Genomic DNA, 144,179 nt, shown 5'->3' on the forward strand with positions numbered 1-144,179 from the left:
CTTCTGCCTTAGTAGGAAGCTCTCTCTTACTGGCTTTGATGAAGGAGGTTCTATATTTGAGTGGCATGGAACTGCGAGTATCCAATGACCAGTAATAGCCAATGAGAAATTGACATCTTCCTTGCAGGAGCCCTGAGGAATTGAACTCTGTCAACAATCACGTAAGTGATCTTGGAAGTGGATTCTTCGTTAGTAGAGCCTTTCAGGTAACACTCTCAAAGCTTGATTGAAGCTTTGAAAGAGACTGTGATAATTGAAGCTGATTTCGCTGATGTGAGAAAAAAAAAAGAGAGCAAGAGAGAGAGAGCGAGAGAGAGAGAGAGGGAGAGATAGACTGTAATACATAGGGCCTAATTAATCTGTGCCCAGATTCTGGACTCACAGAAACTATGAGATATTAAATGTGTACTATATTAAACTGCTATGTTTTGAGGGTAATTTGTTACACAGCTACAGATAACTAACACATTTAACATTCAACCAAATGGCAATTAAGCAGGACTGTAGGACTGTTCAATAGCTAGTAAAAAACAGGATTGTGAAGAGAAAAAGAAATTCTCAAATAGATAATGATCATAACTTTATTCTTTAACAATAGTGTCAGGTCCTGATCCAATTCTTATTTACTCTTACGTCAGAGACAATTCTAAAAATCTAAATTATCAGATTTTCCAACAAACAAACAACAGAAGCAAATTTTTTAAAAATTGAAGTGGAAACTTAAATACACCCATATCACCAGCAGTTAGATGTGACTCTAAGGAATCCAATGGGAAAGAAAGAATGTATTTTGAGGCTAAGTTTTGATAAGATAATTCAATGCATGAAAAAACAAAGTTTAAAAATTCTTTGACAGAATTAATATATTCAACACTTTAAAATAATTAAGATATTAATAACTGTTAATAAAAGCTTAGAATATAATTTTAAAATAATTCTAAATATTTTTAAATAGGTTATAATTTCAATACACTTTGGAAAGATTTATTACGGAAGCATTTACATTGGCATTGAAAATAAACTACTTCAACATTTGTTTTATAGAGCAATTTATTCCTAAATGAAGCTGGGTAAATGAAGTGCTGCTTTTATAAAGAATTGTGTGTTTGGAATAAGTCACTATGTCCATCTCATGCTTTCGAGAAAATTTAAACCATTGCCGAAAGAGAAGTTGACCTGCATGTGAAAACCTCCAATAAAGAGATTAGAATTTCATTGGTTACACATTCCATGCCTTAATAAATATCACTGTCAGAAAATTCTCATATCTAACATAAATCACGTTGGGTTCACTTCAGACCCAAATAGTTGTGTTCTCTCTATCACACAGATGGAAGACAGTTGGTGGCTGAGCTCTGTGAAGATATCATAAGAGACTTGAAAACAAGTTTCACACGCCGGAATCCTTCACACTGATTGATTTATAGCTCAGAGCTTTTAAACAACAGTGGTGTCACTGCCATCTCTACTCCAGCCCCACTCCAGAGATATGCTTTAATTGACCTTCATGGTATAGAGTTTTGAAAAGATGAAAGTCAACATTTTGAGAGTCAAGAAAACAGCTCTTTCCATAAATTGCACACAGAAGGGCCTATGGCTATGAAAATTCCAAACAAATATGTTCCCACTTTCTCATCACATTTGTTCAAATATTTGGAAATCACTCTCTAATCACTATTATTTTCTCCTGTAGAATGAAAATCTTAATCTTCCTTCTATGTGTTCTTCCTGTTAATATGAACTTGGGATCGCTTCACTATTCTGATCTTTTCATCTGGACACGTTACGGCATGTTTCTATGTTTTTCCAAATTTCATTTTCTCTTTTATTAGCATATAACTCTCATATTCTCTCAATGGACTATGACTGTGACTGAGACTAATGGTATATTTTGTCTACCTACTGCAATTTTAAAAGCTTTTTTTCGCTTTATTTTCAGAAATTTGTATTTAAATGTGCTAAAATATTGTTTTTGATTTTCAAATTCAAAATAATATTATTATATTGAATTGATTTTCAAATTCAAAATAGTATTATTATACTGAATATTGTTTGAATAATATTATTATATTAATGTTATTACATTCAAACTAAGCATTTCTACCTGTGATTTTTACGCCACCAGGAGATTTGTCACTTACCTCTAGTTCACAATAATTGTACATCAGTTGGAATTTTTTTCTCAGATTAAGTGACGTTAAGAGTTAGTTATAACACTCTAAATATTATTTGAAGCAATATAGACTTCAAAGAGATGTTTAATTTCATTCTTATGGCAATATATTTATCACATCAACCAAACCAGGGCAGTTTACTGAAGTTTTGATGTTGAGAGATTTTTATTGAGTCTTTATTACGTAGGCTTGATTAACTGATTGATTGATTTCCCATGTGCTTGAACTCAATCTTTCTTTAAATTGAACCAAGTGACCAAAAGCCCCCACTCTGGAGTGGCCAACTGCCATCCTGAATCACATGGTTAGACTGTCTGGCATGGCCAGCCACCAATCTAACTGTCTAGTGTGGCGAGCCCCACCTTAAGCAAAGGCTTAGGGTGAAGTTGATTATGGTGGGCCTCATTGTTATTTTATTCAGCTTTATTCTGCTTGAAGTTCATTAGGAAAATGTTCTGATCTTATTTTTTCACATATTTTTATGTGCTTTCATCTTTTCCTTTCGTCTTGTTTTGGTATTCCAATTACACATATATTATTAGGCCATATAAACTTATTCTACAACTCTCTGATACTCTGTTCAGTTTTATTTTCCTTGTGTTTACTTTTGATGTTTATCTTGCTATATCTTCAAGCTCATTAATTTCTTATTCTGTAATATCTCCTATGCTCTCAGTATCATATGATATGTGTTTTTTTTTTTTTTCTTAGACATTTTAGTTTTTATTTCCAGAAATTTGATTTGGGTCTTTCTCATATATTTTACATCTCTAATGTTTAACCTTTCTTCTGGCTTCTTGAATATATAGAATGTCATTTTAAAAACTGGTTTGATTTTCTTTTCTACTAATTTTATCATCTGAATAGTTTCTGAGTTCTTTTAATTTGTTGATTTTTTTTTCCTCTTACTGAGTTACATTTTTCTGCTTCTTTTCACTTATGGTAATTTTAGATGAGTTGTAGATACTGTGCATCTTATCTTATTCGATTTGGATATATTTGTAATTCCTACAAACATTCTTAAGCTTAATTCTTAGATGTAGCTAAGTAACTTGGAAAAAGTTTTATCCCTTTGGGTCTTGCTGTTAACTCACATCAAACAGGAGAAAAGCAGCATTTTAAAAAGGGCAGATTTTGTGTCACTACTGATGTAAAACCCTTCTAAAAATGCTACCTGATGCTGTTTTTCACTTTTGCTGGTGATAAAAGGAATGATTTACATATTTGTGTTTTAAAGATAGTTCCATCTAATCCTTTCAAAGGTTAATTTCCCAGCCTTGATTAATTTTCCAGCATGAATGACTTCATAAGTGTTCAGCTGATAGAGTTGAGGGAGAACTATGGATATCTGAAATTCTATCTCTGTGTATTTCTTTCCTTTCTGGTATTCCGCTGCAAATTCTAACTACATAGGCCTCCTTAACTTCCCAATTCTGTCTCTTCGATTTAGGAAGACTTTCTGGTCTTGCTTGAGTTTCTCATCATGTTTTGAAAACTGTCTCCAGGTAGTAAGCTGAGATAATTATATAGCTCATCTCATGTTTTTACCCCTTATAGATCACTGTCCTGCATTTCCTAGCTTCCCATCTTTTCAAACCATTGTTTAAAATCTATTCCTGGGTATGTGTGTGTTTTTTTAGTCATTTCAGGTAAGAGGTTAAATCTACTCCCTTTAATTTCACCTTGGCCAAAAGTGTAAGTATTATTTACATTTTTCATATTAAACAAAATTAGTAAAAGCAAATTGCCCAGTTTTCCACTTACTGATAGGATGGAAACTTTTAGTATTAGGCAAAATTTCCCTGGGATGCTAAATATTTACTCTTGGATTGAATGGTGTGCATGAATAAAGTGATTAGTTGAATTTTTTGAGGTATTTAATAGAAAATATTAATTTAAGTAAAACCTAATAATAAAAATCTAACTTTCAGCAAATTGAAATTAGTTAGTACTTTATGTTAATGGGAAAAGGGAATGAAACTTTTTTAAAGTATTAATTCCAGCTGGGTGCAGTGGTTCACCTGTAATCCTAACACTTGGGAGGCTGAGGCAGGAGAATTGCCTAAGGCAAGGAGTTTGAGACCAGCCTGGGCAATGTAACAATACATTGTGTCTACAAAAAATTTTTGAAAATTAGCCAGGCATAGTGGCATGTGCCTGTAGTCCCAACTGAGGGAGTACTGAAGAGGCTGACAGGATGACTGCTCAAGTCCAGAAGTTTGAGACTGTAGTGAGATGTAATTGTGCCACCGTACTCCACAAAAAGAAAATGACAAAGAGGAAGCAAAGACAATAGAATATAACAAATAGTAAAATAAGATGAAAAACAATTTTAAACAATCTTAATGTTATGATAAGAGAATTTATATAAATGAAACCAACAAATAAAAAGAAATAGTGGAGGAAAAGTAAAATGTAATACTAAAGAGATATATTAGACACTATCAGTTAGGCTTTGTGTCCCCACCCAAATCTCCCCTTGAATTATAATCCCCATAAATCCCATGTGTCAGGGGAGAGACCAGATGGAAGTAATTGGATTATGGAGGCAGTTTCCCCCAAGCTGTTCTCGTGATAGTGGGTTCTCAAGAGATCTGATGGTTTTATAAGGAGCTCTTTCCCTTCGCTCAGCACTCCTTCTTCCTACCACCATGTGAAGAAGGCGCCTTGTTTCCCCTTTGCCTTCCACCTTGATTGTAAGTCTCCTGAGGCCTCCCAGCCACACTGAACTATGTCAATTAAACCTCTTTCCTTGATAAATCCCTGCCTCTGGCCATTCTTTAGAGCAGACTAAAACAGACACAATCAGTGAAAAATTGGAATCATAATCTTTTATGCCACAAACAATCTGAGTTTTACCCTGTTTAAAGGAAAAAATATAGATTTTATAAATTACAATCAGTATGAGAAATTATAATAAATCTCAAAATTTGACAGAACAGGAGAAAAATAGAGATGCTTTAAGTATAGTAATTAACATATAAATTCATCTATCTTTCTGCTCTTGTACTTAGCAATCTTTTTCTATCTATTGATACAGATCACGGAGTTACAGTTCATAACCCTGACAAGGTGGTCAGAATGGCTTTCTGAAGTTGAGCAGACAAAGCAGAGGAGGAGAATGTCAGACAGGGAAAGTAGTATGTGTTAACTAAGGCACAGAGTCTTGAGAAATAATGCCCCATTCAAGGCTATAAGTACAGAACTAATTCAGTATAATAAGAACATTGGACGGCCTTTTGAAAAATGATCTGAAGGTTGGGCATGGTGGCTCATGCCTATAATCCCAATACTTTGGGAGGCCAAGGCGGGCAGATCACCTGAGGTCAGGAGTTCGAGACCAGCCTGGTCAACATGACAAAACCCCGTCTCTACTACAATACAAAAATTAGCTGGGCGTTGTGGCACACGCTTGTAATCCCAGCTACTCAGGAGGCTGAGGCAGGAGAATCACTTGAACCTGGGAGGAGGAGGTTGCACTGAGCTGAGATCATGCCACTACACTCCAGCCTGGACGACAGAGCGAGACTCCTCTTAAAAATAAAAACAAAACCCAAAAACAAAAAATATATATATCCGAAGAGATAAATAAAGAATCAGTCCAGAGAGGCTTTTTCTGCCTGCCAGATTGCTTAGATTTGCATCTTGTTGGTGATGAGAAAACAGTATGTTTGTTGCATAAGCTCTGGATGGGAGCAGACTTAGCTCCAACTGTGACTTTGAGACTTACCAGTTATGTAACCTTGTATACCTTACTTGGCATTTCTGGCTCTCAGTACTCTCTTCAGTAAAATGGGGGTAAAAATGCTTAACTATCAGAGTAAGAATAAAGACTAGAGTTATGCAGCAGTGAAGACTAGAGCTATGTGGTGTGGGACATATTGGAGCTACTCAACAAATGTTAGCATTGTTTCTGAAGCAGAAGGGTAGCATGCTAAGTTTTTCCTTTAAAAATTGCTGCATTTTCAGCAGGATAGAGCAGGAGACACAGAAGAGCCATAGGGATGCTTTTGATAATCAAGGTGAAAATTATATGGCTCTGAAGTGGAGCAGTGTTGGGCGTGAGTGAATGTGGAGTTGAAGTAAAGAGAGGGGAATACTTTAATTCAACTTTTCTGGTTTAATTTATTCACTTAAAGAGGAATTGCATGAGCAGAAGTAGGTTTGGAGGTAACAATAGTAGCTGCGCGTATACAGCTCTTACTAATTTCAGGAATATAGTGACTATTACAGAAGTATAACTACTGTATGGTCATCAAAAGTAGCATATATGATAACTGCCATCTCTATCTTACAAATAAGGAAAGTGGGATATAGAGAGATACGTTTACTGGCCCAAGGTCTCACAACTGATAAGTGGCAGAGCTGAGACATAAACCTGACAGAAATGTTCCATTTATCATGTCGTTAATCATTCTATTGCATAATTACAAAAATCTTACGAAATATGTAGATCAGATGAGGCAATGTTCTGGGTCTTTCTACTAGAATATTGAAAATATTAGTCTTAGTTTCCTCACCTATAAATTGTGATTATAAGGCTAATTGAAAATTTTCTTTCATTTCTAAGATTCCATTAACTTTATGTTAATAATGGTGAAGAAGAAAGTCAGTGATATACAGAGTTAGCAGCAGAGTCTAATTGAGAATACAAATTTTAAAATGCAATTATTTTTCTATATTAAGGGCTAGATGTAATGGGATTTTAAAATTATTATTCAGCTTTGTTTTGTTCACAGAAAATGTTACAGCACATATGCAAGAAAGCATTGCGGTGAGCTTGCTCTTCTCTCCATCTCTGTTCGTCTTCCTTATCCTTGAACCTTTATCTCATTGCATCCAGCCACCCTTTGTACAAAACATCCCCGCACAAAAATAAAAAGGTAGCATAGTTATTTAACTATGAAAGTACTTTTTAAAAGAGCACAGTAAAATAAAATTAAATAAATATCTTGTGAAATATATTATGGAATACAGTTGTACATGGCTACTCCACTACCAATCTGTTCATTAATACCTCTCTCTCTTTTTTACTCTTTGTTATTCATATTTGGGAAGGAAAAATTAAGAATAAGAGGGAAAAGGAGACTGCAGAAAAAAACATGAAGCCAGCTGTAGGAGAAAAAGCTAAGAGACAAAAGAGAAAACAGAAACTAACAAAGTAGAAAAGAAGAAGAAAATGAATCAGAAATAATGAAAATACAGAGGGAGTGACAAAAGGAATGCTGATTTATGAGAAACTGTATGCCACATTAAATTAAAATCCTTAAACAAGAAAATACACACAGTTTTAAAGGTTTCTTTTAAAAAAAAAAATAGGTAGTTATGTGGCTATTTTATCTACCGGCTTTTGATGTTAAGAATTTTAATACCATTTCTTGAGCACCGCGTATTCTGTACCATTTGTACATGAGTAATTAATGAGAGTGCTGTTGTTACCATCTTAGTATTCATCTAAGTGTATACAAGATTATTATGCAAATAAGATGTAAATGAATCAATTCTGACTTACGAGACTGTAGGTGACTCAGGGCTATCAAATTCACCAAGGGCAGGCAGTTAGGAAACATGAAAGCAGCACTAACTACTGAATGTGTTATTAAGAGACTGGCATGATGGTGATTTGACTGGCCTGGATGCTGTTCAAGGAGGGGCTCTTTTCCAGATGTAATGCTGGCTGTAATGTTACCTAAACCTATAGTTAATTTATCTTCTTCCATCAAGATCCAAATCACACATAATATAATTGCCTTTGTAAGTACACTATTCATCATGACTAATGATGCAAAGATGAACTGGATGGCCAAAGGTCTGATACACTTATCTTTTACAGAATAAAAGAAAAGAACATCTCATTTTTTCATAATATACAAGTCTCCAAAAGGTAGAAATACTTTGAATTCTTTAACTAGTTGGGTTTTAATCAGTGTACCCTGGCCATTTCTAATTTTAAAAATACATTGAATTTCAGCAAAATATGCCAATTCAAAAATATTTTTTCTACAGGAGAATGTTGGAAGTGATGGTTAGGCCAGCCCCAGTACGCCTAATTCCTTGTGCCCTCATGTATTATGGAACACTTTTTATGTGCCAGGCGGTAATTTATGTTCTTGGAATACAAATATGACAATGAACAACAGGGGTGAGTCCTTGCCCACACAGAACAATAAATGAACAAACAAAAAAGTAAATAAGCCCGGGTGCAGTGGCTCACACCTGTAATCCTAGCACTCTAGAAGGCCGAGGCAGGCAGATCACGAGGTCAAGAGATCGAGACCGTCCTGCCCAACATTGTGAAACCCCGTCTCTAGTACAGATACAAAAATGAGCTGGGCGTGGTGGCGTGCACCTGTAGTCCCAGCTACTTGGGAGGCTGAGGCAGGAGACTTGCTTGAATCTGGGAGGCAGAGGCTGCAGTGAGCTGAGATCGCGCCACTGAACTCCAGCCTGGCGACAGAGCAAGACTCCGTCAAAAAAAAACAAAAAAACAAAAAACAAAAAAAAATCACACAAGTAAATACACAGCCTTGCCTTAGTTGCTATGAAAACATACATATGCTCGACAAGAAGGAGGTGAAGTAACAGGAAATAGTTTCAGGTAGGTATCCCACTCTAGGTTCTGTGACATACTAAGCAGGTGCTGAGACAGAGTTCGGAGTTCAAAATTCTTATTTGTTTTTAATGCTGTGAAGTAAAAGGAAAAGAAGAAAAAATGAATAGTGGAAGGAGTCAAGCTGTGATACAGGCAAGACACACCTTCTGAGAACCCACTGTGGAGCTCTGGAGCAGGTATTGCTCATTAATGCCCCTGTTGCTCATTAATGCCCTTGTGGGTTGAAAATTATCAGTCCTTTTTTATCTCTGCCTCACTCAGTGGATGAATGTAGACTGCTATAGGAAGGGCATGACTTTGAATGGGCCATTTCTGCAAAGGAGGCAAACCTTGACGTTGCTGACGGACCAAGGTTTTCCACTGATTTTACTTCCAACAGCTCAGCCTCATGTTCTTCCCTGGAATGAGATCTGGGTGCCACAGTTTTATGTCTACCACAATAGGATCACCAGGGAATGCTTTTTTCTGAACAGAAACCTGAATGAAATACAGAAATAAACTTTGCTAACATATAAAAATATATAGCTACACTCTAGACTCTAAAAAAGCTTTTAATAATCTATTTTACCATTCTTTAATTGTATTAAGCAACAACTTTTTAAATAAGAATATCTGAAGGAAATGAGAGATAGGCGGTGAATAAAGAGATCAGGAAAGGGGTTCTGGGAGCCTGGGAAGTGATGAGAAGGACAGAAGTACAAGAAAGAGGAGAGAGGATGAGAGTGTATTGGACACAATGATCAAAATATTCATTGAGCCAACATTTCCTAATAATTGAAGGTGCCTCGTGGCAAAGACAGCCAGGTGGCCATGTTTAGTACTAGGCCACCCTAAACCCACCTTGGCATAGCTGTTTGGAGCCAGCACAGATACTTCACCCGGGGAAAACTAGCTCACACAGGCTGGACAGCACGTATGACTTGGCATGTCATAGAACTATAGCATTTTTTTTTAATTCAAAGAAAACAAACCAAAACACTACTTATTTGCAAAAATCTTTGTTGATTTATTCTATCTTACTTGATGTGCATTATTTAACTTCTCAGTGAGATGAAAAAATTCAGCCAAACTACTCATAAATGTGAGAATATAATTTCATATAATTCACTATTTTCATATAAACCTAAGTAATCTACTATAAGCAATGAAAGGGAAGAGTAGTTGAAGCATTTTAAAGAAAAGAAGAGACACTAAGAACACCAAAAGCGAGAACCAGCAATATTTAGGAATAAAAATATCTGTACAAATCTACTTTCTAGATGAGCAGTTTTTGAATGTGTTTTAGAACATGCATAGGTAAGCCTATACATTTCAAATTATATATTCACAGACAAATCATTTTTCTAGGATCTTAGAATGTGACAAGATAGAAAAACAAAAGGAAACAGCAGTATATTATAACAAATATGTAGTAATATAAACCTCAGGCTGCTTCACAGCCCACCATTATCCTTAATTATGCCAATAGTTAATAAGAAAAGTATTTTATTTGCAATATTACGTGTCTGTGGGAAAGTCATAAAGCTGATGGAGACCTACCAAGAGCAATAGCCCTGCCCAGAATTCACAGATGACAGAATAATAAAGGATGCTGAATTTCATTAGGTGCCTGATATTTAATAAGTGACACAATTATCATTCATTTTCTTTCCATCAATATTTATCAAAGGAGAAAAAAAGTTGATATTTTACTATTTCCAAAGATCTATTTCCTAAGCAATTAGCCTTTTTAAAATAACCAATTAAATTTGTTTTTTTTAAAAAAACAAAAAACAAAAAAAGCACAAAAATGTGGTGTTGAATTTTTACTTATGTCTTTTTTTGTATACAGTAATTAACGATAACAAAATGTTTAAGTTCTACCCAAAGGGAGTTATGCTTGAAAAGTGTAAGACAATTTACTTTACTTAGGTAACACCCTTATTTGAGTTGGGTTATATGAGAATTTTAAAAATATAACTTTTTTCCTCAATACATTAGGGTATAAACAATTAAAAAGATGAAAGTCAGAGACATTTTCAAAAGTACGTTGAGCTTGGTTTAGCTGCTGAAGGGTAGCAGATATACAGACACGAAGTCTTCAATATTTATTTTGATGTTGTCTGGGAACATCTACTGAGCATGGCAGCCCACTGTCTTTAGATCTGGCTTCAATCTTTAGCAGTGCAGAAAAGGCAGGAAAAGACTAGGCTAGAAGTAGGCTGGCATTGACAGAACTGACCGTCTCAACTCTTAGTCCAAGTCCAGTGTCAAAATATATGACAATATGTAGAACAACCCAGACAAAAAGTTACCAAGTAGGTGAAGTCCCATGATAAAGCATGAGAGTATCTCAATGGGTACCTGAGAAAGTGAGGGCTGCAATGGTTGAGGTGATACTTAGGTAATCATGTCAGCAGAAAGGTCCTTATCACTGCGCCACAATCCCACTCATTAGCAAGTTCTCCTCAGACCTATCTGTGGTTATAGGTGTGAGGAAAGCTACGAAATAAAAGCTTGGGAGAGGAAGCATAGATCAAGCATAATTATGTGATATGAGGCACCAGGTGTGAGCTCCTCTCTGGGACTAGGAAGAAAAACAATTGGTCTGACTATGTGAACTATCTCCAAACGTACTCAGTACTTCCCCATGTCAAATCAAACAATGCTTTTTATTTGGTCATAACTTATCTCTCTTTTTTCTTCCCTTCAAAATATCTCATTTAATGAAACTGAATTAACCCTAATTTTTACTCACCAATATCAACAGTACCCAGATAACTCTCAGATCAAGTGGTTTCATTTCAGTCCTCACCCTGAAACATATATCCCTGTAGAATACTTCCACTTTTTTGGAATCAGCTCTCACTTCTTTTCCTTCTTTCTCTCCCTTAAATCCTGGGAAAGGGCAGGAAAGAGGAAGAGAACTGCAAGATGGGTAGATTTTTTACAATCCATCCCAAGAGGGAGAAAAGAGGAGCTCTGAGGTTACATGAAAGCCAGGTTTTGAGAATTATCTAGACTTGTCATTGTATTTAGTGGACTAAAACTATTCTTGAAAATAAAAAAAATGACCACAGTCATTTTTATAATAAGGAATTATGTAAAGAAGGATCTGTTGAAGATGTTATACTAGTGGTTAGGAAATAGCTCTTTGTGAGAGTTTTAAAGGGCAGTGAAAAGAAAGGATCAAGCTATTTTCTGCTTATGAGTAATGAAGTCTAGGATTTTGACATGGATAATTATACTAATGAGTATCAACATGTTATCTTCAGCCCCCAACTCATTTAAGACTCACACTTCCAGTTTCTATTGAGTATCTTCACTTGTTAGTCAGGCACCAGGTTATTTTCAGGCATCTTAACCAAGCATACTCAAACCAAATTTGTACCTATCAAACATGTTTATTTTCCTATATTCTTTCTCAGTAATAAGGACATTATAATTCATCCAGCCTAACATATTAGACATCTCAAATCAATTCTGACTTCTACTTCTCTCATGAGTCTAACATTTAATTCTTCAAGTACTTTGTCCTGTCTCCTGAAAAAATTTCACTTCTTTTCTTTGTCTTTCTTCATGTCCAATCCATTGACTAAATTCTAACCATCAAAATCTTTTGTCTAGACTTTTGAAATACTCCTTTATCCATCTTACTGTCTCCAATGTCATATTTTAGCTGCTCTCCCGAACTACCTCCAGTTTCTCATTTGTAAAACAAATATGATTACTGCATCCTCCTTTGTCTATGCACACTGCACATGATCTTTCCTCAAATAGAATCATATCTTCTGCTAGAGAACTTTCAGGATCATTCAAGAATAACTCATCAGTTTCTGTGTCATAGCAGGATAAGTTCCCAACTCTTTTTCTTGATCCCATCACTTTGCACGAACATGAATTACAACATGAATCACTATCAATTGTGATTATGCATTATTACTTCCCTCCTCCCTCCAGAGGCTGAGTGCCTTAAGTGTAGGGGCATTTTTCAGTCATTTTTTATTGTCCAAATGCCTGGTTGTTGGATGAATTATCCCAATGACGGGCTACCATATGTGATGCTAGACATTTGACTCAAACTAGGGTTAAATCCTAGGAATTAAAGGTAAAGCTGACCCTTTAGTTTTGAGCCCAATATCAAAATATAATCCTTGATAGAAATGGATGTATGAGGTAGGTGAGGGAGATGAGGGAGTCAAAGGCTGGAAACCAGACTTCGTAAGTACTAGGATTCAGCAAAGCTAAAAGCCATTCATTCATTTCAGTCTTGTTTCTCTTCTTTCAATATTTTATCCCTGTGGTTACTTAGAACTAGAGTTATTTGTTTAACACATTGTTAAGATATCATCATAATTCACTATTTTTTGTTTGATTGTTCAAACATCCTTACAGTTTTTTAATAGAAGTCATTTGCATTATAACATTGTTGCTCTGCTTTAGTACTTACTCAATTCTTCAGATTGTTGAAGAATGAAGTATTACATGAATGTTAAATAAGATTAAACAGTCAGTATGGACTGAGGAGCTGAACACATCTATGTTTAGAAATTGAATGAGGACTGCATCAAGAGACGATTGTCTACAAAATGCAATGATTCTGCTTATTATTGGAACACAAATGCATTTGCTTTTTATAACTCTTATAGCTTTCTTTTACAATATCTACATGAGAAAAGCTTATTTACTAGAGCTGTCAACTAGAATGAAGTATTGTATTTGGAGGAAAGTGAGAGAAAAAGATAGCATGTGGTTATCTATGTATCTATATCTATTTATGTGTCTTATACATAAGAAGCTTTAGTGAATATATGGATCCCTGTGTGTTAGTCCGTTTTCATACTGCTATAAAGATACTACTGACTGGGTGCAGTGACTCACGCCTATAATCCCAGCACTTTGGGAGGCAGAGGCAGATGGATCACCTAAGGTCAGGAGTTTGAGAGCAGCCTGACCAACATGGTGAAACCCCATCTCTACTGAAAATACAAAAATTAGTGGGGCATGGTGGCATGTGCTTGTAGTCCCAGCTACTCAGAAGGTTGAGACAGCAGAATTGTTTGAACCCAGGAGGCAGAGGTTGCAGTGAGCCAAGATCATGCCACTGCACTCCAGCCTGGGTAACAGAGCGAGACTCTGTCTCAAGAAAAAAAAAAAGATACTACCTATGACTGGGTGATGTATAAAGGAAAGAGATTTAATCGACTCACAGTTCTGCATGGCTGGGGGGCCTCAGGAAATTTACGATGAAGGTGAAGGGGAAGCAAGGCACATCTTCAAAAGACGGCAGGAGAGAGAGAGCACAGGGGAAACTGCCACTTTTAAACCATCATAGGGGAGATGGCCCCCGCGAGCCAATCACCTCCCACTAGGTCCCTCCCTGGACGTGTGGAGATTACAGTTCAAGATGAAATTTGGGTGGGGACATAGCCAAACCATAGCACCTTGATTAAACAATTAGCCCCCAAACTAGGGATCATGTAGCAATATAATTTCCGATGTGTGATTAACTTATCATCTCTAAGAATTTTTGTCATAATTTAGAAATTTCCTTTTTATGGTAAAAATTCAACATGTATTTGTGATTTTAAAACAACCTCTCAGTAGATTATGAATAAAAGGAAAATATCTTTATTTTTTATTTATTTATTTATTTATTTATTTATTTATTTATTTATTTAAGGCAGGGTATCCCTCTGTCATGTGACAGGATCATGGCTCACTGTACCCATAACTTCCCGGGATCAAGCAAGTCTCCTGCTCAGCTTCTGGAGTAGCTGGGGCTACAGGCATGTGCTAAGTTTTGAATTCTTTTTGTAAAGACAAGGTTTCACTATGTTGCCCAGGCTGGTCTTGAACTGCTGGGCTCAAGCAGTCTGCCTGCCTCAGCCTCTCACAGGCATGAGCCACTGTGCCTGGCCCAAAATTTCTTATTTTTTTTCTTAGAATTTTTATATTGACAAATGAAACTGTTTAAATTGACAAATGAAACAACAAGTTATTTTGAAGTCTATATACACTGTGGAAAGACTTAAGTATAGCTAACTAGCATGTATTACCTCTCATAATTAAGATTTTTGTGATGCAAAGACTTTATATCCACTCTCAGCATTTTTCAAGAGTATAATTTATTGTTAGCTATGGTCACCATGTTGTACGATAGCTCTCTTGAATTGAATCCTTTTTCCTAACTGAAATTTTGTATCCTTTGACCAGCTTCTCTCCCCTGCCCCCACCAACCACCCCAACTCCTGGTAATTATCATTCTACTCTCCAATCTATACTAATGTCCTAAAAGATAGGATATCTCCAAATGACATATGATGGCAACAGCGATTGATGCATGGAGCAAAATGCAGGGCACTCTACCTTGAAAAATGATACTGTTTTAAATTATAGTAGCAACTGCAATGCTGTAGATGTAGGGTTAGTTAACAATTGTAACCTAAACAGATATATATCCTTAACACCAATAATTTCACTTCTACACATTAACCATTTGAGAAAAGAGATTCTGTCTCCATGTCTCCCAAAATGCCTAGCACAGTGGTAAAAAAGATAAATATGTAATGACTGGTTATCTGTTAAAATTGTGTAAAATTTTTGAGGAGGCACAAACAAGAACCTACTTCTTTCTTGGGTATTGCAATTTTCTCTTCCCTCCATTTTCTATTACTGTAAACATAGTCATCTTTATTACTTATTTAGAATATGTGACTGTTATGTTATCATTGCAGAGACCTTTTCCTTATTACCAATCTTCTTTTGAAGCATTACATGGAAGAACAGGAGTAGTCTGAGCTTCACAGTTCAAGATTTCAACGATCAGTTCTGTTTGCCTGATTTACAGGATGAAGGTGACAATAAGAGAAAGTGATCATAATAGTCAATGTTTAATACATATTTAATATATATAGTATATATTTAGATTTAACAACTGGTTAAATCTATTAGCTCTATATCACCTAACCATTTCTATACCTTCCTTTCACTCTTCATTTCCTATTCTTTCTTAATTCCAATTTTCCTACAACACACACACACATATACACACACACACACACACATGCACCCACTATCCACAAGACCATCACGTCTGGGGATTTTGGACATACAGAGCCTAATAAAATTCAGCAACAAAGATCATTCAAATTCATAACTTAAAAATTATCAGGTACAGAAATATATGAGCTGAGATGAAGAAAAGCTAAAATATTGTGAGAAGTGGAATATCTTTCACAAAAGACCTTCTAGGAAGATCATATGGTACTGTTCTGCAAATCTTTCCTTTTACAATATTGAATGTTTTAATGTGAGCTTTACTGATTCAGTTTCAAATCTTATCACTAATCCTGCCCTTAAGCAAAGCTGTAAAGATGGTGAAATTAATTTTTGACATTTCCTATTCTGCATTCTGTGATCTTCTCCTTCCTTTGAGGGTCTAACAACCTCCTACCACTTTCTGCTTTTGCCCATTACAACCCAGATTTTCACCTTTTGCACCTGGAGCAGGCCTGGCCTTCCACAATGTTCTATGTGCTATGAAATTCAGTTTCCGCTATTATCGGTGTGTTCTATTATTTCATGTATTTTCTAATAGCCTTAAAGGTTACTTTGAATAGGCCTGGAATTTCTAACACTATTAAATACTATAGCAGGCATATAGTATTACCAAGGAAAGTAAAGCAAGACATGGAACAAACCTGAATGATGAAAACTGAGATAAACTGGACACAGGGACTATGTCCATAATAGACATCCATTATTCAACGGTAGCTGAATGTTATCATGTGGGAATGAAGGCCTAGTGTTGCAAGATTTTAGATTTTTCAAGAGGAACCAGAAGTGTGGATCTTCATATAAAAATTTCAATATTCATAAAGCACCATAAAAGTGAAAAAAAATCTTATAAATCAGAATTTAGACTATGTTGACATTAACTTGCTACCTCTGTGATAAGCAATTTTAGAATAAGATTTTATTCTTGTTTAATTCTTCTTTTCAGAGATACTTAGTGTAGTAGGAGAATCCAACACTTAAAAATAGGTCAGGTATGGTGTCTCACACCTATAATCCTAGCACTTTGTGAGGACAAGGTAGGTGGATTGCTTGAGCCTAGGAGTTTGAAAGCAGCCTGGGCAACAGAATGAGATCCTGTCTCTACAAAAAATACAGAAATTACCCAGCTGTAGTGGCCTGCACTAGTAGTCCCAGCTATTTAGGACACTGAGGTGGGAGAACACTTGAGCCAAGAAGGTCAAGGCTGCAGTGAGCCATGATCATGCTACTGCACTCCAGGCTGGGCAAGAGAGCAAGACCCTGCCTCAAATAATACTAATAGTAGTAATTATAACAATTTTGTGATGGGTGATAAAAATCAGGGGCAAAATGTCATGGGAGCACAGAGATGGGAGAGGGGACTTTCACAAGCCTAGAATGTTCTCAAGGAGTATGTTCCAGAGAATATGAATCTCAAATGAAAGTAGGCCTTTACCAGAGAGAAAGAAAATAAAGGGTATTCCAGAGAGTTGTGTGCGGGAAGATGCAGACGTAAGAACAGCAGCATTTACTTGGGGAAAAAATAGTTTAGGTTCTGTTCCCAGATAAGTGGAATTATATCAGATACAGTTTTTGAGGAGAGGCTATTTGGGGTAGGAGGACCCCTTGAGTTCTTATTAATAGCTTTAAAATGTGAAAACATCTTACTGCACATTCGGCACATGTACCCCAGAACTTAAAGTATAATAAAAAAATTTTTTAAAAAGAAAAAAAGAATGTGAACACACCTCTATTTCTCTCTCCAGGTAATTTTAACATGACCTTGCTACTCCCTTGGATGAAAGAATCATCACAAAATTTTACAACAAATTTTATGGTTATGGAAGTTTTGTATTTACATTTGGAAGATGACGTTTGCCAGTAGCAGATATTTTAATTAAAAATATTTTCCTTACTATTCCAACATTTCTAATGTTTTAAAAAGTACATTTATCTTACAGGTTCATATGAGATAATTGAAAACATGGTGATCTCAGACACAGCAGCACACATGTGAGGAAATGTAGTAAAGTCAGTCACACTGGAATACCTTCAAAATCTTCAGTAAAATATGGTTGACGTTGACGAATGATTCATTCTCCCTATGGATCTGTCCGCAGAGGCTAAAAATAGCTATAAATAGGATAATCCAGATAAAATCATGTTGTATCATGTGTCATATCAATAGTAATATATACAAGTGAAAAATATTGTGAAAATAGTAGAGGTGGAGGACACATATGTTAATAAAGGGGTTTAGAGATAAAAGCATGGATAAATAAATATGGCATAGGTATTTTGAGCCAGACTTTTCAATGATCATAACATATTCTATATTTATATATTCATGTATTTTTGCATGTATACTAACTATTCACATTCCAAGAAGCTGTTGCAAAAGTGTACAAAAATGTCACTAAGAAAAACAAGATTTATCAGGTAATTGAAGTGTTTGCCATTACTTTTAATTACTTTTAAGGGTAAACATGGCAGTCACTCTTGCACCAACTTTTAATTACTTTTAATGGCGAACACCGCAATCCCTTTTGCACTAACCTAATATGTGGCCTCAGGTAATATGCCTGTAATTAGCTTGTTGGTTTTATTTGAAACAACTATTGTGTAGCAATTGGAAAGTCGTTAGCAGGACTCTTTTGTCACATTCATTTTATGCAGGATAACCTTGAGTCTACTCTGTTATATACCTATTTGCAAGAAAAGTCAGTTTAGTTCATCTGTCTCTTTTCCCATGTTCCCCCACCATGTTCTTATTTCATGAATGTATTTTGAGTGTGTTTACTTAACCTGTAGATTTCTATTTTGTGTGGATTTTTTTCATGGCATTTTCAGCTGATATGTTGATTAAATTTATTCATATTCTTAACCTAATCCAAGCATGCTGATCAATATTTCTGAACAGAATTGAGTGTGAAACACCAGATAAGAGGAGTAAATGCACACTCATTGATGTTTCTTTGCAGTGAAAATTATTTTAAGATGTGGAATGATTTGTGTATGCAGATGTGTGTCTCGTGAGATATGATGATATAATCAATATGTTCCATTGAGGACAAAGTCATAAGGCTAAATGGTTTCAGCTGGGCTGTGAAGGAAAGCAAGTGAGAGTATCATTATTTTGAGGAAAATGCATGTGAGTTTATCTAGATAATGACAGTTTGTACTGTAGCAATATTCCTAGATGAGATCTCTGTATACCGGAGGTTTCCTCTAAAGCTTCATCTTCACTTATGTAATTAGGTGAGGGTGAGGCAAGGGTTAGGTGGGCCACTAGAAAGAAACTTCTGTGAGATTCTTCATTATGCTTCTATTAGTCTAGAATTGTCACACTTGTTGAGTTCCATAGTTTTTATTTGTTCATAAATGTCAAGAACAGGGAAAACCAAGCCAGATTCATAGAGCTTAACAAGGAAGAAGATAAAACAGCAAAAGTTGAAAATGAAATATAGATGATGACACATAAAATTAAGGCATCATTGATTCATTTTTCAAATAATTTTTAAAAAGTCTTTCTTTTGTGAAAATCCAAAGAAAAAGTTTCTGGATACAGCGGGGGAAAGAAAATGGCATTTTCTTGATATCCTTAATCTCAGCCAAGAAAAAAATCTTATGTTAAAAATGAGTGGTTGCATTAAAAACTTTCTTTTTCTGAGAGTCTTTAACATTATCAGAATAAATTATCATTCTGTATCAAATTCAAACGAAATTTATCTGGAACATTTAATGTAGGCGATATGGCTTGGCTCTGTGTCCCTGTGCAAATCTCATGTTGAATTGTAACTCCCAGTGTTGGGGAGGAACCTGGTGGGAGGTGATTGGGTCATGGGAGTGGATTTCCCCCATGCTGTTCTCATGATAGTGAGTTCTTACAAGATCTGATGGTTTAAAAGTATGTGGTACTTTCTCTCTCTCTCTCTCTCTCTGTCTAGCATGTGAAGAAGGTGCTTGTTTCCCCTTTACCTTCCACCATGATTCTAAGTTTCCTGAGATCTTGCAGTCATGCTTCCTGTTAAGCCTTTGGAACTGTGAATCAATTAAACTTCTCTTCTTCGTAAATTACCCAGTCTCAGGTAATTCTTTATAGCAGTCTGAGAATGAACTAATACAGTAGGACTATCACTTTAAAATATGTAAGACACAGAGAATAATATAGTTTGAACTAATTTTTGCAGATGTGAGGTGTTCTTTCCTCTTTTAATTACTAGACAAAACATTTGAATGAATCTTAGATGTATTCAGATGGATGAAATCACTTTTCTACCAACCTATCCCCAAGGCCATCATGAACTACCAGTTAGGAAAATCATATTCTGTGCATTTCTATTCTTTTAGCTTTTTCATTCTATAATTTATACTCTATTCCAGTGTTTATAGCTTTTTGGGTTGTGTATATTTTGGGGGCAATATTACTTACGGATAAGAAAATGGAGGCAAGAGGACTTTATCGATTATTCTTATTTTAAAGTGCAAGTTGCATTGTAAACAGATCTCAAAGTGCTGTGTGAAGTAGATTGGAGTCACAAGTAGTACTATTAAAACTGTGAATAGCCTAATGTTGTAGCTGCAGTTGAAACTTGAACAAGTAATTGTGAATGTGATATAAAATGAGACTGATGAGCCAATAACCACAGAATCACTGTTTTAAGTTCAAGGTCAAAGTCACTTCAGACATATAGCACAATCTTTTTGAACAGACTTGAGTGTGTAATAAGTGGAATAAATGTTTACCTAATAATTTACCTCTGCAATATAAGTTATTCTAAGGTATGAAATGTTCCTTGAGCATTTTCGTGTTCTCTGAGGTTGTGATGGAATAACTTATTCATTCTGTTGAAGATCAATTGCTAAAGCTGCATAATTTCAGCTAGAAATGAAGGAAAGGAAGAAGCAATTGCATCATGCTTACAAAGGCAAATGTCAGTTACATTGAGTAATAATGACTTACACATTCCAATGAAACCTCTGTGGCCCAGCATCTCCAAAAGTAAATAAGTGCCTTGAAGAAAGTAAGATATAAACCTAATGGTCTGCTAGGCAAGCTCTGATCTAAGGCCTTTCATTTTGTATATCTATTATCCCAGGCATTTATCTTACTAACAGGACTGTAAGTATTGATTTATGCATAAGGTGTCAGACATAGGAGCTCACATCTTTGGTCTGAATATGGTTTTTAATAATGTATCTATCACGGCAGCTTTTTAAAGTTAAGTTATTTCAGGATATAGAAAACCTTTGAAGAAAAAAAAGTGACACATGGAGCAATTGTTTTCTTCTCATTTCCAAGGATTGACATTTCTCTCCTTCCTTCCTTCCTTTTTTTCTTTCTTTTTTCTTTTTTTTCTTTTTTTTTTTTTTCTTTTTTGAGGCGGATTCTCACTCTGTCACCCAGGCTGGAGTGCAGTGGTGTGATCATAGCTCTCCACAGCCTCGACCTCCTGGTTTCAAGGAATCATTCCCACCTCAACCTCCAGAGTAGCTGGGACCACAGGCACATGCTACCATGCCCAGATTGCCATTTTTTAATGCAATGTTTATAAAAAGTGTTTTCCAAGTCTATAATCTATGTGATATAAATGGCATTTACTCACTTTATAATCCACAAATATCATTTTTCTCATTTGAGAAAATCCATAATTATGAACATTGTGGCCAAATAATTGGCACCATGCTATTTACATTTGCTGTCTCTAAGTTTTATAACGTATTTTTATTTATTGATCTTGATTATTTTATTTAATGATTCTTCTATACTTAATGAGATGCCTTCTAGTTCTAATATTCTAGATCTGGATAAACAAATACATATTAATCATATTCACATCTTTTATAATTCTATAAACTTTGATTCCTCCAACCCTACATTCATTCTTATCTCTAAGTTTTTGTCTCTTTAAATCACATATCTTAAAAAGCCCATTCATCTTTGTATAGTTGTTCTTTTCTTTCTATACCGTTATTTCTTTCTTAAGGTATGGCATACAGAAGTGCATTCAGTACACTAATTTCAACAAATTATATTTTATTCAAGGATAAGAATAAACTTACTAATTTTTCTTTTAACTACATTCTCAATAATAAGCCTTATTGTTCTGTTGGCCTCATGTTTTTCAGAAAGTATTCTTAGGAATGATTCTACAAGAGGAATGCATTTTCCTCACAGTATAGAATGTATGTATGTGGGTATTTTGTGTGTGTGTGTGTGTAATTTTTATTTTTCAAATGCATTATTATACTAGTTCATTCAGATACTTAGCATCTACTCATATGCCAATTTATACATAAGACTCAGTTGTAGCCTATACTCCTCCACCAGACATTTCATTATCTTTAAATATTTAGTGCTGTTTGAAAGTCTTGAAGTTTCCCTACTGACTTTCTTTCATAGTGAAGATGTTCAGGTAGGTCTTGGCAGATCACCAAGTAGGTTATATCTTATGTATTAGTCAGGGTTCTCCAGAGAAACAAAATCAATTGAATATACAGAAAGAAAGAGTGATTTATGGTAAGTAATCGGCTCACATGATTATAGATGTTGGCAAACCCAAAATCTGCAGAGCCAATGTCCTGGTTGGTAATGGAAATTGGAAAGCTGCTGTAGAACCAGGAAGAACTGATGTTCCAGTCTGAAGATCATCAGGCAGGAGAATTTTCTCACTCAAGAAATTGTAGCCTTTTCGTCTATGTAGGCCTTCAACTGATTACACGAGGCCCTCCCACAATATGAAAGGCAATCTGCTTTGCTCTGTCTGAAGACTTAAACGTTAATCTCATTTTAAAATACTCTCACAGAAACACTCAGAATAATGTTTGTCCAACTATCTGGGCACCTGTGGCCAGACACTGTCACATCATGGTATCTGTTTTTCATTTTTGAAAGGGGCCTATCTCTCCCTAGCCTTTGTTTTCTGTCTATGAGTTATTCCCTCCTTAAAGAATTTGTTCTTCCCACTTCATACTGATCAATTGCTTTTAATACCCTTAATTACATACTTTTGTATAATTTAAATTCTAAATAAATTATATTAACTATTTCTCATATAAATAATGTCAAATAATTCTAAAGTTAATAGAAAAAATTTCCCTTGAAAAAATACCATATTGCCTTTCCACTAAATTTCTATGCATATTTAAGTGTAAAATAATCTTGCCCTTTATTGTAATTCCAGTCAGATATGGTAGTGCAATTTAACAGGTTGTACTTTTCAGGTTCTTTTCCGGGTGCAAATCACATTAGCTATGAGCTTGTTTCAGTTGTTCAGCAGAATATGGATTTGGATGTTATTTCTTGACAACTGAGTTGAATAATTACTTACTTTAGCCATGACATTGTTTATATGTAAATTCTAGATTGCTAATTAGATCTAGAACAGTTGTTCCTAAACAAATCAATCATCAAAATCACATGGAAACTTAGGAAAAATACAATTGCAGGCCCCCAAATCCATACTTTTAAAGTATTACTTTTCTAATTCTAATTACAAGCCATTGATGAAGAGAATATTTGGATTTACAAAGTACTTTTATTAATTCTCTGTTCTTTTTTATTTTTTACAATTATGTGTAGCTAGATATTTAGCTAACTTTTTCATAATAAAAATCAAAATAAAGAATCCATTGATTCTCTTTGCTGAATTCTATTTCAAAGGTCAGCTTTTCAACTACCATCATTGTATAGTCCTGGTGATTCTCAAGCTGGCATCTTACTGTTGATTTATTTATTTGTTTTTTAGAGATGGAGTTTCATTCTTCTTACCCAGGCTGGAGTGCAATGGCGCGATCTTGGCTCACTGCAACCTCCGTCTCCCAGGTTCAAGCGATTCTCTTGCCTCAGCCTCCTGAGTAGCTAAGATTACAGGCAAGCGCCACCACACATAGCTAGTTTTGTATTTTAAGTAGAGATGGGGTTTCTCCACCATCTCTGACTCCATGGGGTCAGGTTGGTCTCCAACTCCCGACCTCATGTGATCTGCCTGCCTCGGCCTCCCAAAGTGCAGGGATTACAGGCGTGAGCCACCACTCTCAGCTGTTGATTGATTTATTTTTTAAACTTTTATTATTTTCTTTGGAATATAAAGCACAGTATTCCTTTAAGTCTTTTTTTTTTTTTTTTTTTTAGCTAGTCTTACAGGGTTGTTTTGCACTTGATTTACCTTATTTAATAGATTTTCTTGTTTTGTTCCCTTTTCCAATTGTACCTTTAAAAAATGCCATCTCCTTTTCCTCACCCACAATGACCTCTTTTGCTTTGCCAGTTAGCCATACAGAGTTTTTGTTTGAACACCTGGGTTTCTTGATCCTTGGCACATATTTTGCCTGGGCTTCTAATAAGGTGTTTTAAACAGCTTCCAGGTTTCTGGTAGATTATTTGCTTTTTTTTTTTTTTTTCTAACTCCCTTGCATTTTATTCTAACATTCACATTTTGATGTAGGTCTCTTTTCTAAAAGTGAGTTAGCATGTGTTCTATGTTTCTTGGCTTTTCCACCCTCAGTAGAAAGTGAAACTTAATCATATACTAATCACTAATATATAATGATTTGTGTAATTCCTGATTCACTTCCTGTCTTTTATGCAGAACTTGGTGTATTTCCTTTCCATGTGAATTCCAGAATTACTTAATCTAAGAAGCAGTTATTTATTCTCCCAAAAATGTATTCCTCATACCTATCCTTAATGAGAAAAATCTACGAATCCAGATGTGAATAATTAAAACTCTATTTGATTACCGTCTGTACTGATTTCGAGTATTCTTACCTAGTGTCAATATTCTTAGCATATATATTATATTATGTGTATTGCATATTATACATACTAGCATACATATAGCATATAATATATGCTAAGAATATATATATAAAATACACATATGGTATGTTTTTGGGCATAAGATGAAGAGGATTGAAGTAATCATAAATCTCAGTGCATAGCACATTATTTTTATTAGCTTCTCTCTTGATTGACCGATTAATTGATCAATTATCTTCCTGCCATAGTTCTCTATTTTCTCCTTCTAGACATGTAATGATGCTAAGAAATTTAACACATCTTTTTGCTTATTTAGTTCTTGCAAAATGTGCATTGTTGTTTTATTTGTATTTTGTTGCTTGTACTTGGTATATTTGTAAAAAGTATTTTGATAGATGCTTCCCACTGTTTTTTATGTTTAAATCAGTGCTCTGCTTCTGTATAGTGCTATGAGTCTATCTAACCTGTTGTTTCTAACTGCTGTATAGTACTCTGTGGTGGACATCCATGACTTTTCCTCTATTTTCTCTTTTAGTGACGGTGACTCAAAGTACCTCCAACTCTCCTATATTATTTAGCCCTGGTTTATGGCACCATCCACTACTGATTTCTTGATTGCAATTAATTTAGGAAAGACTAATTCTCCTCCAAGTGGTTTCATAGTAAAATCTTTATTTAGATGAGTGCTTCTAAACCTTGGCACTTTTTACATGTATTGTAGGATATTTAGCAGCATCCCTAACTCCACCCACTACATGCCGATAGCACTGTATTTGTGAAAATTAAGTACAAACGAACAAACAAACAAAAAACCTCTCCAGACATTATCAAATGTCTCCTGGGGGAGCAAAATCAGTCATTGATGAGAACAATTGACATAGCTCTTCTAAATTTTTATTTAGATGCTACTTTTGTTAAATCTGATATATTCTTAGTTGTCTGTGACCACCTGTGACTCAGTGGTACTATATCTTAGCTTCTTTTTCTACTCATCTGTTGTTTTTCCAAGATGTCAATTACAGAAGTTTACTCATTTCTTGACAAGCATTCTATTGAGGAATAGAGTCTATCTGCTTGCTTGATTGGATTCTTACATAATCACTAAGGAAGAAAATCCTGGCTTCTTTGCCAAGACAGTTTTGACACTTTTCAGTGACTAACCCCTTGTATAATTTTTGTTTTTCTTTTTTTTTTTTTTTTTTTTGGCAGGTGACTCTGTCACCCAGGCTGGAGTGCATGGCATGATCAAAGCTCACTGCAGCCTCCACCTCCTGAGCTCACACTATCCTCCCACTTCAGTCTCCCAAGTAGCTGAGACCACAAGTGTGCCACTATGCCTGGCCAATTTTTCTATTTTTTGTAGAGATGGGGTTTCACCATGTTGCCCAGGCTGGTCTTAAACACCTGGGCTCAAGCAATCTGCCTGCCTCAGCCTTCTAAAGTGCTAGGATTAAAGATGTAAGCCACCATTCCTGGCCCCTGTATGTTCTTTACATATAATGATGTTCTTTTTTACTTAATACACAGAAGCCAAGCTTGAGGTTAAACAGAAATGTCAGCACTTGTCTTTAATTACTTAATTTCAAATTTGCAAGGAAACAAGCCCATGATTTTTGTCATATTCTAATTTTCATTATAACCTGAGTTATCCAATTATTTCACAGATTCATAGACTCCTTCTGTCTGTATTAAAAATGAAGCTTCACCAAAAGGTCCAAGATCTCGTTACTCAACTAAGTGGCAGATTCATTACCCAAAGAATCCAACTATCAGCAGTTATCTTCTTTTTAATTACTATCAAATATGAACAAGAAAATTACATATTTAGAGCCTGAATTAACATTTCATTTCAATGACTCCTAAAAATATATGAAATGTTATGTTGAACTTCCAAGTCAAATGGTCTGAAAACATGCAAGCAGCATATTTTTAAAAGTTTAAATTAATGACAAGGTTAAAACTCTCAACAAAGGGTTGAGAGTCAAAATATTTGAGTTTAATAACTGATTTGTCCTTATTCATTTTGCTTTAAAGTCTCTAAATTTTGTTTTTTTCAACTGAGAAATGGCAAAATTATTTTAAGATAAAATTAAATTAAAGTCCATTAAACTCAAAGATGTTACCAAATAGATGGGATCATTTAATTCCTTACCAGAATTTTAACAAAATTTTGACTCGTCTCACGTATGAGACCTTATTTGTAGTGGCAGGAAATTATCTACAGAAATTCATCTGGACTCCATGAAGCTACCGATATCATCTGATATTCGTTACATACTCACCTTTGATGCTCCCACCCCTCTACTTCTGCTATGACATCATAACTCACCACTTCCAGTTTGTCATTTGTTTTTCTTCCCCATCTTATCCATCTGTTGGTGGCCAACACAAAAGATCTGCTTACTTCTGATTTTTGGTCCAATATTCATCCAACCTGTCCCCTACCCAATTCTGGCTCACAAATATTTCTCACTAAATATTCAATTAATGGACCTAGTCGTAATCCGTAAACTGGTGTTCTTATACGTGGAACTCAAGAATATATATTTCCCGTAAACATCCAGCCCATAGATATTCATCAAAAGAGCAGAAACAAATCCAGATAGTTTTGGATTCTGAGGTCATGCAATGCCCCTAATGAATAGTCTCCATCAGCTTCCCATTTAACTGAGAATAGAATTCAGTATCCCTACAAACACATCCAAACATGATTTGACATATCTATACCATCTGACTTCATCTGCTGCAGCTGTACCCCAGCACATTCTACTTCATCCACACTAATTTTCTTTCTCATCGTTCAATAATGCAAAATAGACCTTACAGAGTTGCTTTTCTTTCTGCTTGGAATACATTCCTTTCATAATAAATGCCTAATAAGTATTGTTGAATGAATGAATGTTTCATATCTCTCACGTACTTCTATTGCCATTTGTAAGGGCTAAGGATGAAAGCCAGTGTTCTACTATGTGATTTACAAGACCATCTCATCTAAATGCTATGTCCATTCCCAGTTGCTCATTGGTCGTTATCCACTGAACTTCCCTCCAAAAATAAATGCATAACTATGTATCAAGTGAATATTTTCATAAACCTAAAGGAGGTCAATATGTAATAATATATTTCACAATATTTTAGACTAGATCACGTGAACTTAAAATATGCATTTTTTTTACCTATTCTGTTTTCCAGCTCTACAAATCATAAAAAATAAAGAAATTACGTTAATAACATTAAAAATCTGTGACCAACTTATTTTGCTATTAGTTATGTGAATTTTTTTTTTTTTTTTTTTTTTTTTTTTTTGAGTGTCTCACCCTGTCGCCTAGGTTGGAGTGCGGTGGCACGATCTCGGCTCACTGCAAGCTCCGCCTCCCGGGTTCATGCCATTCTCCTGCCTCAGCCTCCTGAGTAGCTGGGACTACAGGCACCCGACACCATGCCCGGCTAATTTTTTGTATTTTTAGTAGAGATGGGGTTTCACCGTGTTAGCCAGGATGGTCTCGATCTCCTGACCTTGTGATCCACCTTCTTCGGCCTCCCAAAGTGCTAGGATTACAGGCGTGAGCCACTGCATCCTGCTGTGAAAGTTTTTTAACCTCTGTGTTTATTAATTTATAAAATATAAACGAATTTGTATGGAAAATGGGTAAAATAAAAAGAAATGAAAATGTTTATAACATTCAAAATTGAAATCTGTGATACATAATTTTTTAATGATTATAGGAAATTGGCAGACCCATGAAAAGCAGGTTGAATTATTGTTTGGATTGATTCTCTTTATTCATGCTGAACTTTGCTAATACTATCTAACATATGAGGAAGCTGCAAGCTTAATCTTTGCCATAATCAGAAAATATAATAGTGATAATGTACTGCAAGCTCGCACAGTGCTGTGTAATGTTTCCAGCCAGCTGCAATCTCTCTCTGGCAACCAGATATGCAGAGCCACATCTCCTGGGGATGAAGGAGAGACAATGCATTTATACATTCAAGTGAGTGTGTATCCAATTTGAACATTCTCATCAACGAGAAAGACTTGTAATTTTTTGATCATTTTTTCCTTTTGTTTCCATTTCTGCATAAAATGCTTCTTAGGCAACATAGTAGGAGGAGGTTATTAAGCATAGGTTCAAGCATATGCATTATGTAAACTACCTGAATGAAGAACGCCAGCACTTACATGGTAACAGGCCATTGGTGTTGAGTCATAAAAACATCTAAATCTCAATTCTGCCATTTATAGCTAAGCTTGGGCAAGTTTCTTCATTGTTCATAATTTAGTTCATGTCAGTAAAATGGTGGTAGGTGACATTTAACTTATAGGTCTAATTGGAAAGATTACAGTTTAAATGCCTTGCAGAGTTGTTGACCCATTGAGCACTCGAAAGTTTAGGCCTTGAAAAACCACACCATCAATTATCCAACTAATGATAGATTGAAAGCCATGTGGGCAGCACTCCATTGAAGAATTTTTATGTGTATTATGGTTAGGAACCATGTCTTGATTGACTTGGTGTGATTAGGATCTTGCTCTGTGCCCGGCTCTTGTCTGATTAGGATTGTGCTCTTTGCCTCTCTCATAATACGTGCTCATTAAATGTTGATCATTGTTGAATGACACTCAGCTGTTCAAAGTGAATATGGAGAACTGAGGGTAGGGGAGAGTGGGTCATCTCCCTTTGTTTACCTTTCTACCAAAGAGTTTGTTGATTCTTTTTATCCTAATGATTTGAGTGTTCTCTCATCAACACTTAGTTTCTCAACAACTTTGAGTTTAGCAATCTGAACCTTCCCCTTGTCTTCTACTGGCCAAACTCTGGGTTATTTTTCAATCCCCTGGGTTAAGTCCTGGGTGATTACCACAGCATCCCTTTCCTCCAGAAATCTTGCTGCTCTACAAAGCCATACAGAGTCCTCCAGATATTCAAACATAGAAATGGTTTCATAATAATTTATTTGTAACAGGATTATGTTATTTGCTTTTCTGAGATCTGCTCATTCAGGAAGCAGGGTTCCTTAGTGCAAAATCTCTGTGCAAGGCACAAGGTGAGAGGCTCAGAACATATTGCACCGATTTAAATCAAAAAACTTCTCCTAGGCCTGTGTGTCTAGCTCCTCCACTGACAAAGTCTTTCTCATAGGAGAAAGAAGAGAACCAGGAAAAGAGATCTGCCCTAAACACACTACCGTCTTAAATATCTTTAAAACAGGCTTTCAGAACTCTTGTGGAGGACATATTGAGCTGCCCAATTGAATTGCCAGTGCTCATGCAGCATCTTACCAGGGCAGCTACGGTTCTGCCCACTGTCAATAAAATGGGCAGAGTTTCAGTGAAGCAAAATAAACAGGCTCTAGAGATCTGCTATAACCATTGCCAACAATAATATATTGTACACTGAAAAATGTGTGAAAAGAATAGATCTCATGTTGCGTTCTTATCACAATAAAATAAAGTAAAACACATATGTTTTTAAAAATAAATAAAAAATTGTGCCTTCTTCCCTACAAGTGTGGGAAGAAAAGAAGCTAGACTCTTAGAAGTAACAAAGGCAGGCATAGAATAAGATGAAATTACATTTTAATGTGGTTAAATCTAACAGCAAAATTTTGCAAGCAGGGAGGGGAGGTTGCAAGGGGGAAGGAAACAATTTACCATTCTCTGTCACTCTGGGGTTAAAATTAGTTTCAGTGATTCACTTGTTATTGCTGTGTACTGTGAAGCCTTTATTTAGCTTTCCGTTTGCGGGTTTCTTTGTTCATTTAAAACGAATAAGGAGAGAATATTAGTTCATGAAAGAATAATATCCTTTGTATCATCTCTCAAGGACATTTTTTCTTGTTCTTCCAGAAACCTGGGGCTATTGCATTGATTTGTTTTTGCATCTACAGGCAAGTAGAGAACACTAGGAGAGCTTTGCTTAGAGTATTATAGATGATTTTCCCTCATTTTCCAGTGTTGAAAATCAGAATATCCAGTTCTAAACAGGTTGTCATGGTTGTGTGTTTCTCTCTTTTCAGGTTGGGTTTCAAAGCGAGTCTGCTTTATAATTTGTTTCTGAAAATGCTCATTGACTTGAATGCCAGTTGGATTAAAGGGGAAAAAACTTATTTTATGATTTGTACAGCTGTTTCTGAGCCCAAATTCTTATAAAAGGTACCCTGGTGGCATTTCCTTACCACAAGTTGACAGACTGGGGAAAGCTAAACATTTTCTTTTCTAAGGAACTAGTGGAAAACGGACCTATTTTCAGGATTGGCTTGTCCTTGGTAACAAGTTTGAAACCACTGAGTTGCATCATGACCATAAAGCAAAGAAATTATTCCAATGTTTTAATTTCTAGCCAGTGTTTAAGCAGCTGCAACAGAAAATAAAATTGCTCCTGACTTTCCATGTCATTCCCAGTAAACTGATTTTGCTGAGAAATTTCACAATGGTCATTTCCTCTTCATGCCCAAACAGACATTTAGTGTTTTTAAGACCCTTTCTGTAAAAGTCATATGGTACTTAAAGTATAATTTAGTGTGTACATGCTGTGTGCCTTGGTGGTATTCTTTCATTTGAGAAAATATCAAAAATATCAGAGAGTAGGATAGGAAGTTTAGGTAGGATTTCTTGGGGGAAACCACATATGCACATGTTTCTTGAGGAGCTGACATCATTGAGATTTAGCAGTTGGAGTATCATTTAACCTAGCCTTTTTTTTTTTTTTTCTTCATGATTTTTTTTGCATTCCTTAGTTGGTTTCATTACCATGTGAAGGCAAGCTCTGCAAACATGAAGAGACATCATCTGCTCCCCAGAGAGGGAGGGAGACTAATATAACAGAATTTCAGGGTGTGAGCAAGAGTGCAGACACACAAACCTCCTGTGGATTGTGGGAAACCAGACAGCTATTTTTTTTTAATATTATTTAGCTCCAAATCTAAGGGGAGAAACACTGTAAGACTACATGTTACAGTCCAAAAATAATTCCTTTTTCCAACAGAAAAAGGCTATGATATGGTTCTAATTGATAACTTACTTGTACTTTTTTCCCACAAACAAATCTTCTTTCTAAACTTGTTGGCTGTATTCTCACAGTCTTTGAACCCCACAATTTCTTCCCATGTCTAACTAAAGAACTTGTTGTTTAAAAGTTAAGTAAAACAAACAAACAAACAAACACCCTTAATTTCTTAAAATATTTAAACGTAGACTGGTTTTCTTTTTTTTTTCTGTTTTCCCTTTAGATGCACTATTTAGTAATCTAAAACAATCATCTTATTATCGTATGATTTAACTTTCTTGTCTATGCAATAGAAATTGTAAAATGCTAAATATAAATCTCTCAACAAAAATATTTTTTCTCTTGCTCTCACTCCTAATTAGTGGTATGTTCAGATGGATCAGAGATGAAAACCAATATGAGAAACCTGAAGTTGAGTTTATTGGACATTTAGAACATTGTTGACCTAAGAGACATTAGAAATTGAGGTGGGGATATAGAGAACATTAAAAGAAAGATAATTTACTGCTGAGAATAGGGAAAAGGGCAGGAAGTGGCTATAAAATAATGATTGCTGCTTTCCATAAACCACATAAAACCTCCATCTCATTACCATATAGACATGGGTATACACACAGTAAAACCTTTGTAATACTGCATTTTAGAGGAAATGAGTTGCCAGCTAATGTCAAGTTATGGTTAATAAAGACTTAGTTCATGTTATCTCAGGTGGTATCCTTCTTGTACCTCCCTTATTCTCCCCTTAAAGTCTTAGACTAAAGCATAAAAGGGCAGTGGTTTATAGATGTAAATCAATATTATTTATCTAAAGAGAAAAGACTTTAGTACAGCAGGGATCTACCTTCTCACTATTCATCAAAACGGTTACATGGCAAAATGGGCCTGTTAACCTCCTTGTTTCTCTCCTTTCAGCATCCTTATCAATGAATCCTTTGCAAATGCTGGATTCATCTCATTAATTTTAGGAGAAAGGGATCAATACACACACATATAATATATATCTTATATTACATATAGATAAGATTCCGTAGCTTTTGAAACTGATATATGACACTCTGAGGAAAAGCAAGGAATAAACACTAGAACCATTCACTGATCTGTTAAAGTAGAGCTAAATATAGCTGTCCAACTTCCGTGTCCTTGATCATTTTAATGTTAGTCCAAACCTCATGCAGTATGAAAGTAGATAATAGACATCTCTATCTAATATACTTCCGCTAGTTCTTTTTAATTTTTGGTCTTCTCCTCTGTGTTGCATAAACCTTACAAAATGTTGATGGTCCACTCTCCCCAGTGAGAATGCTGCTTTCATTGATCAAGCCCTTTTAGCATCAAATTCTGTGCCAGAAGTGAGGATGCAAATGAGACACAAATGCTGCCCTTGAGGGGTCTGATATGCTAGCTTGGGGGACTGACTCTCAATTCTCTTTACCTAAACATCTGGGCCTAATACTGGCCCTTTAGAATGACTACCCTTTCCCATGTCCTCAGAGCTTTGGTTCATCAGAACAGTTCTCATATTCTTCAAGCATGAGAGAGGAAGCTTTATGTCTGGGATTTGTGTTAGGGGAAAGTGATGGTGCTTTGAGTCACAAGTTCTTAAAGTTAAAAGTATGACAAATTACTTAGATATCTAGAGCTTTTTAAAATATACATTCCTAACCCAGTTTGATCCTTCTGAATTAGATTTTCCATACATGAAGCCTATGGGTTTCTGGTGGGCAGTAGAAGATAAACTGCACCTTAAGTGAGGTTGTTATAAGCCAGCTTGGGATCAGGCAAAGATCAGGTGAATCCTTCTTGATCTGTATTTGTATTTTAATCTATTTAAGAATTGTATGTAAAATAAGTTAAAAGCTTGGACTGGTGAATCATTCATTGTCCAAGTGTGGGGTACATTTTCACATTAACTTTTCTGTTTCTGTTCTTATGCAATTATAAGTCCACATTATGCATAATAAATAGTGAAAGAATTTCCTCCGTCAGTATATTGCCATATGTATTTCTGACAGATGCATACAGACAGATGTGAAGTTTTTTTTTTTTTACTGTATAAGCATATATAATCACATTACATATTTTTACAGAATCAATCTGATTGTATGTTAAACAAATATATGCAATGTGTGTTTAGTCAGAGGGTCTTAGGAATATATCCAGAGACAACTGGAAAATTTTTGTTCATAAACAAAAGTTTTTACCACCACCTCCAGTGAAACATTTCAAAGGGATCCATGTGTACTAAATACAAATTGTACCTTCATTTGGAATTATTCAACGTTTAAAGTCCATGTAGCCTCAGAAAGCTCATCTTTTGTCCATGCAAGCCTTGGGATGTTTTTAAGGCATTACAGGTAGAGTGCCAGAGCCACCTGACATTGCTGCTTTCCAATCCTCTTCCTTCCCCACCCTTCAGAGCAGAGAGTACCAGCCTAGTAGACTGGCACAGGCAGCCTGAGCCACGCTAGCCTCTATGTGGTGTGCTCCGTGAGCCTTGGTTGGAGAGGTTCTGGCTCCCTCTGTCACATATGATTCTGTGGTTTTGAACATTAGCTCTTTTTCCTTTTCCACTTTTTCCCTAGTGCTCCAGACTTTTTTGTGCAGAAAGCAGCCTCTCACATCACCCTGCATTAATCATCATAAACCCCTCAAATCAAAAGTGGAAAAGACCCAGTGATTCAGTCATCTGTTTGCTAACAATAATCTTTTTGTGGGTTTGTGTGTCTGTGTCCTTTGTTAAGTTCTGTTTTAAAAGAATACAGGCTCCCAGACTGCTGGGGTGTGGTGTGCTTGCTGTAACCTCTCTGTGAGATGCTCCAGAGAGAAAGGCTTCCCAGTGAAAACACCAGACTCAGAGTTGTCTTCAACTCACATAGCCCATGACCCTGAAAAAAAAAGAAAGAAAGAAAAAGAAGAAAAAGAAAGCTCTTTTTGGAGCACATTTTTTTCTCATCATTAAAGTGAAGAAATAGAACCAGATTGTCTTTAAAGTTCTCATTATTTTGTCATTCTATGGCTCCTGCTAGGAAGCTTGTCTTCTCTACTTTGGCTTAGACTCCCATATATTTTATTTAGTCATCATATTTTCCCTATATCTTTATTTATCTGAGTGAGGATGTCATCTTTCCTTAGGGCTGGGTAGTTTCTATTCACATCTTTGCAGACTGATTGCAAAATTATCCTTAAGGGAACACAAGCATTGACTAGCATTTATAAATCCCTGGCAGCACACCACAGATGGTTAATGAAATAAAATGCATTATCTCATAGGCTTAGCTAATCTCAAAGTTATGGACCATCTCTGGATGTGAGGACTTAATATGGAGGCAAGCTGTAGAGTGACAAATTAAAGCTGATAAGATTGCTGCTCTGCCTCATCCTCCAAATATTCATAAACTTTGAGCTGAGTCTCTCACAGGAAGCAGGGGTCACTACGGAGATATGCTACATATTGTACTTGCTTGACAAGCATGCATGAGCATGAAATACAGGAAATACTAGGCACAATTACCATCACCTGTTGTCTAAAGTAAAATTAAGGAAAAAAGTTGGGTTCAGAAATGTTTACTTTAATTATATGGTGGGTTCAAATTTGTCTCACTTAAGAACGAGCTAAGCAGTGGTCTCCAACTTTTTTGGCACCAGAGACCAGTTTCATGGAAGACAATTTTTCCTTGGATGGGAAGGATTTGTTGGGGGGAGAGTGTGGGGGAGGGTTGTGGGGAATAGTTCTGGAAAGTGTTTCACCTCAGATCATCAGATATTCTCATAGGTGCACAATCTAGATCCCTCACGTGTCCAGTTTGCAATACAGGGTGCAGGCTCCTATGAGAATCTCATGCTGCTACTGATCTGATCTGACAGAAGGAGGAGCTTAGGTGGTAATGCTGGCTCGCCCATCACTCACTTGCTGCTCTGCGGCCTGGTTTATAACAGACCATGGAGGGTACCAGTCTGCAATCTGGGGGTTTGGGACCCCTGAGCTAAGGGACTGATAGAAACATTTTATAAGTAAAATTAATTACATGACCCCTGAGCTAAGGGACTGATAGAAACATTTTATAAGTAAAATTATTTACACACAAAAATACTTATTTTTAAATAATAGTCCACAAATATTATCAGCTTATCGATCTCAAATGTAAAAGAAAATCCTCAAATGTTTACAGAATTAAAGAAATGATCAGTATCTTTATTGAATTTTCACATGCTTTTATCATTCTTAGCTTAATCTGGTAAGAATGAGGTCATAGCAAATTCTTTGGGTAGTGAATTCTAGGTCTCCAGATCTGTAGTAAAATAAGGTACATAAAGTAGACAAAGAGAAACAAAAATGCATTTTAGTCTGGTTCCTCTTTCCTCATTTACTTGAAATGCAAATACATATCTATTAATAATCACATATAACTTCTCCTTTCTAATATTCCATAAATATAAATTTCAATTTCTAAGGATTGAATATGTAATAACAGTCTTTTCAAAATGATAAAGCAAGCACATAATCCTGTTCTTGTTTATTGTAGCAAATGTCACAGCAGTTTACTGCAGAAATTAAATTGTTATTTATTTTGAATGTTGGGTTAAACAATTCTCTCATTAGGGCAAAAATATACTGCTAAAATAAGTGATAGTTATATCAAGAATTAGATAAGCATTAGTGGAAAAAACCCACCAGTGTCTCTGTTTCCTTAGCAGAACAGGCTATACGGTGTTGCAGCAAGACAGACATCCTCACATAGCAGAGGTGCTAGGGACAGAGCATCCCTATAGGCAAGTACTTGTAGTTTGCAGATTCTCCAGTTACACTAGCCCTTGCTAACATTGTTCTTCTTTGAATTTGATTAGTCTGAGCTCATTCATGATTCTGTAACCATGTGAGTGGGAAGGGAAACAGGGCTCTGTGCTGCCATATTGCTTGGTTTTCATGCCTAGATTCAAGAATTCTTGAATGTGTATTGGTCACAGATCACTCATGGATGCTTCCCACAGCAAATGGTTAGCTTCTTACAAATAATTTAAAAGCATTGAGGATTGTGATATTTCTCTGGTTTGTCCTTAAAATTTATATGTAACTATTTCATCACATTTACTGGCTATTTTTGTGTGTCTAATGTATGAAAAGATAATTCTACATTCAATTTAATGAAGTTAGATATCTTTAGAGAAAGGAAATACGAGATAATTATCTGAATCATACTCTGACAGAGACAGTTAATGAATTAATACATTCTTACCAAATTTTAAGGAAGATATTCATTTGGAAGGGTAATGTTTTTATAATATAGAACACATGTTTCTGCAAGAAGACAAACATTCTCAAATTGCCATTGCCTTAAAAAGAAGGAAATTCACAAAGGAACAGTCAAGATGGCCAAATAGAAACAGTTCCAGTCTCTGAGAAGAATGAAAACAGCCAGTGAATTCTGATCTTTAATTGAGGTACCCAGGTTTTCTCACTGTGACTGACTGGGTGATTGGCGTGTACCCACGGAGAGTGAGGGAAAGCAGGGTGGAGCGAAGGCCCACCTGGAAGCGCACGGGTCAAAAGGAGCTCCCTCCCCGAGGTGGCCACGGATTGTGCTACCCCGTCCTGAAAACCATGCTTTTCCCATGAATCTCTGCAACCCATGAATAAGGAGGTCCCCCTGTGAGCTCATGTCACCAGGGCTTGGGTCCCAAGCACACAGCTCTGCAGACTCATGGTGCCTGCTTGGGTGGGTGACCACTCAAGCAGGCACTGAAACAGGTGGTTTTGCATACTCTGGCTCCAGGAACTCTGGTGAGGCAGGAGATCCATCCACTCCCATGGGATGGGGCTGAAGCCAGGGAGCCAAGCAGCCTTGCTCCTCAGGCCCCACTCCCACAGAACCCCACAAGCTAAAACCCACTGACTTGGAATTCCTGTCCGCCAATGCAGCAGGCTGGAGACTGCCTAAGAAGACTGAATTCGGGGACAGAGAGGGGCGGCTGCCATCACTGCGGCTCCAGTCAGTCATATTCCCCTGCTGCCATTGTCCGCAAGACTGGGTGGTTTGGTGGAGGAATTCCCCACAGCGCAGCATAGCGGCTATGAGAGTTCATGGTAAGACTTCTTGAAGTGGGACCCTGACCCATTTCTTCTCACTGGGAAGGGCCTGCCTGCAGGATTCTCAGCATGGCCAGCCAGGTGGTTATGGACAGAACTCTGATTTCTCTGAGAGGAGCTCCTGGGAGGAAAGGTGGCCACGGTATCATGAATCAGCTGTCTTAGTCTTTTATGCCCGCCAGCTCTGGAGAGTCAGGGCAGCCCAGACAAGTGGGATTACCCCCTGCACAGCACATCTGCTCTGCAAAGGGGCAGGCAGGCTGCTTATTTAAGCAGGTCCCTGATCCTGTTCTTCCTGACTGTGTGAGACCTCCTACCTGGAGTCTCCAGACACCTCATACAGGAGTACTCTGGCTGGCATCAGGTTGGTGCCTCCCTGGAACAGAGATCTCAGAGAAAGGACCAGGCTGCCATCTTTGCTATTCTGCAGCCTCCACTGGTGATAATTACAGGTATAGGAGGGACCCAGGCCCATCAGTGATAGACTGGATCAAGAAAATGTGGTATATATACATGATGAAATACTATGCAGCTACAAAAAGGATCAAGATCATGTCCTTTGTAAGGATGTGGATGGAGCTGGAAGCCATTATCCTCAGCAAACTAATGCAGAAACAGAAAACCAAACACCAGATGTTCTCACTTATAAGTGGGAGCTAAACAATGAGAACACATGGACATAGGGAGGGGAACAACACACACTGGGGCCTGTTGGGGGATAGGGTGGAGAGAGGGAGAGCATTAGAAAAAATAGCTAATGCATGCTGGGCTTAATACCTAGGTGATGGGTTGATAGGTGCAGCAGCCACCATGGCACGCATTGACCTATGTAACAAACCTGCACATCCTACATATGCACCCCAAAACCAAAAAGAAACATTTTTTTAAAAAACCCTCTAATGTAAGAATTAAAATTCTGCTTGTACAGATAAGAAAACTATATTTTGGTCACACTATTAGTATGGGATTGATCCGGGACTCAAACCAGGGTCTGATGAACTCCCAAGCCCCTGCCTACAACTTTGATACGCACTGCCTTATCACATTAAATGTTCCCAGTGCCAGTCTCATAAGGAAACATAAATTTAAAAGTACAAGTAAGAAGGAAATTCATATATAGCTCTTATTTTTTTTTATTAAATTAGACTGTGGGATCCTCCAAGATAAGAATTATAGGGTTTTTATCAACATATTTATTTTTTTCCAATATAGTTTTTGACAGGTAGGTGCTCAATAAATGCTTAATGAATTAGTAAGTTAATGTGTAACTAAATAAATGAATGAATTTTCACAACTTGTGTTGATATTTTCTTCATTATTTGATGTCCACCAATCACAGGAAAGTCATTAGAAGGTGAGAACAGCACTAAATCTTTTCATTTTTGATAACAGCATCTTCTCCTCCCTCTGCATACTTGAGATAGGGCAGACATTCTAAACAAGATAGCTAGCTACTAAAAACAATAAAAAGGTGTCCGTTCATTTTTGCCTTGTTACTTTCAACTTATATATTAAGTCAGTAGTTATTTTGGAAAACCATGTTTTATATCTTTAGAGTCGTCATTCAACACATCCTACATTAGGATAAAGTAGCTTGAAAATGGCATGATTTTTCTTGAGTAAGTAGCTCTTCTATATCATACCTATGTAGCTCAACTCTGAGTTTCAGTTTCTTCCTGTACAATATAGTGTTTAAAAACTCACTTTCTATTGTGTGTGACAGTAGAGAATGAAGGTAAGTTATTTTGCTCAGTGCTGGCATATGGTGGTGTTAATAATAGCTGCGATGAACACCTGCCAGCAGTCATTCATTGGACCGAGTGCTTCCCACGTGCTGTGGTTTGAATGTCCCCTCTGAAACTTATGTTGAAATGCAATTATCCTGTAACAATATTAAGAGGTGAAGCTTAAAAAAGTGATTAGGTCGTGAAGGCTCTACTCTCATGAATGGATTAATCACATTATCGAGGAAGTGGGTTATTTACTGTGTAAGTGGCTTTGTTATAAAAGCAAGCTCTCTTTTGCCTTCTACTCTTTCACCATTAGTGAATGGTTTGACTCTCTCAAGATGCCAGCACATGTTCTTGAATGTCCCAGCCTCCAGAACCATAAGGCAAATAAACGTCTTTTATTTGTAAATTTCCCAGTCTGTGTTATTCTGTTATAGCAGCAGAAAAATGGACTAAAACAACATGCACCATCACACTTAATCATTTCCACAGACTCCAAAGGAGGTCTTACTCTCATATCCCTTCACTTCACAGAGAGGTTAAATCACCAGGCCTAAGGGATAAAGCTACTAGATGGCAGAACTGGACTCAGAACCCAGGTCTGCTAAGGCCATAGTTACAGGCTCTAGTCCATCATACAGCACCAACTGCCTAGATGTCCACGGTAGTTCTCAAAATAAATAGCTATTATAGTCATGTATTACCTAACCATAAGGATATTTTAAGAAACGTATCATTAGAATACTTTATCATTGTGCAAACATCATAGAATATACTTACACAAACCTAAATGATATAGCCTATTACACACCTAGGCTATACCATGTAGCCCCTTGCTTCTAAGCTACTACTTGTACAGCATATTACTGTACTGAACACTGTAGGTAATTGTAACCCAGTGTTAGTATTTGTGTATCTAATCATATCTAAACATAGAAAAGATAGAGTAAAATCATAATATGAGATTTTGAAAATAGTGTACCTGTATAGGGCACTTACCTACCGTGAATGGAGCTTGCAAAACTGAAAGTTGCTCTAGGCCTTAGTGAGTGAGTGGTGAGTGAATGTGAAGGCCTGGAACATTACTGTATACTACGGACATAAACACTGTACACTTAGCTAAGACTAATTCTTTTTTTAAAAAAAATTTCTTTCTTCAATAATGAATTAACCTTATATTACTATAACTTTTTGACTTTATAAACATTTTAATTTGTTTAAACCTTTTGTCTCTTTTGCAATAACACTTAGCTTAAGGCACAAACACATTGTACAGCTCCATATACATTTCTTATATCTTTTTTTAGGCTTTTTTTCCTAATTTTTTTTTTACTTTTTAAACTTAAAAAAAATAACAAAGACACAAGAATGCATATTAGCCTAGGCCTACATATGGCCAGGAACACCAATATCACTGTCTCCCACCTCTACATCTTGTCCCACTGGAAGGTCTTCAGGGACGATAATAGGCATGAAGCTTTCATCTTCTATAGTAACAATGTCTTCTTTGGAAATACAACCTGAAGGATCTGGCCACACCTGATTTACAATTAACTTTCTTTTTTTCTAAGTAGAAGAAATACATTCAAAAAAAAAATTATAAGCTGGGTACAGTGACTTCTGCCTGTAATCCCCACAGTTTGGGAGGCTGACGTAGGAGGATAGCTTGAGGCCAAAAACTTAAGACCAGTCTGGACAAGATAGGGAAAGCCTGGCTCTATCAAAACAAACAAACAAACAAACAAATACATACATACATACATACATACATAAGCTATGCATGGTAGTGCGTGCCTATAGTCTCACCTACTCAGGAGGCTCAGGCAGGAGGATCATTTGAATCTAGGAATTCAAGGCTGCAGTGAGCCATGACCATACCACTGCATTCCAGCCAGGGTGACAGAGAAAGAACTCATCTTTTAAAAAGTAAGTAAATAAACATATACATTACATAAATTAAATAATGATAAAATATAATGTAATAAATTAATAAATCACTATGTATTATCATTATCAAGTATCTCATGCTGTACATAATTATATATGCTATACTTCCATACAACCAGTGGCACAGTAGCTTTTTTACACCAACATCACCACAAATATGTTAGTAATGCATTATGCTACAACATTATAATAGTTATGACATCACTAGGGATTTGAAATTTTTCAGTTTGGAAATAATATTGTGGGGCAACCACCATATACATGGCTTGTTGTTGACCAAAACATCATTATGTGATATGCATGAGTGCTGCTGTATTTGCTGTTCTAAATTTATCTTTAAAATAATAATACATGGAGTGTGTGTAGAGATTCAAGCAAGTAAAAGGAAAATTATACATGTATCCAAACAACATCCAAGTCATCACTCATTTACCAAATGAGCTATTGAAAAAGAAGATTACAGGTTTTCCAATATTAATGAAAGTGGACAAAGTGAAAATAGATCTCTTTCATGTGTTTGTTAATGCGTTTTCTCTCATGTGGTTGGAATTGGAAGGGATTCAAAGCCTGGCTTAAGCACAATGTAAACTGGGCATAAGAAGCCATATGGATGCAGCTATTTATTGCTGACAGGGTGTTGACCAAATTGTCACATACATTGACTGCCTTGTTCAGAGGTTTGGAAAAAACCATTCCAGATGGCCTATATTCCAAGTGGTGCCACTTTCCAGAATGACCATCGTGAGGTTTTACCAAATCCTAAAGGCTATCTGATTTTGAGGAACTGCCTTGGAAAACCTGAGCAAACGTGTAACAAGATCACAAAAAGGTATGGGCTTTATAATTGGTCCACATGGAGCATAGCCTCCAGATTTAAGGCTTATGGCTCTAGTTTAAAATATTAAGCAGGAGGTCTATACTGGGTTCACTTGCTTCCGGTTCACTTAAACCCACTTCTGATCTTGCCTACTGTTCTTCTCTCATTATTCCTGCTGGTGCTATCTGTGGACAGCCCAATCCAGTCCCTTTTCCCTCTTAAATAGTCAGTAGTTATTGGTAAGATGTGTTAAAGGCGTAGTAAGCTTTGAAGACTTTTTTCCTAATGTAGGAAAAATTTAAAGAATTTGAAAAGCTGCAAAATAACTGACAGCTTATATATTAAAATTTTATTCCCTCAAAGAAGAGTCAATTAAAAAGGGGTCCAAAATAGATACTTATATAAAAATTTAAATGCTCATCATAGAATGTATTATTCTTTAAGAGCACCTGAATCAAAGTTAATATGATATCTTGTTTCTGCTACCTTGACAGCTGAGGTCAGTTTTCCTGTGTTTCTAGCATAAAATGATGAGAATGGAATGAAGAAATATAAAGGTATATCTTACCCTGGTAAAGAATGGCATGCACAGAATTCTACTTAAGAGTGAGGGGATGGTGTGGTTTCACTAAACTTAGAGTCTCAGAAACAAAGCAATTAAAGCAGGTGTGTTCAGACGTGCATTTCTCCTGCTCTCTGTGCATTTGCCCTTCCCTTGTCAATAACTTGAAGTGGTAATATCTCATTTGGAAGGTATTAATGAGTAATTTTTAAAAGGACAAGAAATAGTAAAAGAAAGAAAAAGTCATGGCAAGTGTTTTTCCACACATGTGAACTAAACAATTATATCTGCATTTTATATTTTATTTTAGTTGGAAAAAAAAATTGTTCCCTTTTTCTTTTTGGCACCCAGGTAGACTACATTTTCCAGGCTCCCCTGCAGTTAGAGAGAGCCATGCACATGCATTTTAGCCATTGGGATGTGGGTGGAAGCAACGCATGACACACAGTTATCTCTCACAAAACTTCCTACATGAGATCCTTCATGCACTTTAGCCATCTGCCTCAGAGAGAACTCAAATGACCTAGGGGAAGGCAGAGCCATAGGAGCTTGCATACCTTAGTCACTACTACAATGATAGCTGCTAAGACAAAGAACATCACCTTAAGATGGTTGTGTAAATAATGGTGCACTAAACGTGATATTTTTGACATAATTTTAATAGCAGTTAACCTACTCTCACTAATATAATCAATTAATTATAAATAAATCTGAACCCTTTGAAATTCAGTGATAGCTTATAGCTCTTGAAAGTGTGTATTTGAAATATAAATTACATGCCCTCTTAAATTGTATTTAATTGCGTCCAATGACCTGAGCCCATACTACAGATATATAGTCCTTATATAGGAAGCATGGGAACACCTGAGAATAGATGTGGTAGAAAGAAGGGTCTATAAACTAAGAGAGGCATAATTTTCACCTCCACATCTGTCTCCTTCCAGATGTTGAATCTCAAACTTCTTTTGAACCTCATCTCAAAATGGTGAAATGTTATCTCTCAAAATGAAATAAACTAGCCCCTGCAATGTGCCTGGTATAAAGTAAACACTCTGTATCAGGATTCTTATCAACCTAAGGTAACTTTTAGGATATTAGCATATTTCTGAATATACACTCAATTTTCTTCTTGAAACTCCTTTTCTATTTTTGTGAAAGCAATCCTATTTATTAGTCACTATTATTTATATAGCATTTAGTGATAGTAGACACATAGTATATATTTCCTGAATTAATAATAAAAAAATAAAGTAAGTTAGGAAGACAGGGAGGGTAGGACTTCAATTTAATTGCTTTGGCATTTAGCCTGAATATTGAGTTTTGAAAACTCCCCAGATGACTTTAATATTTAGACAATGTTGAGAACCAGTTATCTAAATCCTTGATAGTCAAAATGTAATCCATAGCATTGCCATAATCTCAAAGCTTGTAAGAAATGTAGAATCTTGGGCCCTACCTTGGACGTTACTGAATCAAAACTTGCATTTAACGAGATGCCTAGGATATCTGTATAAACATTAAAGGTGGAGGCTGAGGGGTGTTGCTCTAAAAGTTGTAGTCATATCAAATGCAATTCAGTTAGTCTTTAAATACCATGATGTCAAATTCAGTGAAGAGACAATTGCAAAATTATTTCAGTTGGCAGTCCAATGCAAAAGTCATACAAAGCAGCAAGTGATGCTGGAAAATTTGTTCATAAAAGTGATTGCATGTCGTGCATCTAAAGCATCAATAGAATATAAAGATTCCCTTCTGGTGTGGACTAATGTTAGCATTCCAGCAACTCCATGAAGTAAGTATTGTTCTCTCCATATTACAGATGTAAAAACAAACATTTACAGAAATTACACAATTTGACCACATCAGGGAATTTGAAAATGTAGTATCCCGGACACTGGGCTGGTTCAGTACGGCAGTTGGAAATACTGTTACTTGAAAGCTACAAGGCCACCAAAATTCACCCCACATATCTCAGGTCTCAGGACTGTTTGATAGTGAAAGACGTTTAGGAATGAATATGGGAGCCCAGCTGCAGAGCCAGATAGCTCAATCAGGTGACCATACATAATCATAAGTCTAACTCAATTTAAGAAAAGGAAAACCTAGCTGTCAGTGAGGGGCAGCATAAGGAGGCCTAGGAAGAGAGGTCACCTAGGAGATGGGCCTGAAAACAAGTGCTCCAAAGGAAAATGTAAGCTATTCTATAATGGGAGAAATTCGGGAGTTCCCAAACTCTTACATTCTCATTGTAGGGAAAAGTCTTAATCTATATTTTTCAAGCAAATGTGGAGGGGATATCTTTTCTAGATTTTAAAAACTATGTCTTTTCTGGCTTGAATATGCAGACACTGTAAATTGCAAAGGTCTGACATTAATCTGGAGTTACAATGTCAGCAGGAGGCACACTAGTTACTAGGCAGCTTGTGAATTGATAGATGATCTTTTGGCACAGTATAGAGTCTTGTAATCATTAAGCAGCAGTCAGAAATTGTATAAATTTGCTACTCCCAAATAAAAATAATATGAAATGCTGCAAAACCTGAGGTGCTCAAGGGGATTTACACAGTAATTGATACCTTTTTCTCTTGAATTGCCTTCAAATTTTACCAGTGTTCCCAAAAGAAAAAGAACAAAATATGCAGTGACTTCAGTAGTTTTCATTGGGTCTTCTCTGAGCAGCCCTCTCTATAAAAGTAATGCTGTCTCTTTACCATTTGCACTCCAATTGGGACTTGATTGAGGTAATAAATTAGAAAATGCCCTACTTTGGAACACCAATGTATCTGCTGTTTGATTTTCTGTGTTATGTCTGAGCCATGACTTAAATGTATGTATCAGGTACAAGAGTCAGAGGGAATTGTCAGGGTACTTGGGTGTGTCTTTGTCACAGCAGAGCTGAGAACACTACATATTAAAGAAGAAGTTATAACCATAGTATCCCGGGCCTTAGTTGTAGAGAAGTGGGACTAGATTAGAAGACTGGAAGAAAATGAGCCTCATAGAACATATTGGCTTCCTCTCACAAAATCGAGCACAATATATATGAAAATTATACTTCTGAGTAAACCCAAATCCATAGGAGGTCGCTTCTGTATCATTCAGAGACATATTCAGGTGGTTCAGTGGCCTATGTGGATGTGAAATCTGCCAGAGCTGAAAGGCAGTTCTTTCTACTGCTTCTTGGAGGGGTCATATCACTGACTAGAAACAACCTGCACTAGCATGCTGGCCTCCATTTGTAAAGGTCAAATAAGAGCCTTGTACATTTGTAGGTCCTTCTGATCTACAAGCTTCCATCTATTGACAGATACTAAAGCAAAGTCTAAGGATCTGCCAGAGAAGCATCAGGAACTTGCATGCTTAGAGGGAGAGGGCACCTCTCCCTTCCTGTATGCATTCATCAGCAGGAGTCTCGGAAAAACCCCAGAACTCCTGGCAAGACTTCCAACTTTCCCCCAAACGACACTTATAGACGTTCCACTTTGATAGGTCTTGGAACCAGCAGGACTTATTTTGTCATATTCTTTATTTATGTTTTTGTCAGTCACAGACGCCCATGTGTCCCAGGTCATCCTTCACTGTCTAATTTCCATAATTTTTGTATATTCCCTTCCCAATTCCTGAAACCCTTCTATTATACTCTCTGGAATTTAAAGGGATAAATTCATCAGCAAAATATCCTATACCCTCAAATCCTTCAACCGCTCACTTCACTATCTGGCTGTAAATGAAAACTGGGCCTTCCTTGAAGACAACACGTCCCCTGTGGTCCCCTCAAGCGAGGGCTTGTTCTCTTCCTCAAGCCCTTTACTGCTGGGCCTGGAGGTAAGTTAACAGTCCTCTTTGCCTCCCATTCCTGCTTGCAAACCATTCAGACTCTTCTGCATGCACACCCTGACTCCCAGCTTTGCATCTCATTTCATCTTCATGAGCCCCACTACCTTCCTTGTTGCCCTCAGTGATCAACCTTTCAAGCACTTCCCCTTGTTTCTTAAAGACTCACTGTCACTCTCTCCACGATAACGCTGTTTCAATTCTTGGTGATTTTAATGTCCTTGCAACTATCTTTTTTCTAATACCATAGTCTCTCAATTCCTTGAATTCCTCTCCCTAGTGATCTTTTCTTCCATTCCCTGAGCCGCTTACTCCATGGCCATTCTTTAGACTTGTTATGATTTTTCTAGTTTGCTCCCTGACATGATGGAGTTTCAGAAATACCTTATCGACATAGGGATCTACAATCCACTGATCCTCCCACCTTTGCACTCTCTGTGCCCTTTCATACCCTTGCTTCCCTCCTTCTCAGTTTGGCTTTTCATGATCAGCTATAATCATACTTTTCTACGCACTGTCAACTCCTTTCTCTTTCTCTTGCTTTGTCCCAGAAAACAACTACATTCTTGATTTAATCCAACTTTCAATATACTTCACAGCTTTCTCCTTCACAGCTGACCCATATTCTATGTGTTGTCAAATCAGATTTCCTTTTGTCAGCCATGTAAGCATTATTTGGCACAGTTGAGCATTTCTTGATTACTTACTTGGCTTCAGAAATCACACTCTCCTAGTTTTCTACCTTATTGGCCACTCGTTTTCAGTTTCTTCTCAGCTTCTACCTCATCTTCTCATCCTTATATTTTTGGAGAGCCTCAAGACTTGGTGCTTGGATATTTTTTCTTTCAAGTGTATACTCACTCACTTATTGATCTCATTTGCTCTCGCAGTTATAAATACTACCTAGATTAGTATAGTTTGCTAACTTCTATCACTAGTTCAGACCTCTCCCCCTAGAGTCCAGAATCATATGTCCCACTATTCAGCTAACTACTCAGCATATCTACTTAAATATCTAAGACAGTGGGATCTTACTACAGGTTTTTCTATTTATCCCAACTCTCACTATTTAAACTTTGGTCACAGAAATCTAGGAACGAATGGATTCAAACAGGAAAGATAATTCTACATCCAGATTCAAGTCCTGATCTTCTTTAAAATACATACTATTCTTACTGTCTTTCTTATGCCAGAAAATGATGACGCAAGCTTTCCAGTTTCCTCAGGCCAAGAATCAAAAAGACCTTGAACCCATCTTTGTCTCCTCTCTACTCTGTCAGAAAATCATGTTGGTTCACTTTAAATTTAAATTCAGAATTGACTCTGTCTACCAATCTCACCATCACCTTCCTTGTCAAAGCTACCATGTTCTCCCTCCTAACCAGTCTTCTGCCTTTACCCCTTCTGCCTTCAGTCTCTTCTCAGCACAGCAATCTGAGCAATCCTGCCAGCCAGATGGTCTCTAATGCGCTTACAAAATGCAGTGGCTTTCCAGTTCATACTGGCTAAAAATCAAAAGCACTAGCATGTCCCACAAGACTTTACCCTGTGGCCTCATCCCTTAGGACCCCTCCCTGTGCTCACTCTGTTCCAGCTGCACTGGCTTTCTTTCTGTTCTGTTCTTTAGACATGTCAATCCTACCCTTACTTCAGAGACCCTTTCCTTGATGTTGTTTCTGCCTGGTATACTTTCCCTTGGACTCTGCATACCTTCCTTCCTTGCCTATATCAGATCTTTCTTAAAATAGCATCTTGTATCTGTAGTCTTCTATGACCACTGACCAAAATGAACCAACTCCAGATGCACACACTATCCTCCCTGCTCTCTTTCCTGCTTTAGCTTTCTCCATGTGATATGCTATACATTGTGCTTATGTATTCAGTTATTGTCTATTTCTTTCCCAGAATGTAAACTTCTTGAAGACAGGAATTTTTCTATGTTTTTTTAATTGCAAAGTACCCAGTGTCTGTAACAGTGCTTGACACATTTTAGGCACTCAAAAAATAAATATTGAATGAATAAATAGACCTGTTACTCATAAACAAAATCACTAACATCACCTAGGCCTTATGGCTGGGTTTTGAGCCATGACATTCTTCCTGCACTGGCACTTGCTGGAAATCCCTACTGTGACAGCACTTATGCCCTTTCTCTCTCTCTCTGTTTCTCCTACCCTCTTTACATTCTAATTTTCAACACTCCTTTGTCTGCATCTACTGTGTAGCAACTAGGAAGTCATGCATGTCTACCCAGTGTCTTCATGACCACACCTGGCCATGGCTTGTCACACAAAGGTCTGTGGGGACAGTAATTAAGCAGGGGGCTGGAAGAGTTTTCTAAGGCTGCATAACAAAGTGCTACAAACTGAGTGGCTTAAGCAACAGAAATTTATTATTTCACAGTTCTGGAGGCTAGAAGTCCAAGATTATGGTGAGAGAAGGGTTAACTCCTTTCAGGGGCTGTGAGGAAAAACCTGTTCTATGCCTTGTCCCCCAGAAGTTAGCTTTACCAGAGGGTGATTTTCTCCTAGTCTTTGGCATTTCTTGGTTTATAGATGCATCACATTAATCACTGACTTAATCTCCACATGGCAGTCTCCTTGTGTGCCTATCTTTCTCCAAGTTTCTCCTTTTTACAAGGACACCAGTCAAATTGGATCAGGGCCCACCCAGTGACCTCATTTTAACTTGTTAACCTCTGTCAAGACCTTATCATTAAATAAGGTCACATTCTAAAGTAGTGAGGGTTAGGACTTCAATGATGATTTTTGAGGGGACACAATGCAACCCATAAAAGCTTTTATATCCCTGTTTGGAATAGCACGCTGATAGAGAGGATGAATCTTTTATTCTCCTGAAGGTCTCAGAAAGAGTAAATAACTAAATGATAAGAATGAATTCCCTGAGTTTAGACTCCCTGACTATCTCACCTACAGTTCCAACAATGTTACAAAACCCTCTCGAAAAAAGCCTTAATTAGGACACATGATATTAAAGATACTTAGGACACATAATTATTAATAAGGAACTCAGATCAAAATAGTACAATTTCATGGATTTCATGTTACAATTAATTCATCATAGTGGAAGGAATTTACATATAGAAAAGTAATTGAAATATTTCAATCCAATTTAACACAGTTTCAAGATAAGTCTTAGGAGACAAAGCAACAGATGTCAGCCTGACCAGGCTGATAGAAGTGAAAGCGCCCAGGGGGTATCTCTGGAATGATGGGTAATGAATGAAATGCTTATTTTGTCCAAAGGCACAGACTTTAATTCCTTCCAACAAATCCAAATATAGAGCTTACTATTTTCAAGGCTGAAAATATACAACAGCTGCCACAACTTCTGAAGTGGTAGAAGAATGACTTCTTGGGGCTGGGAGCATGTTTCAGCAAAAGTCTAAATATAACAGTGAAAATAAAATGATGCTCACATAAGGTGAACAGATTTCTATAGTAGAGAGTAATAAATTCTGATTTTTTATGGTTAGACAATATGCATACATCTTTATTGACTTAGCACTAATGACGTGTTTATTATTATGCCTTCTATGTGCTAGACACATTTCACATTAATAAGACACAATTCCTGACCTCAAAATGCTCACAATCTAATGAGATAGTTAAGAAAATTAATCTTTTCAATATAGTGAAATAAGTGACCTAAAGAGCATATTAGACGAGTACAGAACAAAACAGCTTCCTTGTCTTAGCCTGCCAAGATTAGGAAATACATCCAAAATCCTGATCTCAGCCGAGTCACTGAGGAACACTTACCTGGCAAAGAGGGGTTGGCAGGTGTTTCAGGTGTCAGGAGAAGCAAAGGGAGAGGCATGAAGGCGTGAGGTAGCCCAGTGGTCACAAAGCACAGGAAGTAATTCAATATGGTTGGAACATATTTTTACGAAGGACAAAGAACATGATCTTTTCTTTTAAAGACCAAAAATAAAAAGTGAAGAACAAGCAGGAAGAATGGTAATGTGGAACAGCCTGCTACCAGAAGGGGAGGGTGTTTAATGATATTGAATATCTCAGAAAGGCAAGTATCAATGATGTGAATTTATGAAGCCATGGTAATGGAGTGTTTGTGTCATCAGATAGAAATTTCCAACAGGTATTTCAAACCATTTCTTCTCATCTGTCTGCCGTTTTCTACTCTTATTTTCTCTTTTCCTTTATCTTTTCACCCTTGGATTTTTCTCTCGTCTGACAGTTTCATCAATAAAAGAACACTGTTGGATTAGTGAGAAACACAATAGAATATTTTAGATGGAGTAAGACTGAGGATCCCACCGTACATGAAAGGCAGATACGGGTGGTCTCAGCCAACTAAGACCTTATGAACTGTAAAGTGCAGTACATTTTTTGCAAATCAGTGACAAAATCTTCCATAGCAGGTTTTTCTAGGTTTTGAAATTTACATGTAATTATTAATCTCCATGAACATCAATGAGCTTTACAATATTGAGGGCATTGTGAAAGGTGGTTAAAAAAATGAAAATCCGTAAGACACAGTACTGTTCTGAAGAAACTTACAGACATGTACAGAAAAGTAGCTTTCACATCAATAGCAGTTTGGATTGAAACAATTTCCAATGCTAAACTTCTGTCAAAATGACAACATATACCAAGCCAACTTAGATTTCATTTCATAGAATTGCTATCCCAAAGGGCTGTGAAGTCCTTTTTGCCATTACACCACCACACTGGGTTACCCTTTACCCACATTCTCCCTTCACCCACTTAGTACAGACCCAGAACTGTAACCTCCACTGACTTCTGGCTGCTTATTTGTTGCTAGAATTGCTTTGTGTTGGGGTTTGAGGGTGGAAGAAAAGTGTCTTAACTAGTTCTCTCTTCTTTTTTTACCACCACATACTGAAGCTGTCACCTTTAATAGCTATGTTAAACTTCCAAGTCTTTCTTGGTGATAAAAGAAAACAGTCGGCAACAGTCTAGCTTTAATCTTAGTTCAGGGCTCTAGAAACCCCAAATTCATTGTTGTCATCTATGTAAACATTGTCTTTTCCGAGATGGAGATGGGGGAAGGAAGCATTACACAGATGGAGGACATGTTAGGTCAAAAAAAAAAAAAAAAAAAAAAAAGAATGAAAAATAGGATAACCTGATTTTACCCAGATTACTCCTAGCTGATTATCATTGTCCCAGTGTAATTATATAATAGCATTCCTTTAGGTCTCCAAAGTGTCCCATTCTGGACAATAAATTATTTAATCACTGCAGTTAAAGTTCTATTCGAGGTCCAAGGAATTTGCAGTGATTAAGTGAGGTTCTCGTAAATATGGGAAGAAAGTAGGATCTATTTTCAATTAAAATAGAATAAATATTACAAATAACTTTTCTTCTGGTGAGTTTTTAAATTGCTGATTTACTTTTTAAAATCTTATTATAAAAATGTTAAATATGCGTATGTGTAAACAGAATATTATAGTGAACTCGTGTATTTATATGCAGCTTCAATAATTATTAACTTATGGTTAAGCATATTTATTCTATAACACTTCTCATTCTTCCACATTATTTTAATTTATTATACTTTAAGTTTTGGGATACAGGTACAGAATGTGCAGGTTTGTTACACAGGTATACACATGCCATGGTGGTTTGCTGCACCCATCAACCTTCCATCTACATTAGGTATTTCTCCTAATGCTATCCTGCCCACGGCCCGAGAAGCCTCAGTGTGTGATGTTCCCCTCCCTGTGTCCATGTGTTCTCATTGTTCAACTCCCACTTATGAGTGAGAACATGCAGTGTTTGGTTTTCTGTTCCTGTGTTAATTTGCTGAGAATGATGGTTCCCAGCTTAGTCCATGTCCCTGTAAAGGACATGAACTCATCCTTTTTTATGGTTGCATAGTATTCCATGGTGTATTTACGTCACATTTTCTTTATCCAGTCTATCATTGTTGTGCATTTGGGTTGGTTCCAAGTTCCACATTATTTTTTAAATAAACTTTATTTTTAGGACAGTTGAACGGATAATACAGAGAGCTCTTATAGACGCCACACTGGGTTTCTCCTGTTTTTCATATTTTATATTAGTATGATAGTTTTATTACAATTGATGCCTTTTTAGTAAGTAAAGTCCACAATTTATTCAATACTTTTTAGTTTTACCTAATGCTTTGTTGTTATTGTTGTTCCAGAATCCCACCCAGGGTACCACATTACATGTAGTTGTCCTGTCTCTTTAGGCTCCTCTTGGCTGTGACATTTGCACAGACTTTCTTGGTTGCTGATAATCTTGGCAGTTTTGAGGAGTACTAGACAGGCACTTGGTATAACATCTCTCTACAAATCTCTATGGGATTTGTCTGGTGTGTTTCTCTTGATTAAACTGAGGTTGTGAGCTTAGGTGGAAACATCAAAGGGTAAAGTGTCATCTTTCCCACATCATATTAACAGAATATACTATCAAAAAGACTTATCACGGATGATATTGACCTTGATAACTGGCTGAGGTAGTGCTTGTCTCAATTTTTCACTGTAAAGTTACTTTTTTTTTTCTCTTTACATACAGTACTCTTTGGAATGAAGCCATTATGCACAGCCTACTCTTTAAGCGGTGGGGAATTATGTTCTACCTCCTTGAAGGCAATGTATCAATATGGACCAACAGATATTTATTTTATATTTTAGGTTCTAATGCAATACTACCTCTTTTGTTGCTCAAATTGTTACAGCTTTGGCCATTGGGAGGTCTTTCAATTTGTTCCTGTGTTCTTTGACAAATGTCTATCAATTGTTTTTCTTTTTTTCTTTTTTGAGACCAGATCTTGCTCTGCAATCCAGGCTGAAGTGCAGTGATAGGATCACAGCTCACTCCAGCCTCAACCTCTCAGGCTCAAGTGATCCTCCCACCTCAGCCTCCTGAATAGCTGGGACCACAAGTGCGTGCCACCATGCCTGGCTAATTTACTTTTATTCTTTGTTGCTACAGGGTCTCTCTATGTTACCCAGGCTGGTCTCAAATGCCCGGGCTCAAGCAATCCTCCTGCCTTGGCCTTCCATAGTGGTGGGATTACAGGTGTAAGTCAAGATGCCCAGCCATTTTTTTTAGGCTCTCTCTAATGGAAGATCAAGACAATGTAAGTGTTTATATTACTCAGTGTACATACGCATATCTATAAAAACTCCAGATGTAACTATTTTTATCTATATTAAGTTAAATATGAGTTCATACTGATGTCTCCAATTCTAATTCATTACTATATGGATTATTATAGACTTTTTCCCCTTACCTGTTATTCTTACTTTACTCCTCCTTCCCTTCTCCTTCTCCTTCCCTCCTCCTCCTCCTCCTCCTCTATAAATAATATATATTTTAAGTTATTATACTTTAAGTTCTGGGATACACGTGCAGAATGTGCAGGTTTGTTACATAAGCATACACTTGCCATGGTGTATACCTATGTATAGATATGTCTCCTCCTCCTCCTCCTCCTCCTCCTCCTCCTCCTCCTCCTCCTCCTCTTCCTCCTCCCCCTCCTCCTCCTCCTCCTCCCCTTCCTCCTCTCCCTCTTCTTCTTCTTCTTCTTTTGTCTATATTGCCCAGGGTAATCTCAAATTCCTGGCCTCAAGTAATCCTCCCACTTTGGCCTCTCAAAGCACTGGGATTGTAGATATTAGTAACCATGCCTGGTGTCTTTTGCTTTGTTATAGTTGAGCTCCAAGAGCTCTTTCTACGTTTTGAATATAAATCCTATATTGAATATATATTTTCTGTTTTCCAAATATTCTCTTTCAATTTTTTTGTGTCTATCTTTTTATTCTTTTAGCAGTGCCTTTCAAAAAACATAATTTTTAATTTTAATGATATCTAACATTAAATTATTTTTCATGAATCATGCTTTTAGTGTGTATCAAAAACATAATGTCAAATCATAAGTCACCTATATTTTCCTATATTTTATTCAAGAAGTTTACTATTTTGTATTTTACATCTAAGTCCATGGTGCATTTTGAGTTAATTTTTGTGAAAGATATAAGGCTTGTGTCTAGGTTAAGTTTTGTGTGTTGGTTTCAATTGTTCCCACACCTTCGCTGAAAGGACTATTCTTTCTCTATTTAGTGGCCTTTACTCTTTTGTAAAGGATTGGTTTACTATATTTGTGTGACTGTATTTCTATTCTCTTCCATTTATCTAAGTGTCTGATCTTTTACCAGTATCATACTTTGTTGATTACTCTGATATTATAATAAGTTTTGGAATTGGATAGAATTTCTCCAACTTTTTCTTCTTCTTCAATATTGTATTGGAATTCTAGGTTCTTGGCCTTTCTATATAAATTTTAGAATGAGTTTTCAATATTGAAAAAATAGCTTTCTGAGATTTTGTTGAAATCTATAGATTTGAGATTTATGTTGAATCTATAGATGAAATTCGGAAGAAGAAACATCTTTACAACACCGAGTTTTCTAATCCATGAACATGGACTATCACTCCATTCAATTAGAGCTCTTTGATTTTCCACAGGGTTTTGTATTAATAGCTTCTAGCATATAAATTATGTACATATTTTGTTAGATTTATGCCCAAATATTCCATTTTTGGGTGTTATTGCAAATGGCATTGTTATGTTTATTGCTGGAATGTAGAAAAGCAATTAACTTTTGTATATTAACCTAGTATCCTGCATCCTTATCAATTCCAGTATATTTTGTTGTTGTCGTTTTGATTAATTGGGATTCTATCATGCTCTTTGTGAACAAAGACTATTATATTCCTTTCTTTTTCTTGTTTTATTGCATTAGCTACCACTTCCATGCTAATATTGAACAGGTGTCATAAGGGGGAAATCCTCATCTTATCTTGATCTTAGATAGAAAGTGTCAGTTTCTCACCATTAACTATTACACTACCTGTAGTTCTCATGTTATTTATAACTGATACTTTAAAAATATTTGAGAACACCTAAGGTTGTTGCTATTTTTCACTTATGATATATTCCCCCTTTTGTTGCTACCAATAAGCTGCTTATCATCTTCCAAAGAGCTGAGTTCATTTTAAAGATAGGCTAGGAAAGGAAAGAAAGCAAGGATTGTCTGTTCTGATGAATAGTAAAGGATAAATGAAATCTTAATCAGAAGCAATAAGTTGAAGCTCATAAGCCACTCCTTAGAGCCATATTTTAAAAAAAGGGAAGATCTGAACCCCGTCTCTACTAAACATACAAAAATTAGCTGGGTGTGGTGGCACAAGCCTGTAGTCCCAGCTACTTGGGAGGTTGAGGCAGGAGAATTGCTCGAACCCACGAGGCAGAGGCTGCAGTGAGCCAAGATCGCACCACTGCACTCACCCCAGACTGTCAACAGAGCAAGACTCCGTGCCAAAAAAAAAAAAAAAAAAAAAAAAAAAAGATCTAAGTTTGTAAGTTTTGTTCCTGGGTTGGGTAGTGTCTTTTTAGAAATACCTATTTTTATCTGATCCCCTTGGAGTTTGAAGAATTTGAACAGCACATAGAAAATTGGAAAGATGAGAAAAGGAAATTTCAACTCTCATAACTTGAAGAATTTGTTTCTTATATTCCAAATTGGAATTCTGAATGAATTCTATTACAGCAACATATCTATATCTGGTAGCTATTTTCTCTAGAATTCTTGGTAGGATACCATGTTGTACTTCACATATTATGCATTCATTTATTAAACATCCATTGAGTGTGGTCTCCATGGCATTGAAAACCTACCCAGTATATATCCCTATGCATGAACATGCTCTGAATTCAAAACAGCTGATTTCCACATGCAGCATTAGATTCCAACTATTTGAACTCGTTGAGTCCCATTAGCAGAGTTTTCCTTTTGCAGGGACAAGGCAAAATCGTTACATAAAAGGTAATTTTTAGTCCTCATGAGAGTAATATCTCTGGGCTCATCTTCCCACTTTTCTTTCAGTCCAGTTTATTCTGATCTAATATCTCCAATTTTCATCCTGGATTTTATTATCTTGTGTGAGAGAGATGCAAAACTATAATAAATTATAACAAGCATACATCCTCTCTGATTGATTTACATAAGAAAAGGTTCCTTCTGGAAGAGAAAAGGTGTTAGAAAGATACAAGAGAAGGAAAAAGCAAAAGGAAAGAGTTTGGACCAGAAAGAAATTAGACAGATAGGCAATTAGATTAAACATGTATAGTAAAAGAACAGTCATGGTGAGTGAAACTGAGTAGAGAGAAGAGCAAAGATAAATTTTGCTGTGTATTAGGCAACATAACCTCTTCATTGTGCCACTTTGAGCATATTTAATAAACACTTACATTCATTTTTCTTTTTCAATATTGAAATAGTGCTTCCTTCTCTATGACCTCACTCAGATTACTTGGTTACACTGTTTCCTTCTTTCTTCCTAACCACTTGCATAATAACACTACTTGGCTGCTTGTGAGGCCTGATTCTAGTTTTGCGCCTAGAATCCATGGCTCAATTTTCCCTTGATTCCAGCCCAGCCTGCCTGCTGGAGCAAGCCTATGCTAACAGATACCCCACCCCATATCCCACGCTCTGTATTCCCTCTTGCCCAAGACTCTCTGACAGTCAATTGTGTCAGGAAACTCATAACAAGTGATTACATTAAGAAAATCAAATTTTATATGGCAAACTAGTTATAAAGCTTCCAGGAGGATGATAAAACAAAGAAGGAACAAATTAACAAAAGCAGGAAGCGACTAGCATTACTAAGATGGCAAAGACACGGGGAGAAAATGTTATACAAACTGATAAGCCAGGGCCATGCAGTGAGAAATCAGAGTCAATTTGGGGGAGCTGGGACTATGGAGAAGGAGACACAGTCACTGCTAAAGAACTGCCTGAAACCGAAAAGGTAGAGAGAATACTCTGGCGTCTCCCTTCCTTCTACCTCCCAATTTCCCTCCAGTGCTTCCCATTGATGAAGCTTAGCCAGAAGCCAATGGACAAAGAAGCTAAGAAATGTGATTTTTGAATTTGTAGGGCCAATCAGCTCCCTATAATTCATAGCAAAGCAAGGGGAGACTAGAGAAATGAGCTGAAAGCAAACAGAAAAATTACATACAAAAGACAGTAATTCTCTGAGGACCTAGGTCACAGGTTCTCACCACTGATCTCAATTCTGAGATCTATTACTATTACAGATACCACCTGCCCATTGTATATTCATTCATAGTTGCTGCATTGTATCCCAGTTAATGAGGATGTGTCTAAAGTTTTGGGTTTAAGGATCTTTAATGTTATGCTATGACCACTTACAGCTTTAGACGCTTTATGAATCAATGCTAAAACTGCAGATGGTTCTCTGGATTTGGGTCCATCATAGAGAGCACTACCACTGCTGCCCCCCTACCCCTCACCACAAGGGCAATTTCTGGAGAAATGTATGTGCCTCTTCTTGGTTTCATGCTTTGCACAGAAGCCATATAACTGCTCCACAACCCTCCTTTCTCCAGGTTGTTTGTTGAAGATACCTTACCTCCAAGCAGTACTAAGCAACATCGTTCACAGGTTCACCCTGGGATGATGCCTGCTGATAAGATGGGTGGATGCTGGCAGGATCAGAATCAATGACCTGTTGCCCTGTAGAACGCTGGCCCTAATTCCAGGACATAAAGGAGAAATGACTCAATTGTGTAGGCCCAGATTCAGGAAGGCTTCAGGGAAGTCCTGTATGCACAGCGGTCTGGGTAGCGTGAGCCTTCCAGAACTTCTGAATTGGAAGACCTCCCCATGAGCATCAGAAGCACCTGAGAAATAACTTTTCTTTTCTCTTTGATGTTCTGCCATTAAAACTAAGACCACTACTATAGAAACAGAATAAAGCCCTGTTATTCTCTGCCCAGACTAACCATTTGCTGATGCCCAGGAAGAGAATAATATACTAGTTTGGGAACCTGTGCCAAGGTGGCCATTTTCCCCATGTGCGCTGAAGCTGCTGTGGTGGCAGAACCCAGTTGAGAACACTGCTGAATCTTACCCTACAGTAAACTTTAAACCATAAAATGAAACCATCCTCCAAATTATAAGATGAAAACAGTGCAGAACTGCCTTCTACATCTTCTTTCAAATCCTAACTGGCTCTAGGACACTACTCCCTTTATTATTATATTCCTCACCCAGATATGACTTTCACCAGAATCACCAAGCCAATCAATTTCTTCCTTGGAACTAATTTTGGAGTTTTCAAGGTCTTCAAAAATTACAACGTTTGTCTACTATCCACTGTCCTCCTACTCCACCCTATCATTAATAGGTAAATTAGATTATATCATTTACCTATACTCAGCAACTTCAAGAGATTTGGGTTTACATAATTTTTACTCATCAGATCACTAATCCTTTTAACTCTCCATCACAGAATTGACTTAAAATCTTTTGCTGATTCTCCACTCACAGCACCCCCATTGAAAATAGCTCTGCTTTCTGGTCCAGTTCTTGTCCACATTCCACTTGGAAACAATTATCCAACAACTGACCATCTGAGTAAATGTCAGTTACTGCCTAGAGGGATCATCAGGGCAGTCTCTGGTGGGCCAAAAACTGGCACAGTTCTGTGAATTTCTGACAAAGAAATCCTTTTGAGCAGGCTGCCCGTGACAGATGCACTTGTGCCTCTGCTGTGAATCGAGAGGCTGCATCTGGTTTCCATTGGGTTATAAAAATGGCCAATTCCCTCACTCCACCATCTTCTACCACTTAGTGCCCCAAGACCTGATCATCACATTCTCCTGCCCCCAGGTTGTTTAAATAATTTCATTTACTTCAATGTTACCTCCCACCCAAAATAGCAGGCAGGAAAAGGGTCTTATTCCTGCATCTCAGTGTCTCAGGAATATCACTGACTTTCTGTTCTCACCTTCATTCTAAATTCACTTGCTCTATTTAGATGATTCTTATTCTACCATCTTGCTATTTTCTTTGTTCTCCTTTTTCTGTTCAGATATTTACTGTGATATGAGTAAGTATGGTCTAATTGAATCTCAGTTCTGGCTTTACTCATGGATTTTATCTTTGACATCACATTCTGGCAATCACAAAGCAGTTTTGACCCAATGCTGTGGCCAGCCCAGACTCCCAAAAACAATGGGGTCAGGGGCCAGGGCCCTAGTCCCTGCTTGCATAGGAATTAGGTTAAGACTTAAGTAAGTAAAGACTGTATTTGCTTGTATGTGCAAAATGGTTTGTGCTATGAATAACACTGGCTATTTCTTTCATTTAAGTTTTTAAATGGATATGAAGACATAAATGATTTTCTCATCCACAGTTTCTAAACACACACACACACACACACAAACACACACACACACACAGTGTTTCTCCAGTACTTTCCTTCTTCTACCCATCACCTCAGGATGTTAATTGAATAGGTATTGAACTTGATCTTCCTTATGGGGTACTAAGAAAGACCTCAGATAAAGTTTTGTGTATGGGATCATACAGTAACCTGAAAGAATTGTTCTTTTTAAATACTAATAATTTTCTTTTCCATCACCTATAGGGCAACTATTTCTATAAATTCCACTCTTGAATGTCACCTTAGAATGCAAAGGAAAACAGTTTCTTGTGAATTAAACACTTTCTTCGTATAATTAGAGTTGAACCACCATAAATATACTTCATTATCCATGATACAATAAACTAAAACTTCAGAAAACTGTAAAATATGCCAAGTTTTGAGGCCTGTTTTTTTGTATCTTTTTTTAAAAGCATAAGTACTCTCATATTATTTGTATATCTTGCTTTCCAACCAAACACACCATGACAGAAAACCATGAAACCACAAAGGAAGACAAGAGAGGAAGAAAGCAACAAAGTATCTTCAAGAAAACAGTTAACAAAATGGCAGTGGTAAGTCCTCACCTATCAATAATAACCTTGAAGGAAAATAGATTAAAATTTTAAATAAAAATAGAATGAACGAATAGATAAAAAATAAGACCCAACAATATATCACCCACAAGAGACCCACTTCACTTTTAAAGACACACAGACTGAAAGTGAAGGGATGGAAAAAGATATCCCACACAATTGAAACCAAAAGAGAGCAGGGGTAGTGATACTTCTATCAGACAAAGCAGATTTTAATTCAAAATTTGTGAAAAGAGACAAAGAAGGACATTATGTAATGACAAAGGGATCAGTTCCTCGAGAGGATATAACAATTGTAAAGATTATGCATCCTATAGTGGAGCACCTAAATATGTGAAGCAAATAGTAAAGAATCTAAAGGAAGAAATAGCTTGCAGTTCAATAATATTAGAGGACTTTAATACATCACTTTCAGCAATGGAATGAACATCCAGACAGAAAATTAAGAAGAAAACATCAGACTTGAACAACCCTTTAGATCAAATGGACCTAACAGACCTATACAGAATATTCCATCCAACAGAATACACATTCTTCTCAAGAACATAGAAAACATTCTCCAAGACAGATCTTATGTTAGGTAACAAGACAAATATTAACAAATTTGAAAAGATCAAATTATATCAAGCATCTTTTCCAGTCACAATCAACAACAACAGATATTTCGGTAAATTTGCACATACATAGAAGTTAAACAACATGCCCCAGAACAACCAGTTAAAAGTGAAGTTTAAAATAGCACAAGACAAAATGGAAACATAAAATACCAAAACTTATGAGATGCAGCAAAAACAGTTCTAAAAGAAAGTTTTATACCAATAAACACCTACATCAAAAAAGAAGATCACACTTGTAATTCCAGTTACTCAGGAAGCTGAGAGAGAGAATCACTTGAGCCCAGAAGTCTAGACTGCATGAGCTATGATCATGCCACTGCACATCAGCCTGAGTGACAGAGTGAGATTTCATCTCTTAAAAAAACTTAACAAATAAATAACATTTTGTCTTAAGAAAATAGACAAAGAAGACTACACTAAGCTCAATGTAAGCAGAAGAAAACAAATAATAAAGATCAAAGCAGAAATAAATGAAATAGAGACTAGGAAAACAATGCAAAAGATTAACAAAACAAAGAGCTTTTTTCTTCAAAAAGATAAAATTGACAAATCTTTATCTAGAAAAACCAAAAGAGGCTCAAATAAATAAAACAAGATATTAGAGAGGAGATATTACAACTCACATCAAATAAAAATATCATGAGACTTTATAAGCAATTATATGTCAAAAAATTGGATAACCAACAAGAAATGAATTCCTAGACATATACAACCTACCAAGACTGAATCTCACACACACACAAAAATAAAAAAAATAAAAAAACACAGAAAATCTGAACAGACCAAAAAATGTAAAAGAGGCATTAAAAATAAAGAGGCTTTGGAATAATGAGTAAAGAGATTGAATCAGTAATAAAAAGTCTTCAGCTGGGTGCAGTGTCTCACGCCTGTAATCCCAGAACTCTGGGAGGCCAAGGCAAGCAGATCAAATTGAGGCCAAGAGTTCCAAACCAACCTGGCCAACGTGGTGAAACCCTGTTTCTACTAAAAATAGAAAAAAAATAAAATTTTTTCTACTAAAATTTTTACTACTGAAAATACAAAATACAAAAAAATTAGCCATGCATGGTGGCACATGTCTGTAATCTCAGCTACCCAGGAAGTTGAGGCATGAGAATTGCTTGAGCCTGGGAGGCAGAGGTTGCAGTGAGCTGAGATTGCTGCACTACGCTCCAGCCTGGGGGACAGAGCAAGACTCTGTCTGACAAAAAAAAAGTCTGACAAAAAAAATAAAAAGTCTTCCATCAAAGAAAATTCCAGGACCCAATAGCATGATCGTTAGATTCTACCAAGCATTTAAAGTACAACTGTTACCTGGGATAATGCTATGTGACATAGCTGAATTTCTACCCTGCTCTAACTCTGCTTATCTTTAAGAAACAAGACACCTATGATAAAAATTCTTGTTGTAGTCAGACTGGTTAGAACCAGAGCTCTTTGTTTTGAGATTGTTTAGAACCAAGATAGCCAATTAAATTACTTGAAAAAGACCTCAGGCTTCATTATAATCTCATTTCTACACTAAATGACACTACCATCAGTGCCATGACAGTTGACAACTGCTGTGACAATGACCAAAAGAAGCCATAAAAGGAAGAAAAAGGGAGGAAGCACTCCATTTCCAAAATGTTCACCACCCATTTCCAAAAAAGACATGAATATCCTTTCCCTCTCTTTTAATGTCCACCCCATGCATTAGAGATACCCCATATTTTAACCCACTCACCCTTTGCTAGTCAAGAAGTTTACTCATGAGCTATGCTCCCACTTCTCAATTCCATGGCCATTAAAGAAAGTCTGCACTGCTTGAAACTCACTTTCAGTTTCCTATATTTGGTTTCATGACAGTGAACAGGGAAAGATTCCATCTTATAGGGGACCAGCTTTGTCAGTAAGAGAACTGGTTAACCAGTGTGTGGCCCTGGACTAAATGGTCCACCTCCCTATATGGGAAGCTCCTTATCTCCCTGGAGACCCAGCAACTGGCACCTGATAGCATCAGCTGACAAAGAATTCTGACCTATACAGAATATTCCATCTGACATAATACACATTCTTCTCAAGAACACACAAAACATTCTCCAGGATTGATCAATGTTAGCTAACAAGACAAATGTTAGCAAATTTGAAAAGATCAAATTATATCAAGCATCTTTTCCAGTCACAATTAATAACAACAGAAATTTTGGTAAATTTGCAAATACACAGAAGTTAAACAATATGTCCCAGAACAACCAATTAAAAGGGAAATTTAAAAGAGTATGAGACAAACAAAATGGAAACACAACATATCATAACTTACGGGAAGCAGCAAAAACAGTTCTAAAAAATGTTTATACCAATAAACACCTACATCAAATAATGTATGTTTGTTCTGACTCTAGGTGCCAGGGATCAGCTTTGAGGAATGTAATATATTATTGTTGTGATGGAGTAAGCAGGCAGGCAAAGGGTTATGGAACTGTACTGGGAAGGACCCACTGAGCAATGTACGGTGGGACATTTTCCCAGGATTCTGGTTCTGCATGAGGATTTCTGGCACCACATCATTGTCCCATCCTCAGTAAATGGCTCCTTACATCCTGATACTCCCTTAAGTGTCTCGGCAAAGGTGAGAAAGGAACTGAAGGATGGCTATGCCCCAAGTAGAGGGCCTACAAAAGGCTCTTGAAAAGATGAGAGAAGAACTGAAGGGCTGACAGTCTAGACTGCAGGATCAGGAAACAGCCTATAGGTAAATTTGTGTGTGTGTGTGTGTGTGTGTGTGTGTGTGTGTGTGTCCTTCTCTGTTCCTCTCTGTTTACTCCTGTTAGTGTTTGTTCTCTTACATCTGTAAAAACCTCCAACATACCATTTTTCTTGCACTGGAGAAGCTTGGGTTTCATCCTTCTTGGAAAATACCTCTTCCTACTCTTTGACAAAGCCAAAAGGACAAGGTGGCCTTGGCTACTCTCCTGAAAGAAGAGATGTCAAGGATGCCTAGCTGGCCTTCAAGAAGATATCAGGGATACCTGCATGCAGTGATAAATAGTAGTTTTGTGCACAGTAAGACATATTTAGAGCTCAAATGGTGAGTCTGCACTTATTAAGCAGTTTTCTAAAGCTATCTTCCTCTCTTTTCTTTGCCTGCTGTGAATCCTCTGTGATCCAGTTGCTGGTGCTGAGATAAGACTTATTATTTACGGTCTGATTGAAATGGAGACATTGGAAACCCATTTGAAACTGAAGAAAAAACTGTAAAAGAGGATTACAAAAAAAAAAAAACTGCCATAAAAACTGCTTTACCCAAATTTTGGTCGACAGCCTTCCTTGAATACCTACTGGGGCAAATGAAATTTAGTCATGTGAACGGGTTCCAATTTTGTCCAAAAAAAAAAAAATTAAATCTGCCATTTTGTCACTTATGAAATGGTGAGTTTGTATTGTACCTCACAGCTAAAATTCTGAGGTAAAAGCTCTTGGATCTTTGTGTGTGTGCAGAGATGTGTTACCTTATGCAGGAAGTCTAGCATACCACCAAAGTGGCTTGTAAGTAAATAAGTACTCATGAATTAAGTAAGTCCAAATGTTCTTCAAGTTCACATGAATTTAGTAATCTTTGATGAATAAAAATGGTTTTAAAATTAATAAAATAAAAATTTCAAACATGTCTTCAATATTGTCAGGATACATTTTTGTTCAGATTTACTAATTATTTTTTATTTAAAACTCAGTGAAGGGAAACATAGCCTCTTACCAGCAGGGAAGAAAGAGAGGTGGCGGGGTTTTGGAAGAGAGGTAGACTTGACAGTTTCACATTCGTTCACACTCACCTTCCAGGATCCTAGGTGAGGCCCCAGCTGAAATGGGCAAGGTTCCCTTGCCCCCATCTCAGGGAGTGTGATGGGGGTGTGGCTTGCTTCTCCAGTGCCCACTGCTGGAACCGTTAGGGGAGCATACGACAGGCAGGCTGTGGGGCAACAACTCCATGGCAGTGTCTAGGGGTGAATGTTTACAGCTGAAGCCCCAGTGGGCGTGCGTTACAGGGACCTCTTTTAGTTTGCCTTCTATAGCCAGCTTGTGTTAACCAGCTCAATTAGACCCCCTTCCTTATCACAAGGACAGAAGGAGTTCTGTATCCCAGGGTTTCTTGCTTTGGGGTACCAGAGGAATCAGATCACACATGGGCTTGGAGAATGAATGCAAGGTTTTATTGAGTAGAAGTAGCTCTCAGCAGATGGGGGAGTCAGGGGGGGAGATGGTTTTTCCCCTGGGGTTGGGCAGACTCTTCTCTGACTGCCCCAGCTAAACTCTGCCTCGTCCCCCTGGTGGATGACCTGTGATGTGCTAGCGTGCCTGCCTGCTTCTGTCGGTGTACTCTTCTGCTGGCATGCTCCCTACCCGTCCTCTAGGGTCCAGCCGCTTTTGTCTTCTTCTGCTGATGTGTTCCTCTTGACATCTGGCCCCCTGTGTGTCTGCCCGCTAAGGTCTTGCCCGCGTAGGATAGGGGTCAGGATGGTCTTGAAAAATGCAACATTTGGGCATGAAAGCAGGAGTGCCTGTCCTCACCTAGTTCCGTGGGGATGGAGCCCTTGCCAGGGACCTACCTGTGGCTACCCAGCACTGCCCTACTCCCCTCCTATATCACTGTGTGGACCCAGGCATTCAAAAACTCCCCCACAATATTTGGAGAAGCCTTAGCTAGGGACCCAGAGCACCTGATTCTTCTGAATGGATGGCATAATGTGACCAAGCATTCTGAAAACTTAAAACCCTACTCACAAGGCCCCCACCATTAGCCCTAACCAACTTAAACAAACCTTTCCGTCTTTATGTTTCATAAGAGGAAGCAATTGCTCTAGTAATACTAACTTGAAGGTTGGGCCCACTGACCTGGATCAACGATCTACTTTTCCAAGCAACTGGAATTACTTGCTAAACGCTGGCCCCCTTGCCAGCGTTTGAATCTGGGGACCTTTGCCACCTCATGGGCAATTTCAGTGGTCAATGGCAGTCACAGCCCTCCTTTTAAAAGAAACAGAAAAGTTAACCTTTGGCCAACCCCTAACCATCTGGACTTCCCACCATACCCAGACCCTCATGAATGAAAGGGGGCCAGAATGGCTGTCCTCAGGCAGTGCTCTCCAGTTACAGACAACCATCACATAACTTTGAAGGTATGTAATATCTTGAACACAGCCACACTCCTTCCACTTGAAGATGGTGATTTATCTCACAACTGCTTAGAGGTGATGGAGTAAGTTTACTTCAGTAGGCTGAACCTTAAACGTGAATCTATTAAGAATGCAGAATCCCAGCGGTTCACCAATGGGAATGGCTGTATGCAAGAGGACCAGGGGAGGGCAGGGTATGCTATGGTCTCACTGATACCGTAGAAGCGGGCACTCTCCTACCTGGATGCTTTTAGCCTGCACTGTCAAGCCTGCACTGCTTGACCCTCACTTTCAGTTTCATTGTATTGGCTTTGTGATACTGAACAGAGAAAGGCCCCATCATTTGGGGGACAGAAGGCAGAGCTTGTCGCTCTAATTGGGGCATAAAATTGAGTGAAGGGAATGAGTATGCTGATTCCAGGTACTAATAGTCCATCTTTCACACACATGGCACTAGTTAGAGGAAAAGGGGCATGTTAACCTCTGATAATAAACAGGTCAAAAATGGTACCATCATTTTAAGGTTATTAGAGACTGTAAGAAAACTCGCCCAGGTGGCAGTAGTTCATTGCTGCAGCCACCAGAAGGGGGATGTTAAGGTAATTAAAGAAACTAATAAAGCCAACCTAGTGTCAAAACAGGTGACTTTAGAGAAGGTCACTTTCAAAATGCCATTTTCACCTTCTTTCCTGGGTCCTGCTCTTTTACCCTCTTTGACTCTCAAAAGGAATGGAAAAAAGCCTCCAAATGGGGTTATACCAAAAGTATTGATCAGTCAGGATGGCTAATTAGCCCTCATGGACAATTTCTTTCCCCAAAAGCAGCTGACTTGCAGACTGTTAAAACAAAAACCATTCCAACACTCACTGGTCAAGAGGCCCGTCAACTGACTTTGTAAAAGTATAACTGCCCCAACCCTCAGGGAACTAATCAGAGAGGTGGGTGAGACTAATCCATCTGCTATGTTAATAACCCTAATATCCACCTTATGCAGTGGGTGGGGAGAAGGGAAAGGAGACTACACAGCTGGTCTAGTACCAAGGTAGACACCCAGGGAAGGACTGGTAAATCAGTTTCACAGTTATGCCCAGAGGCTCTAAAAGCTTATATACCTCCTGGTTCTTACGGACACCTTTTCAGGATGGGTAGAAGCCTTTGCCACCCACACTGAAATTGCCCATGAGGTGGCAAAGGTCCCCAGATTCAAGCTGCCTTGGTCAATCCAAAGTGATAATGGACCTGCATTTATAGCTTTCATTACTATGGCTGCTTCTTGGGGCTTAGAAATAAAATGATCCCTACATACCATCTGGAGACCACAGTCTCAGGCAAAATAGAACACACCAACCAGACCCTTAAAAGGACTTTAGCCAAAGTAAGCCAGAAAACCCATCTCCCATGGATTTCATTACTCCCCACAGCCTTGTTAAAAATAAGAAGAACTCTAAAAGAAAAAATCAAACTGAGCCCTTATGAGCTAATATATGGCCAACTGGTCCAGGTCTGGTAAGGTAACTAGGAGGTCCTCAGAAACATGAAAAAAATAAAATATGCCACCAAGGTTAGAAAAATAATAAAGGCCTTTTAGGAGTACAGAATTCAAGGATTACCTTCATCATCTCATTTGGCCTTTCATCTTTTACAACCCAGGACTGAGTTTTGTTAAAAACCTAAAAGTGGGAGGACCACAAGATTATTTAGAACCTAAATAGACAAGACCATATCTGGTAATTTTCACAACTAACTCTACCTTAGAGTTACAGGGAGTGACACTTGGGTCCACCATACCCAGATAAAGGCAGCCACGGAACCTAAGGAAGAAAGTGCCACTTACTGAGCTGAAGCATTCTCAGATCTAAGGTTCCTTTACAAAAGGATGGACAAGAAACCTCAAACAGATAAGTTACCTTGGGCCTGCATATACTTTTCTGCCAGGACTTAATCTACTTGTCTTGCTTGCAGGTATTCTAAGCTTTGCTCTTGGCGTCACCTTGTTTCATTCAGAGCCTACCCCTATTTGGAAAACATATGACATCAAGGAGAGTGCAGTTAGGGAACCTAACGACAAGACAAGTCAAAATATTTAATTGTTTTCCATTCCCCTCTTGCTCAAGGAGTAAAACGGCAATTTGGCTTATTCTAGCTGGCATCAGGATAGTGGGCAGTCTCCTTGCTTCATAGAGAAGATTTGCCTGCAATGAAGTTACCCTTCACAACTTCAAAACAGTTATAGAAACTTTAGCCTATAAGACTGGTGATGGCCTTATCTGCCTCACAGTCTCCTCAGACTTACTAGCCATTATCATGCATCATAACTGTCTGCTCTTGATGACCTCTTGGCAGAAGAAGATAGGGTGTGTATAGTCGCCAACACTTCCTGTTGTGCTTGGGTAAATAATTTCAGATAAATAAAAAAATACATTAAAGTCATCTACAACCAGACCAAGTGGTTGCACCAATTTAACCAAAAGGGCATGGGCCCTCAGGGAATATGGAAAAATTATAAAACAGGCCATCCCTAATCTTGCATGGTTCTTACCCTTCCTGGGCACTTTAGCTGACATCCTACTTCTTTGATTTTTGGGCCCTGTTTCTTAAACTGCCTTGTTTCTTTTGTGTCTAAGCAAGTTAAGGCCATATAGCAATATGAACGGCTAGGCTTATACCCAGGAGATAACTAGACCTACCTAAGACTAGCTAAGAAAAATTTCACTCCTCCAATGGGTCCCATATCAACACCCGGATTCAGCTTAAAGAAGTTATAGAAGATGGACCTTCGTCCCCTCACACCCCTCAAGAATGAGGAGTACCTATAGAGAAAAGGAAGAATTTGTTACACAATTTAATGGTAACATGACATAGCTGAATTTCTACCCAGTCTTAATTCTGCTTATCTTTAAGGAACAGGACACCTGTAATAAAAAGTTCCCTTTGTAACCCTTACGAGCTGAGACTGGTAAGAACCAAGATAGCCAATCAAATCACTTCAAAAAGACCTCAGACTCCATTATGATCAGATTTCCATGCTAAATGGCACCATGACTGCTGACAATCACCATGACAGTGACAAAAAGAAGCCATGAAAGGACAAAAGGAAAGGCAGCACTCAGGTTCTGGGACATTTCCCTCCCATTACCAGAAAAAGATATGAATATTCCTCTTCTCACTTTTAAGGCAAATCCCTTCATTAGAGAAATCCTATATTTTAACCCTTTCACCCCTCACTAGTTGAGAAGTTGATTTGTGAGCCATGCTTTTACTTCTCAATCCCATGGCCATTGAATAAAGCCTGCACTGATGGACGCTTTCAGTTTTGTGTGTTGGCTTTGTGATACTGAACAGGGAAGGACCCCATCTTTTGGGGGACCAGCTTTGTCAGTAATAGACTTAATACCAATTCTCTACAGACTTTTCAAGACATTAAAGAGAAGGGAACAATCCTAAACTCTGTTTACAAGGCCAATGTTTTTCTGATATCAAAGCCAGACAAGGACATCACATGAAAAGAAAACTACGGGCTAATACCATTAATGAACATGATGCAAAAATCCACAACTAAATACTAGCAAACTGAATTCAGCAACACATTAAAAGGATCATTCACCATAATCAGGAGAGATTTGTCCCTGAGATACAAGGATGATTCAACATTCACAAACTGATAAATATGATACACTACATCAGCAGAATAAAGGACAAAAATCATATGGACAAAAATCAACTCAAAATGTATTAAAGACTTTAAACATAAGACTTGAAACTATGAAACTACTAGAGGAAAACACAGGAGAAAAACTACATTACATTGATTTGGGCAATGATTTTTTTTAGATTTGACGCTAAAAGCATAGGTAACAAAAGCAAAAGTACACAAATGGAGTTACATCAAAATTTAAAAGTGTGTGCACAATAAAGGAAAGAATGAAGAGAGTAAAGAGAACCTACAGTTTGGGAGAAAATATTTACAAGCCATACATCTGATAAGAGATCTATATCCAAAATGTAAAAGGAACTCAAACGAGTCTATAGAAAAAAAAAAAAAAAAAACTCTGATTAAGAAATGAGCAAAGGACCCGAATGGACATTTCTCAAAAAAGACATACAAATGGCTACTAGATATATGAGAAAATGCTCAACATTACTAAACATAAGAAGATGCAAATTAAAACTACTTCACATCTGTTAGGATGTCTATTATCAGAAGATAAATGATAACAAGTGTTGGCAAGGATGTAGAGACAAAAGAACCCTTATACACTGTGAGAATGAAAATCAGCACAACCATTATGAAAAACAGTTTGGAGATTCCTTAAAAAACTAAAAATAGAATTATCATATGACCTAGCAATCCCACTACTGGGTATTTACCCAAAGATTTGAAATCAGAATGTCAAAGATATGTCTGCATTTCCATGTTCACTGCAGCACTATTCACAATAGTCAAGACATGGAATCAACCTAAGTGTCCATTAAGGGAGGAAAGGACAAAGAAAATGTGGTATATGTACACTGTGGAATTCTAGTCAGCCTTAAAAAAAGAAAGAAATTCTGTCAATTGTGACAATGTGGATGAAACTAGAGAACATTAGGTTAAATGACATAGCCAAACACAGAAAGCAAAATATCATGTGTTCTCACTTATATGTGAAATCTAAACCTATTTAACTCATAGAAGCTGAGAGTAGAAAGCTGATTATCAGTGGCTGGGGGCAGGGTGGAGAACGGGGAGATCGTAATTGATGGGTACAAGCCTCTTAGATAGGAGAAATAAGTTTGATTTGTTTCTTTTTTTGTTTTTTTTGTTTTGTTTTGTTTTGTTTTTTGGAGATCCATTGCACAGCATGGTAAACATAGCTTATAATTGACTGCTGTACATTTCAGTATTGCTAAATGTAATGTAATGCTAATTTACTTAAGATAGTAAATTTCAAATGCTGTCACAAAATAATGGTAATACTTGAGGTGATAGATGTTAGCTAGCAGGATTTATGAATTCTACATTGTATTCCAAAATCATAACATACGTTTTACCCCATAAGTATTTTTAAGCATTTTATATATATATATATATATATACACACCTATAATTTATCAATATAATAAAAATAAAATACCCAAAACTACAAAATCATATTCAGGTCCCCCAGATTAGACCAGTTCAACTTAAATCTTAAAATACAAACAAATAAACAAACACAAATTCTCCATTTTTAAAAAATAACTCTCTTTTTAAAATGTCTCATTTTGTTACAGTTTTACAGCAGCAATAGCATGATGCATATAAGCTTGAGTATCCCTTATCAGCTTTCCCAGGAGAAGGATGGCAGAATTAAATTTCCATGCAACACACTAAGAAATAACAGGCACAACTTAGAATCAAAGATAAAAATTCAAATGGACTAGTTTCTGGGATGAGATACCACCTAGAAAATGTGGCAAACATTAATGTTTCCAGGCAGTGTCACTCTGCCTTGTGAAATTACCCGGGTCTTTTGGTGTGCTGGCTACCTCTTTGTAAGTGGTTGAATAAATTCATCATCTCAGTGTCATATGAGCTCACTGCTGGCACGGTTTCAAGAAATCTCATTATTTTTTGATGTCTATGATGGATTAAAGATGAGAATATTGCTGGCCTAAGGGTTCGTTAGCCTTGCCTGTCATATTTGTCAGCTACAAAGCAGCTCTGCTGAAGGGTTAGGAGGGCGTTTGGGAGAGTGGGCCATTAAAACACAGTTCCATTACTTACACTCAGTTAGACTGAGGAAATGGAGGGTAACAAGTGTGAGAGTTGCCCCATGGGATCCATTTTCTTTGTTACACACCCAAAAAGAAAAAATCAAGATGACAGCAGAAATAGCAAGAAACTCTTCCAACATGGGATGGCTATATCTTGTAATTTCTCACTGCGGGAGAGAAGTGCTTGTTTGGGTAACCTCACAGGCAGTTCTGGGAGTTATGTGGCCAGGCAACATCCTGCGTGATCAACCCCAATTCTTACAGTGAACTGACCTTAGATTGCTCTGTAGCCTCTTAGAGGTGGAACAAGGCTATCTGAAATCTTCTAAGTCCTAGGAACAAAGGCTATCACAGCACATATGGAGAATAACCAACAATACATTGTGATTGAAAATATTAAATATATTTCAAAGATATTTTAAATGCCTAACATAATGATAATAAAATTATCTTTAGTGCTGTAATTTTTAAGTAGATATTATGTTCACAGGTTTTCAGGAATGTTGTACATACAAGATAAAGCAATGGATATCTGCAATGTTACCAAAAAATTGATTACCTAATTCATGGTAATGCCTTCCAAGATTATTTCTCTCATGTTCATGTAGGAAGTGCTACTTATAGATCAGACCATGCAAGGATATAGACACCTTTGGAAATTTCTTCTCTGAAGTCCAATATAGCCATTTACTGCACCAAGTTTCCTACTAATTGATAATGATATAGTGGTGAAAAAAATACAAGTCCTTTCCTTGCTTTCTTGAAGCTTACAATTTAATATGGTGACAGACATTAAACAAATCTTATCGTATAAATACATATTTCTTATTTGGTTTAGTTCACTTAAAAATGTAGGTCTATCTACTACTTGTAAGATAATGTGTTGCTAGTTCTGGATTCTACAGATATGAAAGCAACACAATCCTTTTGGCCTGCATGATGCGTACGGTTTTGTGGGAGAGAAAGATATGTAAACAGATCATGACAATACTTTGTAACACATCTAGGCTTCTGTCTCACCCAAGAGAGTCCCCTCCCTTCCCCTTCTGCTTCTGCTTCCTTTCCCTTTTCCCTTCCCCTTTCTTTTCCCTTCCTTCTCCGACCTTCCTTTCTTCTTGCTGTTTAACTATTACATTGCTAATGTATATCAGGGACTACATACTAAGTGAAGTTCAGATAGGGTCAATTGGCTGCTTATTATGTGCCAGGCACAGTGTAAATTATATTACATGCATGATTAACTCAAACAAGTCTCAGAATGGTATTATTATTATTATTCCCATTTCATAGAAGATTAAACAATTATCTAAAGAGCCAAATGGGAATGCAGACATTTGAGCAAAGATCTGTGTGATTTCATAGTGTGTGTTCTTATCCACTGTATAACTATATAGGAGATCTGTGTTAGAGAGAGGTGTTATTTAAGAAAAATAATAAACCTTAGCCAAAAGTGAATAAAGATAAATTATTTCTATAAAGTGAAAATTTGTACCCAAGAAAAGTTATACTTGTCGCTTTAATTTATTAACATTGTCCCCAAATGGATTAAGTAACACTAAAGTGTATTTTTAAATAGTACAGTATAAAACCTTTCATTAAGTAATACTATAAAATAGTGTGTATATGTATAGGTATATGTGTTGCCACACATGCAATTTTAAAAACTTAAGTAAAAATATTTTTATCTTTAAAATATTAGCTCTGGGCTTAGTGGAGGAATTATTGGGCCTCACTAATTGTACCAAAAGCAATGGCTGTAACAGTGCAACCCTGAGAAAGTGTGACTTTGGATGAGTGGTGGTGAGGGTTTGGGGGACATCACCGCCTGCTGTGTCAAATCCACTTGCACATCCAGGAGGATGGAGGGAGGCAAGTGGATGGTTGTTGAAGGATTATGTTTTTTGTTATCTTAGTTAACATGGAGGCCACATGAAAACACACATCAGCTCTTTCTAAGCCAAATTTTCACCTTGAGGGAGTCACACAAGTATAAAATACGATGCCTTACAGCTCATTCAGTGGTGTTAGAGGGAAACAAAATTAAAAATGAACTGCAAGAGGTATGGATCCTCCCGTACCGCCTCTGAGGCTGAAAGTCAGTAGCAAGATAGGTCAGGCTCTGCCTTGAGATACACACAGGCTAGCAGAACTGAGACATCACTTGACACTATAGAGACTACTGAGATTTGCTGAACGCGGTGTTGGTAGAACCATAATGAAGCCAGGTCATTCCTATGTATTAAAATTCTGAGAAACACCAAAGCCAAGCATGTTTCTCTGGATGCACCATGGCCTCTGTCTTGAGAAACAACTCACTCATTCATTTGCAGGGATGTGCACGTCTAACCCACAGCACAGGTCATTCACATCTTCTCACTCCCACAGCCTCTTGTAGGGAAACTGTTCTTTACTCAAGAGAATAATCAGCTGTCTAGAGTCCCCAAGATAAGTAAACTAAAAATCTCTACCTTAAGGACTATTTGGTAGATAACAATTATAAACAAGCTCAGATTTGTACTCCTCACCCTTATAGTGTTATATAATAAATAATTCAAAACCTCCAAATTTGATTTTATACATTCAGTGTTTTAAGAATTTAATATTACTGTGTCAGTCTCCAAATCAATCTCCCTAACACATTGTTTTGTCCATCCACCACTTACTGAAATTGTTCAATAATGTATCTCATCTGCACCCCTTACCCATTGTACCTACAACTTCTGGCTGCAGGATAGAGTCTACAGTCGAGAAGATTAAGGAAAAAGTATTGAATCTAAATTCCCAGAATTTTTCCCATAGTATTCCTATGAGTTCAAAGATCCTAGAGTAAAAGGACCATGTCTATTATTTCTTTTGAATTCCCAAGTGCAATATCTAGTGCCTTAAACATAACATGTTTACATTAGCACTTGAGAATATTTGTCTCTTTGATATTTATTATTTATTTTTCATACGTTATTTTGGGGGTACTTGTTTTTTCTGTTTATTTATTTATTTAAGTTTTGGGGTACATGTGCAGGATGTACAGGTTTGTTACACAGGTAAACATGTGTCATAGTGGTTTGCTGCACCTATCAACTCCTCACCTAAGTATTAACCCCAGCATACAGTTAAGTTACTAATTTGGAAACAAAATACATTAGAAAGTGAGAATCATTCATCTTATAATTTTTAAAAGAGAAAAGAATATATTTTAACATTTATCTATGCTTACTCTATGCAATACCTTGTTCTACTGAATTTTCAGCTATCCATACTTTTCTAAGAATGGAAACATGTCTGCTATATTTCGCACTAGAGAGTTACTGAAGCTTGAAATTTTCACAACAGAAACAATGTCTTTTGCTTTCCCTTAGACAATTCAGCTGCTTCTTTTCAATACAATCTGGTCATTTCACTTTTTAAGAGTCACAGAAATATCCCCTCAGGGATGTTTTTCCCTTTCTTTCTTCACCCCAGCACTTTCTAATTTCAGGGGAAAGGACAGTCAAGGTTTTCTATGTACATTTTCCATACTGTACAAATTCCCTGTATTTTCTCCCAATGGACACAACCTATCTCCTTCCCTTTTATTAATTGCCCCATTGCAAAATGAAAACTCTTTTTAAAAAGTTGAGTATTAAGTTTTTTAATTTGTTATTTTTTGTGAAACCAAATAAACATTTAAATTACTCAGATAATATAGAAATTAAATAGAATGATGAAGGAATATAATACATGACTGTATGCTAAAAAATTCACATGTAGATAAAGTAGCAATATTTCTGAAAAAGTTTACACCAGGACAAAATAGAGAATTTGAAAATACAGTGTTAAAGAATGAAATATGAAGATAAATTCTTTAATTAATTAATTTTAAAATTATCACAAATTAATGTAACCAGAATAACTATATAATTTTATATTATATTAATTTGAAACATAATCTGATTATTCAGTACCTAGACTTGTGAAATTACTATAAAGGCATTTGATATAATATGAAAATGTTTTTCTGTGAGTCCATCTTATTTATGAATATTATTTTTGCTAGATGCAGTGGGCATTTAGCAAGCTTCTTGGAAATTTCGAATGGTAAGACAAGATGCTGAGCACTAATTCAAAGACAAAGATAAATTAGCAACTTTCTAAACTTGGGGTCGTTAAACCCAGTGAGATCATTACTTTTTAAATAACAGAGTAGATGAATAAATAAATATACAGATAAATAATTTAAAACTTTTTCGCTTCTTTTGAATTTTTCACATGAGTTCTACACATGTTACATGGATAACAGAACATGTAAACCCGAAAAACTTTGATTCACTTTTTGTACCTTATGCCCAAAAGCTGTTATTTTATTCATAACATCACAAAAGGACTATAAAAACCATACAAATTAAGTCACACAATTGTCTGCATCTCTTATCCAAACTCATTGATTAAAAGCCAACAGGTAATTTATCCCAATGTATTAGGAAATGATCATTTTGTTCCTTTTTTTTGTGGTTGTAATGGCTTTACAGTTATTCATAAGACTCCAGAGAATAAACATTTAATACATTTTCATTCTCACATCTTAATGTTTATACTTGAATAGTAATAAAAGGAAGATTATTTTTCTTTCATTTCTAAAAGTTATATTTTAATTGTACGTGGTAATATAGTGAATTATTAAAATACCATATGAAATGTAAAAACTATACAAATGGTAGTAGTAGCTGAATTAATCCTGCAAAAAGGAAAACCTTGCAGAAAACCCAAAAGGAAATTTAAAGTTTTAATACTAGAACTTACAGATTCCACTTCAAGTTGTCTTAATGAATAATGAGGGTAATAAAATGACCCTTAATATACTCAGTGAGTTTTCATCAATCACTTCTTAAAATGTCTGTAACAACAAATTGCTAGCCTATTTCTGATAGCAAATTGTTTTTTGAAGGTTCAGGTACACACTGTTAGAATTTTAAAACCAACAAAACTATGAGTTACTCCATATAAAAGAGATATATCATGAGTCATGAGTCTTGTGTACAGACAACATCGATGGAGTTGGGAAAATGAGGTTGAGTAAGGTGATTGATCCAGCAAAGGAAGTTTCTATATCTGGATGAGTTATATCCTGAGTTGTGTGAAAATTTTACAGAAGGAGCTCATTAAAACTAAATCAATCTTTAAAAATGTCAAGGATATGAGAATAATGTCAGAAGACAGAATAAAGACCAATAAGATAAGACTTTCTAAGTGATGTAAAAAATGGATATTTGACAGTGACCTTCCCCCAAAAAATACTATGATAGATTCTCCAACTGATGATCTAAAAATTTAGTTAAAAAACACACACACTTGTCACTAGGAGCACATACAAATTTACTAAAAGCAAGTCATTTCCAGTAACTTTATCTTCTCCTTTGTTGAATATATCTCAAAAGCAGAGACTGATCAGTAGGTTTCATTTGAATTTTTGGACTCAGTAAATTAGGGGAAAGAAGACAAGATTACCTACCAGAATATGCTACGCAGAATGAAGTAAGATTTTTTTTTTTTGCAATAAAGATCATATATTCGTACTGTTTGAGAAATAAGATGCAGGATTTCATAAAGTAATGTTTGAGATCACAAGTTACTCTTCACAGAGTTCTGTAATTTAGCAACATGGAATTGAAGAAGTGAAAGGTTTTTCTGTGGGGTGTAGATGAGGTAGCATAGATGTTATTTCAGTTCCATTGAAATCAACATTCTGAAAAACTGGCCCATAAAGTCTCATTCCTGATACAATTTTAAGCTAGCTTTCCTTTTTTAAAATGAGAATTTGTATAGCTATATATTTTAATAAGTTTAAATCAAATGTTCGTTAACATTTACAATGAGTTAATTTAATTTGAAAATAGTTTTAGGAGCCATCTTGCTCTCATAAATAGCATCATCTTTTATTTTTAGATAATTTTTGCTGCTTTCTACCAGTTCTAACTTTGCTAGAAGCTAGAAATGATAAAAAATATTTTTGTGAAATTTATATACCAATTTCTCCTTGGTCTTAACCCCAGAAGAAATTATAGACTTTAGGGACCTTTAGGGTATTGCTAAAGGTCAAAAACTCTATAAAAATGGCAAGGTTTAATTGACGGAGATCATGAAGAGCAGACAAAGCTTGATGGCTGGTAAGAAAATGTGTGGAAAATTGTGCTTCAGAGTACAGCAAATAAAGCAAAACATTTACACAAACCAGCCCTAATTTGATCTGTATCTGAAACATAATGTCATCCTTTTGATTTTTACTTACTTGGTTAAATTTCATTAAACAAAATATATAAGCATCAGTAATTTCCTGAGAAGCACTGTCATTTGAGAAAAGTGTAACTATAAAAGGACTAATAAATGCACAATAATTAAGCCCAAGCTAATTACATTGAAATAAATTTGTTAAGTCCTCTCACCTTTAAATTACATAATAAATATATCAAATAAATGCCTGTACACAAATCAAGTTTTTATATTTTATTTTTGTAAAAAGGATATTTATTCCATTGATTCAACTTTATCAACTTACAAAAACAACAAAAATGCTAGACAGTAACCAAATTTAATTTGAAGCTTATCTCTCCAAGTCGTTGTCAAAGAATATGAATCCAAGGAGTAATTAGCATATGTGCCTAATATCCTTACCTGTTGCTTTGGCTGTGATTCAAATGCACAGTGAGAAATAGGGTTGGGCTCACTTTTTTGACCTACAAGACTCTGAAAATGTCAAAAGGCGAAACCTGAGTTTCCTGTGCCTTTTGTCTACTTGTGGTGAGATAGGATAACTATCCCTCTGGTTTTCCCTCTGGTATAAGCTGAGCATTAGGGAGAATACAGAGCAGTTTGAAGCAGCTGTTAGAAGTAAAGCTAGAGAGTGATAAAAAATTTCTAACAACTGGACTAAAGGATCATAGTTCCTTATAAAGTCCCTTTAAGCAGCGATCTCCAACCTTTTGGGCTCCAGGGACCGGTTTCATGGGAAACAACGTTTCCATGCATGGGGTCGGGGTAGAGGTGGGCTAGAGGAGATGGAGAGTTCCACAATAGGGTTCATGCTCTTATGAGACTCTAAGGACCCTGGCTCATCTAACAGGAGGCGGAGCTCAGGTGTTAATGCTCCCTCCCAGGCCGCTCACCTCCTGCTGTACACCCCTGATCCTAACAGGCCACAGACTGGTACTGATCTATGGATGGGGGATGGGGACCCCTACCTTTTTTTGGAAAGCATAGTAAACAATCTTATCTTTGCATTAACCTATAATGTAACCCCTTTACCTCCTCTTGGTTCATTGTAAACTTTCTTCTTTAACTCAGGTGGAGAAATAAATATATTGACACATGGTTCTTGAATATATTTTTGCATAGGAATGTACTATAGCTATGTTTACCCACTAATATGCAAAGTTTGCACTGGAGAATTCACATTGTCGCTATTTGTGTAAACATATATTCACATGTATATATATCTATATATTTTTAATAAACATATCTACATATCCATAGTGTATACTTGCCAGGGAAAATTAGGAAATGCCTGCTTTCTTTAAGTTTGTCTTAGTGAAAGTTCATGATTTGTCATGCATCTGGAAAATAATATGTATTATTGAAAATTTTCACTTCTTTCATTATATAAATAATATAAATATGCCTCACTCTTTTCCCAATTTCAATCAATATCCAGAATTTTCCAGTTTTACTCATCATTCTCTCCCTTTATGCATTTTCCTCATTAGCCTCAGTTCATGAAATATCTTCAAATAATGTTTCTGATGGAAAATAAGAGAAACAGAAAATATGTTTATATATCCCAACTGTGATAAAATGCACCAGGCAAATCTGTCAATGGGATTCAGCAACACAAAAGCTCATAATATATGTGTGTCCTAAAAAGGGCACATTGTGTTTCTAGCTATATTACTGTGTGTTGCCAACCCTGCAAATTATTAGGTGCTTTTTTCTAAACATTATTATTTTTTGAAATTTTTAAAAACTTTTATTTTAGGTTCAGAGATACATGTGCAGTTTTGTTATATAGGTAAACTCATGTTACAGTGGTTTGTTGTAGAGATTATTTCATCACCCAGTTATTAACCATAGTACCTGACAGTTATTTTTTCTGATCCTTTCCCTCTTCCCACCCTTAACGCTCAAATAGGTGCCAGTGTCTGTTGTTTCCCTCTTTCCATCCAAGTGTTTCTATTATTTAGCTCCCACTTACAAGTGAGAACATGCGCAGTATTTGTTTCTCTGTTCCTGCTCTAGTTTGTGAAAGATAATGTCTTACAGCTCCATCCATGTTCCTGCAAAGGACATGATCTCTTTGTTTTATAAGGTTTTTTGTTTGTTTGTTTGTTTGCTGTATTAACTGGTATATATGTACCGTATTTTCTTTATCCATTCTGTCATTGATAGGCATTGTATCAATTTGTTCTCACACTGCTAAAAGACGTACCCAAGACTGAGGGATTTATAAAGAAAAAGGGTTTAATTGACTCCCAGTTCTGCATGGTTGGCGAGGCTACAGGAAACTTGCAATCATGGTGGAAGGGGAAGCAGGTATGTTTTACACGGCAGCAGGAGAGAGTGTGTGTGTGTGTATATGACTGCAGGAAAAACTACCACTTATAAAACCATCAGATCTCATGAGAATTTACTCACTATCATGAGAATAGCATGGGGGAAACAGCCCCATAATCTATTCATTTCCTACCTGGTCTCTCCCTCCACACCTGGGGATTACAATTGAAGATGAGATTTGGGTGGCAACACAAAGCTAAACCATGCCATTCCACCCCTTGCCTCTCCCAAATCTCATATCTTCACATTTCAAAACCAATCATACCTTTCCAACAGTCCCACAAAGTCTTAACTCATTTCAGCATTAACTTAAAAGTCTAATTCCAAAATCTCATCTGAGAAAATGCAAGTCCCTTCTGACTATGAGCCTGTAAAATCAAAAGCAAGTTAGTTCCTTCCAAGATATAATGGGGTTACAGGCATTGGATAAGTGCCACCATTCCAAATGGGAGAAATTGGCCAAAACAAAGGGACTAAGGATCTATACAAGTATAAAATCTAGTGGGGTGATCATTAAATCTTAAAGCTCATAAATAATCTTCTGTGACTCCATGTCTCACATCTAGGTCATGCTGATGCAAGAGGTGGGCTCCTCTGCCCCTGTGGCCTTGCAGGATACAGCCGCCCTCCCAGCTGCTTTCACAGGCTGGTGTTGAGTGTCTGTGGGCTTTTCTAGGCACGTAGTGCAAGCCATCAATAGATCTACTATTCTGGAGTCTGGTGGACAGTGTCCCTCTTCTCACAGCTTCTGTAGGCAGTGTTACAGTGGAGATTCTGTGTGGGGGCTCCAACCTCACATTTCCCTTCTGCACTGCCCTTGCAGAGGTTCTCCATGAGGGCTCCAATCCTGAAGCAAACTTCTGCCTGGACATCCAGATGCATCATACATCCTCTGAAATCTAAGTGGAGGTTCCCAAGCCATATCAAGCATTTAGATTGATTCCATGTTTTTGCTTTTGTGAATATTGCTACAGTGAATTTATACAAGCATGTGTTTTTATAATACCTTCTGAACAACAAGAGATACTATCAACACAGATCATGGCAGATGGAAGGTAGGACTAGATTACAGCTCCCACTTAGACAGACAAAGCAGTCTGTGGAGGCTTGTATTGTGAATTTTTGCTCCAGAACGACTGCAGGAATACATTGGGAAAGCCAAGATAACCCACAGACACTCTGAAGGAAGCTGATTGCTCCTGCAGGACTCAGGAGACTCCCCAAATACTGTGAGTGTCCAAACTGTGGAAGCAGGAAAAGGGGATTGGCTGCCCCAGAACACACCCTCACACTGGGGAACCTGAAGGTCTATGTTACGGGAGAAGATTCTGATCTTACCTGGATTGAGTCAATTTAGAGAGCTAAGAGAAATACAAGGGTAATGAAAGCAGCTGAAAAAGCTCTGTGGGCTTGCTGGGTCCCCAAGCAAGCTATTTCTACCCTGCCTCACAGGGGTCCTTGGAGACACCGCAAAAGTCTTCCAGGAGAAGAAAACCTCCAGTTGAACTTTGTTAACAATCTGAACCAATCAAGAGGTCTCCTGGCCAGAACTCAGGAGAGGGTTTGAATCCAGTGTGCAGACTCCATAGGCAGGGGAAGAATGAAAGTCCTAATTGTTTATGCAGCTGGGAGGTGAGTAGCCTGGGGCATGTTCTCATACCTGCTTTCTCACTGCATGGAAAGAGACTCCATGCTATTTGGGGAGGTATGGTGGGAGTGAGACCAGCCCTTTGGGTTACATCAGAGCTGGGTGAGGCCTGTGACTGCTGGCTTTCTTCCACTTCCCTAACAACCTGCATGACACAGTACAGGCAGCAATAATCCTCCCAGGAACATAATGCTATTGACCTGGGAACATCACCCCCATCTCCCCAAGCAGCTGCAGCAACACTAGCCTAAGGAGAGTCTCAGTTCAGACATGCCTAGCCCTGCCCCCACCTAATGGTCCTTCCCTACCCACTCTGGTAACTGAGGACAAAAGGTATATACTCTTGGGAGTTCTAGAGATGATGCTCTCTTAAACACACCACCTCCTGGCAAGAGGCCAACCAACACAAAAATAGTGCATTAAGCAACCAAAGCCAAAGACCCTCACAGATTCCAGCTTACCTCCCTCCCACCTCCACTGGATCAGGTGCTGGTATCCATGGCTGAGACACCCACAGATGGTTTACATCACAGGACTCTGTGCAGAAAACCCCCAGTAGCAGCCCAAAGTCTGGTAGACTTGCTGGGTGGCTAGATCCAGAAGAGAGATAACAATCACTACAGCTCAGCTCTCAAGAAGCCATATGTCTGGGAAAAGGGAGAGAGTACTACATCAAGGGAACACCCCACAGGACAAAAGAATCTGAACTACATCCTTGAGCCCTAGACCTTCCCTCTGACAGATCCCACCTGAATGAGAAAGAGCCAGAAAACCAACTCTGGTAATACGATAAAACAAGGTTCTTTAACACCTATCCCACCTGCCAAAAAAAAAAAAAAAATCACACTAGCTCACCAGCAATGGATCCAAACCAGGAAGAAATCCCTGATTTACTTGTAAAAGAATTCAGAAAGTTAATTATTAATCTAAATAGGGAGGCACCAGAGAAATGTGAAGCCCAATCTAAGGAAATTTAAAAAATGATACAAGAAGTGGAGGAAGAAATTTCCAATGAAATAGATCACATAAATAAAAACCTTCAGGAAACAATGGACATACTTATAAAAATGAAAAATGCTCTGAAAAATCTCAGCAATAGAATCAAACAAGCAGAAGAAAGAACTTCAGAGCTCAAAGATAAAGTCTTTGAATTAACCCAATCCAACAAAGACAAAGAAAAAAGAATACAAAAATATGAACAAAGCCTCCAAGAAGTCTAGGATTATTTTAAATGACCAAACCTAAGAGAAATTGGCATTGCTGAGGAATAAGAGAAATCTAAAAGCTTGGAAAATATATTTGGGGAATTATCAAGGAAAATTTCCCCAGACTTGCTAGAGACCTAAACATCAAAATATAAAAAGCTCAAAGAACACCTAGGAAATTCATCACAAAAAGATCATCACCTAGGCATATTGTATTAGGTTATCCAAAGTCAAGATGAAGGAAAGAATCTTAAGACCTGTAAGGCAAAGGCACCACGTAACCTATACAAAAAACAAAAACAAAAACAAAAACAAAAACAAAAACCTGTCAGATTAACAGTAGATTTCTCAACAGAAGTCCTAGGTCATACAAGGAATTGATGCCCTATCTTCAGCCTCCTCAAACAAAACAATTATAAGCCAAGAATTTGTATCCAGCAAAACTAAGCTTCATAAATGAAGGAAAGATACAGTCTTTTTCAGACAATCAAATTCTGAGAGAATTTGCCACTACCAAACCACCACTACAAGAAGTGCTAAAAGGAGCTCTTCATCTTGAAACAAATCCTGAAAACACATCAAAACAGAACCTTTTTAAAGCATAAATTTCACAGGGCCTATGAAACAAAACACAATTTAAAAAAAAAAAAAAAGGTATACAGGCAACAAATAGCATGATGAATGGAATGGTACGTCACATCTCAGTACTAACATTGAATATAAATGACCTAAATTCTCCATTTAAAATATGCAGAATTGTAGAATGTATAAGAACTCACCAACTAACTCTGCTGCCTTCAAGAGACTCACTTAACACATAAGAACTCACATAAACTTAAAGTAAAGGGGTGGAAAAAAACATTCCGTGCAAATGGACACCAAAAGTAAGTAGAAATAGCTAGTCTTATATCAAACAAAACAAACTCTAAAGCAACAGAAGTTAAAAAAGACAAAGAGGGACATTATACAATGATGAAATGCCTTGTCCAACAAACAGGAAAATATCACAATCATAAATATATATGCACCTAACACTGGAGCTTCCAAATCTATAAAACAATTACTAATAGACCTAAGAAATAAGATAGACAGCAACACGATCATAATGGAGACTTAAATACTCCAATGATAGCACTAGACAGGTCATAGAGACAGAAAGTTAACAAAAAAAAAATGGATTTAAACTATATCCCGGAACAAATAGACTTAACAGATATATATATATATATATATATATATATATATATATATATATATATATATATATAACATTGTAACTAATAGCTGGAAAATATACATTCTATTCAACAGTACATGGAACTTTCTCCAAGATAGACCACATGATAGGCCACAAAACAAGCCTTGATAAATTTAAGAAAATTGAATTATATCCAGCACTCTCTCAAGACCACCGTGGAATAAAACTGGAAATCAACTCCAAAAGGAACTTTGAAAACCATGCAAATACTTGAAAATTAAGTAACCTGCTCCTGAATGAGCATTGGGTCAAAAATGAAATCAAGATGGAAATTTAAACAATTGTTTAAACTGAATGACAATAGTGACACAACCTATCAAAACCTATGGGATACAGCGAAGACAGTGCTAAGAGGAAAGTTCATAGCATTAAAAAGTCTGAAAGAGCACAAACAATCTAAGGTCACACCTCAAGAAACTAGAGAAACAAGAACAAACCAAACCCAAACCCAGCAGAAGAAAGGAAATAACCAAATCAGAGCAGAACTAAATGAAATTAAAACAAAAATATTGCAAGAGATAAATAAAAATAGCTGGTTCTTTGAAAAGATAAATACAATTCATAGACCATTAGCAAGATTAACCAAGAAAAGTAGAGAGAAAATTCAAATAGGCTCAATTAGAAACAAAACAGGAAATATTACTACTGAAACAACTGAAATACAAAGATTCAAGGCTACTATGAGCACCTGTATGCACATAAACTAGAAAACCTAGAGAAGATGGATAAATTCCTGGAAAGATACAACTTTCTTAGCTTAAATCAGGAAGAAGTAGATACCCTCAACAGACCAATAACAAGCAGTGAGATTGAAATGGTAATAAAAATTACCAACAAATAAAAGGTCCAGGACCAGATGGATTCACAGCAGAATTCTACTAGACATTAAAGAAGAATTAGTACCAATCCTATTGACACTATTCCACAAGATAAAGAGGGAACTCTCCCTAATTCATTCTATGAAGGCAGTATCACCCAAGTACCAAAACCAGGGAAGGACATAACCAAAAAAGAAAACTATAAACCAATATCCCTGATGAATATAGATGCTAAAATCCTTAACAAAATACTGGCTAACCAAATACAACAACATATCAAAAAGTTATTCTATCATGATCAAGTGAGTTTCATACCAGGGATGCAGGGATGATTTAACATACACAAGTCCAAAAATGTGGTACGCCACATAAATGTAATTGAAAACAAAAATCACACGATCATCTCAATAGATGCAGAAAAACCATCTGACAAAATCCAGCATTCTTTATGATTAAAACTGTCAGCAAAATTGTCATACAAGGAACACACCTCAATGTAATGAAAGCCATCTATGGCAAACCCACAGCCAACAAAATACTGAATGGAGAAAAGTTGAAAACATTCCCTCTGAGACCTGGAACAAACCAAGATTGCCAACTCTCACCACTCCTCTTTAACACAGTACTTGAAGTCCTAGCCAAAGCAATCAGACAAGAGAAAGAAATAAAGGACATCCAAATCAGTAAAGAGGAAGCCAAGCTGTCACTGTTTGTTGATAATATGATTGTTTTTCTAGAAGACTCTAAAGACTCTTCCAGAAAGCTCCTAAAACTGATAAAAGAATTCAGCAAAGTTTTCAGATACAAAATTAATGTACACAAATCAATAGCTCTTCTATACACCAACAGCAACTAAGCTGAGAATCAAATCAAGAACTCAACCCCTTTTAGAATAGCTGCAAAAAATAAAATAAAATAAAATACTTAGGATTATACCTAACTAAGGAGGTGAAAGACCTCTAGAAGGAAAACTACAAAACACTGCTGAAATAAATTATAGATAACACAAACAAATGGAAACACATCCCATGCTCATGTATGGGTACAATCAATCTTGTGAAAATGACAATACTGCAAAAGCAATCTACAAATTCACTGCAACTCCCATCAAAATACCACCATAAGTCTTCACAAAATTAGAAAAAATATCAGAATGCATATAGAACCAAAAAAGACGAAGCAAAAAGAACAAATCTGGAGGCATCATGTTACCTGATTTCAAACTATACTATAAGGCCATAGTCAGCAAAACAGCATGGCACTAGTATAAAAACAGGCTCATAGACCAATGGAACAGAAGAGAGAATCCAGAAATAAAGCCAGATACTTATAGCTGACTGATCTTCAACAAAACAAACAAAAACATGAAGTGGGAAAAGGACACCCTATTCAACAAATGGTGCTGAGATACTTGGCAAGCCATGTAGGAGAATGAAACTGAATCCTCATCTCTCACCTTAGACAAAAACCAACTCCAGATGGACCAAGGACTTAAATCTAAGACCTGAAATTTTAAAAATTCTGAAAGATAACATTGGAAAACCCCTGATAAACACTGGCTTAGGCAAGGATTTCTTGTCCAAGAAGCCAAAAGCAAATGCAATAAAAACAAAGATAAATAGCTGGGACTTAATCAAATTAAAGAACTTCTGCATGGCAAAAGGAATGGTCAGCAGAGTAAACAGACAACCCACAGAGTGAGAGAAAATTTTCACAATCTATACATCTGACAAAGAACTAATATCCATAATCTATAACTAACTGAAACGAATTAGCAAAAGAAAAAAAAAAGCAAACAATCCCATCAAAAAGTGGGCTAAGGACATGAATAGACAATTCTCAAAAGAAGATATACAAATGGCCAACAAACATATGAAAAAATGCTCAACATCACCAATGATCAGGGAAATGCAAATCTAAACCACAATGCAATACCACCTTACTCCTGCAAAAATGATCATAATAAAAAAAAAATAGATGTTGGCGTGCATGCAGTGAACAGAACACTTCAAACTACAGTGGGAATGTTAACTAGTACAACCGCTATGAAAAACAATGTGGAGATTCCTTAAAGAACTAAAATTAAAACCAGCATTTGATCCAGCAATCCCACTACTAGGTATCTATCAAGATAAAAAGAAGTCATTATTCCAAAAAGATACTTGCACACACATGCTTACAGCAGCACAATTTGCAATTGCAAAAACATGGAACCAACCCAAATGCCCATCAATCAACAAGTGGATAAACTATGGGGTGTGTGTGTGTGTGTGTGTGTGTGTGTGTGTGTGTATGGACTATGATGGAATACTACTCACACATAAAAAGGAATGAATTAATGGCATTCCTAGCATCCTGGAGGGGACTGGAGACTATTATTCTAAGTGAAGTAACTCAGGAATGAAAAGGCAAACATCGTTATGTTCTCACTCATAAGTGGGAGAATGTCACTCTAAGCTATGAGAATTCAAAGACTTTGGGGACTCAGGGGAAAGAGTGACAAGGGGGTGAGGGATAAAAAACTATAAATTGGGTGCAGTGTATACTGCTCGGGTGATGACCAATAATTCACAAATCCCCACTAAAGAACTTACTCATGTAACCAAACACCACCTGTTCTCCAACAACTTATGAAAAAAATAATTAAAAAATAAAACTATCAACACAGTAAGCAGATATCCTATGGAATGGGAGAAAATATTTGCAAACTATGGATCTGACAAAAGTGCTTTGTTATATTGCTTGTTTTCCTCTAGTTAAATCATATTTCTGGTATATGAGTAATACTAGAAAAATATTTAGTAAACAAGAATATTTCACTTCTATCCTGTATGTTCTCGCTAAGAAATTCTAAGAAAGAGCTGAGAGTCTATTTTACTACAGACATCAGCTTGTGTTCTCATAACAGAATGACATAAATGACAGTAGAAAAAAACTAGGAATAGCATATGGACAGGTGAAAATGTAAGTACACTCAGGTTTTTGGGCAATCATACACAATTGGTATATTAATGCAGAGATTTTGAAGACAGCAATTTCCCTCTTTCCAGCACCTCTCTTCCAAAGTTAATTACAGAGTAACTGGTTTTTTAAATGAAAGCCATTATAATTCTTGTCCAGGCTCCTCATGTATTACCAAAGGTTGAGAAAGGCAAGTGGAGAATAAATGGACCTCAAATACTCTTGCCTTATCTGGTTTTGTTACTTTGAAAGGCCCCCTTCACTCATCTCTCCATCTGCTGTCTGTGGGTCTCAGGTGTTGCTGAGATTTAGATAAACAAAGACACCTCAAGGCACAAGAAGACACACTGAACATGATTAGTAAATGTTCGGTGCTTTCCTTGGTAGACAATGTGTAGCCAGTGAATTTTGGTCTGCACTAAATGACTTCTAATACCCTTTGCAGGCCTGAAATTCCATTATGAGGAATCAATTAACAAGAGCAAGTTTCTGATGTGTACACCTGCTCTCCTTATTTTAAGGAAACAGCAAGATAATATATATATAGCCCAACAGAACAGATTAACACGTAGACAAATAGAACACACTAACATGCAGACAAGCTGGAGGGGGTATTGGCCTAATATTTTGAAACCCTTGCTTCACAACTTGGGCCATAAAGATACAGCTGTTATATAAGGGATATTTATAAGAGTATTTGTTTTAAAATTCATGTTTGGTTTACCTGCAGTATTTAAAAATCACCTCAGATTTGTATATATATAGGATTTTATATAGAGAATATACAAAGTTGATGTGACATCCCAGAGGTAACATTTATTTCATTATTTGAAAGAGATATTTCAATATTACTAGAACTATAAGCACCTTGAATCCTAGGATAAAATGATACTTCATATTTTAATATTTGGGGTAAAAAAATATATATCTCCTTACATGTTTATACGGAACCTGGAACCCAAAGAACATTTCCTAAACACTGGTGGGCTGTATCCTGTCCCTGTTCTATAATTACTAAATCCAGCATGCAAAGTAGGTTCACATGACAAATGCCTGTTTCTATCTGTTGAGCTGCCACTTCTCATTATTTGCTTGTACTCAAAGGGGCCTGATTGATGCAAAATTCCAAGCCAAAGCTTTTGCTAAAGCAAAACTGTGCCTATTGATATTGCAATTTGTGGGGTTCAATATTTATGAATAGTGAACCCGTCATAGGGGAAATGACTAAAACAGAAAGCATTGAGCAATAAGGTAGGTTATGTCCCAAAATTTAACATAAACTTTGGTCAAAGAATTGGTTGACTCCTAGTTATCTGGAAAAGAGAGATTCTGTGTTGTATTGTTGTGCCAAAAAGTGGTATGTTAGTGGACTACTCACAGAAATGGTTGCAGGCTAGAAGCTACAACATCTTGACAGTGTGCCCACCTGTGACCTTTCACTTCCCGTTTGCGCATCGGGGAATGTCAGGATGCACTTCAGGCCATTTTCTAAAGAACAGTCTCGAGTTGTTGATAGGAAAGAAAGCTGACCTTTTTATATAGCATAATTTTCCGAGTCAGTGCTTCATAAATACAGATGTACCAACCTGCTGCCTTTCCCTAAGATACTCTGGTTTAGAAAATAAATGAAGATAATTATCACCTTTAATTTCAGTTCCAAGCTCTCAGTTCTTTGTCCAGGTTAGTTTTTTCTAAACTGTGTATCAAGGTCAGTTGAATTTCTCTAATACAATATATTTATTTCAAAAGAGAAAAAAATTAAAAAGTCATCCGTTTCCACCAGTTATGCATTTGCACACCCCCTGCCTAGGAACATATTCACCACCACAGATGGTCACAGTGTCGTCCTTGGGTGTTAAGTTGCTCCAGCTGTTGTTTTCCAGTAATGTAGCAAGTATCTCAGAAACAAATGCTATCAAGGCATGTTTTCCCAACTGTAATACAAAAAGGTGTATTTATACAATGCTATTAAGTGTGCTGCTTTACTAAGCACCTCTATTAAAAATTTTACATTCCTTTGAGAGAAATGCTTTTTCTCATATTTCATTTGCTTTACTTACAATCTCTAATTCACTGAGTCAGATAATATTAGAGTGAAAATTACAGTGCAGGTAGATCACTTGGGCAAATGTAGTGCAGAACTGAAAAAAAATTTGAACTGTTTGAATTCCAATTCAAGTTTAAATCTACTAGGTAAAGTATATATTTTGATATATAAACCCTCATGAATCTCATTCCAGACTTATAAATTTTATTTCGTTTATGTCAACTTTCTAATCAGTTAGTGAGGCACACAAATATACTTGGTGCACTGTGAAATGCAAGTCGTTCTCAATAAAGGCCAGACAGAAATTTTATTTTCCTTTATCAGATTGGCAAAACAGAAAACAAAGGTGGAACATTACTTTGAGACTTGTTTTAGCAAAGGGGTTAATTAACTCTCAAATTGTTTTCTTCTCCATTAATGCTTTACATGAAAATCTGTGATGTTCAACTCCATCCTATTTCATCCCCAAATTAACTTCTGTAATAGCAAGCTCCAAAATGTATCCAGAAGAGAATGCTGAAACAGAAAGCAATGAGCAATAATGCTGCCATTCAGGCTGCAATATAAGTGACATTTACTTTGAAGAAACAGGTAACACCTCATCAATAGGAGTAGTAGTCCTATTGTAGGATGAAGTGATGAGGAGACAATTGCTTATTTTATCACTTGGTGGAATGACTATAACAAGGGCCACAAACTGAGTTACTTAGAACCACAAAGACATACAGTCACACAGTTCTGGAGGCTGGAAGTCTGAAATTAAGGTGTTCACAGGGTAAATTCCTCCTGAGGACAGTGAGAGAAGGATCTATTCCAGTACTCTTTCCTTGACTGGTATATGACCATCTTCTTCCTGTGTATCTTTAGATAGCTTCCTCCATGTTTGCATCCCTTTGTCCAAAATTCCCTTTTATAAGGACACCAGTAATATTGGGGCAGGGCCTTACCATACTCCAGTATGACCTCACCCTAACATAAAGAATTACATCTGCCACAACCTCATTTTCAAATAAGGTCACATTCTGAGGTACTTACTGCTAGAATTTTAACATATGAGTGAGAGGGGAGCACAATTCAAACTAAAACATTCATATATTTTAGGCATGTTTTCATACTTGCAAAAGATACAAGAAGAGTATTCAACATCATATATCCTCAGGGAAATGAAACACTGAAGCCATGAGAAATACCATTATATCCCCCATGATGGCTAAAGATTCACACATCTTTCAACAGTAGAATGGATTTATTTGTTGTGGAATATTCATAGTACAACACTACACAGGAATTAAGAAGGAAACACTGCTACATGCAACACAACAGTTGAATTACACAAACTTTGGCAAGGATGTAGAGCAACCAGACCATTGTGTATTGCTAATGAGATTATAAAATGGTTCAACCACGCTGAAAAACTATTTGGCATAATCTAATGCCAATGGTATATAAATTATCATCTTTAATTTCAGTTCAGAGCTCTCAATTCTTTGTTCAGGTTAGTCTTTGTCCAGTTAGTTGAATTAGTCCATTCTCACACTGCAATAAAGATACTATCTAAGACTGGGAAATTTTAAAGAAAAGAGGTTTAATTGACTCACAGTTCTGCAAAGGTGGGGAGGCCTCAGGAAACTTACAATAATGGTAGAAGAAGAAGCAGGCACCTTATTCATAAAGCAGCAGGGGACAGTGTGAGCAGAGAGCGAAGGGGGAAGAACCCCTTATAAAACCATTAGATCTCATGAGAACAGCATGGGGGAAACCACCCCTATGAGCCAATCACCTTCCACCAGGTCTGTCCCTCGACAAGTGGGAATTACAGTTTAAGATGAGATTTGGCTGGGGCCACAGAGCCAAAACATATCACTGCTTGTCCTATGACCCAGTAAATTTCACTCCCAGATATATGCCAAGGAAAAATGAGTGCACATGTGCAGCAAAGAACATGTACTAGAATATTCAAAACAGCTTTGTTAAAATTATCAAAAACCTGGAAACAACCACGTCTTTCAACAGTAGAATTGATAAGTGAACTGTGATATATTCATAGTAGAATTCTACCCAGTGATTAAAAACAAAACAAAACAAAAAACTATACTGCCACACACAACATTATAGCTGAATACTACAGGCATAATTTGGGCCAAGAAATCACAACATAAATGAGCATATACTATAAATTTCTATTTATATAAAATTTGGAAAAAGGTAGAACTAGTAGTAATAAAAATCAGAATAAGAGTTACCTTTAATGGGTTGATACTGACTAGGGACATGAGGAAAGTTCTTGTGATATACTTCATGTTCTACATCTTAATCCAGGCTGTGGTGAAGTCAGTAGATACATATGTAAAATTTCAACATTTTTTTGTATATGTGTTATATATCCAAATAAAAAAATTACAAAATACAAGAACAATAAAAAAGGTTAGGTAACATGTGTAGTACAGTTCTCATAAAATCATAAACAGAGTTGAAAGAGTAAAAGCCAATTAGTAAAGGCAGAATCTAGTCATAGGCTCCAGTTTTAAGATTTTATACCACTGGTTCAGAGGCTCAGCTATAGTAGAGAATTGGGAAATTTCACTTAACCTAAGAAAACTCTTTGCCTTCTACCTGCTTACGTTGGGAAGTAGTGGTAGTGAGATAGTTTGGTCCTCACTTTCTGCCTCACCAAGGCCTCTCTCAGATATCACGCATACACTATAGTTTCCTAATTCAACATACATTAGGAAATTCTCATTTTATGATAAGTATTTATGAAAAATATAGGGCTCAGGTGGATGATTAAAGATGCCCCTATATATTACATTCATTTTCAATCTTTTACATTTTAATCAAAACTCAAGGCCCAGGCCTGAGGCATTTTCAGTTTATGCCAAAATACTATAAGGAGAATATTTCCATTGGAATGACTCAGGCTACTCACCAAATATTTACACATCCTTTCACACCCTTACCTCTAAAGAGCTGTAATGCAATGAAGAATTTGTGAATCTGGAGATGTTCCAGAATCATATAAATCCACGTATTTTGAATTCAAAACCAAACACCTTACAAGAGAAGACTAATCCTTATTGAAAGTATTAGGAACACTGATTATAAATGTCAGAAAATAAAGATTGTAAATAATTTATCTATCACTGTATACATGTCACCAGTGGAAGAAAGGCAACAACAATACACCCATCAGGTTAGAAGTTGATCTCCACCTATTTTTAACTTTGAGTTGTACATAGAGAAGAAGGAAATTCTTCTGGAGTTCATCAACAAATGGACAGATGTACATATGTTCTAAGTAATGTTGCAAAAAGTCTTCCTTTTTTCTTCTCTTAATCAATTGCCTTATTAATAGCTTTTTTTTTTTTTTTTTTTTTTTTTTTTTTTTTTTAGCAGTAAGCATCAGGTTGCCTTAGGGCAACTGTCTTCTGATGCATAGGAGAAAAGTAATTTGTAGTTTTAAATCCATGAGATCACTAAACTTTGAGTCAAGACTCAAGACACACTCTCTCTCTGGCACTTTTCATGGACAAAGGCACTGAAGTATCAAAAAAAGTAAAGGATAAAATTGTATGGGTCAAAAACAATGAAGAATGAAAAAGATGATTAAATATACTAATTATCAGGCCATTGATAACTTTTAAGGAAGTTGTTTTACTAAAATCTGTAGTAAATGCTGACATAATTGGGTGGGCTAAGTATGGACTCTACATAGACATTTCAAGCATTGCTACTATATTTTCTGTCTTTGATTCAGTAAAATAACTGTCTCCTACCACTGCCAAATGCCTCTAGTCAGGGCTGATCCCAATCAATGGTAGAATGATGGTGAGGTTTGATCCAACCACCTTTCTGTTTAGTTCTTGTCCTAAAATCCAGAGACCCAGTGCTTGGAGACAGCCCTGTATGGGAGGAGCAGCCATCTGCGTATTCTTCCTGGTTTAGGATAACACACAGTCTCCCAATTTACTGCTTCATTAAACTCTCTCTACTTGATCTCCATTCTACCAGACACTGAATATGGCAGCCACAAGTGGGGGTAAACCAATGTGATGGCTTCCTGAAAAGGTACCAATCTCAGCTTAAATGATCAGCTTTTATGAAGGTACTTTAGGAAGAATTTAATATGGGAAAGTTCAAACAACTTAAGGAGGGTCCATTTGAAGGTGAGGGTCCATTTCTCTCTCGCCTTCTAATCGCACCTCATAAGTCATTATTGGCTCTGCTTTTTTAATGCTGCCCTTGCCAAGAGTATTAAAGACAAAAATAGGGAAGTAAAGGGAAGTGGAAATTATTCATCAATATATACCCTTCTTTCTATGTATCCAGGGCACAGACACAGAGCTGTGGCATTCTGATGCATCTCTGGTTTCACCAGCTGTGGAAGTTCAGGTGTATGTTTTCTGGATACTGAGAGGTTCTGTAGATATGTTATTAATTGACTCTTTCCTTTCAAGGGGCTTCTGCTCTTGATGCTTCCTGCAACATATGTAGATATTTTATGGCAGGAAGCTACAGAATTGGGCCCACTGGGAATACTTTTATTAGAACCCAACATGGACTGAAATAAAGTTCTATTGCAACTGGGACAGTTTGCAAGCTCTTCTACTTACTAGTACCTTCCTAATTTCCAAAAGCTCATCTCTTCCCTACACACAAAGCAGCCTGGGGAAATGTTGGTTGACATATGTAAGTAAACCACAATTATGTTTTATTGTGTATGACCAGTCTATTAAGGGGAAGACTCATTATGTACTAGAGACAAAGGTATTTTCCCTCATTCTCATTACTCTAACATCTAAAGTGCTAATAAAGGTTTTAAAATAATGTATGAGCAAGCACTGGATCCTTTCTTCTCCTAGGTCTCCCTCTTCAGGTCCTCAAATCAGATCCCTGATATCACAGTATGTGAATCCCCCATTGACTGAGTCTCTGGACAGCATACAGAGTGGAGTATTGCTGAAGTCACTTTCCCCTGCAGCTGCAATTTAATAATTCCAAAATAATTTATCAAAGACAAAGAAAACACAGATTTATAAGAGCACTTGAAGGAAAAATTATTCCCACCATGTCTAAACTTCTCATCAAAAAGAAATATTTAGAAAATTCACGATATATAGATTTTTTTCTGACTTCAAACACAAACCTGTTCATTACTTTGTTTATGCTGATATTTTACCAGAATCCCTGGTGGAAATGAAACTTAACATTATAAAATTTTGATTGTTGGTGCTATTTTTTACCTGCACCTGAAAAATGCCAAATATTACATGATCAGAAAGTATTATTCCTTAATTCACTTACCAATTGTGATATATGTTAGGAAATCATTGGCACATCATTCTTTGCTAGACAGTGAGTTTCTGAGAAGGGGAATGAGAAAGGCAATATTTACAAAGACTGTTTTGCTGTAGGAAACATTTTCCTAAATTATTTTATTTCTTTCTGACAATTTATAGATAATTTTTGCTATATGGGACAATTTGACATACAGAAAAGACATAGATGATATAGGTAGCATCTGATTACTTCAATATCAATGGTTTGTGTGAGCCTTTTTCTAATAATAAGGAATGGAAACAACCATATTTCTCATATACTTTTCTGAGCTATCAATTTATAAATAATTTCTTTGTATTAAAACCATTACTGCTTTCTTTTAAATCAGAGGAGAATATAATTAGAAAATGTTTAATGCCATAGAAGCACAATAATGAATTTGAAAACCTGTCCATTCTCTCACAAAATCCACATAAGACATGTGCCACTTGCACATAAAACAAAGCTGTTTAATCAGTATGACTGAAAGATCCTCAATGCTTGAGGCAGAAAAGGTTTAGAACAATATTGTCCTGGTGGTGAGAATAATAATTAGGTGCCATAAAGAATTATGTAAAACCTACAAAGCTAGTAGTAGAAATTAATGTTTTCCCCCAAGTATTAGTTACACATTGATTCTTGTAATGTTCTAGCCTAGGATTATAGGAAAGTAAAGCTTAAAAAGCATGAACAATCATCTCAGAACACATTTTTGGGAATTGTTCCTTTCTGAATTTTGGAATAATAGGAACTATAACTAGAAGAAAAGAGGAAGATAAAAGCAGAGAGAGATCTCAGTAAAAAACTGATGATCTTATTTTGTACATAGCAAAAGGTAGGCAGAAAAAAATTCCATTGAGGGTTTACTTCTCAGAACAATAGTCCCGGCCGGGCGCGGTGGCTCAAGCCTGTAATCCCAGCACTTTGGGAGGCCGAGACGGGCGGATCACGAGGTCAGGAGATCGAGACCATCCTGGCTAACATGGTGAAACCCCGTCTCTATTAAGAAATACAAAAAACTAGCCGGGCGAGGTGGCGGGCGCCTGTAGTCCCAGCTACTCAGGAGGCTGAGGCCGGAGAATGGCGTGAACCCGGGAGGCGGAGCTTGCAGTGAGCTGAGATCCGGCCACTGCACTCCAGCCCGGGCGACAGAGCGAGACTCCGTCTCAAAAAAAAAAAAAAAAAAAAAACAATAGTCCCATGCTGTGTGCCACACAAGGACAAAAAAGTCAAAAACTATTCACATATGTGTACAATATTAATTGTAATCAGGTGGTGAAATTTTATATTCAAATTCCTCTATTTAGCAGTATTACTTTAACTATTATCAAAGTAAAGCAGAGTTTAAATTGGGACTGAAAAGATAAAAGCAAATATTGCACCACTTCATAATTCATTCTGCATCATTTTAATTGTATCACACTTTAAGGAATAGCATCTTAATAGGTTAAAAAAAAAAAATTGCACTTGACAAATACTTCTATCTCTGCTGATGTGACTGGATGCATTAGAAAAGGTTTGTTCCAGGACAGAAAAAATTTCCTGCTTCCAAAATCTCTTTGTAAATCAGTTAGCCATAGTTATTTTATTATTCTTTATGGGAAGGATATTCAGATTGTTGAGGCAAGTGTAGATTTATCAGCCCTGGGAGGAACATTTTTACCCAGCCTCTCCTTGAATCAATGCTTTTTTTTCTGAATTATTAGTAAGCCATATTTCCAACAATTATAGTAAGTAGATTCATGAGAAAAATAAAATAAAATGCTCTTGACTTTTTAGTGAATGTATGCTGGGGTCATTTTCTTAATTTTGGTAATAGATTGTTTCCCAAATTCAGTAATTACAGAATGTGTATGAAGAAAGCAGCTGCAAAGTTGCTGCTACAAGTAAGTAAAATATTGCCTTTACGTAAAAGGTCTCTCAAATGAGTGGCTCTGTGCCCATTAGAGAAACTCTGTATTGTGATAAAACTACTGTAAATATATGTGAAGGCTATAGGAATGGCAAGCAAATTCAATGTCTATAGTTATTACTTTCTTAGTTTTCTAAACTTTACTTACTAAATAATTGACACTAAAATCAAAACAAAACAAAACAAAAAACAGCAACAGGGAAACAATACTTTTCATTTTGATTCTAAATCTGACTTCACATGTTATGCATTATTGTTCTCTCTGCTGTGATTTTAATTTAATTAACAATATTTTGTTTCAAAATGGAGTAGAATCCAATTCTGCAGAATGTAGTGCCTTAAATACCCTTCATTTACAGTACTCCCTTTCTTTTAACCAGATTTGTACTATGAGTTAAATTTGAATAAGCATATACCAAAATATTTTATTCTTTGATACTTAAATATGTGTTTACCTTAAAACTTTTGAACAGTCTCATTGTATTGCTTGAAACAATTGAACTTTATACCTTTTAAATATTATCTGACTATTATTTGGATATATCTTAATGGGGGAAAAGTCAGATTTCAAATGTGTTAGCAAGATATCTTATTGTGACTTTTAACCATGAAGTTTATATTGATGCAATGGCTCCATTTAAAAAGGAAGTTGCCATAATATGCAACTCATTTTAAATCTCAATACATAATTGACATAGCTAATTCAGTTTCTTTGAAGGAAGGCTCAACTTTCAATCATATTTTTTCCTGAAAAACCCTAATTATTATATTTTATTGGTTCTTTAGTGGAATAAACCAATCTTCCTCTGCTGTTTAATTTAGAGCTATAATGACTGTCCAGATACATAAACCGAAAACTGGCGAAGAGCTTGTGCCATTGGCCAGTGAATTGAGGTTTCAGGAATAGTCACATATTCATGGAACCAATGTTTATTGAACATCTACAAAGGACAAGGTACATTTTTTGGTATTGGTGAGCAACGATAAACAAAATAGACAACACTCCCTACCTTCATGAAACTTGCATTCTAGTTGCAGAAACAATAATTCAGGAAAATTTAAATATTTATTATATTCGTTATAAAATTTCTAACAAGGAATAAAAGCCTAAGAGTGAAAAAGGAACATGTGTGCATGGGGGCAGGGTGGGGGGTGGGGCGGTGTCTCTATATATGTTAGCCTAGGAAAAAACTGCTTTCAGATAAATCAAGAAATGCATTGAACTAATTCAGTTTATACCCTGAGAGAAACACACCACTTTATTAAAGAATCAAATGATGTTTCTTCGTGTGAATTCTGATGAAAACGTGGTAAGAAACATGCTCTTCAAGAAGTATGTTTGAATCTAGCATAATAAGCAGAAAACAAATCTTTATAACATTGTATATTGATATATTTGGGCTAGTTGGGTCTGTCTTTACCATTATCTTTCACAAAACTGAAAGGTTCTGAGGAACAACAAGCAAGTTGTTTCACCTCAGTTGGAGGTCTAGAATTGCAAATGAATTAACAGTAAGGGAAAAAAAAATTTGGCTCCAAACTTCAGTCCCACATGTGTTAGAGTGGATTATAAAACACACAAGAACAAGTGATCTTTCAGGCTACTTGGCAAACTAAACTTAAGCATCTCAATATAGGAACCATAAAATAATATTGCACATTTTTGTAGTTCCAACAATCACTTTTAATTATTTTTAAATAAATTTTTAATAAGTAGTTTTGACTGAAGGAAAACTATCATGGTAATGATGCAAAATATACTAAAAGAATAAGGAACATTTCTCACTGAAAGACACAGGAAATACATATACCTGCCTTTCAAGAGATGTCAGCACATCACATTTAAGCCATCTAGTCTGTAGAAAGATGACAAGGTATCTTATACTTTCTGTAAGATATTTAATATCCCTCTATCATTCTCCCAGCAGAAGAATTTGTAAATTTCCCAAATCTGTGTTCAAGTCACTTTGCCTCTCAGGATTCTCAGAGCAGCTGCCAATTTCTAGTATCAGATGTAGAGAAGGATCTCTCATGACCATAAATCAATTCTGTCATCATCTGGGATTACATAAGGACATAGAAGGAAAGACTTTGATCTGGACACTAAATCCAATTAACAGTGAGCTAGACATTGGAGCAATCAGTCTCTTTCTCAGCAATCTCTTTTCTGAAGCGTCCTTGGCCTGAGATCCATTGAGGTGAAGGTCCTTGTGGGCTCAAAGACTACTCTCTCATAGCTAATATTTGGACCTGCTCTCAGCAAGAGCCAGTGTTCCTATGATATAACCTCTTTCAGATTCTGGTCTTAGCTAAACTACCTCTGGCGAGACATGATCTGTGTGTGAACTCTAATGAAGCACTCAGCAACTGGCTTCTAAAACCTGGGTCCTGTTAGAGGCAGATGAGTTTTATTAAAATGTTACCAAGTCACTAATTTTATTATTTGAAGAGCCCCATTAAGAGTTGCTTACAGAACTCCTTGCTATTTTTCAAAGAACTAAGAAGGAAAAGTTGGATTTTTTGTTAGCAGTGTTTCATCTTTCAGATAAGATCATTCTTGCTCAGCATACCCACCTTCCTCACTAAAATGAAAGGGAATAATTCCCATAGGAGTAAAGCTGTCTCTGCCAATTTCATTTTCATTAGAAACAATCAAGAAAAGACCATAACATCTCTGATTTCTCAGCAGAGTTCTTCTCTCTTCCTAAATACGGGTGTACTTAGCCAATTACTGTGAACATATGGATCTTTAATATTTATATGATTTAATATCAATGATGACAATCTATCTCAAGGGAACTGACTCATGTAAGAAAAAAAGTTTTCTGGATTTGGATTTTTCAAAAAGGTGGCAAGGGTTTTCTTCTCTAAGGGAAAATCCCCTTCAAGCTGTCTGTGGAGATGTGTTTTCTAATTATGTGTAAGGCATGCCAGCAGGAGGGGCCTCACACCTGTGTAGAGGAGAGATTCTGAGTACTGTGGTAGTGACCAGGGTCAGGTGGCTCAGGTTAGAGATGCCAGGTGTACACGCCCCAGGCCAGTTTCACAGGCAGCCATTGTTTCCCCAAATCTAGTCAAGACCAGAATGTCAGTGATGAACAACCTTAAGGGAGCTAATTCTCACAGTGCTGTGTATCCAACTGTGTTGGAAATTACCCAGGGAAGCCTGTTTCAACAGGACTTCTAGCTGCAGTGGTGCGCCCAAAAGGTTCAAGGGAGTCTTTGAACTTGAGGATGCCTATCATTCCCAGGTTTTGAAAGCTCCTAAGAACTGCTAGCTGCCAGCCGCCAGGAAACAGAGAAAGGAAGTTAATAAGCTAACTCACTTTTGCCGTAATTTATTGCAGTTCATGTTTTTCCCTGTCTTTCTCGCACATTTGGAATGCAGTGTTACCATAGAAGGATCTACTCCTCAGAATGTATTTTGAATCTTTTTTCTAATCCTTGCTTCACAGAGTTTCATAATCTCTGAAAAAATATATGCTTTTAGTTATTCCTGCTGGTAAAATTTCTATGAGATTTAGCCACAACAGGCTCATAGATACACCTAGAGACTAACAGACACATAGTCTAATAGACTCACCTTCATTTCTACTGACTTCTAGTGACAGGCACAGACTGCTGTATTGCATGCCACAGTGAAAGAACTTGAGAAAAACAATCCAAAATTGGAATGTGAGGCCTCATGCCACAACTACTGCTTTAGGACCAGGGGGTAGTTTTCCTAACCTTTCTATAGTTTTAGATCTATAAAATGGCCATAAAAAATATGCCCTACATCTCAAGATGTTTGCATAAGAATCAAAGGAGATAATTTATTTAAAAGCTGTTTGATAAGGGCAATATCCTGCAGAAATAAGCACTTTTGATTTTTACAGATACGCTACGTCCCAGAGCTTTCCCAAATTTGGGTTGTCTACTATTGAATATTTTATTTCTTAGGCCTCTTGTATTTATATAATTATATAATTCTCCACTCTGGGTGATAATTATATGTATAGGAAGAAAAACCCTCGATAAAGGGAAATAGAAAAGGTTTAATATCTTCCTCCCTTAATGTTGCTCCCCTGAGGGTACAGTGCCTGGCCACGGTGGACTAGTCAGAAGAGAAATGTACTGCAGACATTCCTTCATGCTTCTGAGATTTTTTTAAAAAAGATAAAACTCAAAGCACCATGAGAAACATGCCATCTTGAAGGGGAAAGACCCATTAATTGAACAAGGAGTGGAGTAACTTCTAATGGGGAAAATCAATAAAAGGTAGTTAAAGATAGTGTTTTCAAAAACCTCTGCTCTGCCAATTCTCATGAAAAATACATAAGTCATAGGATATTTGTTTCTGGCCCTTGAGTGATTTGCAATTCAATGTGCCCAATCCTTCTGACCTCATTGACCAGAAAATAGCCAAAGAAATTATTATTAATAAAACAAATGAATGTTGTTTATTAGTTGTCGTATATTACTTATAAGTTAATTAGGAATGAATGGGGAGTGTATGGCTGCTGAGTTGACAATGTGGTTTTAATATCACTACTGATTGTCTACTGTCAAATGGGCATCACATCACCTTATAAATTCTCCTTCTTCATTTGAACAATCATAATTTAATTTCATAATGGCCAACTATTTCTGTCAAAGTATTTATTTTTTGATTCTAAATTGTTTAATTTTTCTTCCAAGACTTCCTCAGAATAGATTATCTAATAAAATTATTTGAAGAATCTAGATGCTTCTTTTTTATTCCCAGTTAAGTTTTTGAATTAAAAGTCCTGTCTTCTAGCTCACAACTATTTTTTGTTTGTGTTCAGGTCACTTCTCTACTGTTGGGACAGTTTATCAACTCTTGGTTTTCAAAGGTACTTAATTTTAACTATAACTTACTCTGAAAATCAAGTATTCTTTCTCTTTTTCCATTTCAAATACTTGCAAATAAAACAACATTGTAAATTCTCATTTTAAAAAAAAATACAGCTGTAGAAATCAGAAATATTATTTAAAACTTCCTCTAGAAGTAACATTATAAGTAAAACTTGAAAATGAATTACTATCTTTTAAAAGTAAATGTGGACAGGAGCAAGATGGCCGAATAGGAACAGCTCCAGTCTCCAACTCCCAGCGCGAGCAACACAGAAGACCGGTGATTTCTGCATTTTCAACTGAGGTACTGGGTTCATTCACTGGGGAGTGCCGGACGATCGGTGCTGGTCAGCTGCTGCAGCCCGACCAGAGAGAGCTGAAGCAGGGCGAGGCATGGCCTCACCTGGGAAGCCCAAGGGGGAAGGGAATCCCTTTTCCTAGCCAGGGGAACTGAGACACACAACACCTGGAAAATTGGGTAACTCCCACCCCAATATTGCACTTTAAGCAAACAGGCACACCAGGAGATCATATCCCACACCTGGCCGGGAGGGTCCCACGCCCACGGAGCCTCCCTCATTGCTAGCACAGCAGTCTGTGATCTACCGGCAAGGCAGCAGCGAGGCTGGGGGAGGGGCGCCCGCCATTGCTGAGGCTTAAGTAGGTAAACAAAGCTGCTGGGAAGCTCCAACTGGGTGGAGCTCACAGCAGCTCAAGGAAACCTGCCTGTCTCTGTAGACTACACCTCTGGGGACAGGGCACAGCTACACAACAACAACAACAACAACAAAAAAAAAAGCAGCAGTAACCTCTGCAGACGCAAACGACTCTGTCTGACAGCTTTGAAGAGAGCAGTGGATCTCCCAACACCGAGGTTGAGATCTGAGAAGGGACAGACTGCCTGCTCAAGTGGGTCCCTGACCCACTTGATCAAAGCTGGATGGAGAATGACTTTGACGAGATGAGAGAAGAAGGCTTCAGTCCATCAAATTTCTCAGAGCTAAAGGAGGAATTACGTACCCAGCGGAAAGAAACTAAAAATCTTGAAAAAAAAGTGGAAGAATTGACGGCTAGAGTAATTAAAGCAGAGAAGGTCATAAACGAAATGAAAGAGATGAAAACCATGACACGAGAAATACGTGACAAATGCACAAGCTTCAGTAACCGACTCGATCAACTGGAAGAAAGTGTATCAGCGATTGAGGATCAAATGAATGAAATGAAGCGAGAAGAGAAACCAAAAGAAAAAAGAAGAAAAAGAAATGAACAAAGCCTGCAAGAAGTATGGGATTATGTAAAAAGACCAAATCTACGTCTGATTGGGGTGCCTGAAAGTGAGGGGGAAAATGGAACCAAGTTGGAAAACACTCTTCAGGATATCATCCAGGAGAACTTCCCCAACCTAGTAGGGCAGGCCAACATTCAAATCCAGGAACTACAGAGAACGCCACAAAGATACTCCTCGAGAAGAGCAACTCCAAGACACATAATTGCCAGATTCACCAAAGTTGAAATGAAGGAAAAAATCTGAAGGGCAGCCAGAGAGAAAGGTCGGGTTACCCACAAAGGGAAGCCCATCAGACTAACAGCAGATCTCTCGGCAGAAACTCTACAAGCCAGAAGAGAGTGGGGGCCAATATTCAACATTCTTAAAGAAAAGAATTTTAAACCCAGAATTTCATATCCAGCCAAACTAAGTTTCATAAGTGAAGGAGAAATAAAATCCTTTACAGATAAGCAAATGCTTAGAGATTTTGTCACCACCAGGCCTGCCTTACAAGAGACCCTGAAGGAAGCACTCAACATGGAAAGGAACAACCGGTACCAGCCATTGCAAAAACATGCCAAAATGTAAAGACCATCGAGGCTAGGAAGAAACTGCATCAACTAACGAGCAAAATAACCAGTTAATATCATAATGGCAGGATCAAGTTCACACATAACAATCTTAACCTTAAATGTAAATGGACTAAATGCTCCAATGAAAAGACACAGACTGGCAAACTGGATAAAGAGTCAAGACCCATCAGTCTGCTGTATTCAGGAGACCCATCTCACACGCAGAGACATACATAGGCTCAAAATAAAGGGATGGAGGAAGATTTACCAAGCAAATGGAGAACAAAAAAACGCAGGGGTTGCAATCCTAGTCTCTGATAAAACAGACTTTAAACCATCAAAGATCAAAAGAGACAAAGAAGGCCATTACATAATGGTAAAGGGATCAATTCAACAGGAAGAGCTAACTCTCCTAAATATATATGCACCCAATACAGGAGCACCCAGATTCATAAAGCAAGTCCTTAGAGACTTACAAAGAGACTTAGACTCCCATACAATAATAATGGGAGACTTCAACACTCCACTGTCAACATTAGACAGATCAACGAGACAGAAAGTTAACAAGGATATCCAGGAATTGAACTCATCTCTGCAGCAAGCAGACCTAATAGACATCTATAGAACTCTCCACCCCAAATCAACAGAATATACATTCTTCTCAGCACCACATCGTACTTACTCCAAAATTGACCATATAATTGGAAGTAAAGCTCTCCTTAGCAAATGTACAAGAACAGAAATTATAACAAACTGTCTCTCAGACCACAGTGCAATCAAACTAGAACTCAGGACTAAGAAACTCAATCAAAACCGCTCAACTACATGGAAACTGAACAACCTGCTCCTGAATGACTACTGGGTACATCACGAAATGAAGGCAGAAATAAAGATGTTCTTTGAAACCAATGAAAACAAAGATACAACATACCAGAATCTCTGGGACACATTTAAAGCAGTGTGTAGAGGGAAATTTATAGCACTAAATGCCCACAAGAGAAAGCAGGAAAGATCTAAAATTGACACTCTAACATCGCAATTAAAAGAACTAGAGAAGCAAGAGCAAACACATTCCAAAGGTAGCAGAAGGCAAGAAATAACTAAGATCAGAGCAGAACTGAAGGAGATAGAGACACAAAAAACCCTCCAAAAAATCAATGAATCCAGGAGTTGGTTTTTTGAAAAGATCAACAAAATTGACAGACCACTAGCAAGACTAATAAAGAAGAAAAGAGAGAAGAATCAAATCGACGCAATTAAAAATGATAAAGGGGATATCACCACCGACCCCACAGAAATACAAACTACCATCAGAGAATACTATAAACACCTCTACGCAAATAAACTGGAAAACCTAGAAGAAATGGATAATTTCCTGGACACTTACACTCTTCCAAGACTAAACCAGGAAGAAGTTGAATCCCTGAATAGACCAATAGCAGGCTCTGAAATTGAGGCAATAATTAATAGCCTACCAACCAAAAAAAGTCCAGGACCAGATGGATTCACAGCTGAATTCTACCAGAGGTATAAGGAGGAGTTGGTACCATTCCTTCTGAAACTATTCCAATCAATAGAAAAAGAGGGAATCCTCCCTAACTCATTTTATGAGGCCAACATCATCCTGATACCAAAGCCTGGCAGAGACACAACAAAAAAAGAGAATTTTAGACCAATATCCCTGATGAACATCGATGCAAAAATCCTCAATAAAATACTGGCAAACCGGATTCAACAACACATCAAAAAGCTTATCCACCATGATCAAGTGGGCTTCATCCCTGGGATGCAAGGCTGGTTCAACATTCGCAAATCAATAAACATAATCCAGCATATAAACAGAACCAAAGACAAGAACCACATGATTATCTCAATAGATGCAGAAAAGGCTTTTGACAAAATTCAACAGCCCTTCATGCTAAAAACGCTCAATAAATTCGGTATTGATGGAACGTTCCTCAAAATAATAAGAGCTATTTATGACAAACCCACAGCCAATATCATACTGAATGGGCAAAAACTGGAAAAATTCCCTTTGAAAACTGGCACAAGACAGGGATGCCCTCTCTCACCACTCCTATTCAACATAGTGTTGGAAGTTCTGGCTAGGGCAATTAGGCAAGAGAAAGAAATCAGGGGTATTCAGTTAGGAAAAGAAGAAGTCAAATTGTCCCTGTTTGCAGATGACATGATTGTATATTTAGAAAACCCCATTGTCTCAGCCCAAAATCTCCTTAAGCTGATAAGCAACTTCAGCAAAGTCTCAGGATACAAAATTAATGTGCAAAAATCACAAGCATTCTTATACACCAATAACAGACAAACACAGAGCCAAATCATGAATGAACTTCCATTCACAATTGCTTCAAAGAGAATCAAATACCTAGGAATCCAACTTACAAGGGATGTAAAGGACCTCTTCAAGGAGAACTTCAAACCACTGCTCAGTGAAATAAAAGAGGACACAAACAAATGGAAGAACATACCATGCTCATGGATAGGAAGAATCAATATCGTGAAAATGGCCATACTGCCCAAGGTAATTTATAGATTCAATGCCATCCCCATCAAGCTACCAATGAGTTTCTTCACAGAATTGGAAAAAACTGCTTTAAAGTTCATATGGAACCAAAAAAGAGCCCGCATCTCCAAGACAATCCTAAGTCAAAAGAACAAAGCTGGAGGCATCACGCTACCTGACTTCAAACTATACTACAAGGCTACAGTAACCAAAACAGCATGGTACTGGTACCAAAACAGAGATATAGACCAATGGAACAGAACAGAGTCCTCAGAAATAATACCATACATCTACAGCCATCTGATCTTTGACAAACCTGAGAGAAACAAGAAATGGGGAAAGGATTCCCTATTTAATAAATGGTGCTGGGAAAATTGGCTAGCCATAAGTAGAAAGCTGAAACTGGATCCTTTCCTTACTCCTTATACGAAAATTAATTCAAGATGGATTAGAGACTTAAATGTTAGACCTAATACCATAAAAATCCTAGAGGAAAACCTAGGTAGTACCATTCAGGACATAGGCATGGGCAAAGAGTTCATGTCTAAAACACCAAAAGCAACGGCAGCAAAAGCTAAAATTGACAAATGGGATCTAATTAAACTAAAGAGCTTCTGCACAGCAAAAGAAACTACCATCAGAGTGAACAGGCAACCTACAGAATGGGAGAACATTTTTGCAATCTACTCATCTGACAAAGGGCTAAGATCCAGAACCTACAAAGAACTCCAACAAATTTACAAGAAAAAAACAAACAACCCCATCAAAAAGTGGGCAAAGGATATGAACAGACATTTCTCAAAAGAAGACATTCATACAGCCAACAGACATATTAAAAAATGCTCATCATCACTGGCCATCAGAGAAATGCAAATCAAAACCACAATGAGATACCATCTCACACCAGTTAGAATGGCAATCATTAAAAAGTCAGGAAACAACAGGTGCTGGAGAGGATGTGGAGAAATAGGAACCCTTTTACACTGTTGGTGGGATTGTAAACTAGTTCAACCATTATGGAAAACAGTATGGCGATTCCTCAAGGATCTAGAACTAGATGTACCATATGACCCAGCCATCCCATTACTGGGGAATACCCAAAGGATTATAAATTATGCTGCTATAAAGACACATGCACACGTATGTTTATTGCAGCACTATTCACAATAGCAAAGACTTGGAATCAACCCAAATGTCCATCAGTGACAGATTGGATTAAGAAAATGTGGCACATATACACCATGGAATACTATGCAGCCATAAAAAAGGATGAGTTTGCGTCCTTTGTAGGGACATGGATGCAGCTGGAAACCATCATTCTTAGCAAACTATCACAAGAACAGAAAACCAAACACCGCATGTTCTCACTCATAGGTGGGAACTGAACAATGAGATCACTTGGACTCAGGAAGGGGAACATCACACACCGGGGCCTATCATGGGGAGGGGGGAGGGGGGAGGGATTGCATTGGGAGTTATACCTGATGTAAATGACGAGTTGATGGGTGCAGCAGACCAACATGGCACAAGTATACATATGTAACAAACCTGCACGTTATGCACATGTACCCTACAACTTAAAGTATAATAATAATAAATAAATTTAAAAAAAAAAAAAAGAAATTTTGGAAACTATGTAAACATATTGAAATTAAACAGTATGCTCCTGAATGACCAATGGGTCAATGAAATAATTAAGAAGGAAATTTTAAAATTTCTTGAAATGAATAAAAATGAAAATACAACATGACAAAATCTATGAGATACAGAGAAAGCAGTACTAAGAGCACAGTTTATAGCAATAAGCACCTATATCAAAAAAGTAGAAAAATTCAAGTAACCTATGATACATCTTAAGGAATTAAAACAAGAGGAAAACCAAACCTAAAGCTAGTAGAATAAAGAAAATAACAGATTAGAGGAGAAATAAATGAAATGAAATCAAATAAAATACAAAAGATCAATGAAATGAAAGTTGGTCTTATGAAAAGATAAAAAGAATTGACAAAATTTTAGCCAGACTAAGAAAAAAAAGAGAGGACTCAAATAAATCAAATCAGAGATTAAAAACAAGACATTGAAAATGATACTGCATAAAGTCAAAGGATCAGTAGAGACTACTATAATAACTATATGCTAATACATTGAAAAATCTGGAAAAAAATTTTGTAAATTCNAAAAAAAAAAAAAAAAAAAAAGAACAAAAATATAAAATTTTTTTGTATTATTTCTCTTAGTTTTTCCTCATACCCTAAACATTATTACTTTTGTATAAAAAAGTAGTCAATATTGTGCATATTCATTTTATGTCAGAATTACTCACATATTCATATCAGGATACTTGGGAATTTAGTCATTAAATTTTCTTAGGACATATTTCAAAGCTGTTTTTGAAGTCAAGTAACAAAAACTATAATTCTGCCCTACAAAAATTTTTAGTGAACTGATTAATCTAATGTCATCCAGTCACCCTCCTTTAGGGAAGCAGCACACTTCAGATTTTTAAAATTTGAGATTGGTAGAGATTTCTAGTAACTGTTTCTCTTATCTGGAAATTCCATATTATAAACCACTACTTTTCATTTGTTCTTCTCTTTTGGACTGATATTGTATTGCTTGAAGAGTAGCCTTTAACTTGTGTATATATGTAATGGGTTAAATCACAGAAACTATTATGTACACTCAAAATACAATTCCCAATAAATAGGTGTCTTGCAAATTTTACGTATTGGAGGCCTCACACTATCTATAGTCAACTCTTAAAATGCATTATGACAGAGAATCGTATTACTCAGAATTATTTAATAATTGAAATATTTTAAATATTATAAAAATTTGTGTGAAAAAAAATAAAATAAAATAAAAGTAAATGTGAATCTAAACTTGATGTATTAATAATGGAGGGAAATCAACAAGCCAATAACAACCCTATTTAAAAAATGAGCAAAAGATACAAACAGACACTTCTCAAAAGAAGACATACATGTGGCCAACAAGCGTATGAAAAAATGCTCTGTATCACTGATCATTAGGGAAATGCAAATCAAAACCAAAATGAGATACCAACTCACACCAGCCAGAAGAGCTATTGCCAAAAAGTCAAAAAATAACAGATGTTGGTGAGATTGCAGAGAAAAGGGAATGCTTATACACTACTGATGGGAATGTAAATTAGTTTAGCTGCTGTGAAAAGCAGTTTGGTGATTTCTCAAAGAACTTAAAATAGAACTACCATTAGAATCAGCAATACTGTTACTGAGTGTATACCCCCCAAAATGTAAATCATTATACCATAAAGACACATGCACGGACATGTTCATCACAGCACTATTCACAATAGCAAAAATACAGAATCAACCTAGATGCCTATCAATAGCGGACTAGATAAAGAAAATATGGTACATATACATCATGGAATACTACACAGTCATAAAAAAGAAAGAAATCATGTCCTTTGCAGCAGTGTGGATAAAGCTGAAGGCCATTATCCTAAGCAAATAGACATAGGAATAGAAAACCAAATACCGCCTGTTTTCACTTACAAGTGGGAGCTCAATATTGAGTAAAAATGGGCATAAAGATGAGAATAATAGATACTAGCGTCTATTTGAGAAGGGAGTGTGGGAGATAGGTAAGCGTCAAAAACTACCTATTGGATACTGTGCTCATCACCTGGGTGATGAAATAATTTGTACACTAAATCCCCACAACATGCAATTTACCTATGGAACAAACCTGCACATGTATCCCCTGAACCTAAAATAGAATTTGAAAGGAAAAGTAAACGAAACAATTGGAATTACTTGGGGGAAAAAAAGACATAGTTGTGGAGAGCAGGATTTCAGAACAAAGCTGCTTTGAAAAATGAGGACATTGACATCCAGGATATGCAGATGTTTGAAAAGGTACAGCAAATGAAATGGATTCTTTGGATATATTTTTAAAAGGGAAATAATTGATTTAATACAGGAATCACAGGCCACAATAGTAAATATATATATAACCGCAAAAAATGTTAAAGTTTCTGATATGTCTGACTTAACTAAAATTTGAACTTGCATTAAAGGAAGCAAATGGAGATGACAATCTTTTTGGAAGAAAGCAAAGCCTAGCAGCTGGAGACCTGGAAGTCTTCCATGGACAAGAGACAGACAGCTTGAAATATGGGAGTTAAATCAAAAGATTCAGATTAATAATGAACATATTCAGGTGGACTTAGCAAAACTAAGAACTTTAATGACAAATTGAAAAGTTCAGTGCATTTCAGAGTTAATTAGTAAACATGAGTCAAATTTCTATAAGGCTGAATTAAATAAAAGGAAATTTCTAAGTTTTTCCATGAAGCTAATATCTATATTTATTATAGTATCATAGTAGAGAAACATTAATGTGAATGAAATAATTATGTGAAAATATAACATCTACTACTGACATTTTGGAAACAAATGTCTTGAATAATCATTTCCACTGGTCCTGAAATCATGAGTATTTTAATTTTTATAGAACTTAATTTTTCTTAAATCTCTTAATTTTAATTTTTGTAGACCTTAACTTTTCTTAAATCAAGCCCATGTTAAGCCTTATAAGAGCTTTGAATATAAAAACAATTTATTTATGTAGAATAGTGGTTCTCAAACAACTGTAGACATCGGAATACTGTGTGGAATTTTAAAAACAATAATGCCTGAAGTCCAGGCCTGGAAATTCAGCTTTAATTTGTATGGAAGTGCAGTCTGGGAAATGGGGGCTTTTTAAAGCTCCCCAGGTAACAGCAATGCACAGCCATGTTTGAGAACCAATGATGTAAAAGGAATAAGAAAAAAAAAATCAGTTGATGCTTGTTTACAAGAACACAGCAAGCTACTTTAGCACAATCACTGCTTAATGCAGTCTCTTCAATTTATTTTCCAGCTGTGACTGAAATTATTGACCACAGAGTGCTTATGCAGTTAGTAACACTCATTCCAATTAAATGTTAGCAATAATTTTCTTTCTGTTGTTTCTTTCCACAGGGTTGCACAGTAGTATCTGATATTCTAAACAGGTGTCTCCATTAATGTGAATTTGCAAAACCAAATATCAACAGAGCTGCTAGTTAAATATGCCAATACTGTTTGTGATGGCTTCTAGTTCTGTCCTTTGGAACTCACTGTGAGCCACCAAGAACAATTAATAACTGGCATCTGCTGCTCAAGTTTACTATATAAGAATTTCAAAATGATTTTAATCTTTTTGGTAACAGTACTTTTTATCAAACAGAAAATGATCCATGCAAATTATTAACTTTCAACTCATGAATAACAGTGAGGAATTTTATACAATCTTAGAAAAAAACATTCCTCACTGATGACCTAAAAAGTACTCTCACTTTTTCACAGATGAGAAAATTAGCCCCAAGAGGTTGATGTGACTCACTAACTACCACATATCCAAATGAGACAAAGCCCTACCTGGAACAAACACAATCTGTTTCTCAGTCCACTATTCTTTCTGTAACGAAATAACTTCTCTTGGAAATTTCAGAATACTACAAGTAAATATTTATTATTTGCTGGAATCAGACTTTCTATAAACTTAAGGTTATTTTAAAACCTTGATGAAAACATAAATTGATTTCTCAGAGTTCTTAGATTTCTTTTTTTTTTATCATTATACTTTAAGTTCTAGGGTACATGTGCACAACGTGCAGGTTTGTTACGTATGTATACGTGTGCCATGTTGTTGTGCTGCACCCATAAACTCGTCATTTACATTAGGTATATCTCCTAATGCTATCCCTCCCTGTTCCCCCAACCCCACAACAGGCCCCAATATGTGATGTTCCCCTTCCTGTGTCCAGGTGTTCTCATTGTTCAATTCCCGCCTATGAGTGAGAACACGCGGTGTTTGGATTTTTGTCTTTGCGATGGTTTTCTGAGAATGATGGTTTCGAGCTTCATCCATGTCCCTACAAAGGACATGAACTCATCCTTTTTTATGGCTGCATCGTATTCCATGGTGTATATGTGCCACATTTTCTTAATCCAGTCTATCATTGATGGACATTTGGGTTGGTTCCAAGTCTTTGCTATTGTGAATAGTGCCACAATAAACATACTTTTGCATGTGTCTTCATAGCACCATAATTTATAATCCTTTGGATATACACCCAGTAATGGGATGGCTGGGTCAAATGGTATTTCTAGTTCTGGATCCTTGAGGAATTGCCACACTGTCTTCCACAGTGATTGAACTAATTTACAATCCCACCAACAGTGTAAAAGTGTTCCTATTTCTCCACATCCTCTCCAGCACCTGTTGTTCCCTGACTTTTTAATGATTGCCATTCTAACTGGTGTGAGATGGTATCTCATTGTGATTTTGATTTACATTTCTCTGATAGCTATTGATGATGAGCATTTTCTCATGTGTCTGTTGGTTGCATAAATGTCTTATTTTGAGAAGTGTCTGTTCATATCCTTCACCCACTTTTTGATGGGGTTGTTTGTATTTTTCTTGTAAGTTTGTTTGAGTTCTTTGTAGATTCTGGATATTAGCCCTTTGTCAGATGAGTAGTTTGCAAAAATGTTCTCCCATTCTGTAGGTTGTCTGTTCACTCTGATGGTAATTTATTTTGCTGTGCAGAAGCTCTTTAGTCTAATTAGACCCCATTTGTCAATTTTGGCTTTTGTTGCCATTGCTTTTGGTGTTTTAGTCATGAAGTCCTTGCCCATGCCTATGTCCTGAATGGTATTGCCTAGGTTTTCTTCTAGGGTTTTTATGGTTTTAGGTCTAACATTTAAGTCTTTAATCCATTTTGAATTAATTTTTGTACAAGGTGTAAGGAAAGGATCCAGTTTCAGCTTTTTACATATTGTTAGTCAGTTTTCCCAGCAGAATTTATTCAATATGGAATCCTTTACCCATTTCCTATTTTTGTCAGGTTTGTCAAAGATCAGATGGTTGTAGATGTGTGGTATTATTTCTAAGGGTTCTGTTCTGTTCCATTGGTCTATATCTCTGTTTTGGCACCAGTACCATGCTGTTTTGGTTACTGTAGCCTTGTAGTATAGTTTGAAGTCAGGTAGCATGATGTCTCTAGCTTTATTCTTTTGACTTAGGATTGACTTGGCAATGCGGGCTCCTTTTTTTGGTTCCATATGAAGTTTAAAGTAGTTTTTTTACAATTCTGTGAAGAAAGTCATTGATATCTTGATGGGGATGGCATTGAAAATATAAATTACCTTGGGGAGTATGGCCATTTTCATGATATTGATTCTTCCTATCCATGAGCATGGAATGTTCTTCCATTTGTTTGCGTCCTCTTTTATTTCGTTGAGCAGGAAGAAACTGCATCAATTAATGAGCAAAATAACCAGCTGACATCATAATGACAGGATCAAATTCACACAAAATAATAATAACCTTAAATGTAAATGGGCTAAATGCTCCATTTAAAAGACACAGACTAGCAAATTGGATAAAGAGTCAAGACCCACCACTGTGCTGTATTCAAGAGACTCATCTCATGTGCAGAGACAAACATAGGCTCAAAATAAAGGGATGAAGGAAGATCTACCAAGCAAATGGAAAACAAAAAAAGACAGGGGTTGCAATCTTAGTCTATGACAAAACAGACTTTAAACCAACAAAGATCAAAAGAGACAATGAAGGCCATTACATATAGGTAAAGGGATCAATTCAACAAGAAGAGCTAAATATCCTAAATACATATGCACTCATATTCATAAAGCAAGTCCTTAGAGACCTACAAAGAGACTTAGACTGCTACACAATAATAATGGGAGACTTTAACACCCCACTGTCAATATTAGACAGATCAATGAGACAGAAAGTTAAAAAAGATTTCCAAGAATTGAACTCAGCTCTGCACCAAGCAGACCTAATAGACATCTACAGATCTCTCCACCCCAAATCAACAGAATATACATTCTTCTCAGCAGCACATCGCACTTATTCCAAAATTCACCACATAGTTGGAAGTAAAGCACTCCTCAGCAAATGTAAAAGAATGAAATTATAACAAACCGTCTCTCAGTTCTTAGATTTCTTATCAGTGAAATTATTTCAAAGTTAACTATTAAAAGAAAGTGACCAACATTTAAATTTCTCAAAAGTCTGTATCACCTTTCACCAGAAATAGTTCCATTACTTGAATGCATTTCTTTAAAACTGTTGATTGGTTCTATTAATGTCCATTTCTTAAGAAAGATATATCTTAAGTATACCTCTAATTTGGATCAAAAGTTCCAACGTTTCATCTAATGAGAGGCAAGAGAGCCAGTCTGATTCCCAGTTTCCACTTATGAAATAGAGTTCGTGAAACATAGCTTTCATTCATGCAACAGCTTACACAGCCCTACGGTGGGGCTGCTCTTTATTGTATTTTGGAGGACTCTCAAATTCTCACCAGCATTCAGACCACTGTGGTTAGCCTCTAAGCTCCTATTTTAGTTACTGGTGCCTTCCTTTTCCCCCTATATGAAATTATTTGTGGCTTAAGTTAAATTTTCTTGACAAGCATTATAATATTTACAGCTTTATACTGAAGATCAAAATTTCTAGTCCATGCAGCCACCTTTGCAAGGTTTTATTTGCCCCTTTCTATGACTGTGTTTTAATAGAAGAATTGTAGAACAGCAATGGAGTTTATCTTCACATGAACCTCCACAATTTCAAACTCAGAGAGTTGTATTATATTTCCTTTATACTCTTCAAAGAAGGAAACTGTGACATCCTCTACTCAGGTATTGCTATGTGTCATGCTATTTCCAAATACATGACTGTGTTTTTCAAATATTCTTTCATTGTGGTTCATTAACTTTTTCATCTATTATAAAAAAATTAGTGGATCAATTACAAAAATGATTCTATCTCATGTTAAGAATAAAAGTTTTATTTTTCTATTTATTTTGTTTTGTTTTCCAGGCAGTGTCTAAATCTCTTTCTTGTTTGCTCGTTTAGTTATTGGTGGCTTCGTTTGATGCATTATGTCATTCTTGCCTCAATTTAATTTTCCTGGCATGCAATACCTGGGTTTGAATTCCAGCTCCACCATTTCCTAGTTATGTGATCCTTAGAAACTTACTTAAACTCCATAATTTCTGGTTTCCTATGAATATAAATGAAACTAACAATAGTACTAATATCAAAGTATTATTACTAGGGCTAAACATAAGGCATATAGCAGGTGTCCAGTACAAAGTAGTTTTTTGAATGTGAGTTATTTTATTGTTTGTACAATTGGAGGTAGTGGTAAGAGTGAATAACAGAGAGCTAAAGAGGAAAAAAGGAGGCTGTATTAGTTCTTTCTCATGTTGCTAATACCCAAGACTGGGTGATTTATAAAGGAAAGAAGTTCAGTTGACTCACAGTTTCACAGGGCTGGGGAGGCCTCAGGAAACTTACAATCATGGTGGAAGGGAAAGCAAACACATCCTTCTTTGCATGGTGGCAGCAAGGAGAAGTGCTGAGCAAAGCAGGGGGAAAGCCCCTTAGAAAACCATCAGATCTCATGAGAACTCACTCACTATCACAAGAACAGCATGGAGGTAAGTGCCCCCATGATTTAACTACCTCCCACCAGCTCCCTCCCACAACACATGGGGATTATGGGAACTACAAGGTGAGATTTTGGTAGGGACACAGCCAAACCATATCAGAAGCCAACTCCAATTTTGACCTCTGGGATCAGTAAAGCCTATTGGTATAGGGAGATGGATCCCATGATTCCTTGTTGATTGTCTTCCATTGCTACAATAATGGGGAAAAATAGAATTAGTCATCAGATCCAAACAAGTCAAATGTTTCTCTGGATTGAATGCCAACTAACTCCTTAGTATTATCAGCACAGATTGTACTGCACAAGTTACACATTCCTATGGTAACAAAAAGCATGAAAAGATTATAAACGGTAATTGGGTTTCAGTACCACTCAGTTTTTTAGCAAATTTGTATATTTCACTTATCATCTTTATTGTCTTTACTGAAGAACATTTCTGGCTTTCTAAATAATGTCTTCAGGACATATCCTTCCTTCCTCAGAGTGTTTAATGAATGTACACAGAAGCCTGCTGTGTTCTAAGAGCAAACATGAAAATAATTTCTAAGCTATCTTTTTCTGCAAAAATTTAAAAAATCAATAGCAAACCAAGGGCTCTGTTTCCTGCATTAATATTATAACCTCAAGTATAATAAGAGATTTCTATATACATTTATATTTTTGAGGTTATAAAATGCTTTACTAAAACTTTATATTTGGGTAGTAGGAATTCAAGGAAAGACAATACAAAGTAAATCACAACTCCACTGTTATATACTTTGTTTCTCTCATTTTTGAAACTGTATAACACTACAACTTCCCCTTTTGAATGTATTCAATTGACAGATATCTTCATCATAATTTAAATTTGAACACAAACATATGTTCTTTAATTAATCTTTCCTTTGCTACAAGATCATTTAGCAAATACAAACATTTTATGTATCTATATTTTAATTAACTTTTTCATAACAGGTTAAAAGCCCAAGTAATATGATAAAATAAAATTCAAAGAATTAATGAGACTAAAACATAAATTATTCATCAGGTAAATGAGATATGATACAGCCATGTTACATTTTTACCTAAAATAATAATTAAAAGAACATCTGATAAATAGGCAGAATATCAAGCAAGAGAATGGTTAGGTTTCAAGGTGAAAGTCTGGTGCTCTTTTATAACTTAATTGAGGAAGAAATCACATCAGCTCAGGAAAGAAGACAGAAATTCAAGAAAAGTGATAAAATAACGGAATTTCGTATTATTGAATTTAGCACCTGAACTGAAAAAGCGTAAAATCTTAGTCTTTCCTAATGAACATTGGGCATTAAAAAAAAAAATATTTGCACTACAGGCCAGAAAAGTTAAGAGGTGAGATTCAAAGGTGACAGTTTGACAGGTTTACCCAGGTGTGGGAACATTTGACCAAAAGTCTGGAATCTCTACATTGATGAATTTGTAAGTAATGAAAGTGGGGAGAACCTGACAGTGATTGATGACTTTACTGTCAGAATTAGACTGAAATGCTTGCCAATATTAAGATAAGGTCAAATAATGAAAACATAATTTATTTCTATAAAGTTTCCCAGGTTATGAGAAATTTCAGATACATTATCTTACTTAAGCTTGTCAATGATTTTAAAGTAGGTATGTCAGGAATCATTGTTTTGATTTTACAGAGAAGGCATTGAGCCTCAGAGAAGGAGCTGCCTAAGGTGAGAATCGTAATCAAAGCTCTCACTCAAATTTTCTGACTCAAACTCTTAGGCTCTTTTCAATAAGCTGTGCAAGGAAGAGAAGAGAAGGAGGTAAGTACGTACTGAACATTTACTTTTTTCAGGAACAACACTTGTGATTCCATTCAATCTTCCTGACACCCCAATATTAACCAATGATAAAGAATTATCATTTACTCTAGCCCTATTATATTTTTCAGAACATGCATCTCTATCATTCCTAAGTGCTCATAATAGCACTGCAAGGTAGTGTTAATATTTCCATTATGAGATCAAGAAAATGACTCACAGAAAGATTAGAAGACTAGCCCAGGATCCACCAAGCATCTTTTAAAAACACACAGCCCATGTCACCTAGCCCCTTCTGTTTAACCCACTAATGGATTCCCACTGGTCTTAAATAATGATTTGCTACGTGAAGTCTTGATCTTCTTTCTTCAATCTTATGTTGCCCCATTATCTTCCTTGTTATCACCCTTGTCCTGTTCTCTTTGCAGGAAACTCTAGCCTCATTCACCCAGTTAACTCTTTTATTTCCTCAGATAAACCTTCCTGACTAAACCAGTCTCTACCATCACCTTCACTCAATTTTTACTCTTGTACAGCCTCTTTCTGATAGCACATAAACAGCGATAATTTTATGTGTATCTGTATAATTAGTAGAATATTGCTTATCTCACCCCAAATCATCACTTAGATGAGGGCTGGGATGCTGTCTTTTTCTTGCCATTTTATCACCAGCTTCAGTATAGCACTTGCACAAGTCTTTTTAAAACAGAGATTATTTATTATTTTATTTAACAAACATTTGTAGCATACTTCAATGTGCCACATTAAAACTGTAGAGTGTACCAATGGAAAAGAAACAGTGTCTTGAGTGGATCTGCTCTTTCATAAAGTAACTGTCATTCTTGACTGATTTCTTCCTAATTATATAACCTAGTGTTATACAGGTGAGAAATTTTTCAACATATTGGTGGTGATAAGCTTTTCTGTATCTCTTTGGATGCCTTTAATTGGCTCCATTTTACAAAGACAAGTCCAAATAAGCATTCTTCACAGAAGCTGTTTTTTATTATTATTATTCACTTTCTCTCAACTTACAGGAACTGTTCACTTTTACACACTTTTATGATACCTTGGTTTTTCCATATAATCTGTCTATTTTGTGGTATAGTTCTTGAATGTGAATTTCTTTAGCTAGTAAATCCAGATTCTTCATTACAGAAGCAATGTCTAATTCATCTTTCTGGCCTTTGCAGTTCTAGAATAGTGATTTGCATATAGTCAGGACTCAGGAAATTCATGTTAATAGAGAGCCCATGACTGCAGAGACATCCTGGTAGAAAGGGCTGGTGTTATTAGTAAGGTGCCAGAAACCTAAAAGTGTAGCTCCCTTTGACTTGCTTCTATTCCCAGACATTTCATGCGTTGTGGCGTATGTAATTTCCACTCAAACTCTCTAATATCAATTGGATTCCTACAATTCACTTCAATTCTGACAGTAGCTACCTAAAGTTTATGTCAGATACCACAGGTTTGAGGACTTAGTCTCACGAGACTACCCTCCCTTCAGAAGTTCCACACTTCTGATGTATGGGGACCCCCCCCCATACTATTGATCAGCTGGCTATAAATGCAGGGTTCTCATGATCCTCTTTCAGTTTCATAGAATTCACTGCAATGACTGACAAAACTCAGGTATGCCCTATTTATTATTACAGTTTTACTATAAAAGATACAACTCAGGAATAGTCAAATGGAAGAGATGCATAGGGCAAGGCTAGGGGCATAGGACCTGTGCAGAACTTCCATATCCTTTCCAGGCTCCCAGCACATCTCTGGGTTCACCAACCCAGAGGTTCCTTGAGCATCATTGTTTCAGAGTTTTTATATGGGCTTTTCTTTTGTATATGTGATTGAATAAAGTATTGGTCACATGATTAAATTTAATCTCCAGTCCTTCTTTTCTCAGCAGGTCAGGGAGTGGGACTCGAAGTTCCACCTCTTTAATCATATGGCTTGTGATAAATAACAAAAGACACTGTTATATCTGAGGAATTTCCAAGGGTTTTAAGAACTCTATGCCAGGAACCCAGGAAGAAGCCCGAATGTAGTTTTTATTATATCACATGATAGAATTGGGAAGGAAAGCTGGTTGGAAGACATAACCCCACCTCTAACTTTGTTGCCAATGAAAGTCAACCAATCTGTGCCTCATATTGAGGAATTTTGACAAAAATAAAACAGCTTTCCTCCAAATTTGCTAAAAACCCAAGAATATGAGTTGAATTAGAAATTTATTTTTACTTTAAACCATTTTTGATAGACTAGAAAATGTCTTGAAAACAACATAAAAATAATTAAGATTTTGATTTCAGATCAAAAGAATATGTCAACAACTTCAAAACAATTCCTGCTAAAGAATCTACTATATATATATATATATATATATATATATATATATATATATAGAGAGAGAGAGAGAGAGAGAGAGGAACATTTAACTAAGTGATAGTATTCATAAATGGGCTTAAATACTGGATACATTCATTCTCTCTCTTTCTCTCTTTCTCTCTCTTTCTCTTCTCTCTCATGCTCATGCACTAGATTGCTTCCTTTCATTTCTCCTCCTTCCCCAAACAGAACAACCATCACTCTTAAACTACAGACACATGAAATTCAACTGCTCCACATCTCCGTGTAGCAGGACTGTTTTAAAATTTAGTACTGGCTTGGCTGATTTTAGGGATCCCATTCTGCCATTCTCCCCTAAGTAAGAATCAGAAAAAAATTATATCATAGAAGCGATAAAAAGATGGGAGAGAGATAAATTGGGATCTTAAAAATGTGTATGCATACTCATGTTTGTAGGGGGAAGAGGAGACACATATTATTAGATGGAGGAGTAGATAAGAACCAACCGCATCAAATAACAGGGAGGCAAATGCATAGGACATTTTTATGGTGAAATTTAAGAGAAGGAACCTGCCAACTAGCTGCACAGACTTTCACACCATGCAAAGCATATATATCGAAACCATCATGCTGCATTTAGAATATTTTATAAACTAAAAATTATATTTGGATTCACTAAGATATTTTACTTGCCTGACAGAAAAAAAAATTACAAATCACACTATGAAAGCTTAAAAATTACATTCACTAACATGAACGTTTTAAGTCTTTACATAGCTGTTTCTCCTCCCTTCTTGATAAAATATGGTATTGGGTGATTGCACTGCTTAGTTACCATCCCATTAGATGCAGTCAATTTTAGCTTTTCATTTTCTAAGATTCCAATGAAAGCCTTGTACCACTTCTCCAGAAAAATATAACTCACATGAATATAATTTTGGATAATTCATAGATGCTCTAAAGCCTAGGAAAATCCTTAGACAGGAGTATGCAAACACAGTATCCCAGAACTTCTGCCACTCAGACCAGATCATTTTCTGAAAATATGGTGGATAACAGAGCTGTTCTCCTTCTTGCACTGGAGAAACTTGTGTAAAATATATAGGTTGCCCTTAAGACCATACAGAAATATCTAATATTTTTAATAGAACAGTCTGATTTGCCACATCTAAAATTATAACACAGGGTTCTGTTTCCATTTCAAATCCTTAAAGCTTTTGATTTGTTTAGTACTGAGAGAAGAAGAAATACAAACAGATGCATACATCAAGTCAACACCTTCATCCCTAGAGTTTCATCAGGCTGTTTACATCTCAAAAGAGATCTTCTAGTTTTAAAAATTAAACCTAAAAATATTTAAATTATTTACACATGTGGGATCCCTTAGTTTTCTTTTGAATTTCTTTCAAAAAGAAAACTAAGGGATCCCACATGTGTAAATAATTTTTAAATGTATAGTAAGACTCATCCCCTCCATTTAACCAGTAAGAAATATAAACATAGTCATTTTTAATGATCCTCTTATATTTATGTGTTTAGCAAGTGGTTATTCACCATTACAGATAGATTCATTCACGCCCTAACTTTTGAGTCAATAAGATAAGAGCTAGTAATACTTATTTTTACCAGGCATCCCAAGTGATGGATTAGTCATAAACTGTGATATTTCTTAGAACTTTTAAAATCCTTAGTTCATATATATTAAATCTACCTCAGGAGCTCTCTGAAAAAATGCAAATGGTAAACAGCTTCACCCAAGACCCACTGAATCAGACTCTGTAAGGGGTGGGGTCTGGGAATGAACATTTTCAGGAAGCTCCCAATATTATTCTAATTCACACCAAAGTTTGAAACCTACTTCACTGGAAGTTCCTTCCAGTCCTATGATTTTTATGATCCTGGTTTATGACTAATCAGCCTAAATTTTACTTGGTAGACCACACATCTCCCTGCCAAACTTCCTCGGCCAAATATAGCAAGAGTTGACAGATGCCAAGCAGCAGTGGTCTTTGTCAGTGCCCATCCTATAAGCAGCTGGGCCCACGTGGCCTCATCCCCAGCTGTCTTGAGCTGGGCAGCAGGTGCCGGGATGGCCAGCTGTTCTCCCAGGCAAGTCTGGCAACTCTGCTTGTCCAGATCTCGAATTTTCCCCTGGGTGGCCTTGCTTTTGTGGGTGGTCCAGCCCAACCTTAATCCTAGTGAGTGAGCATTCCAAAGCTGAAATACCCAAACCAGAGCCAGCAGAGAGCGCATATGTGTTTTATGTTTATAAATACATATTCATGCACTGGATTGGATGATCCCTCAAAGTCCTATCTAGCCTTAAATTCTATAAATTATGTGAGTTCATGTATAAATATTACACAAAGTGTTGTCATACATATTCTTGGTCGCAGATGAAAATTGGTATAGTCCTGCTATTTCTACTCTGTCTCAACCCTCCTCTATTTTTCAAAATAAGAACGCCAAGAAAGCAAAACCTAAAAACCACTGGACTGAAATAACTACACCTAATAAATCTCATAATGATGTGACAATACACTGCCTATGTGCAAAGGACATAAAAATTTATAAAGGAGAGGGAGGGAGCGATGAATAGGCCGAGAACAGAGGGTTCTTAGGACAGTGAAAGTATATATATACACACTATGTATAATACTGTATATATGTATACTATGTATAATATATAGCATAATACATGTGTGTGTATATATATACACACACACTATGTATAAAGGGTATATACTTATAGTATATACAGATATATACTATATGTGTGTATATATAGTATAATGGTGGGTACATGTCTTTATATATTTGTCCAAACCCACAGATTGTACAACACCAAGAATAAGCCCTAATGGACTTTTAATGATAATGATGTGTCAATGTAAGCTCATCAATAGTAATGTATGTGCCACTCTAGTGTGGGAGTTGATAATGTGGGAGGCTATCCATGTGTGGAATACTTCTGTACCTCCTTCTCAATTTTGCTGTAAACCTAAAATTGCTCTAAAAAAGTCAAGTCTTTAAAACATGTTACATATATGTATAGGAATAAAGACAATACATGCTTTTGCAAAACTGTAGGGGAATGATGTGGTTCTCTTCTCATTTTGCTTTTGTTTTAAAATACAAGTAGCAAAATATTGTATACTATAACAATATAATACCCATATTCAATATGTAAAATTGATACAAAATTGTATTTACATTCAAAAGTGATGTTTTTAGTGCCTTGAATTTAGGTATTCTTCACATTTGTATTATTTTCACGTTCTTTTTTTATAGTAATAGTAAAGAAGAATATCTCCATAATTTGATATTGTCAGATAAACTTTTGCTTAGCAGATTTCTCACCATTCCAAAATGAACTGATAACTGTCTTGCAACTTTATGGAATGAAATCATCTGTGAAGGTTTTTAAGAAAAATACAGTCCTTTAATACTCTGAGTCAATACAATTTTAATCTGCTTCAGCTACACCCTGAAATCATGATAGAATAAAGCTGAAAAGCCTTAAAGTATTTGGTTATTATTTCTTTTACACTTCTTATGCTAGATGTTATTGAAATATAATATCACAAATCTTTCAAGAAACAATAACTTTGTAATCAGCTATCTCTGGGACTACATGAAAGATGACAAAAATACCCAATGATTCTTTTGGAGAAGACTACCAGATGTATATACCAGCCTATACCCGCAGAAATATTTGGACAAAAGAACTAAAATTGCAAGAGAGTAAGCAATGCTTTTATCTGAAAAAGGTGAAATTGTATTTTACATATTTATCATCAAAAGCAAAGAAACTTTCATATATACATCATATAGGCATATAAATTATACAATTATTTTAGTTGCTAATAAAATGTCATTATTTTAACCAACTTAATAGCTTACTTCAAATGTCTATACAACCATTTGCAAAGTTGAAATAGACATTCGCAAATGCCTATATATATGTTATAAAATGAAGAGGAAATTTGATGGTTGACTAATGTGCTCAATAAGACAGGAAAAGTGGTATAAACAAATTGATGTGTAATCTTGAATTGTTCAGGGTGTCCACACTGATATGCTGAAGCGGCAAGCTCACAAACTTCACTTCATTTTGTGGGAACTGGGACAGAACTCCTGCAGGGCAGATATGGTAAAAGTGGCTCTTACCCCAGGGCCTCCTGTTGGACATTCTAGGCCTCACCTTTTACTCTCTGCAAGATAAATTTAAGATCCCCAGGCTGGGCGCAGTGGCTCACGCCTGTAATCCCAGCACTTTAGGAGGCCGAGGTGGGCGGATCACAAGGTCAGGAGATCGAGACCATCCTGGCTGACACGGTGAAACCCCGTCTCTACTAAAAAATACAAAAAAGTAGAGGGGGTGGTGGCGGGCGCCTGTAGTTCCAGCTACTCCGGAGACTGAGGCAGGAGAATGGCGTGAGCCCGGGAGGCGGAGCTTGCAATGAGCCCAGATTGTGCCGCTGCACTCCAGCCTGGGTGACAGAGCGAGACTCCCGTCTCAAAAAACAAAACAAAAAACAAACAAACAAAAAACCCTAAGGCTCTCACTGCTTCCATGCTTTTCCTTTCTATTCTGTAAATAGATTCTTGTTCTGATGAAGTCATCTGTAATATAGTTAGCAAACATGTAAACATGAGTGAACATTTAGAATACTATCTTTATTAATATATATTTACTTAACTTTTTTTCTTTTAAAATCTTGAGAAGCATCAAAATCTCCTGTTGAAAAAGAGAACTGATTTTAAAATTTAACAGATGAGGAAATGGGAACTTCAGGAGAATTTCCCCATGGATGGCCCCACATGTACAGTTAACAGTCCATCTCTACATATGACAAGACTCTGCACATCCACACATAGCTTTTGTGATGTATTCTCTAAAATCCCAGCAGTCCAAGAACAGCTAGGAACTTAGATTTCTTTTATAAGAGATAATGTAACAGAGAAGCTAAAGCACAGGCTCTGAGCCAACAGCCAAGATCATGTCCTACTTTTACTACTTTCTCATCACAGCTTTAGCCATTTAAGGCATTTGTTGCACTGTGCCTCAATTTTCTCGTTTCTTATAATGAGAATGATAAAATGATCACAACAGGGGCTTACTGGGCTGTAATGAATGCTAAATGTGTCAATATTTGTAAAGTATTTAGAATATTGCCTGGTGCTATGTAGACAAACTATTAGTCTTATTTACAAAAAAATATTCTTAAAAACAGACTACAACATAAAAATAAATGCACATTTGTTAAAGATGACATAAACAAGTTTAGAACACAGAAAATACACTTAGAAAAAATATTTGCAACATAGAAAATAGGTAAAGAACTTCTACAGATCAGTAAGAAATAAACAATAAAATAAAATTGAGCTAAAAGCAGATCCAAAAAGTAGAAAAAAATGAAAAATTTTAATATGCATATGAAAGATGCTAAACCTCACTAATAAATCATAATAATATCTCTGCAAATTAAAACAAAAGTGAAATTCAATTTTTCTATGATACTGGCAAAAATGAAAAGAACTAATGATATACAGCATTAGCAAAAGATCAAATGCTTTCAACACTGTGTATGAATGAAATCACCAGGAAAGTATTAGAAGACAATTGAAAGTACTTATCAAAATATAAAATATCCTTGCCTAGTAAGCAAGAAATCCCAAATCTAGGAATTCTTACAGAAATGCTTAAAATTATTTTAAATTTGTAAAACTGTATGCACACATGAGTTTATTGAAGCATGCTCTTAATAGGAAACATTTGGAAATAAACTAAATGTTTATCAATATGCAGTTAATACATTATGCTGTAATTATATTAGAAAATATAAAGTAGCTGTTATACATATTACTCATCACATACATTAAATGCATAAAATAAAATGTCCCAATGTGTATCAAACCGATAACTCTGGTTACCGGTAGAAAATGGAAAATTTTTAAAGACTTTGAAAATTTACATTATGTATTCTATTTTGAATTTTAAATCAGAAATATTTTAATTTTAAAAGGGAACATATTTCAAAGCAAAAATAAAAATTTTGTATTACTAGTCATTCAATAGCAAAGTACAAAAAAGTAGATGCAGTATCATTCCAAAGGGAGAAAAAGATTAGTAAAGTACATAGCAAATATTGGTATTTATTATGCCTAGATAGTAGGACTGCAGATGAAGCAAGAGTAGTTCCTCTCCTTTTAAACTTTTATAAATTTTCCTAGTTGACTGAAATAAAATTGTATTATTTTCACATTTGGTAGTTGGGGGAAGCTAATGTGTTTTTTGGGGGGTTTTTTTGTTGTTGTTGTTGTTTTGTTTTTTTGTTTTTTTAGACGGAGTCTGGCTCTGTTGCCCAGGCTGGAGTGCAGTGGCCGGATCTCAGCTCACTGCAAGCCCCGTCTCCCGGGTTCACGCCATTCTCCTGCCTCAGCCTCCCAAGTAGCTGGGACTACAGGCACCCGCCACCTCGCCCGGCTAATTTTTTTTTTGTATTTTAGTAGAGACGGGGTTTCACCGTGTTAGCCAGGATGGTCTCGATCTCCTGACCTCGTGATCCGCCCGTCTCGGCCTCCCAAAGTGCTGGGATTACAGGCTTGAGCCACCGCGCCCGGCCAGGAAGCTAATGTTCTTTAAAAAAGTTTAACACATAAAAATCCATGATTAAAGACTTCATTGGAGTAGAGGGCATGGGACTCCAAGATAAGGGAGTCTATGGTGAAAACGAATTTTTTTCTTATAGTTTTCTTCTGCATTCCTGCTATACATATCCTTGCTCTCACTTATAGGCAGCAACATAGCAACCTATATGATTTATTGAGCTTGAACATTTCTGACAAAATATTGAAATGAGTCTATCAATCATCAGACAGGAGCTAGGAGTTAGAAAATGCATTATGATAGAATCTCCACAAATCTAATAAAATAAATGTGTTGAAAATCAGTCTTTAAAGTTCATACTAAATTTGAACTATGATGTTTCAACCAGTGTATTTGTGTCTTTTTAAATAATTCTAGAACTTTTGGTCACTTAAATATATTAGTCTCTAAAATTATGTAACTTTTTTACCTTTCAAATTTTTTTATACATTTTCTTTTTCTATTGCACTTGGCCAAACACGTCTGAAATTATGTCAGAATTGTAGCTTTTGGAGGTAAAGTCTCAAATGACCAAATGGATCAAATCAAATTTAATTCAATGTGATTTTAAAGAAGCCAAGATACTAAATTTTGAAAATTGGTGTTTATTCTAAAAACACTAACTAAATATTTTGAGAGAATTACTAAGGAAGCAACCTATTTTTCCTTGTGCAGCTTTGTTACATTTGGCAGTAATTTTAAAAATTGTATTGTATAACTATATTTAGTTTAATGAATACATATATAAGAATTGTACCATAGTGCTATTGATGGTAATGGAATTGCTTATTAAAATTAACAGTACATAAATGAGTTGCTTTCAATTATTCATATAGCATGAAATTTAAAATTCAGAGAGAAAGAGAGGCCTTATTTTAAACAATAATTTTGAAGCTTATAAAATGTGCTTTAAGCTTCAAACACGCAGTGAAATTTACTGATTAAAGTTTTATACTATTTACCTGGCACCCAGGTAAGAGAAGAAAAAGGCAGAATGAGAAAGAATAATCCATAGTTTTAAAAATAGAGAGTTGTCAGTGCAATAGTCATAATCTCAAGGACTCCCTACATTGTCAACAATAAAGAAAAGTCTCTGTGAAAATAACATACAAAGTGGGACTCTTGAGACTGCATTTTCTCTATATGTTCTTGACATAAAACGTATTAATTATTGTGAGTTCAGAGTCCAGAAAGAAAAATGACTCTGTTCTTCCTGGAAGACAGGGTATTCCATAACTTAGAGTCTAAAGCAATAATTATCTAGCTTTTCTGAATCCAAGGTATCTTGGAAAAGGCAAACTTCTTTTTTTCTAAAATAGACTTCCCTCTTCTTTCTCATGTCAATCTATGGCTTTGAAAATATAATTACTAAAATATAATAATAAAATAAAATTAAAAGTAGTGGAGTCACCTCTTCTTTTTGAGACCAGAGAGGCAAAATGTGAATGAGAGAGAAGATGCCAAACCTAAAATGTGGATGACATTTTAAAACTCTACAAATTTTAATATGAAGTTATGTATACTAATCTACACTGTCATAGTTTTTTTTTTCAAATTTTAGTATAAATAAAAATCACCTGGTTATCTTGTGAAACTAGTCTCATTCTGATGTCAGGTGATGCCAATGTTACGGGCCTAGGGACCCCTATTTTGAAAAGCAATGCCTCTCATATACTTGTCAATTATAAAGAAAGAGAAAGCATACCTCCGGGTCTTTCATTAAGTTGATTCATCTTATTACAATTCTTTAATGTCTTTTTACAATGATTATAATATGATGGCTCTTGCTCTAATATCAATATTTTCCACCTATCATGTTAATACTAAATCTAGGAGTCCATCCATGATGATTACAATTTCTTATAGTGTTTTGGTATAAAATATTGTCAATAGTTTTGAAAAATGGCAATAGTTGTTCAGACAGAAAGATACTTGGGCATTAATTGCATAAATAAGTAGTTTGAGCCTGGTGTGTTGTCACTCAGATCGGATCATTTTTGAAAATACAATGGATATCGAACTGTTTTCCTTCCTGCACTGGAGAAACTTGTGCAAAATATATAGGTTGCCCTTAAGGCCATCCAGAAATATCCAATATTTTTAATAGAACAGTCTAATTTGCCACATCTAAAATTATAACATGGGGTTCTGTTTCCATTTCAAATCCTTAAAGCTTTTAATTTATATAGTACTGAGAGAAAAAGAAATACAAACAGATGCATACATCAAGTCAACATCTTCATCCCTAGAGTTTCATCAGGCTGTTTACATCTCAAAAGAGATCTTCTAGTTTTAAAAATTGATTTAGCAATCCCACTACTGGGTATCTACCCAGAAGCAAAGAATTCACTATATAAAAAAGACACTTGCACATGCATGTTTATAGCGGCACAATTTGCAACTGTAAACATATAAAACCAGTCCAAATGCTCATCACTCAACAAGTGGATAAAGAAAATGTGGTATATACACACATACCATGGAATACTACTGAGAAATTAGAAGGAATAAAACAATGGCATTTGCAGCAACCAGGTTGGAGTTGGAGACAATTATTCTGAGTGAAGTAACTCAGGAATGGAAAACCAAATGTTGTATATTCTCACTTATAAGTAGGAGCTAAGCTATGAGGACACTAAGGCATAAAATTATATAGTAGACTTTTCAGGACTCGGGGGAAGAATGGGAGGAGGTATGGGATTAAATACTACATATTTGGTACAGTGTACATGGTTTGAGTGACAGGTGCACCAAAATCTCAGAATTTATCACTAAAGAACATATCTATGTAAACAAATCCCTCCTGTTTCCCAAAAACTATTGAAATGAAATAAATTATAAAAAGGATAAAAAATTCCTTTAGGGCAGGACTTTTGGCTCACTCCTTTAGCCCTGTTGGAGTACAATATGCAATTTGTCACTTAACGAATAGTTTTAGTTATCATTTCTCTTCCGCATCCAATGTAATAGAAGGCAGAAGATACATCCATTAACTTGTCTATGAACATGTTGTTTTACAAATTGTTCTTATGCCCAGAGTATCTGCACAGGAATTCATGTCAATATACATAGGATTTTATGAATCTGTGGGGGGAGTCGGAATGTGTTCCAGTGCTTTGAGAAAACCACTTTTGCTTCCAATTTAATGGTCTGAACCACAATTCCCTTAATATATTCACATAGTGTATTTACTTGTAACTCAAATCAATAAATATACCAGCCTATGACATCATAATGCCATGGTATGAAAAGATATATGGTGTCTTGGATTTGAAAGAAAAAGATTATTTTTCCTTTCTCAGTTTCAAGGGAATAAATGGACCCATTCATCAATATTTAGAGATGTCCAGAGATTTTCTTTCATGGCTGTTGAGCTGGCTCACACAAAATTTAAGACTTTCAATAGTTAAATGTATATGTCAAGATGAACAACCTGCTCCTCAATGACTACTGGGTAAATAATGAAATGAAGGCAGAAATAAAGATGTTCTTTGAAACTAATGAGAACAAACACACAATGTACCTGAATCTCTGGGACACATTTAAAGCAGTCTCTAGAGGAAAATGTATAGCACTAAATGCCCACAAGAGAAAGCAGGAAAGATCTAAAATAGACACCCTAACATCACAATTAAAAGAACTAGAGAAGCAAAAGCAAACAAATTCAAAATCTAGCAGAAGGCAAGAAATAACTAAGATCAGAGCAGAACTGAAGGAGATAGAGACAAGAAAAACCCTTCAAAAAAATCAATGAATACAGAAGCTTGCTTTTTTAAAAGATCAACGAAATAGATTGACCACTAGCAAGACTAATAAAGAAGAATAAAACAGAAGAGTCAAATAGATGCAATAAAAAATGATGAAGGGGATATCACCACTGATCCCACAGACATACAAACTGTCATCAGAGAATACTATAAACACCTCTGTGCAAATAAACTAGAAAACCTAGAAGAAATGGATACATTCCCGGACACATACACCCTCCCAAGACTAAACCAGGAAGAAGTCGAATCCCTGAATAGACCAATAACAAGTTCTGAGTTTGAGACAGTAATTAATAGCGACCAAGAAAAAAAAGATCAGGACCAGATAGATTCACAACCAAATTCTACTAGAGTTACAAAGAGGAGCTGGTACCATTCCTTCCAAAACTATTCCAAATAGGAAAAGTGGAAATCTCTCCCTAACTCATTTTATGAGGACAGCATCATCCTGATGCCAAAACCTGGCAGAGTCACAAGAGAAAAAGAAAATTTCAGGCTAATATTCCTGATGAATATCCATGCAAAAATACTCAATAAAATACTGGCAAAGCGAATCCAGTAGCACATCAAAAAGCTTATCCACCACGATCAAGTCAGCTTCATCCCTGGGATGGAAGGCTGGTTCAACATTTGCAAATCAATTAATGTAATCCATCACATGAACAGAACCAATGACAAAAACCATGATTATCTCAATTGATGCAGAAAAGGCCTTCGACAATATTCAACACCCCTTCATGCTAAAACCTCTCAGTAAACTAGGTATCAATGGAATGTATCTGAAAATAATGAGAGCTATTTATGACAAACCAACTGCCAGTATTACACTGAATGGGCAAAAACTGGAAGCATTCCCTTTGAAAACTGGCACAAGACAAGGATGCCCTCTCTCACCACTCCTATTCTTAGGATTGTCTTGACTATGTGAGCTCTTTTTTGGTTCCATATGAAGTTTAAAGTAGTTTCTTCCAATTCTGTGAAGAAAGTCAAAGGTAGCTTGATGGGGATAGCATGGAATCTATAAATTACTTTGGGCAATATGGCCATTTTCATGATATTGATTCTTCCTATCCATGAGCATGGGATGTTTTTCCATTTGTTTGTGTCCTCGCTTATTTCCTTGAGCACTGGTTTGAAGTTCTCCTTGAAGAGGTCCTTCACATATCTTGTAAGTTGTATTCCTAGGTATTTTATTCTCTTTGTAGCAATTGTGAATGGGAGTTCACTCATGATTTGGCTCTCTGTCTATTATTGTTGTATAGCAATGCTTGTGATTTTTACACATTGATTTTGTATCCTGAGACTTTGCTGAAGCTGCTTATCAGCTTAAGGAGATTTTGGGCTAAGACTATGGGGTTTTCTGAATATACAATCAAATCATCTGCAAACAGAGACATTTTGACTTCCTCTTCTCCTAATTGAATATATACCCTTTATTTCTCTCTCTTGCCTGATTGCCCTAGCCAGAACTTCCAACACTATGTTGAATAGGAGTGGTGAGAGAGGGCATCCTTGTCTTGGGCTGGTTTTCAAGGGAATGCTTCCAGTTTTCACCTATTCAGTATGATATTGGTTGTGGGTTTGTCATAAATAGCTCTCATTTTTTTCAGCTATGTTCCACTGATACCTAGTTTATGGAGAGTTTTCAGCACGAAAGGCTGTTGAATATTGTTGAAGGCCATTTCTCCTTCTATTGAGATAATCATGTGGTTTTTGTCATTGGTTCTGTTTATGTGATGGATTACGTTTATTGATTTGTGTATCTTGAACCAGCCTTACATCCCAGGGATGAAGCTGACTTGATCCTGGTGGATAAGCTTTTTGATGTGCTGCTGGATTTGGTTTGCTGGTATTTTATTGAGGATTTTTGAATTGATGTTCATCAGGGATATTGGCCTAAAATTCTCTTGTGTGTGTGTGTGTCTGTGTGTGTGTGTGTGTGTGTGTGTATCTACCAGGCTTTGGTATCAGGATGATTCTAGCCTCATAAAATGAGTCAGGGAGGATTCCCTATTTTTCTATTGATTGAAATATTTTCAGAAGGAATAGTACCAGCTCCTTTTTGTACTTCTGGTAGAATTCGGCTGAATCTATCTCATTCTGGACTTTTTTTGGTTGGTAGGCTATTAATTATTGCCTCAATATTAGAGCCTCCTATTGATCTGTTCAGAGATTCAACTTCTTCCTGGTTTAGTCTTGGGAGGGTGTATGTGTTCAGGAAATTTATCCATTTCTTCTTGATTGTCTAGTTTATACACATACCAGTGTTTATAGTATTCTCTGATGGTAATTTGTATTTCTGTGGAATCGGTGGTGATATTCCCTCTATCATTTTTTATTGAGTCTATTTGATTCCTCTCTCTTTTCTTCTTTATTAGTCTTGCTAGTGGTCTATTTTGTTGATCTTTTCAAAAAACCAGCTCCTGGATTCACTGATTTATTGAAGGGTTTTTTGTGTCTCTATCTTCTTCAGTTCTGCTCTGATCTTAGTTATTTCTTGCCTTCTGCTAGATTTTGAATTTGTTTGCTTTTGCTTCTCTAGTTCTTTTAATTGTGATGTTAGGGTGTCAATTTTAGATCTTTCCTGCTTTCTCTTGTGGGCATTTAGTGCTATAAATTTCCCTCTACACACTGCTTTAAATGTGTCCCAGAGATTCTGGTACATTGTGTGTTTGTTCTCATTAGTTTCAAAGAACATCCTATTTTTGCCTTCATTTTGTTACGTACCCAGTAGTCATTCAGGAGCAGGTTGTTCAGTTTCCATGTAGTTGTGTGGATTTGAGTGAGTTTATTAATCCTGAGCTCTAATTTGATTGCATTGTGGTCTGAGAGACAGTTTGTTGTGATTTCTTTTCTTTTACATTTGCTGAGGAGTGCTTTATTTCCAACTATGTGGTCAATTTTGGAATAAGTGCGATGTGGTTGTGAGAAGAATGTATGTTCTGTTGATTTGGAGTGGAGAGTTCTGTAGATGTCTATCAGATCTGCTTGGTCCAGAGCTGAGTTCAAGTTCTGGACATCCTTGTTAACCTTCTTTCTCATTGATCTGTCTAATATTGACAAAGGGGTGTTAAACTCTCCCATGATTATTGGTTGAGAGTCTAAGTCTCTTTGTAGGTCTCTAAAGATTCTCTTTATGAATCTGGATGCTCCTGTTTTGGGTGCATATATATTTAGGACAGTTAGTTCTTCTTGTTGAATTGATCCCTTTACAATTATATGGTGGCTTTCTTTGTCAAAAATATTAAATTCTTAAAAACAAACAACAAAAATGTGTAAAATCCATTCAAGGAAAACTGAAATGCCTTTGAAAGACATAAAAATAGATTTGAATAAATGGAAAGTTATCTCATATTCTATTGTAGAATGAACCAAAACTACAGGGAAATATTTTCTTCCTGCCTTAATTTTAAAATTTATAAAATGCATCCTAATTTTTTAAAAAATCAACAAGCTTTTTTACAGTTAGACAAGTTGATGGTAATGTTTATATTAAAAACATAAGAAGATTCAGGAAAGCACTGATAAATAAAATTTATGAGACAAGGCTGTTTGCTAAATATTAAAACATACTTTAAAGTTTTTCTAATTAAGACAGTGCCCCACTGGCTTGTGAATAGATACATGGACTAGATGAAGGAATAGAAAATGCAGAAATGGATGTAAGTTCATGTAAAAACAGCATGTGATGAGGTTTTATCTCAAATTACTGAGACAAACATTGACTTTTTAATAAAAGATGTTGGTATAGCAACATAACCATTTGGAAAGAGATAAAATAATACTCATATTTTATACTATGCACAAAAATAAACTTTAGATGGATCGGGGTTATAAATGTAAAAACAAAAACAAAACCATAGACAAACTAGAAGAAAACATGCATAAATTCCTCTTTAACCTCACTCTGAGGAAAGGATATTTAACTATGATTTAAAATCTAGAAGCAATACAATAAAAGACTGATAAATTTGACTAGATTTAAGACATCATGACCAAAAAAAATTATAGCCAAATTTAAAAAAAACTATTTAACTAGAAAAAAGTGCAATTCATACTATATACCAAGTATCCCTAAAATAAAAATCACTCTTAAAAGGCAAAAGACCAAAAACTCAATAGAAAAAATGGAAAAAAAAAAAACAGTAGACTCATGAGAATATAAAAATGTTCCTTAAAAATATAAAAATATGTTGAGCTCATTCATAATTTGAGAACTAAAAATTACTACTCTGAGATAGCATTTCTTAACTACTAGGTTGATAAAAATTTCAAAATATGACAATGCTCTCATTCATTGTTGTGGAAATGCAGAGCTCAACCCTCCTCAAGGAACATTTGCAGTACCTAGCAAAACTATATATGCAGTTACCCTTTGAACCAGAAATCTCTCTTCTAGAAATATACCCTGAAGGTATCCTTCACCAATGTAAAACTAAATGTGCTCCAGATTATTTATCACTGCATTATCTGTAATTACAAAATATTGGACATAACCTAAATGCTTACACCTAAGATAATTACATAAACTATGATACATTCACAGTATGAAGTAATATGAGGCTGTCAAAAGAATAAAGAAGATCCTTGTGAACTAATATGAAATGTTTTCCCGTGTATATTTTCTAGTATAAAAGTGACATTCAAATAAGAATTTATTATACTATACCTTTCATATAAATTAAAGGAGTGGATATATGAAAATCTATGTGCACAAAAACAAATACAAGGAAGATAAATCAGATTTTAGCAAGATTTATTATCTATAGCACGTAGGTAAAAATGTGTGAAAAGAATGGGGAAATGCAAATGAAGTGGAAGGAAAAAAGAGGCATGAACTTTTTCTGAGTGTGATGTTTTGCATAGTTCTTATTCTTAGAACTAACCATATTAATGTTTCACATTTCCCTAAAACGAATTAATGAAAATCAAAAAAGATGATAGAGTGACCCAAAATGTGATACAAATGGTAACAATTAACCCTACCTAGATTTATATTTTAATGAATAACATAACCACACAGACTGGGATGGGAAAGGAAATAATTAAACTAACTAACTCTGGAGAACAATATTTTGACTACTGTTTATGGGAAGGATAAAGACAAAAAACTGTACACAAATGTTGTACTCCATTTGGTAAATTTGTTTTTCTACAGAGTTATAGGTTAGCAATTTTGAAACTACTTTATGTGAGTTGTAAGATAGAGAAAATATGTAAATACATTGTAGTTAAGAGTTAAGTTTCAGTCAGAAAAAGGAATTATAAATAATGAGAAGACTGTGATCAGAATCAGAGGTGTCAGTGTAAATGCATCTTTTTAAATATGTATTTTTAAGAGTGGATACAGAAATAGATGTAGTTGTGTATCTATATACAAACAAACATTTTTGGATGCTCTCTGATGAGTGGGACTAAAGGCAATGAAACCCCAGTAGCAATAAGTACACTTGGCATATATTAGCACCAAGGATACCTAGGAGAAATGGCCGATTATATTGCTTAGGCAGGGAAAGTGCAATATGAACCTGAAATATCTTGTGGGACAGAAAACACAATTTTTTTCTATTGATGGAGACAGGATGAAAAGACACAAGAGTCAGCTTGATGAAGCTCTCAACAGCCAAACCTGGAAGAATTTGAGCAAAAAAATACTGGTAGCAGTGAATTATAACTCATAGAATAAAATAAATATCTTTGAATCCGTGGTAAAATAAATAAGTCAATAAATAACTGGGAGACAAGGGACAACTCTTGCTTTTGGTAAAATTCCAGTCAAAAAGTGTAGAAAAAGGCTGGGCGACGTGGCTCAAGCCTGCAATCCCAGCACTTTGGGAGGCCGAGACGGGTGGATCACGAGGTCAGGAGATCGAGACCATCCTGGCTAACACGGTAAAACCCCGTCTCTACTAAAAAATACAAAAAACTAGCCGGGCGAGGTGGCGGGCGCCTGTAGTCCCAGCTACTTGGGAGGCTGAGGCAGGAGAATGGGGTAAACCCAGGAGGCGGAGCTTGCAGTGAGCTGAGATCCGGCCACTGCACTCCAGCCTGGGTGACAGAGGGAGACTCCATCTCAAAAAAAAAAAAAAAAAAAAATGTATAGAAAAAATGGCCCAGGTGTGGTGGCTCATGCCTGCAATCCCAGTGCTTTGGGTGGCTGAGGTGGGCAGATTGTTTGAGGCCAGGAGTTCAAGAACAGCCTGGACAACACAACGAGACCCTATTTCTACAAAAAATAATTTTAAAAAGTTAGGTGGGTGTGGTGGTGTGCACCTGTAGTCCTAGATACTTGGGAGGTTGAGGTAGGAGGATCACATGGGCCCAGTAGTTTGGGGCTGTGAGCTATGATCACACCACTGCACTCCAGATAGGGTGACAGAGCAATAACCTGCCTTGAAAAATAATTGAATAAATAAATAAATAAATAAATAAATAAATAAATAAATAAATAAAGGTAAAAGATGAAATGATGGAAATAGAAAAATCACCATAGTAGCAATTACTACAGACAAGAATCATCAGCAAATGCTAAATTAGTGGGCTAAGCTATCATGAGAAACAAAATATTTGCATAGTCCTAAAGTATCTCCCCAAAAGATCCTTATTAATTACAGAGCGGAATAAAAGGCAACACTACCATGGAGAAAGCTTTCAGATATCACCTTCAACAAATGATTAATGCTAACCTCACAAGTGATGACATATCCATATCATGTACCTTGCAGTACAATATACTGAGAAGGACACATCTTTTCTGTGGTAGTCTCCTCAAAACTTCATCACCTCAATCTAACCATGAGAAATTTTCAGAAAAACTCAACTTGAAGGACATTGTACAAAATAATTCCTCACTACACTTCAAAACTATCAAGGTTATGATAAATAAATAAAGATTAATAAACTGTTCCAGATTCAAGGAGATTGAGGCCTAATAATTTTAATAACAATGTGAAACACTGGATCTTGAACCAGAAAAAAATATACATTGGGACAATTTGAAAAATTTGAATATAATCTCTTGATAATATGCATCCGTGTAAATATCCTGGTTTTGATAAGTGTTCCAAGGTTATAACAGATGAAGGCTATCTGAGAACTACGTGTATTTTTTTTTTTTTTTTTGCAGCTTTCTTTAGAGGTCTAATGGTATTTTAAAATTTAAGTTAAAAAGTATACACATTCACTTTTTGTCCCTTTTCTCCTCTGTATTAAATTAAACCATAACTTTTCATTCATATAATCAATTAACTAATAACATGAATAAAGTGGTGGTAAGTCAGAAGTAAAAGTGTTATGGTAATGTCAAAATTTTACTTTGGAAAATGTTATATAAATATTTCTGCACTTTCAATTAAAATTAAACACAATTAATGCTACATAAATGTTTCTACACTTTTGGATTAAAATTAAACACAATTACACTTTTCTAGCAAAAACCCAGCAGCTACTTTGATTTTAGTCTCTTGCCAAGCCTAAGATATCAAATGACTTTCATCGTGGCAATCAAAATGCATGCAAATATCATTAAGAGGAAATTCACATATAGTAAATTTGCAGCTGTGTCTATTCAAAGATTTCTTTACAGTGACCTGGGATGATTTTGCTGTTATTACTCTCCTTTAAATAAACATATAGCCATTAAATGTATTAGAAGATGAAGTAATTTTAACCTTTTATCCTCCTGGTAGTTCAGATTAATTAGAACATGTTCATGGAAATAATTTTTATTACGTGTTCTTTAAATCAAGTTCCTACACATTCAAAGTATTTAGTTTTTTAATTCTATTAACCATTGAGCAATATTTATTTTTAAAAAGTAAAAATTCTTGTCATTGGTGCAGATTCTAAGCTTTATAATTAATTTTTCTCTTTAAGATCTTACAATAAACTCTACTGACATATTCATAAATATTCCAAAAGTCTTTCTACATTTTAAGTACAATGACATATTTTCTTTCCCAAAGTCATCAATAATACATACTGATCAATATGCAGAACAGAAGCCAACTATTTCTCTATAGGTTTATCTAACAAGATTTTTTTCTTTAGTCCTATATTTTGTAAAATTGAATTTTTCTTAAAACATTACAAATATTTTAAGTTATTTTTAAACTAAGTAAATACCCTTAAATCTAAAAACATGAAAAGATAATTCACATATGGAGAAAATGAATTTTAATATGAAAGCAGATAATTATAATAAATAAAATATTTTCCTTTTTTCATAAATTTAAAATGAGTATTTTACTGCTTTCCAAGGGAGAGAAGTATATCTTCTTCGATCCAGAAAAAATTAGATACTTAAATACTTTGTATTTAAACATTAACATTTGCATTTGCAATCATTTTAGTGAAACTTAAAGATCAATGCCATGTCATAATTTCTAATTTTACTAAAGCTCAGACTTGAATCTGAGGGAACTGCAGACTGTTAGGAGGGAACAAGTTACTTAGTGAGGAGTGAACCTCCTTGACCAACATTGGCAACCTTGTTCAGATTTCTACCATTGTTTAAAAATGAACTCCAAAATAAATTCAAGTGTCATTTTTTTTTCAAAGAGAGAGAGAAAAAAGGACAAGATCCAAGACAATATCTTTATTCCCTAACATTTCAGATAGAGCAGTTATCTATCTAAAGGATCATTTGCATTTTATTGTAGCTTACAAGATCATACAGTGCAGCAGCATTTCTGACTGGCAGATTGCACAAGTTGATATGTACTTACAAGAATCCAATAATAGTTTATGACCTTAATATAATTCACTTTGTTTTTACTTCTCTTTTTTTGTGGTAGATTATTGTTTCCTATCAAAATATAAATTTCTTGATAGATGGCCAGGCTTAATGAAGTCTAGAGGCAGACATAAAAATATCAAATGAATAAGTCATTTTTAGAGAAAGTTATCTGATTAAAATATTTGTGATATACCTCTTAGAAATACCATGTGTAAATAATCCCAGAATAGATCCAAACTAAAACCAAACATTATGTCTGGACCTGGCACCGTGGCTCACGCCTGTAATCCCAGCACTCTGGGAGGACGAGGCAGGCAGATCATTTGAGGTCAGGAAACCAGCCTGACCAACATGGTGAAACTAAAAATACAAAAAAATCAGCTAGGCATAGTGGCGCATGCCTGTAGCCCCAGCTTACTCAGGAAACTGAGGCAGGAGAATTGCTTGAACCCAGGAGGAGGAGGTTGTAGTGAGTCGAAATCGCACCACTACACTTCACAGCATGGAAGACAGAGCAAGACTCTATCTAAAAAAAATAAAATAAAATAAAAAATAAATAAAAATAAAAATTATGTTGTTCTGCCTGTCTGTTCTGAAAAAAGAGAAAGATTCTCGTGGTATAAAAATTATTGGAGCATCTAGATTTCTACGAAACCATATTGATCAAGCAGAGTGCAGTATGGGAACTTTTTCATGGTGGTTTATCTGATGTCCACTGACTTACTAATTAAAAACCCAAATACAGTATGAACTAAACCAGAAAACTTAACTAAACTTATAGATAAATATTTATGTCCTTGAGTAGTAGGAGCTTATTCTACTGATTTCCTTGTTCTTCATTCCCCATCCCTCTTCCTCAACACATATACAGTCTGGCTTAAAAGTATTACACTGTGTGTATTTATTGTACCATCACCACATGGACCCATCACCCAGATATTGAAGTGCACTGCACCCAAAGTTAATCTGGCTTCAATCATGTTTTAAGAAACACAACATAAGAAGCAATGAGCATTAATATCCTAGGCAAATATAAGATCTTGCAATAATTACATGAATAGGGTTCAGCATCAATTGTTTTGACCTCCCAAGAAGTTAAACTCTTCATATTTCACATATTTGTGTACCAAATCCATAGAGTTTTAAAAACTTCTTGAATAGAAACAGCCTTTCAGAGTAATTTATGTCTACTGTAATGACCTCTGTTTTTTGTTTGTTTGTTTTGTTTTGTTTTGTTTTTGACGGAGTCTCCCTCTGTCGCCAGGCTGGAGTGCAGTGGCGCAATCTTCGCTCAATGCAACCTCCGCCTCGCATGTTCAAGCAATTCCCCTGCCTCAGCATCCCAAGTAGCTAGGACTACAGGCGCACCACCACACCTGGCTAGTTTTTTGTATTTTAGTAGAGATGGGGCTTCACCATGTTGGCCAGGATGGTCTGGATCTCCTGACCTCGTGATCCACCCAGGTCGGCCTCCCAAAGTGCTGGGATTATAGGTGTGAGCCACTGTGCCCGGCCAACCTCTGTTTCTTTTCTTTTCTTTTTTTTTTTTTTTTTAATGCAGGTAACAAAATTGCACTGTACTTCATACATTTATACAGATTTTTAAAAAATGATATCTCTTCTACTCTCCCACTTAGTATTTCAATCTTAGGATACTAAATAGTTAAGAAAGTGGAAAGGTTTTGCCAATGCTGATAACTTTCTTTTCCGAAAGATTTTATTTATAATGTAATAGCCATATGATTTAATGCATTTTTTGACTTTTCATATATTGTTTATATGTTTTACAGAAAGATCACTTTAAACCATAGATTTGAAGTTAATCGCCCACCAAAATATTGATGTCACACAGTAACAGCTTATATATCTAGCTTGTAACATTTGAAGAACACGTTCCAGAACTGTATAGTCCCTTATACTCTGGGGGAATTTCCTGTGAAAATGATTCCTTTTGCATCAGTGGGTCTTACAATGTGCCCTAGTGCTACTGATACTCCACAAAGGTTTCCCAGGTAATCCACAGCCTGGTGTCTTGGAGGATTGTTTTATTAAATAACAATGTCTAAATGTCTTTCCCATGAATTAACAATTGTGGCATTTAATAAAAAGCAGACATCATTTTGCTGAAGTAAAAAAATAGCAACAACCTTGTTAATGCTGATATTTTCTTGAGTTTTTGCTGGAATGAGAGGTTTGGTATGTGATACATCTTCTCTTCCTGAAATAACTTATGACCTGAAAAATGCCCGATAATTGTAGTTCAAATTACTGTGCGTGTTTATGCATGTGTTTTCTCATGAATGACGTTTGTTTTGTGTTTGCAACAAGTGGGCAATAGCAATTCCTCTGATCTGAGGCGCTCCCCACCAAAAAAAAAAAAAAAAAATTCTATAAAGAGGGTCAAAATTTCTTGGTTTGAGGTTTGTTACTCTGGGATGTACTCAAGAAACATCAATAATAATTGAGCAATTCTTGATTGTCAGACTCTCTTGGTTTGTTTTAGTCAATATGCATCCCCACATGCAAGATAAAGTGGAATTAATACATATTTAGAGTAAGATAGCTTGGACAAATCTCTGTGAGTTGATGAACTTCTCACAGTGTTTCCATTTTTAAAAATACCAACCACTCAAGGTGCATATGAAGATTAATAAGATACCATGTACACAGCACACCACCAAGCACATGGTAAGCATATATTCTCACTTATTCTCTTTTTTGCTTTTCCACTTCACAGAGGGAATATTATATTAATATGCCCACCATGAAGGGCAATATGATAGTATATATTAATATAATATTTTAAAAATATAATATTTAATATATTAAAACTGAAAATATGCAAATCTTACGACCCTATGATGCTATGATCAGTAATTTCATTTAAATTTGTGTGTATGTGCCACATTTTCTTTATCCATTCATATGTTGATGAACACTTAGGTTGCTTCCAAACAGGGTGACTGTAGTCAATAATAACCGTACATTTTATTGAGATACCATTTTTTAAAAATCTGTATAAATGTATGAAGTACAGTGCAATTATGAAGTACAGTGCAATGACGTAAAGAGTGTAACTGGATGGTTGCAACTCAATGGATAAATGCTTGAGGGGATGGAGACTCCATTCTTCAAGATGTGCTTATTTCACATTGTATGCCTGCATCAAAACATCTCATGTACCACATAAATATATATACCACGTACCCACAAAAATTAAAAGTAAAAAAAAAAAAAAAAAAATTGTCTCTCCTAAAAAAAGTTCACACAAGTAGCAAGAGCTATCATTGCAATATTGTTTGTAAAAGAAAGGCAATATAGCAGAGTGACTAAGCCCACAGAAACTCTGGAAGAAGTCAGCTGAGATCTGATTCTCAAATCTACCGCTTTCTAGTTTGGTAACCCTGTGCAAGCAATTTTACACAGATAGTTCCTTATAGTAAAATGGAAATAGTAATAGTATCTACCTCATGGTATTGTTGGGATTAAATAAATTAATATAGGTAACGCATGAAGAACAATATCTGCCAATAAGTGCCAAATAAATGCGGGTAGTATTGAAATACAGAAAAATTTGACAAAATGAAACCCAGAAACAAATATAAGCATATACGGAAATTTATATGACAGTTCAGTGGCAATCAGCTTATCTGTTTATTAAATGGTATAATATAATTTGCTATCTATTCAGAAGAAAGCAAAGTTCCAACTGCTATTTCACACAATTTACTAATATATATTTTTAATGTATTAAATATTTAAATATAACTGAAACTATTACAATATATTACAAGGAAATTAAGAAGAGTATCTGTGCTAACTTGCCTGACATTCTTCTTTCATACAGCTTCATCCATTTACCAACGTGACCTGCTTTGGCTCTAATGCAGCTTATTGTTTAAATCTAAATCATAAAGCTTTTGGTATATTAGAAAGATGTGTGTGTGTGTGTGTGTGTGTGTGTATGCATATAAAACAATTTTTCCACCTTATATATTTCTAATCTTTTTTGCCATATATTTCATGTGATTTTTAAATCATAAAATGTAAAATTTTTCTTTTCTCAGAAAGGCCATTTCAAATATTATTTTAAAACTCATCTATTGTTTTACTTAATTTTGTGTGTTTGAACCTTTAATTTATATAAAATTATTTTTTTCTAACAAAGGATGTTAGAAATTCAGTTTTTATTAAAAATATCTGACTAGTTTTCCACATGATTAAATAATGCAATTCTACTTCAATGATTTGAATTGTTACTTCTATATATTTATCTTATATAAAATATTATATGTATTTTTCTGTTTCTAATATTCATTCTAATCTATTAATTTGGTGGCAGTTTTTATATGACTATTTGAGCATTTTAATTTTTATTATTTAAGACTTTATATTAATATCTTCTATTCCAAATCCTTACTCATTAGAATTCTTTTAAAAATG

At 36.2% G+C, this 144,179-nt stretch overlaps 1 long non-coding RNA gene across 1 annotated transcript; it reads right to left on the minus strand.

The window, feature by feature from the left end:
* Positions 1–8,825: 8,825 nt before the first annotated feature.
* On the minus strand, positions 8,826–69,021 carry LOC112625696. The gene is made up of 5 exons (XR_003119751.1): positions 68,730–69,021; positions 68,484–68,575; positions 68,098–68,203; positions 17,764–17,937; positions 8,826–9,264 (listed from the first exon to the last, which is right to left on the minus strand). It is a non-coding gene; the product is annotated as an uncharacterized LOC112625696 (long non-coding RNA).
* Between the last annotated feature and the right edge of the window lie 75,158 nt (positions 69,022–144,179).

Source organism: Theropithecus gelada, chromosome 6 (assembly GCF_003255815.1).
Source record: "Theropithecus gelada isolate Dixy chromosome 6, Tgel_1.0, whole genome shotgun sequence".
NCBI classification, from domain to species: domain Eukaryota; kingdom Metazoa; phylum Chordata; class Mammalia; order Primates; family Cercopithecidae; genus Theropithecus; species Theropithecus gelada.